Below are 144179 nucleotides of genomic sequence, written 5' to 3'. Positions count from 1 at the left end.
GACTAATTCTTACAAGGGGAATGACCTTTATTTTTACAAGAGTGGAGCCTTATATACCAAAGGCAGGCATGGTGGAAAAACACCAAGGTCAGAAGCCTACTTTCCCAGGGACCTCCAGCAAAGGGTGGACCAAAAACAGGAATTAGCTTTTAGAAAATAAACAGGAACTTACATGCAGGCCTTACTGGGAGGAGGGGGCAAGAAGTGTTTTGCTAAAAGCTCCTAGTAACAAGCAGTCAACAGACCCCCATGGGGGAAGGGTGCAACACATTTATTGATTTACATATGTTGAGCAATCCCTGTATCTCTAAAATGAAGCCTACTTGATTAGGGTAGATGATCTTTGTGATGTGCTCTTGGATTTAGTTCAAAAGTATCTCATTGATAATTTTTGCACCAAGCTTGATGGAGGAGGTATCTACCACTATAGATCCTTATGAATTGAGGTAGATTAACTTCTAGAAAAAGAACCCCTAGATCTTAATGACTTCAAATCATCAAAGTTTTTATCTCACCTTGTGACTGTGTACAGTAGTAGAGCTCATGTGACAATGGCCACTAAGTCTCTGAAGCCAGTATTCTCTAGAGATGAGAATGCAGGGATAGCTTCTGCAGAGGTTGTAAACACTTCCTCACACACAACCTGTAGCAGTAAACATCATTTTTGCTTCATTCTACTGCCCAGAACTGAGTCACAGGTTACCTACCTAGCTATAATTGAAACCAAGTACATAGTTCATTGTGGCTGGCCCCAAGATAGTTAACTTCTGCGGTCATCTACAGAATTCTACAGAATCGTAGTATAGTGATTATAATGTATTTTTTTATTTGGGTAAGTGGTAAACATAAGGCCCAGATAAATCTATTTTGTAATATCACTCCTAGGTGTATGGATATTGAATTTGACTAAGTATCTGACAGAGTTGGAGTTAGTTTACCCTGATAGCTATGCCCTATAAGCTGAACACATCCTTCACAAGAGCTGTTCCGTTTTCTGCCCATGAACCACCTATATCCTTTTAACTTTTGTTAGTCACACAATTATTTTTCTCTTTATTGCCAAGTCCCTGTTTAATGCAGAACCTAAATTATGCTGAAATTATGTTTGCTTTTCACTGTAATTAGTCTGTGTCTCTTTGCTCACAGCACCACTTGTAGAGATGGCTTACACAAATATATTAAGATAAATTGATCTGTGCATAAACATCTATGCTGGTTTTTCATTCATTTCTTAGTCAATATGCCTACACCAAATTTATCTTTTAAAACAATGCTATGATAATTACATATTTCAGTTATTTAAACATGATAAGCCTTTCATTTCAGCTCTGGAAAAGAAAATTTTCCTCCTTGTGTGTAGTAGCCAACAGAAGAAATCATTACTACTGTCCTAGGATTAATGTTAAATTCAGGTAGATGAAGCCAGTCATGCATGAAGAAATCCCTCCCAGGGTGAGCTTTCCAGAGATGGCTGCACTCAGCCTCAGAAGGAGGAAGGAGCAAGGAACTGTCTTTGTTGCAGCCTTCTGCTCTTCTTTTTTTCAGTCAACTCAGATCAGAGTTTCATCAGAGGCCACATCTCTAGTGTGCCACCCCTCCTATGCTGGTCTCTTCTTGACACCATACTGACTCTGAGTGTTGTAAATCACCAGGACATTAATAGTGTGTCAGGATTTTATGATGTTGCCTGTGGATCTTTCTGTTATACAGTGACACTTTTTTAGAGATAATTTGCTCATCTTCATCTTCATGGATAGGGAAAAGAAAGAAAATGTAAGGATACTAAAAGTTCCTATCAGCCTATGTGTCTCTGGTAATTCTCACAAATTAATATCTTCAACTACTCAACTGTAGTTGCTGCCATCTTTTCTACTTTACCTAAGATGGCTAACACTGCCAAGTGTTTCTTTGCTGATGTTTGGTTTATTTTACGGTTTGAGAAAAAAAAACTTGTCTTTAACAAAAAATATTACCATTGCAATTAATACTTAAAACCAAAATAGAGTATACAGTCAGATCTCCACATCTGGAAGCCCCATATTTCAAGTTGCAAACACTCTGGAAATTATATTGTACCAGTATTAAATGCACATTGACTTTTGCTTTCCTACATAATTACAACCCAAACAACAAAGCATGACACAGCAAATGCATGTTCACATGGCATTTACATTTTATTAGGTTTTGTAGATAACCCAGGAATTATCTAAAATATACAGCAGATGTGTGCAGGCTGCATGCAAGAACTGTGTCATGTTACTGAAAGGACTTGAGCATCCGCATTTGGTACCAACCTATCCCCTGTGAGAACACAGAAAGGACCATATAAGTAAAAGAACACATGCACAATGTTATTCAAAGAAAGAAAACTTTAATGAATAAGACAAAAGTATGAGTAGACACCTCTGGGAAATTTTTGTTGTTTTTGAGTTCTTGCTAAGTAGCCATAGCGATCCTCCTGTCTCATCATCTCAAGTGTTGATATTACAATCATTATCTACAACATCTTGCTTGAGTAAACTTTAAGTAAAAGACAATGTGTTATGACATCAAAGCCATAAGTAAATGAACAGGCTTTTTAAAAGTCACTTGTAAAAAAATTAAAGCAAAAACAACAACTGGTAGACTAAGTAAGACCTGGGAAAGTTTCTAAAGAAATAAGAACTATCCCAAATGCACATTATAAGCAACATGACACTATTGCAAATCATATCAAACAAAAAAACAGATGACCAATCACACCCCAAAAACAGATCATTAGAAAGGAAAACTAAATCTCTCCAGAGGATATTATATGTGGTGATACATTGTTCGTGGTCTAATAAAGCTTACCTGGAAATTGGAAAAAGCAAAGCAGCCAGCCACTAGCTCTTACCTCCATCAAGGCTGGGAGGGTGATCCTAGTTCCACAAATCCTCAACATGGTTAGAGACTGACTGCTTTCCTGTCCTCAATGTGGCTGGAGACTAATTGCAAGCTCTGAGACCCACTTCCTGTCTTATATAGAAAAACAGAGCTCACACCTTTAATCCCAGCGCTTGGGAGATGGAGACAGAAGTGATATGGCTCGGCAGAGAGAGGAATATATGGTTGGAGGAAACAGGAACTAACAGGAGGCAGTTTGAGACAGTCTGAGCAACAGTGCAGTCTGGAGATGAAATCAGAGGACATGATCACCTCTTCAGTCTGAGCATTGGTATAGGTGAGAATTCTCTAGTGACTGGCCACTTTGCTTTTCTGATCTCCAGGCAAGCTTTATTAGATCATAAACAATAGATCGCCATAATTAGATAGTGGATAAATGTCATTTTATGCTTTAAGAATAATTCGATATTAGTAAATACATTTATATAATGTAATTTATTAGCTGCCCAATGTTTATTTCATTCCATATATGTTCTACTTTTCAAAAAACAAACTGTGAAATAAATTTGAATGAGCAATGATTGGATATTATTGTAAAATTATTTGCAAATGTAAGTCCAGCATGACATTAGCGAAGAAATAATGAAAATATTTTCATTAAAGTCAAAGAAGTTACAATCATCTAACACTGTTCTGAGTATTCAAGACAATGCAACAAATTAAGAAAACTAAATAAGCTATACATATTCATAGGTGGCTGCAAAACTATCAGTATTTCCACTCAATAAAATTTGAGTAACTTTTTCTAATGTATAATTTCCTGAAAACTTCCAGAGGAAAAAAATGGAAAAGTTTCATAACTGTTAAGAAAATCATTAGTCAGAGAGTGATGGTGTTACCTTTAATCCCAGTACTCGGGAGACAGAGGCAGATGGAACTCTCTGAGTTCGAGCCAGCCTGGTCTACAGAGTGAGTTCCGGGGCAGTCAAGGATAGAGATACCCTGTCTCAAAAAAAAAAAAAGAAAAAAGAAAGAAATGAGCAAGATCAGGAGGAAGGAAGAAGGAAGGAAGGAAGGGAGGAAGGAAGGAAAGAAGGAAGGAAGGAAGGAGAGAAAAAGCATTAAGGTAATCAATTTAAAATTAAGTACACAAATATATGATTATTCTCTTCACATATATGTTAAAACCAGATAGAGAACTACAGCATTCACAATAGAAACAGGTAACAAAAATGACAGAAAAACTGAAAGGAAATTTGTATCACTAGAAATTATAACAAAGAAGCATACACAGAAATAAAAATTAATTGGCTAAATAAAAGGTGGCTTTTGTTTCTGGTCAGGAAGATCTAGTGCTGTAAAACCCAAACAAAATCACCACAGGATTAATATTTTTAATTTTCATGAATGTATGTGTAAATATGTGTGCACATGTAATGTGTGTGTGTGTGTGTGTGGTATACGTGTACATGTGCATATGGGTACACATGCCTATGTATGTGCACAGAGGCTAAGGGAGAACAATTGATGTCCTTCTCCATCACTGTCCAGCTTATGTGTTTGAGACAGGTTCTCTCCCTGTACTCAGGGCTAGGCTGTCAGCCAGTAAACCCAGCAGTGCTCCTGTCTCTAACACTCCAGCACTGGGATTACAGACACCAATGTGACTACTCTTGACTTTTTACTTGAATTCTGAGGATCCAAATTCAGTTATTCATCCTTGCATAGGAAGAGCTCTCTTATCCACTATGCCATCTCCTCTATTTCAGCACTTAACGATTCCTTTAAAATGCATCTTTAAAGCCCATATATGAGTAAGTGCATACCATGTCTGTCTTTTTGTGACTCAGTTACCTCACTTAGGATGGTTTCTTCTAGTGCCATTCATTTGCCTGCAAATTTCAAGATTTCGTTGTTTTTTTTTCCACTGAGTAGTACTCCATTGTATAAATGTACCACATTTTCTCTATCAACTCTTCAGTTGAGGGGCATCTAGCTTGCTTCCATGTTCTGGCTATTGCAAATAATGCTGCTATGAACATAGTGAAACAGATGTTCTTGTTGTAGAATGTGCACCTTTGGGTATATGCCTAAGAGTAAAATTCCTGGATCTTGAGTTAGACTGGCTCCCATTTTCTGGAGAAACTGACACTGATTTCCAAAGTGGCTGTACGAGTTGGCACTCCCTCCAGGAATGGAGAAGCATTCCCCTTTCCCTACATCCTTTCCAGCATAAACTGCCCTTGGTGTTTTTTGATTTTAGCCATTCTGACAGGTTTAAGATGTAGACATAGAGAAAAGGATTACCATCTTACAATCCATACCTCCAGAGAAGCTAAGAAGCAAGGAGAACCATAAGAGAGAGTACACAGTCACCTGGTGAACCAGAAAAGACAAGAGCCCCTGAAATATGGGGAACATTGGGGGGAGGGGGAGGGAGGAAAGAGGAGGGGGGAGGAAAACATGAGGGATCAGGAAGACTGAGTGGAGAGAGGAATAAAGGAGAGCAAGAAAAGAGGCACACCAATAGAGGGAGCCACTATAGGTTTAAAGAGAAATTTGCCACTAGGGAATTATACAGAGATCTACAAGGAGGACCCCAACTAGAACCCTAAGCAATAATGGAGAGACTACCTTAAATGCCATCGTAGAGCCTTCATTCAGTAGCTGATGGAAGCAGAAGCAGAGATCCACAGCCAAGCACTGGGCCAAGTTCCTAGAGTCCAGTTTCAGAGAGGGAGTGGTCAAGACCATGCTGGGAAAGCCCACAGACTTGCCTGACCTGAGCAAGTGGGAACTCATGGACTCCAGATTCGGAACCAGGCCCACTGAATGTGAATGTCAGTTAGGAGCACTAGGCAGCCTATGGGACCTCTGATAGTGGAACCAGGATATATCCCTAGTGCACTAACAGACTTCGAGTGCCAGTGTCCCAAGGAGGGATACTTTGTTAGCCTAGATACACAGGGGAGGGCCTACGCCATGCCCCTAATGATTTGACAGGTTTTTATGATCCCCCATGGAAGGCCTCACCCTCCCAAGGAAGTGGATGGGGTATGGGATGGGGGATAGGTAGGAGGCAAGGAAGAATGGGAGGGAGAGGGGACTGGGATTGATGTGTAAAATAAGATTGTTTCTAATTTAAATAAAATTCATCTGTAAAGAACATAACAAAAATCATTCAAGGAGAAATGATAGGAACAAAAGCATCAACTGTGTTAGAATGGAGAATAAAACAGAAACAGTTTTCCAAGGAATTTCAAGCACAGACACATATATAAGGAAGATATAATATATGGTAAATGTACCATTTCCAGTAACTGGAGAAAAGTGATTATTCCCTAAATGATATGGGGCAACTGGCCTCATTACAGAAGTTAGGTTCCATAAACTATAACTATATTACAGTCAGCAAGACAAAAAGGCAGCCTACAGAATGGGAAAAAATATTCACTAATCCCACATCTGACAGAGGGTTGATCTCCAAAATTTACAAAGAACTCAAGAAGCAAGTCTCCAAAACACCAAAGGACCCTATTAAAAAGTGGGCTGCAGAACTAAATAGAGAGTTTTCAATAGAGGAGTCTAAAATGGCTGAGAGGCACTTGAGAAAGTGCTCAACATCCTTAGCCATCCGGGAAATGCAAATCAAAACAACTCTGAGATACCATCTCACTCCTGTCAGAATGGCTAAAATCAAAAACACCAATGACAATTTATGCTGGAGAGGATGTGGTGAAAGGGGGACACTCCTCCATTGCTGGTGGGAGTGCCAACTGGTTCAGCCACTTTGGAAATCAGTATGGAGATTCCTCAGAAAAATGGGAATAAACCTATCACAAGACCCAGCAACTCCACTCTTAGGCACATATCCAAAAGATGCCCATTCATACAACAAAGATGTCTGTTCCATTATGTTCATAGCAGCTTTATTTGTAATAGCCAGAACTTGGAAGCAACCTAGAAGAGTGGATAGAGAAAATGTGGTACATCTACACAATGGAGTACTATTCAGCAGAAAAAAATAATGGAATCATGAGATTCGCAGGCAAATGGATGACACTAGAAGAAACCATCCTGAGTGAGGTAACCCAGTCACAAAAAGAGAAACATGGCATGTACTCTCTCATATATGGATTTTAGACATAGATCTGGGGAGTGCCAGCCTACAATCCTATGGCCAGAGAGTCTGGGAAACAGAAACTTCATTTAGTGGCTGATCGAAGAACAGGCAGACTCCCTTAGTAAAGTACTGAGCTGAACTCAAGAAAGCCAGTAACAGAGAGGGAGGATTGATGATCAAAGGGATTAAGACTGGGCTGGTTTAACCCCCAGAAACAGCTGACCAGACAAAGGTTAACTCTTGAATCCCAGGCATCAGCCTGGGAATCCAGCATGGGACTGATCAAGACCCCCTGAATCTGGGTGTCAGTGAGGAGGCCTAGGGAATCTATTGAGCCTTGGGCAGCAGATCAGTACCAATCCCAAGTATACACACGGACTTTGGACTCCCATCCAACAATGTGAGGTGCACTCTCACCCTGAACTCTTGGGGAAGGGTCTAGGCCCTGCCCTATATGAAATGACAGACTATGGACACCCCCATGGAGGGCCTCACCCTCCCTGGGGGAATGAGGGGATAACGGGGGGGGGGGGGTTGGGGGTAGGGCACGGGAGGAGGGGAGGGAATGGGAGAGGGACCTGGAACTGACTTGTGAAGCAACCTCGTTTCTTATCTAAATTTAAACTGGAAAATAAAATATAAAAAAAAATTTAAAAAAAAAGAAAATTCCAAAAAAAAATTAATGATAAGTGTAAAACATGAATGTAGGATCCAAAGCACTTGAGTAAATGCTTTTAACACAACAAATTGGAACAATTTTGTCACCAAAGCCAGAAACTATAGAGTAAAATCAATTCACATAGAATTTCTGGGCAACAAAACCAAAATACCACAATGATAATGTTTGAAAGACAGAAAAAAAATAGCAAGACAAACAATGCATACAGAATCCCTACTGTTACACAAATACTTTCACAAACTACTTATGAAAAGAAAGATGGCCAAAGATAATCAAGAGGCAATTCATAAAAGTCCAAGTGAACAAAAGTACAAAACTGTCCAGTTTCATCACTTGAAGAGATGCATACACAAACAAGGAAAAGGAAATCTTTTGAAACCACAACACTCATCACATAAATGGCAAAAACCTGAACATAGCCAAAGGGAAAGAATTGTTCTTGTCCACAGCTACTGAACAGATTTGGGAAACAAGGGCTTTCCAGGGAAGTGGTTTTGTCAATCCATGTCAAATTATAAGTGTGATTATTTTTAGAATCAGTTATGAATAAACCCCATTCTGTCCAACAATCTCATGTATATAGAAATTCTCGAACAATAATCAACTTTATATGGAAAAACAAAAGACCCAGGATAACCAAAACAACCCTATACAATAAAGGAACTTCCAGAGGCATCACCATCCCTGACTTCAAGCTCTATTATATAGCTATAGTCCTGAAAACAGTTTGGTATTGGCACAAAAATAAACAGGTAGATCACTGGAGTCAAATTGAAAGCCTTGACATTAACCCACACACCTACGAACACTTGATTTTTGACAAAGAAGCTAAAACTATACAATGGAAAAAAGAAAGCATCTTCAACAAATGGTGCTGGCATAACTGGATGCTGGCATGTAGAAGGCTGCAGATAGATCCATGTCTATTGCCATGTACAAAACTCAAGTTTTTTGACCCAAATGGATCAAAGACCTCAACACAAATCCAGCCACACTAAACCTCTTAGAAGAGAAAGTGAGAGGCACCCATGAATGAATTGGTACAGGAGACCGCTTCCTGAACATAACACTAGTATTGCAGACACTGAGATCAACAATTCGTAAATGGGACCTCCTGAAACTGAGGAGCTTCTGCAAGGCAAAGGACACAGTCAACAAGACAAAAAGGCAGTCCACAGAAAAGGAAAAGATATTCACTAACCCCACATCTGACAGAGGGTTGACCTCAAAAATTTACAAATAACTCAAGAAACAAGGGTCCAATACACCAAAGGATCCAATTAAAAAGTGAGGTACAGAACTAAATAGAGGATTCCCAATAGAGGAATCTAAAATAGCTGAGAAACATTTAAGAAAGTGCTCAACATCCTTAGCTATTAGGGAAATGCAAATCAAAACAACTCTGACATATCATCTCACTCCTGTCAGAATGGGTAAAATCAAAAACACCAAGGATAGTTTATGCTGGAGAGGATGTGGTGAGAGGAAAACACTCCTCCATGCTGGTGGGAGTGCCGCCTCATATAGCCACTTTGGAAATCAGTATGGAGATTCCTCAAGGAAATGGGACTCAGTCTACCACAAGATCCAACAATTCAACTCTTAGGCATATACCCAAAAGATGTGCATTAATACAACAAGGACATCTGTTTCACTATCATAACAGCATTATTTGCAATAGCCAGAACCTGGAAACAACCTAGATGTCCCTCAACTGAAGAGTATATAGAGAAAATGTGGTACATTTCCACAATGGAGTACTACTCAGCAGAAAAAAAAAAACAATGGAATCTTGAAATTTGCAAGCAAATGGATGGCACTAGAAGAAACCATCCTGAGTAAGGTAACCTAGTCACAAAAGGACAAACATGGTATGTACTCACGCATACATGAATCAGAGGAGTGCCAGCCTACAATCCTACTGCCAGAGAGTCTGGAAAACAGGGAAGACCCTAAGAGAAACATGCATGGTACCCCAAAGAAGAGGAATGGGACAGGATCTCTTGAGTCGACTGGGAGCATGGGGAGGGGAGAGGGAGTTGGGGAAAAGTGAGGGGGAGAAGACAGGGGGAAAGGAGGACATGGGGGAGCAGGAAGGATGAGTAGGGGGAAGAAAAGAAGGGAACAGGATGAGAGATACCATAATAGAGAGAGATTTGAGGAAAGATCTGGCACTAGTGGGATTTCCAGAGATCTACAAGAATGACATTAACTGACAATCTAAACAATAGTGGAGAGGCTAGCTTAAATGCCTTTCCTGGATGAGATTGGTGACTACTTTGTATGACATCCTAGAGCTTTCACCCAATGGCTGATAGAAGCAAAGGCAGACACCCACAGACAAACACTGAGCTGAACTCCTGGAATCCACTTGCAGAAAGGGAGGAATGATGAATAAAGGGGTCAAGACCAGGCTGGAGAAACTCAGAGAAACAGCTGACCTGAACAAGAGGAAGCTCATGGATCCCAGACTGATGGCTGAGAGGCCAGAATGGGATTGATCCAGTCCCCCTGAACGTAGGTGTCAGTGAGGAGACCTCAGCAATCTTTGGGGCCCCATGTACTAGGTCAGTATTTATCTCTGGCATCTGAAAGGACTTTGGGAGCCCATTCCACATGGAGGGACGCTCTCTCAGCCTGGACACATGGGGGAGGGCCTAGGCCCTGCCCAGGATGATATGACAGACTTTGGAGATTCTCATTGAAGTGCCTCACCCTCCCTGGAGAGTGGAGTGAGTATTGGGTGGGGATTTAAGGGGGCTGGAGGGGGGTAGTGGAGGAGGGAAGGGAAAGGGAGCTGGGATTGACATGTGAAGCAACCTTTTTTCTAATTTAAATAAAAAATTCTCTACAAAAATGCAATTACACAATAGGGAGGAAATAAAGAAATATATGCAAATATAACCCACTGTTTTACTCATAAAATTGAAAAGACAAAGCAAAATGTTCATCACTAAGTGGTTAGTTAAATAAGTGAGGTGGTGTGAGATATATATATATATATATGAGCACTGAGCCAGTGTAGGGCAATCTCTGCTATATCATTGTATTTACTATATCTGTATATGTTTATGTGTGCTAAAATATCTAGGAGTTTATTTCTGGCTGGTAAAATTTCAATAATTTTGTTGTCTCTTTAGTCATTTCATTTTGTTTTGCTTTGTTTTTGTACCATTGTGGCTCTTAGTTAACTCTTGTCATTTTAGCTACACGCTATTAAGCTTTCTCAGAATAGAGTTTTGCCAGCATGTTCTCTAACGTGTTGGTTCTCTTTGACTCTCCCACTGATCCACCACACTTCATCAATCCTAAGCGGGACGTGTTTGTTTTTGTCATATCTTTATAAGCACAGTTCTTAAAATTGGTGACATTTCCCATGGCTGCTGCCCAGGAGGCCACTGGGAACTTGCAGACATGCTTATGGTTATCCATGCTATGTCACTTCAGTGAATTATATGTGTTTGGGGGACAATTTTGCAGTTGAACTGGCATTTAAAATTGCTTTGTTACTCTTGCTGCATAATGACTCATCTCAAACTGCATGGCTTAAAATGACAGTAATCATTTCTTCTCTGTTTCTATATGGGGCGCCATGGAATTCTGAAAGGAAGTCTAAAAACCCATTTCCATGTCCCACAGTGGCTGACACCAGAGCAAACAGGAAGTTGGAGGGAATAGGAGAGACTGGAAAGCTGTTTCATCTTCTGTGTAGTCTCGGTGCTTTTCCACATGACTCTCTGGGAGTCTAGCCGGCCTGGTTTCTTCAGAGCATGGATATCACAGGGGGGCTTCAGAATGCTAGTTAACATGGGAGCTCTTGGCTCTGACACACTTTCTAACAAGTTGGCCACCAGCTGCATCATCTTCTCAGATCTGTCTTCAGAAGCCTCAAAACACCCTCCTGCTGCTTCCTTTTGCTTACAGGCAAACCGGAATCTCCCTGAGGTTCCAGGTGAGAAATCAGACTTCATGTCTTAATGAAGAGTAAGGTTCTAGAAGCTACATTCTAGTCATTTTTGCTAACTGGAGTATAGGAGAATCTGCCACAAACTGTCTGATAAAAGATTACACCATTGTTTAGCACTGAAATGTAAAGTCGTTTTTAATCCAGGAAGGTACTATCTGATAAGAAAAATAATTGAATTCTTATCTTTTTAAAAATGCTCTCTCAATATAGTCAAAATAAAAATTCTAAATGATAAAAGAACATTGTCTCTGGTTTCATCAGCACAATGTTGTTCTTTCTTAGTGACTACGCAGGAGGTATCTTCACTTTCCATCCCATGCCCACTTCTCCTTGAGAGCCTGGCCTCACTGTGTGGGCAATCTCCTGTGCCCTCTGAGTTGGGACCTGGCAGGAGCTGGAAGGAAGAAGAAGAGGAGATCAGAACATTAACTCAACTCCTTCTTCTGAGTGAGCCTGCCTGGCTCAGGCAACAGACAATTCTCCTCCTCCAAGGTGTCTATAACATGTCCCTCCTTGAGTTCTTCTAAGGTCAGATGCTGATGGCTGCTCAGGTGCCCAAGCTCAGGTCCCTGCATGTTCCTCTGTGTGTCTGTTCTATATTTATAAACAAGCCACTGATGTATAAGAGGCCACTTGACCCTGGGAAGTAATATTTTCTATTTATACTTCACTTGTGCTATAAACACAACTTCAGAGATGTTGGTTCAGCACCACACTTGGTTTGAAGTTATTTGTCCCAGATCCATGCTCCTTATGCAGCAAAACGAGACAGAAGGGGAAACTAGTTACCGCACATCAATGAGGAGGAGGAAGATAATTGATGCATAAAGAGAGTTGGCTGCGGTGGTAACAACTGGAGTGAAACATGAATACAAATGATTTCACTGTGGTATCTCAGAAAACTGGAAAGGATAGAATACAATGAATCAGGTCTCCTGCCTTCTGTGACTCAGTGTCAAAAGCTAAAGGAGGACTCCTGGACACTGGCAAGCCTGGGTTTCATAGAAGTTTAAACATACGGAGGTGAATTATTTCCTTACAAGCTCAACATTGGCATTTTCACTTGGGAGAGGAGAACCAGAACATCCCAGTCATCTTACAGTCTTCTTTTTATTTGTCTAGTTTTTATTAATTTTTTTCATTTATTTTACATACCAGCCACAGTTTCACCTCCCTCCTCTCTTCCTGTTGCCCCTCCCCACCTTCAATCTATCCCCCCATCCACTCCTCTTTTTAGGATGGGTCAGGCCTCCCATGGGAGTCAAAAAGCATGTCACCTTGAGTCAGGACCAAGCTCCTCCCACTTCCAGCTAGACTCCTAGAATAGTGGAGAAAGTTCCTGAATTGCCCTTCTCCTATAACCAGATTGGTGACTACCCTAATTGTCAACAGGGAGCATTCATCCTGTAACTGATGGAAGCAGATGTAGAGGTCTACAGCCAAGCACTGGGTCTAGCTCAAGGGACAAGATAATGCTGGAGAAACCCACAGAGATAGCTGACCTGAGCTCATGGGAGCTCATGGACTCTGGACTGACTGTTACAGAGACTGCATAGGACCAACTTACCTAGGCCCTCTGCATGTGAATGACAGTTGTGTAGCTTGATCTGTTTTGGGGACCCCTGGAAATGTGATCAGGACCTGTCCCTGGTGCGTGAGCTGCCTTTTTGGAACATATTCCCCATGCAGAAATGTCTTGCCCAGTCATCTTACGATGAACGGTTGTAGCAACTACAAAACAGCTAGTAAGGCCAGAAGTTTATGGAATTGAAAATCAAGCATAGCCTGTGCATGCAGCAATGAGTAGAGAGAAACTTCTTATTTTCTAACAAATGATTGATTTTTTTTCTTTCTTCAAGTAGCTGGAAAAAGAACATGCAGACTGTGATTGGTCGTGTGAAAGAGCGTTACAGAAATTCAGACTGTGATTGGTCATGTGAAATAGCTTTGCAGAAATTCAGACTGTGATTGGTTGTATGAAAAAGCTTTACAGAAATTCAGTTGTCTGTTTAAAATCAAAACATCATTTGAGGAATGATTGACAAGTTAATTCCAATAAAAATCAATTATATTTGTTCCGGTAATCCTGCTTATTGGTATATGTCCAGGAGAGACATAGACTGAAAATGATCCCTCAACATGCACCCCTCATTCTGTGAAAGTTTTTGCAGCCCTCACTGGGATTCTCTTCCTCTTCTACTGCAAAATCATAAGAAATTCTGCTAAGTAGATTCCGTGACTCCACACTTGTAGTAACTGTTGCTTACCTTGTTTCACATAAACATTCCCACTGCTGAAGATGTCCTCTTCCATGGTGATTAGTAAAGGTTTCAGACATAGCATTCCAAGCAGATTTAGAGAACACTAACAAGGGACAGTGAGATGACACAGTGGGTAAATGTACTTTCCACAAAAGTATAACAACCTCAGCTGAATTCCTTGGAGGACAGAAGCAACTCCTGATAACTGTTCTATGACCTCCACACGTATGCACCATATCTTATACATAGGTGTACACATACACATACATGGACATACACACATACGCACACACATGCAAACACACACATACACCTGTATTAATAATAATAATCAATAAAAGCTTTAGTAAAAGAAAATAGGAAGCTCTACTTCAGCAACAAATTTGACAAAGTTCCCAGGAATTCCAATTTTCCACCTGTGCAATGTGTATAATGCACTCCATGTCATAATTAGAAGGTAGAGAAGTAAGAGGTGTTATACAGCATGGTTGATAAAGCAAAATGTTCACTCATAATTATGAACTTTGAAATATTAAAAACAGGAAGCCTTGGAGAGTTTCTCAAATGTTCATCCAGTACAGGGTCTCTTTAAGCAGAATTTTCTTAGCAGCTACTCTCAGAAACCCACCTTGAGCTAACTTAAACAAGCAGATGTGAAATTTACTGGAAGACATCTGAGGGAAGCAGCCTGCAGTTCCACAGTTATCACAGAGATTGGAATTATTTCAGCTCTTGAATCCACTCTCCACAAGCAGCAACAACTTCAACTTCTACAAAAATCACCATGGAAGCGTGAAATTCGCAGGTAAATGGATAGGACTGGAAGAAACCATCCTGAGTGAGGTAACCCAGTCACAAAAAGACAAACACGGTATGTACTCACTCATATATGGATTTTAAACATGGATCAGGAGAGTGCCAGTCTGCACTTCCACTGACAGAGAGTCTGGGAAACAGGAAAGAACCTAAAAGATATACATGGTACCCAAGAGAAGAAAAATGAGGCAAGATCCTCTGAACAGATGGGGAACATGGCAAGGGGTGGGGGGAGGGGGACCTGGGAAATAGAGAGGGGTAGAAGTGGAAAAGAGAGTAGGACATGGAGGAACAGGAAGGTCGACTGGGGGGGTAAGATAGGGGGAAGAGGGAATCATAGGTTAGAAGACAGATCAGGCACCATTGTGACCTCTAATGATCTAAACGGATGACACCAATTGGCAAGCTAAGCAATAGTGTAGAGACCACCTCAAATGACCATTCCTGATAGTGAACTTGATGTCTATAACCATCCTGGAGCCTCCAGTGACTGATGGAAGCAGAGGCAAACACCCACAGTTAAATACTGAACAGAACCCAAGGAACGCAGCGACAGAGAGAGAGGAGCAAAGAGCAAATTGGCAAAGAATGGGCTGGCAAAACCAGCAGAGACAGCTGATCCGAACAGGGGAGAGCTCTTGGACCCCAGAACGACAGCTGGGAGGCCAGCATGTGACTTATCCAGACCCCCTGAATGTGAGAATCAATGAGGAGGCCTGGGCTACCTATGGGGTCCTGAGCAATGGATCAGTGTTTATCCCTCGAATACTAACAGACATCGTGTGTCCATAACACAAAGAGGGTTGCTCTCTCTGCCTGGACTCTTAGGGAAGTGCCTGGACCCCACCCTGAATGAAATGGTAGACTCTACATATCCCCTATGATGAAGGAATTGGCATTAGGGTGGGAGGATGGGGGGGATGGGGGGGTGCGCAAGGAGGGGAGGGAGAGGGAACTGGGATTGACATGTAAAACAAGCTATTTAAAATTAAAATAAAAAAGAATGTTGGTAGCTTTGGTGGAGGGAGTTATTGAGTGGTGAAGAGATCTGTTGGGGTGCTAGAAGTATTCAAGAATGGAGGGACTATTATATGAGCATGCTCACATATAAAACTTCAGACTTTACATAAGATGCAGGTACTTTATTGAATACAGGTTGTACTTGACTTAAAAAAATCAAAACAAAAGATACATGAAACAATTCTTTTTTAAATACCACCTAGTAAGACCATCTTCTGACCAAGCATGTGGCACTCAGAAGCATATCTGTGCAAGCAGGAGAAAGGATTTCCCCAAAACACAATATTTAGTGCATCTACAATACCTGGCTGTGTGTACAAGAGATGTGTGAAAACTCTCACATTTTATTTTATTTTATTTATTTTTATGCTTTGTAAACAATGTTGCATTTTTATTTCCAATAAAATTCCTAATGGGACAGTTACAAATGATCTTCAGGAACTGCTTTATCTCATGAGTTAGCTACAAATTCAGAAATAAATGACCCTTTTCCTGATCTTATGAAAAAAATGACTTGAAAAGGGAGTCAATCCTGACTCCCTTGTTATAGTCATAGAGTCATGATTATTTTGGATGTCATATGATTCCACACCTATGAGGGTTAACCCAATGACTAATTGCAACAATAATAACTGCTAAAATTCATATACCTTATCATAAAATGTAACTGATAAAGGTCATAAAATAGATAAACCAGAAAATGCCAATGTATGAAGTAAAATGTAAAAATAATTCTTAATAAAGTGATAAAATATAACTTTCAGCTTCTGGAATAGGCATTATACACACATTCATGGTGTCTCCTTTAAAGTATTTTGTAACTTATTCTTTTTGTTGGGGGGTTTTATTTTTTCTTTCTTGGAAATTTTTCTCATCTATTGTATCCTGATTTTGATTTCCTCTGCCTCTACTCCTGACAGTTGTTCCCCACATCCCTTGCTAACCAGATTCAATCCCTTTAAGCCTCTCATTAGAAAATAAACAGGTTACTATGGGATAATAATAAAATAAAGTATAAGAAAATAAAACAGAAGCTAGCACATTAGAATAGGACAAAACAAACAAACAGAAAGAAAAGAGACAAAAAAAAGACAAAACAAACAGATGTAGACACAGAGACCCACTGGGTTTCTCACTCAGAAATCCAATAAAAACACTAAACTGGAGCAATAATACATATGCAAATGATCTTTAGGATACATATACATCTTAATTATATATAATTTATGTATAATTATCAAAATTATATGTAACTATTTGATTCTTAATAATCATATATATGTATATAATTTTTAAAATTTAAAGTCTACCAACTGAAAAAAAGGGCGAGATAGTTTTAGTACAGAATTCTACCAGGCTTTCAAAGAAAAGTTAATGCCAATACTCCTAAAATTATCCCACTAAATCGAATAAGAAGGATCATTGTCCAATTTGTTTTATGAGGCCACATGATTGTTTCATTAGATGGATAAAAAGCCTTTGACAAAATCGAATATCCCTTCATGATAAAAGTCATGGAGGTATAAGGATTACAAGGGACATACCTCAACATATTTTAAATTGTGAGAATCAAACTAATTCTACTAAATTCAGGAACAAGACAAGGTTTACCACTCTCTCCATACAGTACTTGAAGTCTTAGCTAAAGCAATATGACAACTGAAGGAGACCAAGAATGCAAATTGGAAAGGAAGAAGTCAAAGTATCTTCATGATATTATAGCATACATAAGTGACACAAAAAGTCCACCAGGATACTCCTATAGCTGATAAACACTTCATCAAAATAGCAAGGTACAAAATTAACTCACAAAATAAGCAGCCTTCCTATATACAAATGACTAAGAAAGAAATCAGGGAAGCAACATGTTTTACAAAAGCTTCAAATAATATAAAATATCTTGGGCAACTCTAAGCAAGCTCGTGAAAGACTTATATGATAAGTCTTTAAGACACAGAAGACATTGAAAATATCAGATGGAAAGATGTGCCATGTTCATGAATCAATAGGGATTCTTATGGTAAAAATGACCAACCTACCAAAAGCAATCTACAGATTCATGCAATCTTCATCAAAATTTTAACAGAATTCTTCATATATCTTAAAAGGAAAATTTTAAACTTTGTATGGAAACACATACAACAAGGGAAGAAATGAAGAAAAAAGAAAGGAAGGAAGAAAGAAAGAAAAGAAAGAACAGGATATCAAAAACAATTCTAAATAAAAAGAGCTTCTGGAGTTGTCACCATCATGAACCTCAAATTGTACTACAGAGCTATAAGAGCATGGTATTGGGACAAAAACAGACACATTGACCAATGGAACTGTATTGAAGACCCAAACATAGATCCACACACCAATTGACACCTGCTTTATTATACATAAAGAAGTCAAAAATACACACTGAAAAATTGCAGCATCTTTAACAAATGGGTCTTATCAGACTGGATGGTTGAATATAGAAGAATTCAAATAGATTCATACTTAACACCTAGCTCAAAACTCAGTGCTCAATGAATCAAAGACCTCAACATGAAAGTAGATACACTGAACCTGATAGAAGAGAAAGTCTGGTATAGTCTTGAGCTCACCGACACAGAAGAAGTCCTTCTGAACAGAACACCTTTAGCACAGGCATTCGTATAAATAATAAATGAGACCTCATGAAACCTAAAAGCTTCTACATAGCAAAGAACCCATCATTAGACAAAGCAGCAGCCTACAAAATGGGAAAATATTTTTACCAACTACATATCTAATAGAAGGCTAATATAAAAAATAGAGAGAGAACTCAAGAAACTAGATATCAATAAAACAAATAACCTAATTTAAAATGGAGTACAAACATATACAGAGAATCCTCAAAAGAGGGAATTCAAATGGCAAAAAAAAATGTGCAACATTCTTAGTTATAAAACAAATGATAGCTCATTCTGATGAGTATGTAGAGTAAAGGGAACACTCATCCACTGCTAGAGGAAGTAAAAAATTGTATAGCCACTATGTAAATCACTATGGTATTTCCTCAGGAAGATAGGAATCAATCTACCTCAAGATCCAGCCATACCACTCTTGGGCATATACCCAAATTATGCCTAAACCTATCACAAAGACACTTAATCAACCATGTTCATTGCTTCTCTGTTCAGAATAGAAATAGGAAATAACCTATATGTACCTCAACAAATGAATAGATAAAGGAAATGTGCTACATTTACACAATGGAATACTATTCAGCCATTAAAAGGTGAAATCATTAAATTTACAGGTAAATGGATTTAACTAGAAGAAAATCTTCCTGAGTGAAGTATCCCAGACCCAGAAAAACAAATATGTATGTATTTGCTTTCATATGGATATTAGCTATTAAATCAATGATAAGCAAGATAACAATATGTAGACTCACAGAGGTCAGTTAGAAAGTAATGAACTAGGAGGCACAAATAGATCTCCCTTAAAAGCAGAAGTAGAATAGATAGTTTTGGATATATGAAATGGGTGTCAGGAACAGGTAAGGGAGAGGTAAGAGGAGATGAGGGAGGGAATGCAGGGAGGGATAGAGAAAATAAAGGGCCATCTGAGGGTGATACGGAAAACTAACACAAGTAAAAGTTCCCTAAAATAGATACATAAAAAGGAAGCCTGAATGTGAGTGGCAGTGAGGAGGCCTAGGTAATCTATTGAGCCTTGGGCAGCAGATCAGTACCCATCCCGAGTATACACACGGACTTTGGACTCCCATCCAACAATGTGAGGTGCACTCTCACCCTGAACTCTTGGGGAAGGGTCTAGGCCCTGCCCTATATGAAATGACAGATTATGGACACCCCCATGGAGGGCCTCACCCTCCCTGGGGAAATGAGGGGATAATGGGGGGGTTGGGGGGAGGGCACGGGAGGAGGGGAGGGAAAGGGAGAGGGACCTGGAACTGACTTGTGAAGCAACCTTGTTTCTTATCTAAATTTAAACTGAAAAATAAATAAATTTAAAAAAGGGAAGTCTAAATGAAATCACCACATAATGGGGAATACAGAGTCACAACTGGACATGTCTTGTCACCAAATGAAGTTTCGAAACTAGGTTACATCTAATTGAGTTGTTAGCCAAAGGGATTCCATTAGAACCCTCAAACAACTCATACTGTTTTTAAGACTATGGGTCACCCTTCACAAACATATACTAAGCCCCCATTACTGAGGACAACATCTACACAACTCACTGGACATGGAAAAGTCAAGATATTACCTTCCTAGAGCTTTGATTCAAGAATGTACACAGCTATCAAAGGAAGAACATGAACACCAACCCAGCTACGAACCCTTTTATCCACAATGGTGTACTGCCTGCAAGATATGTTAGTACAACCATGCACTTTCTTTGGACAGTCAACTCCCAAATAATGACACAGAGATTTCTCATATGAAAGTTTGGCCTTAGTTTAGGCTTGTTCCCAACTAGCTCTTAAAATTTAAATTAAGGTCTCTGGGATCTCCTGGCCTGGGAACTTCAGCCAGGTCAACTTGCCGCCAGAGGACCAAGCAAACAGAAGCCTGCTGAGAGTGCCAATTTACTCCAGCCCCCACTCAGGGCAAAGGGCAGAAGTGAGCTCCGGTCCTGCTTGGACCAACTTCCTTCTACTTGCCCACTTTGGGCTCTCCTGGCCTGGGTAATGAAGCCAGGTCAACTGGCCCCCGACTCACAAAGCAACCTTGAGTCTTCTGATAGCATTATGCTAATCCACCTCCTACCCACTGGGAAAGAGAGTTCCTTAGGCCCGCCTACACCCACCTTGAGACCCATCAGAGTATTGGACCTGCTTGCATCCACCTGAAGAGAACCTTGGACGAGGAAAGGAAGAGACCCCACATGTACCCACAGGAAGAAGGGATGGGAAGACAATAATACAAGAACACATTCAACAACATAAAAACCAATATGACACCACCAGAGTCTAGGGACTGTACCCCAGCAAGATCTGAACATCCTAACACAGAGGAAGCAAAAGAGAATGATCTTTATAAAAAACTTCATGAAGATGATAGAGACCCTAAAAGAAGAAATGAGAAGATCCTTTAGAAAATGGAAGAAAAGACAAACCAAAAATTGCAAGAAACAACTCAAACAGGGGAAGATTTGAAAACTGAAATAGAGGCAATAAAAAAAAACACAGTCTGAAGGAATTCTGGAATTAGAAAAGGTTAGTAAACAATCAGGAAATACAGGTGCAAGCATAACCAACAGAATACAAGAAGTGGAAGAGAGAACTTAGTCATTGAAGATTCACCAAGAGAAAATAGATTCATCGACCAAAGAAAATCTTAAGTCCAACAAATCCCTGACACAAAATATCCATGAAATATGGGACACCGTGCAAAGGCCAAATCTAAGAATAATAGGGATAGAAGAAGGTGAAGAAACGAACTCGAAGGTGCAGAAAGCATATTCAACAAAATCATAGAAGAAAACTTTCCCAACATAAAGAAAGACATGCCAAAGAATGTACAAGAATACTAAATAGAGTAGACCCCAAAAAGTCCACTCATCACATAATAGCCAAAACACCAAACATACAGAATGAAGAAACAGTATTAAGAGCAGCAAAGGAAAAAGGCCCAGTAACATATAAAGCCAAACCTATCAGAATCATACCTGACTTCTCCATGGAAACTCTGAAAGCCAGAAGGATCTGGATAGATATTCTACAAACACTAAGAGACCAGGGATGCCAGCCCAGACTACTATACCCAGCAAAGATTTCAATCACAATAGATGGATAAAACAAAATATTCCATGACAAAACCAGATTTAAACAATACATGTCCACTAATCCAGCCCTACACAAAGTTCTGGAAGGAAAACTCCAAACCAAGCAAGTTAACTACAACCAGAAAAACATAGGCAATAGATAATTGCACTTTACCAACAGCCAAAAGAAAAAAGGGATGGATATCCACAAAAATTCCAACAACAACAAATCTAAAACAAACAAGAATGAACAATCAATGGTCATTAATATCCCTAAATATTAATGGTCTTAACTTGCATATAAAAATACACAGGCTAACAGAATGGATATGAAGACAGAATCTATTCTTCTGCTGCATACAAGAAACACACCTCAACTTCAAAGACAGACAGTACCTCAGAGTTAAGGATTGGGATAAGATTTTCTAATTAAATGGACCGAAGAAACAAGCTGGTGTAGCTATCCTAGTATCAAACAAATTAGACTTCAAACTAAAATCAAAAGAGATGAAGAAGGTCATTTAATATGCATCACAGGGAAAATCCATCAGGGAGAAGCTTCAATTCTGAACATTTATACCCCAAATACAAAGGCATCCATGTTCATAAAAGAAACATTACTAAAACTCAAATCACACATAAAACCTCACACAGTTATAGTGGGAAACTTCAACACCTCACTCTCACCACTAGACAGGACCATCAAACAGAAACTTAATAAAGAAACAAAGGAACTACCAGGAGTTATGACCCAATTGGGTTTAATAGAAATCTATAGAACATTTCATCCAAACAGAAAAAAATATATCTTCTCAGCGCCACATATGAGACCTTCTCTAAAATCGACCACATAATTGGAAACATACCAGACATCAACAGGTACAAAAAATTGGAGTAACACCCTGTATCTTATTAGACCACCATGGTTTAAAGTTAGAATTCAACAACAACACAAATTGCAGAAACCCTACAAACTCATGGAAATTGAACAATGCACAATTGCACCATTCCTAGATCAAGGAAGAAATAAAGAAAGAAATTAAAGACTTCAAGCTTTATTATATAGCTATAGTCCTGAAAACAGCTTGGTATTGGCACAAATATAGACAGGTAGACCAATGGAATTGAATTAAACACCCTGATATTAATCTACACACCTATGAACACCTGAATTTTGACAAAGAAGCTAAAATTATACAATGGTAAAAAGAAAGCATCTTCAACAAATGGTGCTGGCATAACTGGATGCTGGCATGTAGAAGACTGCAGATACATCCATGTCTATTGCCATGCACAAAACTTAAGTCCAAATGTATCAAAGACCTCAACATAAATCCAGTCACACTGAAACTCTTAGAAGAGAAGGTAGGTGGCACCCTCAAATGAATTGGTGTAGAAGACTGCTTCCTGAACATAACACCAGTAGCACAGACACTAAGATTGGCAATTAATATATGGGACCTCCTAAATCTGAGAAGCTTTTGTAAGGCAAAGGACACAGTCAACAAAACAAAAACAGTAGTCCACAGAAAGGGAAAAGATATTCACCAACCCCACATCTGACAGAAAGCTGATTTTTCAAATATACAAAGAACTCAGAAGCTAGTCACCAAAACACCAAATAATACAATTAAATAGTGGGTTACAGAACTAACTGGAAAAGTCTCAATAGAGGAGTCTAAAATGACTGAGAGACACATAAGAAAGTACTCAACATCCTTAACCATCAGGGAAACGCAAATCAAAACAACTCTGACATATCATCTTACTCCTGTCAGAATGGCTAAAATAAAAAAGACCAATGACAGTTTATGCAGGAGAGGATATGGAGAAAGGGGAACGTTCCTCCACTAATCATGGGAGTGCAAACTCATACAGTCACGTTGGAAATCAGTATGGAGGTTCCTCAATTATATGGGAATCAGTCTACCACAAAGTCCAGCAATCCAACTCTTAGGTATATACCCAAAAGATGTACATCCATACGACAAGGACATCTGTTCAACCATGTTCATAGCATGTATAGCCAGAACCTGGAAGCAAGCTAGATGCCCCTCAACTGAAGAATGGATGAAGAAAAATGTGGTACATTTACACAATGGAGTACTATTCAGTGAAAAAAAACAATGTAATCTTGAAATTTGCAGGCAAATGGATGGCACTAGAAGAAATCATCCTGAGTGAGGTAACCCAGTCACAAAAAGACAAAAATGGTATATACTCACTCATATGTGGAGTTTAGACATAGAGCAAAGGAGTACCAGCCTACAATCCACACCACCGGAGAAGCTAGGAAACAAGGAGGACCCTAAGAAAGACAGAAATACATGGTCCCTCGAAGAAGGGGATAGGGACAAGATCTCCTGAGCTAATGGGGAGCATGAGGGCAGGGTAGAGGGAGTTAGAAGAAAGAGGAAGGGAGAGGAGGACAGGAGAGAGCAGGAAGATCAAGTCAGGGGAAGAATAGAGGAAAGCAAGAAAAAAGATACCATAATAGAGGGAGCCATTATAGGTTTAAGGAGAAATCTGTCACTAGGGAAATGTCCAGAGAGCTACAAGGTTGACCCCAACTAATAATCTAAGCAATAGTCAAGAGAGTCAAGAGGCTACCTTAGATGCCCTTTTCCAATAATGAGATTGATGACTACCTTATATGCCATCCTAGAAGCTTCATCCAGTAACTGATGGGAGTAGAAGCAGACACCCACAGCTGGGAGTAGAAGCAGACACCCACAGCTGAACTGAACTCCTGAACTCAATTGCAGAGAGGGAGGAGTTATGAGCAATGGGTTCAAGACCAGGCTGGAGAAACCCACAGAAACAGCTCGTGTACCCCATACTGATAGCTGGGAAACCAGCATAGGACTATTTCACACCCAGTTTGGAGGTCTGGGCAATCTATGGGGCCTCTGGTAGTGGATCAGTATTTATCCCTAGCACACGAAAGAACTTTGAGAGCCCACTCCACATAGAGGGATACTCTCTCAGCTTAGACACACAGGGGGAAGGTCTAGGCCCTGTTCCAAATTATATGACAGACTTTGAAGATTCCCCCATGTGATGGGGCAAGTCCTTCTGGTATATGTTGATAAATAAAATACTGTTGGCCAATAGGGATGCAAGATAGGTGGAGGAGGATTCTGGGTAATGTAGTCAAGGGTGGAGAGTCATCCTGTGATCCTGGGAGGAAAGGGCACAAGTCTGGCTTCCTTGGGAAGATAAGTCCTTATAAAAATATACACTAGTAATTATGGGTTAATAATTAAGTCAGTGTTGTTAAAATGTCTAAGTTTACCCAGTGGTGACTCAATGATCCCACATGGAGTTTTATTGGTAGACAGGGAGGGAAAGGGGGGTGAGAGGTAACCAACCCGTGCAGAGCAGAGAGAGAAATAAGATATGAGAGAGAGAGAGAGAGATGAGACTAAGAGAGAAGATGAGATGGAGAGGAAGACAAGTAAAAGAGAGTGTAAGAGGGCAGGGGTCAGTCCTTTAAAGGGGTGCTTTGCACCTGTCTGGTTCTCACGGAACTCTGGGCTGGCCAGAGTGCTGCCTGAGTGCATCCTGCCAGGTAACACTGCAGGCCAGCATATTGCCTGAACCTTTCAGTCAGAGCTAGCCATTAAGAAACCATAGCAAATGAACAAGAGCTTCATAATTAATATAGCACCCTACATGTTCATTTGGGATTAATGCAGTTCTGGGATCAGGCTGGTAAATCATGTTACAGCCATGGAAGATCTCATCCTCCCTGGGGAGCAGAAAGGGGATGTGATAGGGGGTTGGTGGGTGCAGGGGAGGAGGGGAGGGAGAGGGAACTGGGATTGACATGTAAAAGAAGCTTGTTTGTAATTTAAATTTTAAAAAGGGGGGAAAATTAAGGCCCTACAGTACAAACATCAATATTTACCAACAGAGACCTTCACAAAGCAATGAGTAGACAATTTTCAGAAGAAAAACTAAAGATGGATAACAAATGCACAAAACAGTCAACCTCCACAGCCACCGGGGAAACACAAGCTTCAACTCTTCAGAAGAGCAAAATCATAAAAGCTGACAGTAGGAAGTATGTGAAACAATAAGAGTGCCCCCTTACACACTGTTGTGGGAATGTGAAATGGGAGAGCCACTTTGAACTGCCGAAATCTACTTAAGGACACCCATCCCCATCCACTTTGGAATGCTATGGGACTTTTGGCATCTAAATTTACTGGCACATGTTGTCCATAAAATAATTTGGGGAACTATGTAGCTACTTACAATGTTTTAAGCAAGTTCTATATGGGAACACTTGAAAACATGTAATTTTGAATTGTTGCAAGCACAATCATGTCATGGGAACACTTGAAAACATGTAATTTTGAATTGTTGCAAGCACAATCATGTCTCAGTATTCTTAGAAGACTGCTTCCAGGAACACCACAGTGCCTTGTTCAGGAGACAATGATGAGAGAATAGGGCCTGAGCATGTCCACTACTGACTCAATTTTTTTCTCAACTATTTTCAAACTGCTATTGTTTGACTCCGTGGACAGAGAACACACGGAGGACTAGCTCTTCTGCTAATTTAGAAAATGAAATGGTAATGTATGTCAGATTTTAAGACTCTACTCAAAGCTGTATCAGGAAGCTACTGTGATCTATTTTTCCTTCAAAAATCAACTGTGTCTTTTTCTTATTTCTGATGATTTTAATATAATCATTTCTCCCTTCCTTTTCCTCCTCCAGGCCCTGTCACATAACTCTCCTTTTTGCTCTCTTTCAAATGCACGGCCTCTTCTTTTGTGAATTGTTGTTACTTACATACATACATACACATATATACATACATACGTACACACACATGTAGATACATACATGCACATTGATACATACATATACATACATATATACATACACAAACACATATGTATATATACTTCTAATGGTACCTGCTCAGTCCATGTAAAGTTATTTGCATATGTTATATGTTTTCAGGGCTGACTATTCTCCACTTATTTTTAAAAACTCGCGAGCATCTCTTCAATGGTCCATTTTATGTATTTATATTTGAATGTCTTTTATTTATTATTCTGTTATATTTTTGTTATAAAACTATGCATGTACTAAAATTTATAAAAGTTTGTTTTCTTGTAACTAAAATTGTTAAGATTAATTTTCTCTATTGAAAATGTTATAATTAATTTTTAAGCAGCAAATAAAATTTCAGTGATCCTGCTACATTAATTACTCCTAAATCACTATTTATTAAAGCGGAATACATTACAAACTGTAATGAGTAATTATTTAATGTATAATTTTATTAGAAATTAATCTTTCAGTAAAAAATAAGTTATCTGGTGTTTTCATTCAGTTTATAGACTCCATGATAATTATTGTTTATTTCTGAAATGAAACAGAGTTCACGGCAAATTAGCAGCAGATAAAGGGAAGGTAGCTGGTATGCAAGCCTTACCCATACTGTAGTGCCCATAGGATATTTTTAAGTAGCAAAATCTACCATTCATACCTGTTTACATAAATCAAACAAGTACATGGTGATCATGAACAAATGCACACAAAAAGGGTTGGTGAACCACAAACACACCTAAGTCCAAATAAAAAATGTATATGAATTTGTAATATCCAATAATATTTTTTCAATGGAACAGAAATGTTTCCTCTACAAACTTGAATAAATATTCAAGAAAATATAAAACATAAGCTTATTTCCAATTTTTATTTCTTTTATTCAAAGGCACAATGATCTGTAGGAAGTAAATATGGGTATCTCTATCTGTTTCACTATTTAAACCTGAAAATAACACAAGTGAGGCAAGACAAGAACAGTGAATAAGTGTAACGTGCTGGTTCTAAAGTGGCATTTTCCATCATGCTTTCCTACAAACCATCAAATTTTTGGATGAGCAAAGACCAAGACATCGTCATGAGTTCCTTACTTAGATGAAATATGATACCAGTGCACTCTGAAGGCCCTCTACATTTCTTAGGTGTTTTTCTCTCGGGACTCAAGGGGATTGTGCTCTTTGGCAAATGGGAGACAAAATAGATGAGAACACAAAACAAAATGGCATTCTGCTCCATTCTACAAAGTATTTGAATTTAAATCATTGATGTATCAACATATCACCTCTAATTTAATTAGGATTAACAGATTTAATGTGTGTGTGTGTGTGTATACATGTGTGTGTACATGTGTGCACACGCACATACTGGGGGCAGAGAGTGAGAGCTAAATTCAATTTTCACTAAAAATGTAATACATTTGTGTAATATATTTTTGCTTTTGAAATAAATTCTTGGTATATAGCCCAGCTGGTCTCAAATTTGAAATACTCCAACTTCATCCTTTCAAGTTCTGGAATTGCAATAGTGAACAATTTTGCCTAGTAACAAATACTTTTTAGTTATCAGTATAGAAGATGGTGAGGAAATGGAGAGGTAGTATAGAATTAATCTCTCTGGACTAAACACTCCAACACCAATGAGAGTGGAAGAGAGATATCATCAGTGAACTGAAGCCTAGCTAGCTACTGAAAGGCTTCAGTCTCTTATCCAGTTTACATCATTATTTTATGCTCTAAAACCACAGGGTGGAATGAGAAGACAAGCAAGTGGGACTTCCCAAAAGCTTATGTGGCAGTTAAGTTTTGCTTTTCAAAGACATGTGATGTGACAGTTGACATGTGTAAGCTTTTGTGGTCAGGTTGCTAAGGGCAATAACCTATTGTTTTAGCAATTTCTCCAGGTCATTCTGTTCCAGGTAGCAAGATGAAGTCATGCTTGGCAGTGAGCAGTACAAGCAGTACTTTAAGTAAATCATTAAATAAGCCAATAAATCAATGTCTAATAATTGGTCTTTTCTACTATATTCTACTTCAAAAGTACATATGATTCTCAGGAAATAGGTCTTAGTATTTGGAAGCTGTTTGCTTTAAATCATCCACATTCAAACTCTTCATGTTTGGGTGTGTATGTACACATGTATGGTATGCAAGTGTTAATGTATGCATATTCATATAAATAATGCAGGGGGGGTTAATTGCAAATACTCTAATTTGAAGATCAGAGCTCTGAAGCAGACCTTCCCAGCAGGTCCTCACAAAGTGGGTATGTTAACTTCTTCAGTCTTCAAGGCAGCCACATCATGAGATGAGTGATATAAGCGAGACTAGTAAATCAAATGAAAATCATTGTCAAGTCCTTTATGGAAGTAACATACACAGAGAGGATATTCATAAATACAACAGTAGTCTTTGTTACAAAAAATCTGGCAGTAAATGAAATATCCATGAGAGTAAAGTCAAAATTGCAGTATATTCAATTATGCAAATACTATAGTGGAATTAAAATGGATGAACTTAACCTCTGTCTCTCAATATAAAGAGATCTCAGAAACCTTGCTATGAAAAAAAAAAGCATGTTTGGACTGACAAGATGGCTCAGCCTACAATATGTGCTGGGGTAACAGTGGTGCAGAAACTTGTGGGAGTGGCCAACAAACGACTGGTCCAACTTGAGGACCACATCTAGAGGAAACCCACACCTGACACTGCCTAGCCAGCCAGGAACAAAGGGGTTGACAGCCCAGAGACCCAGGATAGAACCAAACGCAACTGCCAAAAAAATCAATGAAATGATTCCTAATGATATTCTGCTATACTCATAGACCAGAGCCTACTCTAATCCTCATCAGAATGGCTTCATCCAGAAACTGATGGGGGCAGAAGCAGAGATCCACAGTCAAACATTAGTCAGAGCTCAGGAATCTTGTGGAAGAGGACAAGGAAGAATTGTAGGTGCCAGAGGGGTCAAAGACACTACAAGAACATGGTCCACAGAATCAACTAAGTGGGGCTCATAGGGGCTCACAGAGACTGAAGCAGCAAACATGAACCTTGTATGTATCTGAGCTATGTCTTCTACATATAGGAATTTTTATGTAGCTTGGTGTTCTTGTGGGACTCCTAACAGTGGGAGTGGGGGATGTCTCTGACTCTTTTGCCTGCTCTTGGGATCCTTTTCCTCCTACTCAGTTGCTTTATCAGCCTTGATAGAAGAGTATGTGCCTAGTCTTACTATAATTTGTTGTGCTGTGTTTGATTGCTATCCATGGGAGGCCTGTTCTTTTCTGAAGGGAAATGGAGGAAGAGTGGATCTTAGAGAGAGAAGAGATGGGGAGAAGAGGTTGTGAGGAGTGAAATAAGGAGAAACTGTGGTTGGGATATAATATATGCAAGAAGAAGAAATAAATAAATATAAAAAGGAAACATGACAAGGCCTATTGTAGAAAATATAAGCAAGCAAAATATAAATGCAAGCAAATCAATATAAACAAACTAACACAACAGAGGAAGAGGGGGAGAGACAGACAGAGAGATACAGAGAGAGAGAGAGAGAGAGAGAGAGAGAGAGAGAGAGAGAGAACAGGAGAACTCTGGTTCCCCCTCCAGAGGACTTGAATTTGATTCCCAACAGCTACGTGGTAGCTCACAACCATCTGTAACTCCAGTTCCATGTAACCTGACACCCACTTCTGGTCTCTGCAGGTACCTGGGACACATATGGTGTCCAGACAAATATTCAGGCAAAACAACTACCACACACATCAAAATGGCAAAGAAGAAAGGAAATAGCATGTTGCAAAAGGATGCACACAGTATAGCAGTGTGCATAAATTATATGCTTATGCAAATTTTTAGGACACAGATATTTTATGGCAAAATCCCTTAAGTGTCAAGTATAAAAATGTTCAGGAACATACCTGCTCCTAAGAGAAGAAATAAAATGTGACTGAAGAGGAGAATAAATGCACAGGGAGCAGACACCAAGTGAGCATCAGTGCATGAGCCTCTATTCTCTGACCTTAACATGTGTACTCATGTACTCCTGCATCCACTGAGCATCCCTGTGAGGACTGTGAGGACCTCTCAACATTATCTCCCTTTTACAGATTGAAGCTCAAAGGGAAGAGGTATCCTTCCCAAGCCACTCATCTCTAACAAAGGCTTTTAAAAAAGGTCCTCAACTTTCAGCATTCTCTTTTATTAAAAAAGAAAGAAGTTAATGAGACCAAATGATGCCACAATAAATGAGTGGGTTTTATTATAGTGTATCCTCTTCCATTTGTGCAAAATGTCAAATTTAAAAGCTCTGCTTCACTTCTTTCAAAAGTTCGAATTTGCCTGATAACACCATTCTGAAATTCTGGTTATGATCTCCTTTAAGAAAACCAGCTTTTCCCCACTTGTCTTCATCAACAATAGATAATCTATGTATAAATTTTCCATGATTGAATGGAAATAAAAGCATATCTCTTTCTTATTAAGTAATTTTTCTTAAAACTCAGAGCCCCAATAGAACCCACATATTTTTAAATGGGCACATCCAAAAATATGTGCTTTAAATGATTCAAATGGATGAATGGGAGTTAGGCCAATTTTTGCTTAAACTGATTCAGTTGAGTAGATCTACTATTTTTGCCAATATTTAAAAGCTTGCTGCAACTTAATTTTTAGGAGCCAAGAGACTGAGCAGTGTGAAGAGGAATCTCTGGTTAACACCTAGAAATAGTCTCAGGCGTTAATTTTACCTCCAATTCCGAAATACAGTCAAACATTTCAAGCAAAATAATTCATGAGGAATTTGATGGAATAGTGAGATGGTTTTGAGCTTTCTTCACTAGAACTGCTGTCTTGGGCCAGCAGCACAGCCCAAGCTGCCTCGGAGACTCACTGAACTCCACAAGGACCAGAAGCCAAGGGCACCTAGCCAAATCTCCCTGACAAGTCTTCACTACTGCCTAATTACTCTCATTCATTTTTGTTCTAATAAGCTGGGGAGTTCCCTCAGCTCTCTCTGCACTAATAATACCAGAAAAGGGACCTGGCTCGAATCACATAGATAGTTTGGACAAGAATACACTCTGAGCTGGTAGAATCTGTGGGTAAACAACTATAAGGTTTACAGATCCTAGTCAACAGCCTGCTGTCACAGTATCTGAAACTTCCATCAGAGGTTTTCAGGTTCCAGTTTTGATCTAGGAAATTGCTTTAGCATACTATAACTATGTGTCTTGTGGGAAGAGGAGATTGCCTGAAGGTGAGAAAAAGGAGACAAAAGACAGGTCAGTTTTGATGAGGAGAATAGAGAAAGTTTGTAGTGATATATTATTTATGATGTATTAAAGCAGCCTCAAGCTATAGAGATCAGGCAGTGGTGATACACACTTTTAATCCCAGCAGCAAGAAGTTAATCCTAGGACTCAGGATTAAGAGGTAGACAGATCTCTGTGAGTCCAAGGCCACCCAAATCTACACAAGATTGAATCAATCTTTAATCCTGGCACAAGAATGGTATAAAAGACAGGAGCCAGTATTCAGTAAGAGGCATTCATTCTCCAACCACACTGATAAGGTTCCTAGCACAAGTCCTGAGACTTGGTGAAGAGCTAGTTAGTGCACGGATCAGCTCTTTCAAAGCCTGAGATAGAGGAGAGAGCTAGTGGCCAGCTGCTTTGCTTCCATAATCTTCAGCTTGAACCCCAATATCTGTCTCTTGGTCTTTTACTTATTCATTTTATGAAAGTTACACATTATAACAGCTGTATCTAAGGTTCTTCAAGGGAACAAAGCCAACAGGGGGGCATATCTATGGAGAAAGATGGGGAGGGTGAGGAGAGTTAGTTGAGAGATTTATTATGAAGAATTTACCTACGTGATATAGAGATTGGTAAGTCCAGTGTTCTGTCTGCAACATACAGAGACAGACATGTTAGTGGTATAGTTCAATGGGAGTCTAAAGGCCTGAAGTAGAGGCAAAGAATACCCAAGTTTACAAAGTCAGGAAGACAGCAAATCCCTTTTTCTTTCCTTCTTTGGTTAGTTAGTCCTTCAGTGACTTGGCTGAAGCCCCCTTATGATGGGGGATGTGTTTCTATATATATATGTTTCTCCTATTGGTTGACGAATAAAACACTGATTGTCCAATAGCCAGAAGAAAAGCATAGGAGAGGCTATGAGACCAGGGAAAAGCTGGGAATAGGAAGACAGAGAGGAAGGGGACGCCATGTAGCAGAAGAAGGAGTAACACCTCCAAACCCTCTCCAGTAAGATAAGACCACATGGAAATACTTAGATTAATATAAATGGGATAATAATTAAGAGAGAGCTAGCCAATAAGAAGCCTAAGGTATGGGCCAACAGTTTCTAATTAATAAAAGTCTTTGTGTGTTTATTTGGGACTAAACAGCTGTGAGACCAGGCTAGAAAGAAACTCCAGCTACACACTTATATAGTGTACCATTCACATACTAGCCTTGAAAAGACCCACACAAATACACTCCAAAGCAATTTTTAGTCAAACATTTGGACACTCTATGTCCAGATTGTCTAGACTGACACATAAAATTAAGCATGTAAAAAAAGGCTGAGATAGAAATTTAGCCAAGAGATAATATTGGGGCAGAGAAGATGGAAAACTGGGATGAAGAAGCAACAATCATAATCTTTGCTCCTTTAGAGTGAGCAATGATTTAAAACTGAACTATTGAGTGAAACATCACTCACATGGAAGAGGAATCTGGAGTCAAAAGTAAATTCTGTTAGAGTTCACCTGCAAATTTCCACACTCACAAAATCAGTGTAACTGTCCATCTGGTTGGATTAAAAGAAACCTAGATCTGTAGCTCTGTTTCTTCTTTAGAACCATTGACTCCACTGGTCCATGAGGATTGAGGAGCAGAAATAGGGAACAGGGCTCAGTGGCTATGGATACAATGGAGACAGCCCTCTGCGAGGTAGACTTCAGTGAGTCAGCTCAGCTTTGTGCCAGAGTATAAAGAATATATGGGATCAGGGAACCTGAGAACACACCCTAATTTTCATTAAGTGGCATAATCCTATCATATGGTTCCTAGCAAAAGTCTTAGTTATCATATGCACAGTAAGGGAGGCTTCTAACAGGAATCGCTGCCAAGGGTCAAGCTAAAGATAAATCAATCTGGCCTAGACACAGCTTTAAGATAAGGTCAGTCCTCCAGGACCAGGCACATTCTCCAGATAAGGGCAGATAGAGAATAGGAAGTTTTACTTGGGAGGGAGAGAGGCTCCATGTCTTCAAGCTTTTGGAAAAAGCGACCAGGCCATGATAGACTGGTTAGACCTCTAACCAGACAGCAAGGCCTTCCAATAGAGACCAGCAAAACCAAGATAAATTGTCAGGAATAACTTCCATGAATGTAGATTTTATCATTAGGTAAAATGTCCAATAGGCTAGAGATCCAGATGGGATAAAAGGGAATAAAGAGGATGGCTGATAATTGCACAGACGTTGGCTGTCTTCTTGTCTGTCTCTACCTCTCTTGTTCTCTCTGTCTCTCACACTCTGGCTTGCACTCTTTCTCCTGGCAGCCATAAGGCAAGCCTTTATTCCTTCTTAAATTCTTTTTTACCATGCCCACCATCATGTTGGGCCTTAAATAATGGCACAAATAGACCATGGTCTGTGCAGTCATGGGGCAAATACATTTTTCCTCCTATTGAGTTGTTTCTTTCAGATACTTATCACAGCAATAGAAATCCAGCACACAGTCAGTAACCAAAGTGCATTTTGTGACATAGGAGAGAAGATATAATGAAAAGTACCTGGCTGCAGAGAGATCAGTGTTTCTAAGTACAAGCTAATGTCCTTGTATTCCCTTAGTTTTGGTTCCCCCATCACTAATACACAGACAACAATAACTTCTTAGAACTCTTTTGAGGGTTATTAGAATAATTGATCGGTAATAGACACTTAACCCAAAGCTGTTATTAATCATTGCCAGAGAATATACAATACATGTAAAACTGAAAGTATACACCTTACACAATGTCATCATCCCACACTCCATGGCTAATGTTCATCCTGTATTTCACAAGGAGCTAATCATTTCAAGGACAGGCCTTGGTCAGTTGCTTTGCCACAGAAATGTGATGCATTGATCTTTTAACTGACTCCATAACTAATACCAATATTAAGTATTTGATGCAAGCAATCTCAATGATGTGGGAATTTGAAATCTCTTCCTATTGTGAATTTAAGAAAATCACTTCCCTAACACTCAAATATAGCCCATCACTTTAACTAAAGCTTCCCTTCTTTATACGGTTCCCTTCTCTAATGTCAAATCACTTGTTCTTCACCTTTCCGACACAAGACACAGCACATTCCACATTTCCTGGTCACATAAGATTTACCAGTCCACCCTAAAGACACCTTTCTAATAATGTGACCTTGTAACTCCAAAAATCTCTTGATGAGACTCAAAACGCACTCTTTCTTTGCTTTGGGAGTAATTTTGCTAATGTATTCATTCTGAAAATTAAATACTCTTCAGTGTTTTCCAGACAGCACTGTGGATTCAACTTAACTGTGGGTGAACAAAAATAAAAAATAAAAATGAAATAACATTAATAATAGCAACAGCAACACAAGGAGATTACAGTTGTCTACGGGCTGACACATAATGCTTACAACATGGTTGAATAAGCAGTTTCTCTGTCCATACTGCTGAGTTGAGCCTTTCCTGTTAGGATGGTCTCATCCCAGAATGCTTTGCAAACTTGGTATTCTGTACAAGCTATGACTACACTACACTAATCTCTACACAGGGGAACCTGCTCGGACATCACAATCCAGAAACTGTTCACTTTCAGTGAAAACAATGATCAATTTTTGTGATTCTTTTCTTTCCCTACATAAAGTGTTTGTTCTGATCAAATCTGATATAATGTGTTTTTGTCTGCTGAAACTAATTTTAAAAATCATGTTTATATTATATTTTTAATTCTGTTTGCTTAGAATTCAGTTTTATTCTTCAACCAAAAAACTACATAAGACATCATCAAAGACAGTAGACAAAGTGATGGTATATGTGTTCTCCTTGAAACAAATTCAGACAAAGCACAGCTCCTGGAGAGCAGTCTCTCCCCTAACACAGAGTGCAGGTAGAATCAGACAACCAGCAGAATTTTCAGCTCTGTGATGCTCTGTGGCTCTAGTAATATCTGGTTTTCCTACAGGTGTATTACTCACCTTGATGAATAATCCAAAACACATAGATTTACAGTTGGTTCCCTCTTCTAGTGTGAAACCATGTGGGTTCATGGAATAAAGAGTATTTCAATAATAGCCTAATCAAGATATAATTAAGAAGGATAATTTGGCAACAAAAGTATTCCATAATACACATCAAAGATATTTTTACCACCTGCTGTTTCCCTCCATAGTGCAGGTGTGATTCCTTTATAACATAACTTTGATCTCCAAACCTACTTCTGACACCTGCCAACCTCTGTCTCCTTCCAGTTTCCACCAGACCTACTACACATTTCATTTATGTTTTTATAGATGATCATATCACATCTGTTAGCTGATGCTACACAGCACATTTGTGAATTGATTCTTTTTAAAGAATTGCTTATTTTTACTTTATGTGTATGTGTAAGTTCATGTATGTATGTATGTATGTATGTGCACCATATTCATGCAGTGCCCTCAAAGGTGAGAAGAGGGCATCAAATACCCTAGAACTATAGTTAAAGAATGCTGTACAAGCTGTCATGAGGGTGCTGGGAATGGAACCTGGATCCTCCCCAAGAGCAGTAAGCTCTCTCAGACACGGCGCTATGTCTCCAGTCCCAGAAATTGTTTTAAGGGATGGATGTTTGGGGAATGTATCACGCTTTTCTAGTGCCACAAAAAAGAAAAAAAGGAAAAAGTAAAGAAACAAGCAAACTCTTTTCTCTCTAACATGTATACAATTCCAATTTAAAGAGCCATCAGTTAAATAAATTCCAGTCTGTGGGAACTAGATACCCTGAGTTGGCTCTCAAAGGTTGAATATTTACACATAATGTTGAACAGGGAATTTCTCACTTTAAGCTTGGAGCAATGCATGATATGCATTGCTGGGGTGTTTTCAAAATGCGCTGACCCACTGTAAGTTTCCAAATGGCTTCTATGTATACTGTTAGAAACCATCTGGCTAGCTGTAGATAAACAAACTCCAACATATGGACCATAGCACATACACAGCTCTGCTCCACCAGTGCAGAAAATTGAGTAAAGGTCACTCTCTTGATATGAGTAAGTCATGAAAAACAAGTGGCACTGGGCAGTAGGCCTGCCCTGAGATGCAGCATTTCTTCCCTGCTCCTCACTGGGCAGGCCACAACATTGAAAATCTCCTCACTTCTTCTTGTAAAAATATTTAAAAGTGACAAATCAACTCTAGTCCTCCCCCTCTTTCCTTCCCTCTTCCTCCTCCCCCCTTCCTTCTTTTCTCCCTTCCCACTAAGTAACATATATTACATGCCTACCACATGTATGTTCCCACCATGTTGTTCAATAAAAGGGGCATATTGGTTGTCTTAGTATTCTGTTGCTATGCAAAGACACCATGACCACAGCAACTCATAAAGAAAAACATTTCATTTGGGGCTGGCTTACAGTTCAGAGGTTTGGCCCGTTATCGTCATGGCAGAGAGCATTGCAGCACGCAGGCAAACACAGTGCTAGAGACAGAGCTAAGAGGCAGGATCAGCAGGTAGAGGGACACTGGGCCTGTTCTGAGCATTTGAAACCTCAAGGCCCACCCCCCCCGTGACACACTTCCTTCAACAAGGCCATACTTCCTTATAGTGCCACTCCCTATGGGCTTATGGGGTTCATTTTCATTCAAACCGCCACATTGGTGAGGAAGACTCATGACAAGTGAATAATGGAAAATAAGAAGAATATCGTGGGCAGAGGGGGAGACCATGCATAAAGGTCCTGAGATGGAAAAATCATCGACTGTTTAAAATAATTCAAGACTTGCAAACATTTGTATCCATCCCATTGAGAATTTGATTAATTAAAATGCTGGAAGGAAAATTTCTAACATCTCCAGGTGGGAATTCAAACAATTATTATATTTGCACAAACTATTTGAAAAAACTGATGCAAAGTTCTAACTCAGATTGGTGAGCTCATGGCCACAATCAGTCTCATAAAACTATATGAAAATATGATTATCAAATACATACACAAGGCATCTCATGGACAAGACCCCATGTAAGTGCTTGACCCACCACATATGCCTGATCCAGCTTCCAACAAACCCAGGAGAACCCTGAGTACTAGGTGATGGGAGATGTCATTCTGTAAATCTGTCTCTTATTGGTTGTTGAATAAAGCATTGTTGGCCATTAGGGAAGCAAGATAGGTGGGACTAGGAGTCAAGGAGGATTCTGGGAAAGGAAGGCAGGGAGAGACACTGTGTAGACCACCAGAGTAAGAGGTCCAAATCCTTTTCTCCAGTAAGAGAAATACTTAGATTAGCAATTATGGGTTAAATACTTAAGTCAGAGCTAGCCAGTAAGAAACAAGCAAATGACCAAGAGCTTCATAATTAGTATAGTATCTTGTGAGTTATTTGGGGAATGCAACTGTGGCAGGGCCCAGGCAGATGGTGGGGAAAAATTACACATTACATAATGGTTGTCAGAAGTGGGATCATGAATTTCTATATAGAATGACAAAAGCTTTAAAGGGATTTTAGAAAAAAAAGAACAGAAAGAAGCACAGCTTCTTGGTAGCAGCATTTTTCTCAGGTAGGCTGTGTTTTGCTCGAGACAAGAAGAGACTCATGAGGCTTATTTAGGGAAGACTTCCTGATTCAGCATAAGCAGAAGAAAACAGCAAGGTTCTTTTAAGAGGCTCTGCTAACAACTGAATGGTGTGCACGAGCATCTGGCAGTGGCAGAGACCACATCTCCAAGCCGGCACCATGCTGCTGGATGTCACCATAGACTGAGGCAATAAGCTGGAGTCAAACTTATGCCCGCCATGTTGGAAAGCCAGCGACTGTTTCTGCTTTAATTTTAGCAATGTTCTTTAGCCTGTATAAGACACGTGACCAGAAAAACATAAAGTTTTACAGTAAAGTCAGATTCAGACGAAGAAAAATAAAGGTAGACTTGGGAGAGTAAAAGAAACAAGATGTTGAGAAAAATAAAAATAAAGTAGCTGGGTGTGGTGGCACATGCCTTTAATACCAGCACTGGGAAGGAAAACATAAACAAAGAGAGTAGCTGGATGTAGTGAAACATGCCTTTCTTTAATGCCAGCACTCCAGAGGCAGAGGCAGGTAGATTTCCAAAGGGATACCCTGTCTCAGAGAAAAAATAAATAGAAGTAAAAGAAGAAAAGTAATGAAAAAGCCAAGTAAAGATGGAAAATACACAGAGTCTCAATACTGTATGCTATTGTGTTTTTCAGTTTTTTGATTGCTAAAGAAGGAACAACTGCTAAAGTACACTTGATTATAAATGCTGCTGAATTAATTCAACTAAATGCCTTGACTTCAAAATTTAAGTATAAGGATATGTTACTTTGGAAAAGATACTTTATTTCTGTTTCCACAGAAAATGGAAAGCTGTGGATTCCTTCCAGGCTTCTGTGGTTTGATGAACCAAGACCCCCAGAAGCAGTGGCCCAAGTGGTTCAACATCTAAAACAGCTAAGATGATGCAATCTTATGCAAACAATGACTTAGCCGGGTTTCTGAGTTTTGGCATGATCCCCATGGTATGGACAGCGCCCCCTATCAGCAAGAAGCAGTTTGGAATGAGCAATGTCCAAATTCCCATTGTTTATAAATCTCTGTTTTCATTTGAATGGGGTTGCTTATAATTGGTTAATGATCACAACCAATCTGTTCTTATAGGTAGAAGGGAGATTATGGTATGGAAATGAATACTTTGCATTGGTATGGTTTTTCATTTATTGATACAAATTCAAGGTCAATTTTGTGATATGTATATTTCTCCTCTTGATTAAGTATTGTGCTTATACTGATCTTTTAAAACATAATGCATAATTAAATACAGATTATAGATAGTTGCTTATAATAGTCAGAATTTATAGTTAGGTTAGTTAGATTTTCTAGATACAGAGATATACTTAAGATAGATAGATAGTCTTCAAACCTTTCAAAGACCTTCAGAAAATGGCATTTAAAATGGTTTAGGGTTTTTCTTGACAATGAGAAATGTCTGCTTCTGGCAGCACCAATTATATCTGAGAGGAAGATGGACATCGAAGAAACTCATTATGGAGTTTGCTTTCAACATGACAAGATCAGCCATTTGGGCAAGAAACTGCTCTTGCCTAGACTGTTTGACTGTTGCTGTATAATCTGGATGTGCAGGACCCACAGAAAAGTCATTACTCAATTTGGACAGTCTTAAAGGGTTCCTGCTTCATGGAAGAGTCTGCCAATGACTGACAGACTGCCAATGCAGATGGACAGTTTAAAATTTCCTGCTTTTGCTGAGAAGTCTTCCAGACACATTGTGGCCTATGAGGTAAAGATGGATGCCCCAACATTACAGAGGAACTTCGGGTGACTGTCCAGGTAGCAAGATGTCTCTGTCAATTCTAGTGTTTATATACTATTCTTCTGTGGTCTTTGATGGAGTTGAAGGAAGATAGTTATAATTATAGGTTTCCTTAGTTATGATAAAAGATAAGTTACATATAAGACTTTAGACTCACAAAGATAGGATAGATGATATTTTCTTTAAATCTTACTAAATGTTAATGGACTAAATATTGTAACTATAGTTCTTACTTGATAACTGTTCTGTTATATATAAGTTGACTATGTTAAAGTTAAAACCTTTCTTTTTATTTAGACAGAAAAGAGGAGATGGGGGTAGATGTCATTCTGTAAATCTGTTTCTTATCAGTTTTTTAATAAAGCACTGTTGGCCATTAGGGAAGCAAGATAGGTGGGAGTAGGAGTCAAGGAGGATTCTGGGAAAGAGAGGCAGGGAGAGATACCATGTAGACCACCAGAGTAAGAGGTCCAAACCCTTTCTCCAGTAAGAGAAATACTTAGATTACCAATTATGGGTTAAATCAGAGCTAGCCAGTAAGAAACCAAGCAAATGGTCAACTGCTTCATAATTAATATAATGTCTTGTGTGCTATTTGGGGACTGCAACTGTGGCAGGGCCCAGATGGATGGTGGGGAAAAATTACATATTACAACCAGGTTTGCTATTTACTGACTAAAGCTAAACACGGAGGCAACTGTGACTTGGTGTCTCTTACAAGTACTTCGCTTCCCAAGTGAGATTAATCCTCACATTCATTCTTGCTCAAACACCCGTAAAATATGTGGAAAATGTTTACCTCAATCATTTCTCTCAGTTCTTAGTTAAAACAAAAGCTGCATCTTTAGCAGAGACAAGTAACATCATACAGGAAAGATTAATTGTTAGACATGTTCTCCCTTCCCCTTTCAGTTGCTACATTTCCCTTCCATTTGCCTGCCATGTTTCTAAAAGAGCAGTGCACACATGAGATCCAGTCCCAGCCCCTACAGCTGCAATGAGACAGAGTTCAACACTCGGGTATTAAGATCAGGCAGGATAAGGAGTTGGTTTCAATAGTGAAGGTTGCATAAGAAAATTAAACAAATACAAAGTCTAAACTGCTCCCATTAACTAGCAACAAGGTCCTGCAAGAAAGTAAACCATCCCTCTTGGCAACCTGTTACAGTGCTCTGTTCTGCACTGATAACCTGATAAATGGCTGCTAGGATCCTGATGGCGAATCCTTCAAAGTAAGGACTATGCCACTCCCATCTTTGTCTTCTCGCACTGCCAATCCTGATGAGAGCAAGAGCCCAGTATTTATCAAATCAAGAAACACACACCCTTTGACTTAAAAGCTACTAAATGGATAAATTTCTACACTGGAATATAATTTAGTACAAAACTGTCATTTAATTGTTAGGTTTTGTTGTTGTTGTTGCTGCTGCTGTTGTTATTGTCTTTAAACAGTGTCTCTAGATGCAAACTCAGACTGTCTTCAGACTGTTCTCCTGTCTCTGCTTCCTGTTTGTTCAGATAACAGGTGTGTACCACCACTCCCAGCTACCTGTTAGGGTTTTAACAAGTGCAAGCACAGGGTATGCCCCCTACCATTCTTCGTAGAGTAACATGTAAGACATCAGACCTTTTATTAAAAACAATTACTTATGTTTCTTTATTACAGCTACAAATAACCTTTATTTGATGTAATGTAATAAAACATTTTCAAATTTAACAACATGTATCTGACATAATTGTTATTTAAATTATGAATATAAGTACATATGGTCACTCTAGCAAATCTGCGGCTCAGGAACTTGTACACACTTTGTCTGAAAGGGCAGTGCCTGTTTCCCCTTCACAGGAAAGGGGCCCTTCCCTGTGTCTCATAATAAACAATGTCAGTGACAGCTGGAAGAAATCCATAATCCATGTTAGAACTCGTTTTATCCTGTGAGAGGACAGCCTCCTTAATTGTAGGAAAATAATATTCTCTTTCAGTCCTCTTTTATCAAATAAAGGTTTGCATTCATTTCCTCCTTGTAGACATGGGTACTCTCCAATCTATACCCTTCCATCGCCTTCAGCCACAGTGCTACACAGTACCATTTAAAGGGTACTGTTCACAAAAGAACCATTCTGTCTCCTTACCTGTCCTAATGTTGACCATTTTTATTGAGGGCAGTGGGTAAGAGGACAGAATTCATCAGGCACACATTGATTTAAGATACAGAGAACACAGAGACAAATTCTCCACATGAAACAGAATGGTGTTCTAGAGTATTCACAACAGGGATCCAGGTGACCTCCGATTCACACAGTCCAGTTGGATGAACATGTTTACGCTGTCTCCAGAAGCACCGCAACCATTCATGGATATGCTATTGCCACACTCCTTCCTCAGACCAGCCCTGTGGGCTCCTTGCACCCTTGTAGAAGATGAGAGTAAACATGCCAAGAATCATGTTAATATACAATGCAGTTAGGTGGCGCTCACTCTTCTCCAGTTACCATTCTCTCTCAGAAGCCTTCAGGAGTATGAGTGCAAGAAAAAGCTTCTGGTTTTCTGCCTCTCCATCCTGAGATCTGTTCCTGAGTTACACCACAATGATAGGGGATTTAACAGTGGATGGACACTGGTAGGAAGTCACAGGGACCCTGCAGAAAAGCCAAAGTATTTGACAAAAGCTTTGGACAGACACTGCTCTGGGGAATCGCTTGTATTAGCTGATGACAGGTTTCTGTTTTCTAACATGGACATGCAACACATTCAACACTATGCTTACTGCAGTGTTCTTGCAAAGACACCCTTCTGTCACACCACAGAATTGCACTCTGTCTCGTGAAGGACTCCTGAAAAGTTACCACGAAGCCTACACTGGAAGCATGGGAGTTGTGCATTAGGATTTTCCCCTACTCACATGGATGTGGACTTGTGGAAAGCACCAGAAACTGCTTCCCTCGAGGAACCCAGCTCTGTTAGTGTGCTTACTGCTGAGATGGCTGTCTGACACTAAGAGCTATTTTCATTTAAACACAATATCACTGATCCACAGGGGAAAAAGGGAGAAGTCGCCATCTCCCCAAAATACACTTTGTACAACAGATCACCCCCTATTACATTTCAGCCATGCCAAGAAGACAGAAGCCATGTTCCATTTTGAAGTCTCAGCCAATGGTTTCGTTGTTTCCATCTGTTTTGCACTATTCCACCTCCGGCATTCCACTCTGGATCATGTATCGTGACCTTTTTTGCTACAGTGGTCAGAGTTTTGTCTATAAAAGAGACAAAGACAAGAAAATTAGGCAGACCATAAGTGTGGATTTTATATTGTGGTGGGTGGATTTTTTTCTTTTTTATGGCAGTCAATGATTTCAATCATTAGTGACTTGTAAGGTTTCATGAGCACCTTTAATGGGGAAGAAAACGTAATGTGCCTGTTTTCATCAATGTCAAAAGTTCTGTAATTTACCAAGCCCATAGTCACATATTTGAAAATGACCCCAAATAACCTAGAAATCTTTTGCAACACAGATGTATCCAAAAATGGCTTTGCTTTCAATAGAACTTAGAATCTTTGCAAAATAGTATAACTTTCTCCCTACTTGAAAATAATGACAGTTAAAAGAATAATGAATATGAAAATAGAGGGGGCATTATCAAGGTTGGAAATATTTAGCAAGGATGAGGTGGGGTGGGGGAGGAAGGAATGTAGGGACGCTAAACCCAAACTAAAGGTGTATTTAAAAGGCCATACAGAAAAATCTATTTTGTAAGCTAATTAAAATACAATTTTAAAAAAGAGTTTGAAGAAAGGTATGCTGCATAGGTGTAGATAGCTGCTCCAAGAAGCTGTAAATTATTAAATGAAAATCACAGTGCCAATGTAAGGTACATCTCTGTATGGTTTTGGTCAGGAAGCCTGAGAGACACCAAAGCAATAAAGACTACTGCATTTCCACAGCTGCTTTCCAAAGCTAGGTGATAAGATTGTGCTGAAGACACCACATACTTTGAAATCAAATTGGAACTGACCTGAAAAATTTCTCTCTGATGACTAGCTTTCATACTGCCAGAAGATACAACACAGTCTGTTGGTAAAGAAAAGTCATCAACAGTCTTTCCTAGTTACGAATCCTTCATTCTATAGTAACTACCTACCAAACAAGATGTGCCAACTGGTGATATAGTGACATGATAGTCATGGAGATAACCAATCACCCTCTGGTTAGATTTGCTCTACAGGGGGGAATTCATTCGTATAAACCTGATCAAAAAGTCATGGCTATTCTCAACCTGGGTCAGAAAAGCTTCTGTTTTCAGAGACTCAATCAGTCCTATCAGCACACCTATATCACTCTTTCTAAGCTCAGGGAACAGGAAAAAAGAGGAAGAGGGAATATGAAAGCAAGAAGATGGGAGGGAGAGGCTATGAAACACATCCTCTGGACATGGCATGGCTACTGCATTCATAAACTCATGGAAGTGGTAGTCACCTGCACAAGACTGGGTCCATTAACATCCCATCAGGAGTGGGGAGGAACTCATAAGGCTTAATGGTTGCTGGGGGAGCTGTATAGTCACTGGAAAGTAGACCTTTCTAAAGTAAATAACCCCTCACCAATGTTCTATAAAGCAACACTAATTAAAGGCAGTGAGTCTCACACACACAACACAAACATGAAAGTGGGTGGGTGGGGGCTTGAAAAGAAAAATGCATTTAGCCAAAGAGAGTCAAGAAAGAATAAGGGGGCAATATGGTCAAAGTACAGAGTACTTTCTCTCTCTGCCTATCTATCTCTGTCTGTATCCCCCTTCTCTCTTACACACACACACAACACACACACACACACACAACACACACACACATTACTTTTACTGAAAGTCATCAACCACTTCAAACTTAGAAAAATACGGCCTAGTAATTGACCTTTCCTAAAACCAGAATCCTGCTCCCTCCAGGCCTGTCTTCCAGACAGGCCACAGAAAAGTTTAAACCAATTGCTGAGAAAGTATCCATTCCCCTGGTATAGACCCACACTCCCACAATGCCATATTTTCATAGGCCTTCACTTACCACACAAGCACTATGTTTAGGAACTGGTCAAGGCTGTCACAAACCCAGGATCATCATTCAGTTTAGCCTCCCTGTCCCACTTACACTGCCCCTTTATCTGAATTCATTTATCTGAACTTCCTTTCTCAGCCCAGCCCTCCATATAAGCATGGTGATGGCTGAATTTTCCTGCTGATAGAATCCACTTCTCCATAAGACACAATCTGTGACTTCCATCCTCAACCTCACACAATAGTACCTGAGGACATTTGCTGTATTTCAACCACACCCCAGTTTCATGGGCTGGAGTGGAGACAGGAAATAAACTGTGTCCCAACTAATGAAGCTCTGGATACAATTATAGCCTGGGACCCTTGGCTCTTCCCACCAAGTGGAAGGAACACACTCAGCATCCCCTAACTCAGTTTTGCTCCCACCAGTTCCTAAACTCTACAGAATTCCTCCAGGATCCAGTCTGGCACCATCTTCCCAGTTCACCTTTGCTTACCACCCACCTGCTATCCAGAGGGATGGTTTAATGATTCCAGGTCCCAGACTGCTCAGATACCATTAGCCTCTCTCCTAGTATCAATGCTATCTTCCTGGTACATTCTCCCCCAGGAAGAGACCTTGCATCTTCATTAGCTTTATAACACACACTCCTGCTATTGGTAGGCTCTCTGTCCACCATGCCCACTTGGCCCAGTATCACTCCTATCAAAAACATACCTGGCTCCCTGGAATAACCCCAACTCACTCAACTTCCTGATATCACTGAAGACATGTTCCAGGTCCCTTGCCCATCTCCATCTACAGCTGTCACTGGACTGGACTGTCCTTCAGCACTGAGCAACCCCTATCATAAGCCATATGTGCCCCCTACATCTCTTCTTATTAAATCCTACTACCTTGATATAACATGATTTTACCATGTAAATAATCTTCCTAAGAACACCCCCACGCCTTATTTTTATTGCGTACTTTTCTGTGCTGTTTGATTTTACATTGTGCTACTTGTCTTTATTACCAACTAAAGAAAAACAAGAGCAAGAGAAAATGGTAGAAGAGGACAGATCAAGGGCTCAGTGGGTGAGTTTGTAGTATGTGCAAGGCTTCCTGACTTTGATCCTCAGCATTACATAAAACACTACATAGTCCAACACCCTTCCTGCTTTAAGATAATTAGACTCTGGATAACTGTAAAACATGGAGCGAAGACACTATTATTAATAGTTGATTATTTAATAAAGGCAAGGTACTGAACTTGAACTTTGGGCAATTGATGACGAAGAAAACATCGCTGTGAGGGCATGCTATGTGAAAAAAATGTCACTGTAAGGTATATGTTCAGAGAATAGCAAACTCTTTTTTTTTATTGCTTCTGTCATTAAGGCAGGGACCCATCACAGACACCCAGGGTTGCAGGGGCCTTGATGTTTCTTCCCAGATTCCCCTGGATGTACTTTACTTCATTTCTTTTAAATTACCCCTTTCTACAAAGAAAGCATGCAATAAGGTTGAATTCCAAAGCTGCAGCTAAAGCCTAGAGCAGCAAATTGACACAATTCATGGCAGAAACCCAAGGTTATTCTGCGATGAGTCACTGCTAAGAACCACTGCAATTGATGGGGATTAGAAGAGGTCCTTTGAAGAGGAAGACAATACCATCACCAAGGAGAAGAGGGGAGGTGGAAAGGAAGAGCTGCTTCAAAACAATTCCATGACATTCTTCTAGAGCAAAGTATTTTAGAAACTGCTTTTCAGTGCTACTCATAAATGTTGCCAAAGAACATGGTCCTTGTGACATGATACTTAAAAGCAATTTGTGGCAGTTCAAGTTCATGAGGAAAAACATTCAATTAAAGAGAAATAAAAGATTCTTGCTTGTGTCACATTGTTACATTTTGTCATTGCCTTTATTTACAAACTTGTGAAATGGTGAAAAGATTAAAATTGATAGTAGTGAATTAAAATTACCAGTGCAACAGTATTCACAGCCTTTTTCCCTGTATTCACTCCGTTACCCCAAGGAAAATTCTCGAGTGCCTGCTGGACTCCTGAGGCTCTGGTTATGCTGATTAAGAAAATGGGAAGAAATGGGTAAATATTTGGAAGTGACAACATACAGTCTAGATTGTTCACACAGAGAAAGAAGGAAACTGAGGAGTAGGAGAAAACATAATGGAGCCAAGAAGACCAAGCAAGAAGCCAAATAACACACACCCAAACCCAACCAGCCAGATAGGAAGAAAGAGGCAGGAGAAGATATAGGGAATTTCCCAGTCCTTGGGTTGGCCACCAGATCTGTGAGGTGGAAAAGTAGGAGGAGTCTAAGATCTGTCTCCTTTGCTCTGAGCTGTGGATTGCATGTCTTTTATCACTCTTCTAGAGACAACAGTTACTGATTACATTATCATTCAGACATGTCACCCAAACTAATAATATCAAACAATGAGTTAACAAAACATGAGACTTAAAAGCAACATATGTCATGTCAAATCAATTAGCAGCCTTCCAATAAGTGCTTGCTTGAATGTAGTTGTGCAGTGTGGACCACGCAGGTCCTAACTCTGGTTGAAGACATCTTTCATGTTCAAGTGTCACTAACCTCAACAGCACCTAAACCCACAGGAGTGTGAACTTCCAGAGGTGAAGACTGTTACACAATCTTTCCACCCCTGTCATACCTGGTGCTGTATCTCATACACAGAAAGCCACCCAGTGTTTCGAGTAATACCAGGGAAGGGACTCTACATGCAGCCTCTACCTTCTGAGTCCTACACAGTGTCACTGAACCAGTGCCCCTATTTTGATGGCTCTGTCCACTAATTACAGAAGAGATAGATGACTTACTACCATCTACATCAGAGTTTCCAAACCTCTTTCCTTACAGGTTGGGTAAGTCTTTTCTGCTGGAGGCTCTTGTGTGCATTGTAGGCAACTTCCCTGACCTACACCTAGTAGATGACAGTTAACATCCAGGCACATTCCAGTAATGACAACCAAAAGTATCTCCAGACATTGCCAACCATTTCCAGGAGAAGAGGCAACAGTTCCTCTGAATTGAGACTCTGTCACCTATGCTTAAAGTCCAAATTCTAGAGGCTAGCACAGATCATTAGTAACAATTTCTATGTCATTTCTACTCTGATCTCCAACTGTTTTCTCACTCAGGAAACTTTTCTAGATCTCAATTCTGACTGGTCTGTCCTTTACATTAGCTCCTACATTAGTGGCTCTACAGAAATGGAGTGCTTCTCTGTTCACTGTTAATTATAAATGCTTTGACTAGCTTCAAAGATCTACCTTTTAGGAAGTCTTATCTGATAGGATTCATGTGAGCACTAGCTAAGTTACTTTCTTCTCCACTGAGTGGCATGGCTTCTGCCTGTGACTTTCAGCATTTCACAACAAAGCTGAGTGTGCATGTGCCATGGTAGATTCTGGCCATTATAATGAAATATGATAAAGTGGTAGCTTATGAGAATGTTCCTTATTTCTAGAGACTAGAAAGTCCATAGCTGTTGAACCAGTAAATTTGCATCTGTGAGACTCTGTCTTCTTCATAAGCCAGTTCCCTCTGATCCCTTTTATAAGGGCCCTCGTGACCTAGTCACTTCATAGAGTCCCCACCTTTTGATACCGTTGCATTTGAATCTGTATTTCAACATATCAATTTGGGGGCACAAGCATTCAGACCACAAAAGTATGTTTTTGTACTTCTATATGATCACAAAAGAATGTCTCTGCAATTCCATATGTATATACCTTCTATAGAAATACATGAACAACATTAAAAATGATGTCACATTTTATGTATCCACCATAGCGTGTGACAGTCATTAAAAAAAACTGAAAATGAATATTCTCAAATTGGTGCTGACAATAAAACTACCTGGTATAGAGTTCAAAATGGCTGCTATATGAGAGTACACTAGTTCTAACAGTAAATGCATGCTAAAGTTGATGGATATTTTTAGGCCAACCATTTTAACTGATTTGCATATCTAACATGGTTATAAATTCAAACTGAGAGAGATGTAATTAGGCACAGTAATTCTCTCTTAAATCAAGGGATAACAGACTACTGCTCGTGGGCCAAATCCAGCTGGCCATCTCTTCTGTAAATTAAGTTTTGTTAGTACATACCCATGTCCTCTTGTTTACTTAAGTGGATGACAGTAGCAAAGATGAGTAGTTTCAACAGAACCATGTGGTTTTCAAAAGCTTAAAAACCTGTTTGCTCCCTCACCATATCAGTCTGCTGACCCTTATCTGGGACTAACAGGAAACAACACCCAAGCCTCCACACTAGTGAAGGACAGACAGGCAAGTATCCTTGTGCTTTATTTGAGCAAATGTATTTTTGTAAAGGGCACAGTAGCATGAAACTAACAGCGCTTCTGAACACAGGCTTCCTGGGCTGAAATTCAACTCTATCAATCTCATCTGTAGGACCGTGGGGAAATGACTTGATCTCACCAAGTTCTTGTTTTATCATCTTCAAAAATGGAAATGGAGAAAACTAGCTCATTGTAAAGTTTTGAAGTTTCAGTGGTATTAATCCCACAGAGTTCTCAGGATAGTGGCTGAGAATGAATCCTCAGTCAATGTGAACTATTATTATTTCAAACAGGGAAACCTGTTTGTATCATGTTTTTAAAATTACCATTCTTATACCTGAAATATCTGTGAGTTTATTAGACAGAATAATCAGTAAAATTATCCTCACGTCATCAGAGATATCAAATAGAGATATGACTGGGACATCATCTGTGCTCTCCTAGTTTGTACATTGGCTACTAAACAGGACCTCCTGCCACCAGCCTGGCACTGTTGTCTGCCCTCCACACCATTTCCAAAGACTTTCCTCAAACACATTCCACATTGTGTTGCTCCTAATAAATGAAACCAACACACTTTCTGCTTTGTGGCCAAACAATCCTGGTGCCAGGCAAAATAGCCTAACTGCTTGTCCCAAAAAAATAGCTGTTTCCAGGGGATTCAGAAGTACACCAACAAAAATGGGTCACTCATCAACTCCCTCATTTTTCCCATTCACTCATACAAAGCTATTTTATCCAGAAATCTAAACCTATCATCAGTTCACCTTCAGTCCTAGCTCCAATGGCCTGGCTTTATTTCCTGTATTTCAGAAATGACTAGGATACCATCCAAATGGGACCCTCCCACTGTACAGCATGTCTAACAGACTCAGCTCCTTCAGAGTAAGGACAGCACCCTAGCTGTCTTCTTAGTAAGCTTCCTAGCTCCGGTATTCAGTAGCTTTTCACTATCTCAGACTAAATTCATCTGACAAGTAGAATTACATGATGATTAAGGGCACATGCACTGGGATGATTCATTCCACATCTATGTGATCATAAGTCAATTATCCTATATCAATTACTCAGAGTCACAGATTAATGTCCTGAGAACTGGGTAGCAGGATAGCTCCTGCTATTGGTATTCTACAACTTTCAAGTGCTGGCATAGATATCTGAAGCATAACTTCTTCCCTAAGAATTTCAAAGTGGAGAGGGGGACAAATACTTATTCAGTGGGGTCACCTAGATTTGAATGATCCTGGGGGGTTGCTTACAATGAGTGTTCTAGAAGCTGATGTCACATGCTAATTTTTTAAATGCTGCCTTTTGTATTGTGAATGATTTCATACGTACAACAGAGTATACACAATAGAAGTAGACATGAACACAGTGATAGTAACCCTAGTTTAAGAATAAGAATAGGTATCTATACAACTATACAACTTCCCATTCTAAGACAAATGCACTCTAGTATTTGGGAGACTTGTGGTCCTAGGATTAAGATTACGTGGGATATAGCCTTAGTTGGGACATGAATGCAGGACGTGCCACTTTCCCAGGCAAGCTGACAGGGAAGGTCCCTCCAAGGTAAAACCCTCAACCTTCTCTGCTCTACTCTTTCCTATTCCCATCCCTCAGTGCAAAGGGACATCTCCTCCACCAGAACCTTCTATGAGTTCATCCCAAGTTTCTTTTCTCTCTCAATGGTCCCCTCTGCATAACCTTTGCCTTAAAAAAAAGTCTTCATTTTACCTATTCATCTGCCTCTCACCTCTGTAACAATGCCACATTTGTTAACGTGTGAGTTACTTGTAAAACTCCCAAGCCCTTACTACCATCAGCTTTTTGTTGTATGTTTTCAGATCTCAACTCCCATTACTCCCTGGAGTGTCAGGAAGGTCTTCCAGACAATGTCAAAAGATGGACAACTCTAACAGGAATCAGTGCTTGGATACCAAGACAGGAAGCACTCTACCTGACAGCTCATTGGCTGCCAGTGCCTTGTCCCAGCATGCCATCTCCTATATGGATGTATTTCCATACCGGAAAATCCAACAAAGGCATTTATTCCTCAAAAGAGGCATTTCTCTGGGAACTATGAGATCACCAAAGACAGTTTTGCCACGTAGAAGTACAAAAGCAATTAAAATGCTAATATCATAGTAATCCAGATACAGGGACAGACATAACTTAGTTGTTATTTATGATGAAAGAAATGGAGAATGTCACCTTTCCTGCCACCAGTCATACGAACTGAAATACATCCGACAACCAGTCTTCCCTTCCCTTTCACATACCTACCAGTCTTGGGTTTTTGTTGTTGCTGCTCTTTTGTTTTTGTTTTGTTTTGTTTTGTTTTTTAACCTCAATGTGAGTGAATGAAAGTATTCTGAATTCACACCTGATGTCTGGTAGAAAATAAGCTAACCACTGATTCAGGGAGCTTTCCCCAACATTCAAGAAGATGCATGAAACGGGGTGGGGCACAAGAGGATGGTAGTGACAAATGACCTTACAGCACAAACTCGACTCTCTCAGGCCTCTCAGCAAGTTTCAGGGCCTCGTGCATGCCTGCTGCAGAGAGCTTCCGATTGATATTCCTGTACTGGCACTGGAGTAGGCTGCGGTAGGTGGTCCTCAGGTCCCGGTTGAAGAAGGCATATATAAAAGGGTTAATGAGAGAGTTTGCATAGCCCAGCCACAGACATGTCCTCTCCACCCACAGCGGGATGCAGCTGCAGGCCGTGCCACAGATAAAGGGTCTTGCTGTGGACAAGAGGAAAAACGGCAGCCAGCACACTGTGAAGGCTCCCACGATGATCCCCAACGTGGTGGCTGCTTTCTGTTCCCTCTTGAAGATGGAGATGTTTTTCCTTTCGTGTTTGAGCAGTCTCGAAAGGTTTGCGCATTCCTCCACCTCCTTCTGGAGCTTCACCACGCCGTTCAGAGAGATGACGCTCTCCGGCTGCACGCGCGGGAAGCCTGGGAACTTGTGTTTGGCCGCGCTCTTCCTGGCGGCCTTGTAAATCTGATAGTACATGAACAGCATGACCGACATGGGGATATAAAACGCCACGGCGGTGGAGTAGATCGTGTAGCCAAAATCCTGGCTGATCAAGCACACTTTGTCATCGTTTACATTCTGAGCCCATCCGAAGAGCGGAGGTAAGGTGATGGAGGCCGAGAGAAGCCAGACCGACAGAATCATTTTGGCCATGCACCTCCCATTCTGCCTCACAGGGTATGTGAGGGGTCTCGTGATCCCAAGGTACCTAGCGGAGAGATGGAAAGATAAGAACTGAATACAATCGTCACTGGCCACCCAGGAAGTGCTACCAGCCAGGCCCTGGAAGCAATCCTCACAACAGCTCAGTGGGACCATATTACTTCTATTTTTGCAGAAAGGTAAAGCGGGGCTTTCGCACCCTACCTGTTTTATTCCAGGTTTAGAAGTCAGACAGAGGTACTGCCAAGTTTCAAGTGCCCTTTAGTAAAGTTGGCCCATGCTTTTACTTACACCTTGTAGGTTCTGACCACCTGTGCAGCCAGGGAGGTAAAGATGAAATGCCTGCACTCTCCCCATCACCACCATTCAAGCCAGGCACGGTTAAGACATCACTCTTCCTGTGCAATCATTGTAGCGCATCTTCACAGCTCAGTAAAGGTCTGCCATGCTGATACTACACGTCCCCTCTTCTCTACAGTCTTAACTCTGGCAATGTCCCCTTTGCAGCAGAGCAGAGGTATCTTAAGATCACCGATTTGAGGACTCTCAGAATTTGGAAATGAAAGCAGGAGTAGGAAGTGATTTTTTTATCCCCATAAAATTCTCACAAAACAGCAGCATCAGAGCAACATTCTTTGAAATTAAAAGCAGCTTGCCTTGTGCTCCAGTTCTGAGATGGTCCACAAGAAAGAAAGGGACAGTTCTTGTTTAAAAAAAAAATAGGGAAATGCAGTGTCGTCCCTCTGTTTGCCTCTAGAGAGATAATGAATAGGTCTGCATTTCTTTTATCAGGGATTTACAATGCCAAAGGGACAAGGCAGACAGACAAAACATGCACGTGAGATGTTTGACTAAAGGCTTACTACTTGTAAATGTTTGGAATTGTTTCCTATATATTTAATGGTCTTGAGAAAAGCTTGTCATTCTGCCAGGGTTTTGGTCCTGTAATGCACATGGAGGACCCACCACAAAAGCATAAAAGGAGGGGTTCCCAGCTTACCAACCAACAGCTCTTTTTCTGAAAGGTCTCAATGGGTAGTTTAAAAAAGCATCTGCTAACACCCTGATGCTTAAGTTATCACACAGAAGTTCAAAGTTATGCTCTTTTTGATGAAAATTAGCATTTCTGCATCACTTACAAAACAGAGACACAGTAAAAATGAACAAGTCGGATTTGCTTACTCACCATGAATATCTAGCTCTTCAACCCTCCAATAAACACTAAGAGTTTCTGAAATTGGCTCTAAGGTCCTCAAACACCAAAGTTGTTCAAATCCCTTAAGTGAATATCACATAATCTACTTACACACACACACACACACACACACACACACACACACTTTGACTCAAATAATGTGTAAAGACTTATAACACCTAGTCAGATATAAACACTGTAGATAGTTGCCATAGTGTATTGGGAATACTGGCAAAAAGGCCAGTCTGTACTTGTTAGGAAAGATACAATTTTCATAAGCCTAACCATTCGGCATGTAATCTGTGATTGACTGCATCTACTGATGGAGAGATCACAATACAAAGGGTTGATCTTATTAATGGAGCTGTTTATACATTCCAGGCAATCTCTTAAATATTGAGTATATAGCAATAAATGGAAGAGACAAAATGTTTTGAAAGCAGTACCAAGTGAAATTATGAAGAGCAAAAGGAAGGGCTGTAGCCAAAATAAGTTTTTTAAAAAGGGATTTTTCTGTGCCTCCCAGGGACTTAGGTGTTCATTGAATAGTTTCTTCATTTCACAAGCTTTGCCCTCCCAGTTCATGGTAAGAATTATCCATAACCATGGGCTTATCAACTGAATTTAGAACCATGTTTTGGCTCCCCAAAAGATAAAAAAGACAAAGGATGTTTTTCCTAAGAAATCAAGAATAACAGCAATGTGTATAAATCAAGCTGGTACTCATCTGAAAACTTCATGCCTACTGGCTAGCTTTCATAGAGTTGGGAGGTATTATGCACACTACCAAAGTGGAAAAATAATCATCAGTCATACCCATCTGTGAGCTTTAAAGAACCATATTAACAATCAGCCTGAAAAAACATGTTGTGGCATGAATGTCACTGGAGTAACCAACCACCTTCTGATTGTATCCAATGCCAGCTCCACAAATTAAAACCCATACCTGGCACAATTATTAGGGCCAGGAACTTGTGGCTAGATAGGACTTAGCAGAGAGTCTACTGTTACAGGGATCATTACAGGAGAGGGATCAGAAAGATTTGTAGAGCCATTGGTGGTCTTCTGGAATTAGAAGGATGTTGCACATATGAGTTCACAACAGTTGTGATAGCATTCACAAGATCTGTGCAAGCTCCACCCAGGCAAATTCTCACTATGGAGGTAGGGAGGTGTTCACATAGCTCTACTCCTAGCTAAAGAGCTATTGGCAATTGACAGCTGCTGAGACAGGAGTGTTAGTTTTCTAAATACCTCTACCTAGTACATCAACCATGACCCAGAGGAAGGCCACATATACAAGAAATATATAGGCAGCACAATTTAGACTCCATGGGTTAAAAATATAAAGGGGGCACAATGTTGACTGAGTAGGAAAGGTGTAGATCTGGAAGTAGCTAGGTAAAGTAAGGGAGTGAGTATGACAAAATACATTGTATGAAATTCTTAAAGAACTAATTTAAAAAGGAAAAAGTAGGCCGGGCGTTGGTGGCGCACGCCTTTAATCCCAGCACTGGGGAGGCAGAGGCAGGCGGATCTCTGTGAGTTCGAGGCCAGCCTGGTCTACAGAGAGAGTTCCAGGACAGCCTCCAAAGCCACAGAGAAACCCTGTCTTGAAAAAACAAAAAAAAAAAAAAAGTAAGTACAATAGAGGATAGAGTTATTCCCTTCATGACAGCCAAGAAAAAGAGCAAGGGGGAAGTGGCAGGAGACGAGGTACAACCTTCGAAAGCATGGTCCCAATAATCTAGTTCCTTCAACTAGGTCCCACCTCCTGAAATTTCAAGAACTTCTTGAAACAGTGCCACCTCTGGTGAATAAGCACATGACACATGAACCTGTGGGGAACATTTCATACTCAAACTGCAACAATGTCTGTCTGAAATTCAACTTTAAGTGAACCTCCAGTAGTGATGAGCAAAAGGGTCAAGACCAGGCTGGAGAATCCCATAGAAACAGATGACCTGAACAAGGGGCAACTCATGGACCCCAGTCTGATGGCTGGGAAGCCAGTATAGGACCAATCCAGACCCCGTTGAACGTGGGTGTCAATTAGGAGGGCTGGGCAATCTATGGGGCCTCTGGTAGTAGATCAGTATTTATCCCTAGTGTACAAATGGACTTTGGGAGCTCATTCAACCTAGAGGGATACTCTCTCAGCCTAGACACATGGGGAAGGGCCTAGGCTCTGCTCCAAATGATGTGACAGACTTTGAAGATCCCCCATGGAAGGCCTCACCCTGCCTGGGGAGCAGAAAGGGGATGAGATTGGGGGTGAGTTAGGGGCAGGGGAGGGAGAGGGAACTGGGATAGTCATGTAAAAGAAGCTTGTTTCTAATTTAAATTTAAATGATTGTTTTTTAAACAGTTAACCTCCTGTGGGTTATCACCTCTCTTCTCTGATGGTCAACCAAGGATGACAGAAACACCATGTCATAACTGGTTGTGTTATTGCTTCTTACTGGCATGTTCTGTCTGATCTAACACTTTAGGACTGTAGTTACCAAGCAACTCCTGAGCAGTTTTATGGGAAAGGGATATATGTTTTTGAAAACCTATCTCTTGTATTCCTATTCCCATTGTTCTTTTGTGTAGTTATATACCTGTGTACTTACCTATTTGATAGCCTCTGTAGAAAATGGTTCTGGTTCTAGATTGTTTCTGCATTTAGACTACAAAAATAATTATACAATAGCTGTAAAAGAAAAATCAAGATCTGTGATAAAATACCGCACTCTGGAAAAAAAACTAGAGGAATAAATGCAGAGAAGAAAGAAGAAAAGAAAATGAGACAGGAAGAAAGAATCAGGGGGAAAGGAAAATATAAAGAAAAATTAAATATGAAAAAGGATGTATTTGTTTTATGTAGAATTGTCTCAGCAGCAAGCTACAGAAACAAATATCTGGAAAAGAGTTTAAATAAAACTGATGCCCCAAAAAAAATACCTTGGCACTGATAGGAGCCTCATGATTAAACTGATCTTGCCATAAGTCTGAATGTAGTTGCTCCACTAAATGTGTATATGGACCTGGCTTCAACTTAACCAATCAGTACAATCTGTAGTTCACCAAGAGAACTGAGGATAGTTCAATGCTTCCCCAGGTGACCACCAGGTGGCACTGAAAGACTACCTTACACCTACTTATGGGGTAAGCGGTATGAATGAGATGGTGGATAAAATGGGTAAATTCCAAGGAGACAATAGAATTGCTCAGGGCAAGAAGTGTATTTTATTTGGATGGCTGCAAAACAAAAAATTAACAGTCCCTGAATTCACAAATTCTTAACCATCTATTCAAAGACAATTCAAATGTACCTCTTTTTGTTTCACATGTCCCTTGCCACCAGAACAAGGGACTATGCTTCAAGCTCAATTGAAAATTTAGCCTTTCTCCTGTGTCTGTGAATAATACAGAATTCACAAATATTTGTCATCAGAGGTTAACCAATGGTGTACTAAATGATATATCAGGACACTAGATAATCTCATAAGAGTCCCTGCCCATACATGTTAGTCCACTCACCTAACCTATTTCAGGAGTGACAGTCAGACCATAGTCTGCCCTCAGTATACTGTTATGGAATAATCTTTTTGTTTTTATGGAATAATCAGATTGGTGTAATAAAAAGCTGAATGGCCAATAGCTAGGTGCGATTTTGAGGGCAGAGAAGATGCTGGGAAGAAGAGGGAGATGCCAGAGGCCACAGAGCAAGCAGCCTGGTCATTACAATGGGAAGGTAACCAAGCCACGGTAAAGAATGTAAATTTTAAAATATGGGTTAATTTAAGTTATAAGAGCTGGTTAGAAACAAGCCTAAGCTATCAGCCAAGCTTTCATAATTAATAAGTCTCTGTGTCATGATTTGGGAGTTGGCTAGTGGAACAGAGGAAGACTAGCTACAGTGTACAAATTATGTTCTGTAAACACTGTCATGCTTTGACTAGATTCTTTTAAGTCACACCCTACAATAAAGAGGTCCCTCAGCTGGGTTCCATTTAGTGAGGCTTTAGAAAGTTAAAATCAACTGAAAGATGGCATACACACCCACAAATGTTCCCTAAAGTGCCTGCATATAAGCTAAATAAACAAAAGCCAATAGCTTATGTTTGGATAATTTAAATATAAATGTTATGAAAGAGATTAAGTTCTTCAACAACTGAAGACTTTAAATATTACTAAAAGGCTTTAAAAATGATCAAGACCTACATAAAGAAATTTTAAATGTTATTGAAATGCATGAAAGAACACTTGAATCCATGAAGAAACATACTTTTTGTCTTTGATAAGAGTATCTAGTACTATGAAAGTGCCAATCTTCCTTTAATATTTATAACCCTTATAAATACCATTACATCCCCTGTTGAATAACATTCCAGAATCTCTGTTGACCAAATTACTTCGCAGCTTGAGTCAGTGTGTAAAAATGGACACATAGCCTAGAAAGGAATAGCAAAGTGATAGCTATCTCATGGAAGCCAGTATAAAAGCCATAGAAATAGATGGTTCTTGTGCACAGGTGAAGTGCTGAGCTGTGGCTAGATGGTGAAGCTCTTGTTTACCGTGCACAAGGCCCTGAACTCAACTCCCAACCCCACAGAAACTAAAAACTACAACACAGTAGATCCCATGAGTCACTACTTCTTGGACTTTGTGCTAAGAGGAGGTGTGATATGTCAATAAATTGGTTCAACTATATTGGGGGGGAGTAATGTAAAATGAGTCATTTTTAATCAGTAATAAAAGATTAACTAGACATGCATTCTGTCAACTTGCTAGTAAACAGGGTTAAAACAACACTTGCTTCTTCTCTTTCACCTTATTAAATATAGATCTCAGATGGGTCAAATATTATCATATCAAAAAATTAAACTTTAAAAGTATAATGAAAAATATAGGGATTCCTTCAATACTTCATGATGGAGTACTCTTACCTATAGGACAAAATATTGGACTATAAATCATACATTTATAATTTTTTACTTTTTATTTTAAATGATGATGATGATGAAGAAGAAGATGATGATGATGATGATGACTGGTGAGATGACAAGGAAACTAAGAGCACTTGTTGTTCTTGCAGAGGACCTAAATTTAGGTTGTAGCAGGTGGCTCACAACCACCTATAGTCCATCTCTAGGGTACATCATGCCCTTTTCTGGCATTCTTGGGTACCTGCATGTACATGTGCAATACACACATCACAACACAGGCACACATCACACAAATACAAATAAATAAAATTAACCTTGAAAAACAAATGGCATTTCTTTAAATTTTAAAATCAGTACAGGAACAATTAAAATCAAATAACAAACATCTCCCAGCAGCTCCAGAACTTGCTACAGACTCAGGGGACAAATGAGCCCTGAACCAGGGTTAGTGCAGTTCTCAGACCTCACTAGAGGAATTTCTTTATGCAGTGTACAACAGTTAACACAGAATTGGTCAAAGTGCAGAAGTAAGTGACTGTAGAGTCATAGCTACAAGTGGGACTTCTATATCATACCCTCCCCAAAGCAAAGGAACCATCATAGAAGAGAAAGTGGATAGGTTGTAAGGAAGAATCAGAACAAACCAGTGCACTCTAGACATGTCAGAGCCATTACTTATGAGGACACAGCAACTCTTGTTGCCTGCATAAGACCTGAATAAGATTAAGCCAGTTATCATTCAAGCATGGAGTAGGAAAGGGTTTATGAGCCCCCACCCATAACTAAAGCACTTTGAGCAGCTAATAGCTTCTGGGGAAGGGAGAGCCAATTTTCTTTAAGGATATATGCCCTAGTATGTTGACCATGTTCTATTGGATGATCAGCTCATACTGGAGTAAAAGAGGAAGCTTGATGATAGGGAAGTGGGGATTGTCTTGGTTAGGCTGTGAAGAGACACATGACCATGACAACTCTTATAAAGAAAACATTTAATTAGAGTGGCTCACTTACGTTTCAGAGGTTCAGTTCATTATCATTATAGTGGGGAATATGGCATTGTGCAGGCAGACTTGGTGCTGGAGAGATAGCTGAGAGTTCCACATCTTGCAGGCAGCAGGATGTGGACTGAGATATTCAGCAGTATCCTGACCATAGGAAACTTCAAAGCCCACCCTCACAGTGACACACTTCATCCAACAAGGCCATACCTACTCCAACAAAGCCACACCTCCTCATAGTGTCACTCCCTATGAGATTATTGGGGACCAATTATTTTCAAACTACCACAAGGATCAATATGGAAGGAGTTAAAGGGAGAAACTGAGAGTGAATAAAATCAAAATACAGTGTGACATTCTCACAGAAATAAAAATAGTTTTATAAATAATAGTCAAAAATGGGATTCAAATGGAGATATCTCACTATTCTTTGAACACTTACTGGTGAACAAAAAGATGATCATTCTAATAGAATTACTGAAGTAACAGACCATTTGTATGGCCAATAAACACATACAAATATGTAAAGCTTTATTTGTAATCAAAGAGAAGCAATTTTTGACATATGGCATAATCTGACCATTCCCAAGGTGTAAGACAAAATGCATCTGTAAAACCAGGGAAGCAGGAACTCCATTACTCTGCTAATGAGGAGGACTGAGATGAAAGTGCGGAGGATGGTTTTCATGCATCATCATTTACCCTTTGGCTCAGAGACCAGACAGAGAATTTGTCTGAAGATAGCTTGGCAAAACCAAAATGACTAATTTACAAAGATGTTAACAAAAAGACAGAGAGGGGAAAGGTGCCATTTAACACTTTGACAAGAGGTTAGCTAAATCATAGTGTGTCTAATACCCCAGAATGTGATGTCATCAGTAATCCAAAAGGCATTGTGACATCTGTATTAAATGACATGGAAACACCAAAGAATGCACAGCATCCAGCCCTCACAGATAAGCAACAGATTATTATACTACACCTTGGCTTTTCATGTACATTTAGGTATGTGCTTATTTACATGCATATATAATAACATGTCCATATGAATGCATAACAGAATGTTGGTAGGAAATTTTACCTGAGATACACGGATATTAATGGTTTTAAATATTTATTTACAGTGTTCACCCTTGAAGGATTTTTAAGTGAGCATATAAACATGCTTTTTTCACTTTAAGAGCAAAATAAAATATTTAAGAGGATTTTAACATTCCTAAATTACCTGAAGGACTCTAACAGAGAGAATCTAGCACATAAAATCCTTTAAAAGTGGATAATTAAATCTTATATTGTTTTATTTGATTAGCATGTCAAAAGTTTTATTACATTCACATATTTGCACAATGGAACTCACGAGCATTTAAAATCCTATAATTAACTATATAAAGCAATATTGCTATTCAAGGAAGTATTTATTCAAATTATACATTCATTCTCCCCAAACCTTGTATAGGATAAATTTTACTTTCAACATGGAGAATGAAAAAAATAGGAAAAAATCATAGATTAATTCTGAATATTCCTTAATTATGTACAGTTAATATTTATTATGCTAACATTTAATTAGAAACCAAGGTCCTTGTGAAGCCTTCAGAAATGAACTTTCAAATACACACAAAAGTTAAAATACAGTATGTCTCAGAGACAAAGATGCCAAAGTAATATATAATTGAGAAATGTAAGCAATTCACATTAGGTGTCTAACTGAAGTAGGAGCCTGGAGGAAAGAGGATTAGGAGCTATAATCTGCACAGAGAGGGATTGGAAACAAGCTAACTCCACCACTTGCCTCCTGTTCTAGCTGTATAGAAATGTAGATAATGGCCCTTAATTAAGCAACTTCCCCTGCATTTCACTACTGCAGGATCATATCAAGGGTAAAAGAAATGGGTGGGATTATTCTAAAGTACAGTGGTTCTTAAGAGTGCTCAGCTGAAAGAAGGAAGTTCACACACTCAGAAAGCCTCTTCCACAGACTTCCTTGTGGGAAGAAAGCTCCATTCACTGAACAGGTCCCACAAACTAGTCAACCTCAAGAACATGGGATGCTAAAACTGCCCTTGTCTCCCCAGGAGGTTTGGAGGCCCAGGAGCATCCCTGTACTTGGGGTTGACTGTGTGGGGTCTTCATTGCAGACACAGCTGGGTGTCCCCATCTATCACTTTGTGGGCACTTTGCCTCTGTCTCCTGTGTTCAGTCTTAGCTTCCAGCATGGGCTGATGAAGCCACAATGAGTCCTGCTTCTAGTCTCAGCTATTCTGTCCAAGGACTGAGCTAACTGAAATAGTCTTGATATGTCCAACTCAAGTTAGAGTGGTTTGGGTATGTAAAACATGAAAAGGTTTTAGAAACCTTTCTGCCACATTCATATTAAGAGATAAAATAGACACATCTATGTACATAAATTAAAATCAGAATGTGAATATGCACATATGAAATTGAAATAAAATTCTCCAAAACATACCTACCATTATAATTACTCTCCTTTCTGTTCAGACTATTTCAGACATTTTAGTGTGTGATTGTGTGTCTGTGTCTCTGTGTGTGTTTATGGCTGCGTGTGTGTCTTGTCTGTGTGTGTGTCTCTGTGTGGGTTTGTGACTGTATGTGTGTGATTATGTGTGTGTGAGAGAGTCTCTGTGTGTAGTGTGTGACTGTATGTGTGTGAGTCTCTGTGTGTGGTGTGTGACTGTGTGTGTGAGTGTCTGTGTGTGGTGTGTGACTATGTGTGAGAGTCTCTGTGTGTGATTTGTGACTGTGTGTATGTGCGCACATGTGCACAAGTGCATATGGAATCCACAGGTTGATTTCAGGTGTCTCTTTGAGACAGAATCTCTCACTGAACCCGGCATTCACCAAATGACTAGATGGGTTGACCAACAAAATTTCAGCAATCTGCCTCCCTCAGCCTCATCAGCATTAGGATTATAGACTTGCAATCATGCCTGACTTTGTTACATGGGTGCTAGAGATCAGATCCTCATGTCTACACACCAGATCTTTACCAACTGTGGCATCTCCCCAATGCCTGTTTCAGACATTTTAAATGCTGGTTCTCTTTCCTCTGTTTGCACTGCTTGGGATCAAACCCAGAGCCCAGTACATGAGAGCCAGTGCTCCATCACTGAGCTACATTCTCAGCTCTTAAATGCTGATCTTAATGCTCAAAATTGATCTCATACACCAATAATGAAATGGCACAAATTTTAAAAGGTAATAACATTCTATAAATATATGGAAAGATGTTCATCATCACACATCAGGATAGAAATACATATAAAACATAAACGATATTTTGCCCATCAAAAGAATTCAAGATAATGATGATGATGATGATTAAAATCCATCATGTTCTGTTATGAAGCAGCTACAGTTCCTATACACCACTGGTAGGAGGGTCACTTGATGGAACAACTTAGCAAAAGTGGTCCTGATGTGATTACATCCCCTATAAAGCTTTATATACATTCTATGGTCCAGCAAATCTTCTGGATAAGGAATGACACTTATCAAAAATATCAAATGCACATATAAGAATGTTCACAGAAGCACAATCGTATAGTCATCGTATTCTACAAGACTGAAGTGAGCACAGTTCCATCGCTACAGTATCAGTGGAGCTGAGGATGCAGCATGATGACAGAATGGCAGTCTCTGAGACAATGACAACAAACCACCTACAATGTGCCCATCAAGGTTTGCCCCCACAAACAATGGGAATGAACCATCTACACCTTGCCCATCAAGGTTTGCCTCCAACACCTTAAAATCAAGCAAAATTAGTCTTAGGTGACATAAAGAGAATAGTGATTAACTGGATCAAAGAAGTTTATGAAGGGGTAAGAGTTAGAGAAAAAGCAGCAGTCTGGAACATCCTATCTCTTTATCTAGGACCAACACATACACATGTTCGCTTTTTAAAAATTAAACAGGCTGTTCAGCTATGATGTGTGCAATGCTCTCAATGCACATAAATAATTTTAATTTTAATTAAAAGTGATTTTAAAAAATACACTAACCCTACTATGTGACATTAACCTGAATGTAGATCTGTTCTATAAAACCATTATAGAATGATATCCTATTATTCTTTAAAAAGCCATTCCACTCCTGTTTCCAAATTGCAGTTATGATTTAGAGCAGTAAACACTCTAGATTTCTACCATGAGTGCCAATATTGAGGAAGAGAAGCAGGCAGATGAAAGGGGGAAAAACAGTGACAAATCTAACCACATATGGAAATAGAATAACAAAGCTCTCCTATCTGAGAAAATACACTATTATAGAACAAGAAATAAGAGTTTCTCCTTATGGAGACACTTAGATTAAATTAAAACAAAGCAAATCACTAATTCACAAACACCTTTAAGATTTACATATGACATTAGCTTACTATTGTATAACACATTACTTTAAACACTGCCAGAATATCTGACAGTCCCCTGGGACAGGTCAGCTGAGTTCTATACCCTGGGTCTCGCCAGGCTCAATCATGTTGGCTAGGACTGAAATGCTAGAAGGATCATTGTCCTCCACCAAGTACACAAAATTGCTGACAGTTCACCTCCTTGCAGCTGTAGCACTCATGAAATACAAATCCCCAAGGCCACGTGAGAACTCTGAATCTCCCTGGTCTTTAGATCTTCCTTGCAAAGGGGCTCATCTGGTTAGATCATGTCCACCAACACTCAAGGGAAAGGAACTGGACCAAGAATGTGGGCTCTGGATGGAGAAAATTGGGAGCCAGATTGAACTTTCAGCCCATATGACAACAGAAGCTAAGAATACAGTTTTCCATTGATGGACTTAAACCAAAACCTAATTACTACATACTCAATAAGAGACAAGGATTCCGAATGTGCTTTATGTGAGGAAGCTTTTTTGTTGTATTTTTAATCAATTCTATATTTCTCTTTATATATGAAAGCTATCAAAAGATTTTAGGTCACAGAAGAAAGTCATGAGAATGAAGAGTAGATTAATAGTTACCCCTGAAATATGTTAATCATTTCAATTGGGTTATTGCTTAAAATAAACTGAACTTTCCCATCTCTAAAATTTTGTCTTATCCATAGAAACAGTACTGTTAAAAGACGGTGGGTGAATAAATTCCTTAAAATTTGGTTAATAGGGCCAGCAAGGTGGCAAGGTGGCAAGGTGGCTCAGTGGACAAAGGCACATAAGCCTGGTGACCTGAATCTAATCCCCAGAATCCACATGAAGGCAGGAGGCCCACTCTGCAAAGTTATCCTCTGACCTCCACTCACACTGTGATAGTCTCATTTTCTCTTCCTCTCCCATCTGTCCCTCAATCTCTGCCCTCTCTCTTTCCACATGTGTGTCTAAAAAGTATTTAAGTGTTTAAAGAGTGTCTACAGAGAATCAAACTGAGGCATGGGAAGTCGGCAAACAGAAAAGAGGTGACAACCAATGAAAAGCAGAAGTCCTAACAAATCTCAGCAGAGTTGAAGACAGTCGCTAGCACTTTCATCTCTCAGAACTGCACAGAGAGATATGCCAAGTTACAGAAAGCAGAGATGTCCTCTGCCTACTGGAATATGCTCTGGGCCAGGACATTTAAAGAACGTACAGAATAAAGGCTTCACTTGCAGGGAATCCCACTCCCTTCCCCCAGCCCTACTCAGGCTTCAGAAATATAATATAATAAATGAACAGAAATAAATGATATTAATCAAGGAAGAGTATCAATAAGCATCCAACCACTTTATGTGGGAACAAACACTAAGTAAAAGCAGTAGCTATATAGGGAATGGGCAAAATATCCAAAAGAATTCCTACAGCAAAAGCTTCTGTACATGTCACAATACAACTGGGTACTATAATTACAACAATAAAAGGAACCCGGAAAGAGTATGTGTAAGACTCCAGAAGCATCAACTAAAGAAAACACACTTTGAAACAGAAGTAAGTCCTTTTCACTGTATGGAACCTTAGCAAGCACCTGTAATCACTGGAGCAGAATGAGATGGAAAAAGAAATTGTTGAGTCTGGGAAATAAATTGAGGCCAAAACACCACCAGCATAGGCCTAATGATGAGTTATGAAGCAACCGAGATGTAACAGACAGAGCTAACGGCAGACCATTGTATGAAATAAAGGCTTGAGGCAATCATGAACAACACGTACAGAATTTATTCAAGCAATCAGAGAGATGATAGCTAAGGAGAGAGCACAAAGATAACAAGGGTGACTCATTTTCTGACAAAGGAACAGACTTACGAAAATGCAACAAAAAGTATGCAGGTAAACAGAAGAAAGGTGTACAGATATATTTTCCAGTGAAAAAGCTGGATCTTAAGATCAAAGGAGGTATAATGGAGTTGGAAAAAATTATAAGAATAATTATCAATGATATCGATCCTAGTAAAGTTACTGAGCTTTAAGAAATGGGAAAGACTGCTAGAGGTATTTGGTATGAAAAACAGACAGCAAGAAATATGCAGGGTGGGAAAAAATAATCAAGCTAGCTCTTAACACTACCATCTTGTACTAGAAAATGCTAGAAACCTATTTTAAAAGATCCAAGTGCGTAAAAACATGAAATAACACTGTGCCTGTTATCTAAGACTAAGAACTCAACATGTAGACATTCTCAAACACTAGAGACCTCGATGAATATAATATCCATAATCTCTCTGGAGGAGGAATAAAATTCATCTGCCAAATGGTGACTCAAAACAAATAATTTAAAACCAGAGAGATCGTAGCTACCACGGAACCTGCTTAATTACTGAACTAACACATAGGAATTGCATTCACCATAAAAAGTATAGTTTACAAAAGAAAGCCACTAGGGGAGTAATGCAGTGTTAGAACACTAGCCTCTCTTCAACTTTCATGACAGATGAACTGATTCTGCCTAAATTTCAGCTTATAAATTCTTGCCATCTTTCACATTTTGCCCCTTCATTTTCATATAAACTTTCACAAGCAAATGATCCTTAAAAATAATACCTTGTATTTAAAGTTCTTAATTTATTTATTTTTCTTTAAAAGTGAAGCAAAGGGCACTGGAACTCAGTCTATCAGTGTGTGTTCATGGCCAAGCCTCATGACCTGAGTTTTGATCCCCAGGCACTAAATGGTGGGAGGAGAACCAACAATTGCAAGTTGTCCTCTGTTCTCCACATGTACACAATGGTGCATATGTGCCCACACACAAGCACAATACACATACACAAACAACAACAAAGCAATACAATAAAAATAAATATAAAGTGAACTAATCTAGTTAACACTTTAATATGCAATAAATTAATTACTTGTAATAAAATTACATTTTATTAATTATATCTAAAACTTAATAAAATAATTTAATATTTGTTAATAATATGATTTTATTTTAATGATTTTTAAAGTGTAGAATTTCTGTCTGAAGACAGAGTTTCTCTTCCACCTGGTTCTACGGCCATTTAGTCCCAAATAAACACACTGAGGCTTATATTAATTATGAATTCTGTGACCAATGACTCGGGCTTCTTACTGACCCTCTCTCTCTTAATTATTAACCCATTTCTATTAAATTATGTGTTGCCATAAGGCTGTGACTTAACCAGTATTGCTCCAGTATGTTATTCCTCTGGAAGTTACATAGTCTGCCTCTGGATTTTCTGTGTTTCCCTTCCCAGCATTCCTAGTCTTGTAGACACTACTATACTTCCTGCCTAGCTACTGGACATTTATCATTTATTCATCAATCAATAAGAGAAACATATATTAACAGCATATAGAAGGACATCTCCCATCATCTGTCTACCTAAATTGACCAACTAGCCAACAAGTTCACCTTCTACTGGACATAAGCATAAAGAAACACCTAGAATGTTCCTCACCAAATGTTACCATTCATTTTGTCTACCTGAATAAAAAGAGTTTACATGATTTTTTTTTGCTTCCTTTCTTGTACTTTCTATAATTTCTTGAATTTTACAATGAGTGTGTATAACTAAAAATAAATAAATAAATCATCACTCAAATAGTGTAGAGTTGTTTTTACTTATTTTATTTATTGTTAGCATATGTATTGTATAGGCTGTGTGTGTGAGGATTCATGTGAGTGCACACAGGCAAATTCATGCCATGGTGTTTTGGATGACAATTTTCAGGAGTTAGTTGTATCCTTACATTGTGGATACCAGGGATCAAACAAAGGTTATCAGGCTTCTTCAGCAAGCTCTGTGACCCTCTTCCTTACCTTGACTTCCTATTGTGATAGAGTACCTCTACAAGAAACAACTTCAGGGAGAGGGGGCCTATTTGGGTCTTAGTACCATGTAACATTCCATCATGTCAGGACAGCGGGAACTTGAAGTAACTAGTCACATTCCATCCACAGACAAGAGCAATGAATTACTGTGTGCATGTCAGTGCTCAGTTTACTTCACCATGCTTCTACAGTTAAGAATCCTCTTCCTAGATAATTAGTACACAGTGGGTGGATTTTCCCATATCAATTAATACAATCATGATAATCCTCCGCAGACATGCCCACAAGTCAACTCAACTAGAGAATCTTTTATTGAGATTCCTTTGACTAGAAAATCTAGATTATGTCAAACTGACAATTAAAACTAAACATCACACACTCTGAGCCATCCTGGTAGTCCCTATTTTTTAAATGTATTTATTTATTGGACTGCTTCTACTTCAATGTCATCAGGTTTTAAAATATAAGTGTATATTGTAAAATGATTACCACATTCCAGTGAGGTCACAGATCTATCACTTCATACTGTGGGGGGAGGGAGGGAGAGGGGATAGAGAGAAAGAGGGATTGAGAGGGGGAGGGAGAAACTAGAACATCTAACTTCTTTGAGAAAAGTAAACAATATAGTACTGTTTTTAAGTCATCCTGTGCTCAAAGCCTAATGACACAAATGTCCTATTATGTCCTTTGTCTATTCTTAGACTATTGACAGCCAGGAGTTTGGGACAACTTCCAGTGATTGGCTGAGACATGTAGAAGAATGACACATGAACCAAATAAGATTTTTAAATAAGAAAAACATACATGCTATTAGGAGAAAAGATGCTATTCCTCACTGATAGATCATATTAATATATGTATTTCTAAATTTTCCCCTTTCTTGGTTGTCACACTTACAATGGCTGCATTTATTCACTTACATGTTAAGACTACCATGTTCTTCTGCTGGTAGGCAATGATGATAGAATGGTAGCAAACACAAGAAGGCAAGTCGTCATCCATGATTCTTTCATTGTATGACAGGGGTAGCTGACAGAGTACCTGGGTAAATCCTGTGAGGATGCAGGGCAGGAGACTGCCTAGTGCAGAGACCCATCCCAGCAGCAAGCATGGCCATTGTCAGCAGCAGCAAGAGACCAGAGACTGGTATAGATGAGCAGAAAGGAGAAATGCCAGTCAAGAGCAGCCTGAGACGTGAGGACTGAATCTTACAGGTGGCGGTCAGGAGGCCGTCAGTTCTGTGACAATGTGATGAGAAGCCCCTAAAGAGCTGAGCAAGGGAGACTGCCTGGCTTACTGAAGCAGGCTCACTCAGGTTGCTCTGTGGATAAAAACCCACCCTAGGAATTGAGTTGTTCAAGGATCTCTCACAGCCATTTCTTCTTCTCCTCATCCTCTTCCTCTTCACTTCCTCTTTCTTCCTTCTTCCCTCCTTCTTTCCTTTTTAATTTGGAGGAGTAAAATACCCTTCACAGACTTTCAATGGAGCTCTAGCAATCCAAGTATGTGATTTAGACCAGGACTGTTCACGAGAAATTAAATGTGAGCCACAAATGTGAACCATGTATGCAATTTTACAGATTCTAGTTTTAAAAGAAAAATGAATGACAAACAGGTGAGGACTCGGCTGGTATATCAGGCAGGAAAGTGCTTATCACGAAAACCTGAGTTTGGTTCCCAGAATCCACATAAAATAAATAAATAAGTAAAAATAGACCAAACATGCTGGCATGCACCTGTAGCAAATGAGCTGGCAAAGTGGAAAAAAACAGAACCCTGGGCTCATTGACTAGCCAGCATAGCCAACCTGGTAAGCAGCAGGATACGGAAAGATTCTGTCTCAAAAACCAAGGTGGGTAGATCCTGAGGACCACACCCATCGTTGCTCTTACACTTATATGTGCATGCTCACACATGTGCACCTATACATACACACACACACACACACACACACACACACACACACACACACAGAGCTTGTTTTAATAGCATTTTACTCAACTCAATATATTCTAAACATAACTTGCCCATGTAATCAATATAAAAATGAGTGGGGAATTTTACTATGTTCTTTGCATGAAGTCTTTGAAATCTAATTTGCTTTTTGACAGCTAACCATAATTCTCACAAACTTTATTTGTTATATTCCATGTACAACCCATGATTACTATCTTGGACAAGGATGCTTCAGATGACAATTTCTAGTTGCTTCTAGTTCTTTCTAATATATCCTTAGTGATATTTTATGACTGTGGTACTTGCTGCTTTACTTCATTAACTATTCTAATTGTTAAAGGGGTGGCTAATTTTAATGTCCAGCAGAGCCCAGATCTCTTGGGTAGAGACTGCCTCTATCATTCTGTTATTAGGGCCAGGTTAGTGTATCAAGAGATCTAACTACACACCTGTGGTCCTAACCACGCCTGTTTAGGAGTGGTCATGGTGAGGACTTGAGGTGGGGGACTTACGCTGGGCAGAGGCTAGCATATGCTTTCTTGCTGCTAACTGGGTCATAGGAGACAGCCTGGGAGGACCCATGGAACTGGAACCTGTGGCAGCCACCTGCCTCTTGTGTAAGTGTTATCTTTCAAAATAAACCTCCTTTAACCTGTACTGGGTCTAGCTAATCTTGATTCCCATGTAACATCTGGTGTCAGAAGTGCGGTAATTTGACCCTGTGGGCAAATTGACTGACCTACAATGGCCACACACCATGGTTAGGCCGCTTATAAGTGGGTGTAGGTATTCCCTGGCACTGCCGTAATTTAGCAGTGCCCAGAATGAGCACTAGCTCACACAGCTCCCATCCCCTGCCAGTGTGTTTAGCTCCTGCCACCACCACCACTGCAGACTGGCAGCCACACAGTGCCACACGCTCCCTTGGCATAGTTGGCATGCTCCCAGGACCCTTAAGGTCCTATGCTCTCCCCTATCCAGTTTCAGTTTCCCCACCTGAGATTTCTCACTCAGCCTTGTTCTCCTACATGTGGCTGTCACTGCCTGTGCTTCTTGTCAACAAAAACTGTAGATAAAGCATTCCTAAAAACAGTGCTCCTTCTAGGAATGACTCAAACAGAAAGTGTCAACATTCTGGATTGTGTAGAAGATGTGGAGGCTGACACTGGACCAATAAATGTAGATGGACCAGACACAAGCAAGAAAACCCTTTACACACAAGAAACACATTGGGGGGCTCTCGAAGGCCCCCATGTCAAAAGTGGTGTGGTCAAACCAAGTCACTGTGAAGGACAATCTTCCCCAGTATGATTAGAAAATCCACTGCCTATTGTAAAAAATCATACCACTCTGGATGGTAGATTAGTTATGGAGGATAACTCAAATGTACGTGGAAGAATAAAAAAGCGTATATTTTGGTAAACTTCTATAAATGATCGATGACCTAAATGAAGAGTACAAATAAATAACATTATGCTAATAGATTTGGAAGGCACAGGTGAAGACATAACTGATGGGAGATGCCATTCTGTAAATCTGTCTCTCCTTGGTTGTTGAATAAAGCACTGTTGGCCAATAGGGAAGTAAGATAGGTGGGACTAGGAGTCGAGCAGAACTCTGGGAAGGAGAAACACAGGGAGTCACACATTGTAGCCGCTGTAGGGATAAGAAGTCCGGACCTTTTCTCTGGTAAGAGAAATACTTACATGGGTTAAATATTTAAGTCAGAGCTAGCCAGCAAGAAACAAACGGCCAACAGCTTCATAATCAATACAGTGTCCTGTGTGATATTTGGGGACTACAACGTGGCAGAGCCCAGGCAACTGGTGGAGAAAAACAAAAGCGGCTGACAAGGAAAAGGCTCCTCTCTACACATAACTAATAGAACTCAAAAATCTTGGCCTCCAAGATAGCCCCTGTAGGAGGCAAATGTTCACTTCTTAGGGATTGGAACCCTGTCTCAAGTAAAACAAAGAATGAGATGGGTTGAGAGTATACGGCCAAAAGGACCAAGAGGAAGACTGAGGCCATATGTGCCTGACATAGCAATAAATCTGCAGCAATGGAATACCCCGATTAACATTCCTTCAGTAACAGATATGAATCATAAACAAGCTCATGGTGGTGTGTAGAGTGAAGTCTTTTCCTTGCCAGCTGCTTTGGTTTTTTTCCCACCAGTCTCCTGAGCTCTGCCACGTTGTAGTCCTCAAATAACACATAAGACACTGTATTAATTATGAAGCTGTTGGCCATCCTTGTGAGTCCAAAGTCCTATATGTCGCTTTATGTTTTATCATAACTAAGGAAAACCATAATTATAACTATCTGCCTTCAACTCCATCAAAGACCACAGAAGGATAATATATAAACGGTAGCATTGACAGAGACATCTTGCTGCCTTGACAGTCACCTGAAGTTTCTCTATAATGTTGGGGCATCCATCTTCAGCCCATAGGCCACAGTGTGTCCAGAAGACTTCTCAGCAAAGCAGAAAATTTGAAACTGTCAATCTGCACTGGTAGTCTGTCAGTCAATTTTCTGTGTCCTATAAAAAGTCTCGTAGATTCTTCCATGAATCAGGAACCCTGAAGGACTGTTTGAATTCAGCAGTTACTTTCCTGTGGGTCCTGCATGTCCAGTTTATACAGCAACAGTCAAGCAGTCTAGGCAAGAGCAGTTTTTTGCCCAAATGGCTAATCTTGCCATGTTGAAAGCAAACTCCACAACGAGTTTCTTCGATGCCCATCTTCCTCTCAGATGTAATTGATGTGCCAGGAGCAGACATTTCTCATTGTCAAGAAAAACCCTAAACCATGTTAAATGCCATCTTCTGATGGTCTTTGAACGGTTTGAAGACTATCTAACTTAAATATATCTCTGTATATCTAGAAAACCTAACTTACCTAACTATAAGTTCTGACTCAGCATCAGTGGTGGAAAAAAATATGGTAAGGCACTACAGAAAACAGATACCAACCATCCAGGCTACACGTAAACAGAATACAGGTGCCAGACTTACAGATAAACCAAAAGTTCTACCCTTAAAATGATTAACAGATGAACCTGTCTGGGTAGAGTAATTGCTTATGACCTCTGAGAAGCTAGAGGCTTTAGAAAAGCTGGTTCAGGAACAGCTAAATGCTGGACATATTGAAGAATCTACTAACCCTTGGAATTCTCCCGCATTTGTTATCAAAAAGAAATCTGGTAAACGGAGAATGTTTACAGACCTGAGAGCCATCAATAAAGTAATTCAGCCTATGGGATCTCTATAGCCTGGGATGCCCTTGTCTTCTCTGATACCTAAAGAATGGTCTATTATAGTCATTGATAAAGATTTCTTCTTCACTATACCTTTACAACAAAAAGATAGGGAAAATTTTGCCTTTACAATGCCTACTTACAACAATTCTCAGCAGGTTAAAAGATATCAATGGAAGGTCTTGTCACAGGGAATGTTAAATAGTCGCACTGTGTTCTAATATTTCATGCAAAAACCTTTGGAAATAATTCATAAACAATTTCCACAATCCATAATTTACCATTATATGAATGATATATTGTTGGCTGATTTTAAGGAAAGAATATTGGAAAGGATGATTGATATAGTAAAGGAAGTTTTACCTCACTGGGGATTACAGATTGCTCCCCAAAAAATATAAAGAGGAGATTCTATCAATTACTTAGGTTATAAAATAGATCTAAAAAATTAGACCACAAAAAGTACAGATCAGGAGAGATCGTTACCAGACTCTTAATGATATTCAAAAATTACTAGGAGAGATTTCTCAGCTACAGATTATTATTGGAGGAGAAGGGAATGATTTCAAAAACTTAAAAATGGCCTTACAGAGGGCCAAGGACTTAAATAGTCCACAAATTTTATAGGTGAGGCTGAAAAGGAATTATAATGGGTAGAAAAGAGAATACTAGAAGTACATGTGGACCTTGTGAATCCAGAACTAGACTGTACTCTGGTTATCTTACCATCCAGAGAATATCCTTCAAGAATTCTGGTGCAGACAGAAGATATCATATTTGAATTTATATTTCTACCACATAAGCAGAATAAAAAACTAAAATCATATATAGAAAAGGTCTCTGATTTGAATTTAAAAAGGAAAATTAAGACTTCATCAATGGACAGGAAGGGACCCAGCAGAAACTATAGTACCTTTAACTAATGAGGAAATTTCCTCCTTATGAAAATATAATGAATATGGACACAGGGCTTGTAGTAACTTTTTGAGAACAACTAGCAACAATTATTCCATAACTGAGAGAATCAAATTCATAAAGAAAATGATTTGGATTCTTTCATGTATTGTAAGAAAAACACCAATCTCTGGAGTTCCTACACTGATACAAACAAATCAGGGAAGGAAGGATATAAATCAGGAAAAATAGGTAAAGTAGTTCAAAGCCCTTATAACTCAGTACAAAAGGCAGAATTGTATGTCATTCTCATGGTACCTATGAATTTTACAGAGCCTCTCAATATAGTGACTGAAACTCAATATGCAGAGAGAGTCATTTTATACATTGAGACTGCTGAATTTATTCCGTATGATATATAATTAACTTCATTGTTTATACATTACAAGAAACAAACAGTGATAGGACTCATCCTATATATATAACACACATTAGATCCCATAAAGGTCTGCCAGGTCCTCTAGCACAAGGCAATGATGAGATTGATTATTTATTAATAGGAACTGTGCGAGAAGCCTCAGAATTTCATAAAAAGCACCATGTGAATGGCAAAGTTTAAAAATGTATTTTTCCATCACTTGGCAAGAAGACAAGGAAATAGTAAAAACGTGTCCTACCTGTTCATTCTATGACCAAACTCTGTTACCAGCAGGCAGTAATCCCAAAGGTATACATAGAAATGAAATTTGGCAAATGGATGTATTTCACTTTCTAGAATTTGGAAAATTAAAATATGTGTACCATAAAATAGACACATTTTCAGGGTTTCAATGGTCCACTGCTCTTAGCTCTGAAACGGCTGATTCTGCTATCACACACCTACTAAAGGTAATGACCATTATGTGTATACCTGCATAAATAAAAATTGACAATGCTCCAGCATATGTCTCCAGCAAATTAGAACATCTTTAAAAATATTATAACATAAAGCACATGACTGTTATACAACACAATCCTACAGGACAAGCAGAGGTTGAGAGATCTAATTACACTTTAAAGGAAATGCTCTATAAACAGACAGGGGAACAAAGACCCCCAAACACAGATTATATAGTGCTTTACTAACATTAAACTTTGCGAATGCTAATGAGAAAGTAAAAACAGCTACAGAAGGACACAGGACCATGTAAAAAAACAAAAAACCTTCTGAACTAAATCAGCTGGTGTACTTCAAGGATGTATTGACCTCAGTATGGAAACCAGGATCAGGATATGTGTTACATTGGGGTAGGGGTTTCACCTTTGTTTCCACAGGAGAAGAAAAGCTTTGGATACCATCAAAGTTGATCAACATTTGTTTTGAACAGGAGAGATCTATCTCTTGATGAGGAAAAATGACAGTTCATCCACTAAGTACTATCCCACAAGTTGCATGGAGACCTCACAAAGGAAGGGGGAATGTTTTGTTCTTGTATTAACAGGAAAACCCCTCTCCAGAAAGCAAATACACTGAACATGTAGATGTCTAAAGAAGAGAGGATAGCTATCCAGAAAGAGCCATCAAACAAAGGAGAATCTGACTTTTGGTAAACCCCAGAACTATTTCTATGCAAAATCTATTTCTCTTTACTTCATAGCACTCTTTTAGTCCCAATTCACTCAAACCAATGCTGACTTTGGAATAGGGTTTGGCTTTCCTCCTCTAAATCCAAACATGTTGTTAAACAAAATTCAAGGTTTCTATATTATATCAAGTAGCCAATTGATGAAAACAGTAGAAAACAAAATCAAGTGACTGTCATTTGTCTAAACTCGGTTCTTTCTCTGAAAGCCTAATTTCCCTCATATTTATTATCTTCCTTATTGTTGCCCTTCCTGGCATGCATACCTATAAAAGTTGAAATTTCTCTGTTGATATTAATGTTTAAGTCCTCCTCAGCGTACAAAGAATTTCCTAACAGCAATCTTTAAACTCTCCACAAAGAAAATGGGGCTCCACTTCATAGATTCCACTTGATATAACTTGATGCTTTTGAACTGACAATTGTCACCCTAAACCGGTTTGGGACTATATTGTTCTAGACAACTCCAGACTAGCTAGCTGAAATGATGCACCTTCTCATTACACTCTGGCCAGAGCTTCAGATAAGAACTTCAGTCAAGCATCTCCTGCCAAACAGAGACTAGCTACAAATGTTACAGCTAGTCTGCTTGAGACTTTCACTACTCTTAAAATTTTCATCCTACAGGATCCCATGAGGTTATCATCGTCTCATTTCAACAGGAAGTAATTCTAGGAATACAACACCCTCTTTCCCTACTGTTAACACTAAGGGATAATTTACATCGGTTGGTTTTCAGTTGTTTAGGGTTGGGTTTGGAAGGAGTTGTTCAGACTCAGGTATCTCTTTTAGATAAGCTTAGGGTATGGATTGGAAAGTATGGTTAGGATTGGATATAGGTAGATTAATATATCTTCTTATGATTTATCTTAGTAATTATTAGCTATAGACAACTTATATTGTTACAGATTCTCATATGGTGTAACTCGTACGATGAATAGTATTCCTTTCTTGGATAATTTGTATATTACATTTTGTCATACTGTGTAAGGTCTTCTTTCTTTTTATGATGTTTGGTGCACAAATATCCTTATCATATTCTATGTATATATGGTTTTACATTTGTTTAAGATATTTTGTATATTGATACAATCTAATACATTTCTATCACGATGCATTATTTAGTTCTACCTCTGACTAAGACACTTCAACTCTATCTCTGTTTTAGAGATTCACACATATATGTGTATATAGTTATATTGCTGTAATCTTGGTCCTTGCTAAATTAAGCCTTTGTACAACTAGGTTCCCGAGAATTACAGATATTTTCACCCACATTCTTATATCTATGAGATTAGTCAGACATAGATTTTTGACTTCAAACACTTCATAGACCTACAGAATATGGCATTTAAATGTTTTAATATTAGTACTCTGTTGACATGAGACACAATTGCTCCTGACAGCACCAAGCTATTCTCAAGAAAATGTTCAGCACCAATGTCACTCCTTCTGGAGTCCGTTCTCTCCTCAGCTAATGGCCTCTTGGACAAAGAATTGCCCCCACTTCAAGTACTGACTTTGAACATGCTGTCCTACTGTGCTTGCAGGAGATAAATTAGAAGACATTTGGACCTTTCCAAGTCAGGGTAAGACAGCCTTTCTACCTACCTGCTTCTGTGTTGGTCAGTCTGTTACTCTAGGCCTTAGCCAAAGCTGGCTGCCCCTACACTGCTGTGAGACTCTGGGTGACTGTCCACGCAGCCTGCTGTTTCTGTCTCCACTGCACCTTTGGAAGTTGCTCACCTGCACTTCCTGCCTATCCTAGTGTTTTATCTTCCTTCTTAGGTCTTTGATGAGGTTGAAGATTAGATTGTCACAGTTATTGTTCTATCTCCCTAACAGAAGTATTAGGTACAAGACTTAAACTTTCCAGCTTAGGATGTGTAGTTCTTTCCATTTGCTCTAGTTGAATCACTGGCTATAAGTCTTAGATGCATTTGTTCTTATTTTCCTTCTACTAGAGCACACTTGATTTTTGCTGTCTTGAATATACTTTTGTTTTGAGTCTAAATCTTCACTTCAGACTGAAAGGGGAATTATAGCAAGAGTTCTAACTAGGCACCTATGGCCTGTGACAGCTACCTGCCTCTTGTGTGTTATCTTTCAAAATAAACCTCCTTTAACATGTACCGGGTCTAGTGAATCTTGATTGCCATGCCATAGTTAGTGTCGCAGGGTTGAGACTCTGCTGAGGCCATGCAGATCTAAGTGGCCTGCACTGCCACCCAGGGCCATGGTGTTATTTGGGCCTGGGCTTCTGCCAGGGTACATATCTGGGTTCATGGTCCTGATGTAGTGGCAGTCTATGTTGATGCCATAACCACAGTCTGTATTGATGTCTGTAGCTCCTGTTACCACCAAATGCAGTGAAGATAGGGCTGCACAGAGTTGGTCCTGCACCCTACACCTCCCCAGGCCAGCACAGTAGAGATGTCCCTGTTGGCTGCGGGGACAGGTGGGGGTGGTTTACAGGTGAGCCAACCCTAAAGGAGAGCTAGCTCCATGCTCTGTCACACAATGGCAGGGGTGAGGGAGAGATACCCACCTTGTCCCTTGTCCCTCACTCCTCACCACCTACTGCAGGTGGGAAAATCTAGTCCCAGGGTCACTAGTGTGGGAAAACAGATCCTGCCCCTCTCCAGGTGCAGCACTTAGGAGAGTGGGACATGACATGGCCAGAACAGCACAGCAGAGCTGTTGGCTGAAGCCCAGGGGATCCTGTGCAGCAAATATGTGTGGGAGATCTGGCCCCACCCTTCACCTGCCATATGGTGGAATGAGCTAGGGAGAGATGGCCTCCCCGCCTCCCCGCCTCCCCGCCTCCCCGCCTCCCCGCCTCCCCACCTGTGGTGGGTAGGAGAGCTAGCCCTGGGGTCATGAGAAAGGGAAAACTGGTACTTCCCCATGCCCCACACAGACAGCAGTGCTCAGGGGAGCAGACCTCGCCTGGGCAGCACAATAGAGCTGACCCTGTTGGTGCAGGGATAGCAGGGGAGTGCAGGGGAGTGGGCTCAGGGGGCCATGTGAACAGGAGGGCTGACCCCGTTCCCCCTCATCTGCCACATGGCGGCATGGGTGAGGAAGAACATGCCCTACCTCACCTCACCCTTTGCCAGCTGTGGCAGGTGAGAGAAGAGACCTCTGGGGTGATGAGGGCGAGACAGCTGGCCCTGCGCCTACCAGCTGCAGTACACAGGAGAGCAGGCATGGCACCTGACCTGGGGATGCAGGTGAGCCAGGCCTGTAGGCATGAGAGCAGGAGAGCTGTTCCTACCCCCTCCCTCACATAACATGGGATGGCAAGGGTAAGGGAAATATGAGCCCCACCCAACTTTGCCACCTACAACAGATGGGAACGCTGACCTCAGGGACATGAGAACAGAAGAGCTGGCCCTGCCCTTCTCCAAAGGACAGCAATCCAGACAGCGGGCCCTGACCACACCTAGGCAAAACAGTAGAGCTGGCTGCAGTGGTTTAAATGTGGCTGAGCTGGGCCTGGGAGTGTGCGAGAAGAGCTTCTCCCAGCTCCCTGCTGTCTGCTACACTTGGGTGAGCTAGCCAGGGCAGTGCTGGGGAGTCAACCTGGACAGAGATGAAGACGGAAACTGACAGATGATAAACCCAGCTAACACCCAGGCCCAGAACTAGGATTACAAGCTAGCCCACCCCAACTACTGGGGCATATGAAGGGACTGGACCTGCAGATCCAAAGCTACAGGATCTCTATGACACAAGGCAACAATAGGATATCCAAGAGGAGTTCTGGTGAGGGCCCAGTACAGAGGATATAACAGAAGCCAGAAGCCTTGAACAAGACCAATGATGGATCATTGCAATGAACATTTACAAATAAAAATGTATGGACTAAGGGTGCACTATGTAACTCACTGGAACACTACATCTACCATGCTCAGATTTTTTAAAATTTGTTTTTGTTTATTTGTTTAGTTTTTTCTTGTCTTAATTTGGTTTTTGGTTTCCCCTTTTAAATTTTGTTTTGGGAGGGAGGCTGCTAGAGCAATGGGCAGAAGTAAGGAGACAGGGAGACAGGGGATGTAAAATCCACAAGAATCAATAAAAAGTTTTAAAAAACATAAAAACCCAATATGAAGCCAAGCATGAAGGTGTTGGGGAAGTCTTATGTCAATAAAGCACTGTTGAGCCAATAGGAATGTAGATAGGTGGGACTAGGAGTCCAGGAGGACTCTGGGAAGGAGAAACACAAGAGAGTAGAGATGTAACGCCATGGGGTAGGAAGCCCGGAAACTTCTCCGGTAAGAGACATACTTAGATTAACAATTATGGGGTAATTACTTAAGTCAGAGCTAGCCAGTAAGAAACAAGCAAGGCCAACAGCTTCACAATTAATATAGCCTCCTGTGTGTTTATTTGGGACTGATGTGGCTCTGGAACCAGGCTGGCAGGAATGCTTCTCTCAAGGAAAAAGCCTCTCTTTACATGAAGGCACATTCCTTTACTCCCAACACTCAAGAAACAAAGTCAGAAGTTCCAGGCCACCCTGGTCTACATAGAGAGTTCCAGGACAGCCTCAGCTACAAAGAGAGACCTTGTCTCATTATCTATATATGTAAACTAAATGTGGTAGCACTGTCTTCTAGAGGCTCAAGCAGGTTGATCTGGAGTTCAGGAGTAGTACTTGGGGTTGACCTAAACTATATACTAAGAGTTTGTCTTACAAAATAAATATTTACTAATAGAATTAGATGTGAAAATACTGGCTAATCAGAATACTTAGGAGATAATAGTCTCATTAACTGAAATCTGAGACTAGGGTTTTGTTCAATATTATAAAAATATTTCTAAGCTATATTATGCATGTCTCCACCTAAATAAGAATATTCTCCTGACTATAATAGAATATGCTTTGATGATTGCAGGAGTTGCACAGTCCCAGCAGCTCTGGTCTCTAATAACCATCCATGAACAGAGGTGTAAAGGAAAGCAAATCTAATTAATTAAATGTCTTATTTAGCTTAGGTCAGTTAGAAATTTGTGATGACATGGAATATTAAAGAAAGCCTTTTGCAGAGTTCTTGGGGGTATAACAGTATGGGACTGTTTGAGCTGAAAACAGCCTTCATTAGTGTTAGGAACAGCTGACAGAGACAGGTACTGTGAATCTATAAGACCATCGGGAACTCAAGACCCTCCTAAGTCTTAAAAAGACCCAAGACTCATCTTAAACAGACACACGAGTGGCCTTAACATAGCTTCTACAAAAAGTGTCCACAGCCATGTTCCAGGCAAGAAGTTAGGCCAAAACAAGAAAAAGATAGCTGAATCTAATTTGAAGTTTTACAACGTCATTTTTATCCCATTGCTTAAAACTGTGAAGTATTTAGACTGAAGGTCATGCCATCCTGAGTAAAACCAGGATTCTGCTTTAAGCAAGCAAGCAAACAAACAAAAACAGCAAAAAAAAAAAAAAAAAAGAATTTGGAGTTAGTGTCCAGGAGTTGAGTACCAAGACAGCTACAGCTCAGTTGATTGAAACAAAAGCTGAGTCCTAGGCTCCTATGTCTTGTGAAAGATCGTGGAAAGTAAGAAACTCATAGAATCAGTAAAAGAACGCAATTTATATCAGTGCCACTCGCCACTCAGCACCCGAATCACACATGCTTCCGCATTTTTCCTCCTTAGCCAGTGTTGAAAATGCCTGTGTATATCTGTAAAGATAAATTTCCAACAGTTCTTTCCTCTTCCATTACCTCTGAAGTTAGTTTCTATCAGCTGATCCATCACTCCCAAGAAACAGAGGGATGACATGAGTCTCTTCACCTTGGACATTTCAGCCTAGCAGAATAGACCCTATACACAGACTATTGACTGCCATATGACGTAGACCGTATAATGAATTGAAGGAAAACTCCCTTTGCTTTGACTGCTCAAACCAATTACTTTACCAAACTAGGGTGCCCTCAGAAGCACACTGGGCACTCATCCTCTGCCCCTGCAGTGAATCCAACCTTCTTCCCAATTATATTTACTGTTTTCCACATCAGGCTTTCCTGTCTCCTACACTATCTAAACATAGCTCTATAACCAGATACTTTTTCTCATGTGGCTCTCTTTCACCTGCGTCTCCCAACTTAGCCTCAAATTCATTTTCCAGCTTTAATTCTATACCCCTCCAGACACGACTTCAAAACATTCTCCATCCAGTCTTAAGCACTATATTAGTTATTTTTCTTGTGCTGTGATAAAACAAAATGACCAATGCAACTAGTGGAAGGAAGGGCTTAGTTGGCACACAGTTCCTGAGGGACGATATTCTGTCATAGAAGGGATGTGTGGCAGCAGGCAGGCATAGTAGCTGGAGCAGCAAGCTGAGAGCTCACATCTTAAACCTCAAAGAGACTGAGCTGGAAATGGTTCCGGTCTTCTGTTGTTGGAGTTTCTTTCCCGCCAGATCCCACAACCCTTCTCAGCCCCAAATAAACACACAGACACTATATTAATTACAAAACTGTTGACTGAGGCTAGGGTTTCTTACTGGCTGGCTCTGTCTTAATTATTAACCCATAACTACTAATCTATGTATTTCTACATGGCCTTATCTTACCAGAGAACATCTGGGGCATCCTATCCTTCTGGTCTCTACACGGCATCTCTTTGCGGCACCTTTGACCAATAAGAGAAACATATATACAGAAAGACATCCTCCATCAGTCTTCAAATCCTCAAAGCTCAACTACAGGCATATACTTACTTCAACAAGGCCACACCTCCCAAACCACCCGTAGTGTCACCAAGTGAGGCCAAATATTCAAATGTATGAGACTATGGGGGACATTTATCATTTAAAGAATCACAAACACCCTGAGTTTTGCTTTGTTCCCTGTGATCTCTGAGCTTGTGTTTAACTGGCATTATGAGCGGGAAAGACCAGGAACCCCTAATTTCTGCATTGTGTGCTAGAGTGGAGGAGCCAAACACATTGAATAGAGAGAATGTCTGCCCTGACTCTTGCTGGGAACACTGGGGAGGTACCCAGAGAGAAATGTGGGACCTGCTGCTCTGGGGTTCTGTTTTTCTATGCAATCCCAGAAGTACTCTCTGGGGAAACAGATATCACTCCCTGACCTTTTAAAAGAATTTTCAACTTTTTCTTCCTTTGCAGGATAAGCTGATGAAGAAGGGAATTAGGGTAAACAGAAGATAAGGTACTAACATCAGGATTGACAGAATGAAACTCTATAGTTCAAAATCAGCTCAGAAGTGAGGAATACTCACTGTTTTGTCTTATAGACGAAACAGTAACAGACAGAGAAGGCCCACCCTGATCTGGCCCCTGTGTTTGCCCCAACCTCACTGCGAGACACTGCTTGCCTCTGCCAGCATTTTATTTCCCAAATACTCTACCAGTTCAAAGATACATTATGTTCTGATCACAAACAACTACCAAATCATTACATAATTTTTAACACATGTTGCCTCCCCTCTGAGCCCAGGAAACTCTCTCAGACAGTCCTCTTCTGTGAAAGGGGTAGGCCAGGTGTCTCTGTGTGAGGGAGTACTTTAGAGACTCTACATCCACTGTTGAGGATCTTCCCCCAAAAGATGGCCTGTCATTTCCCCTCACATGCTGACTCCCAGAGGAGTCAGGGCCAGGCGTAGAATTAGTGGACCTACTTTAAAAATTCATATCACGGTCTCATTTTAGATTATTGTGTATTAGCTTTACATACTAATTACTTCTGTGTAAGATGATAGCATGCACCAATCAAATCAACCTCCTCTTCTAAACCTTTAGCAATCTTTATTCTCCTTTCAAATAAACTTTTACTGTTTTTAACTTCCACAAAGCAGAAAAAAACTTATTATTCATCTTTCTGTGTTTGGATTATCTCACTCAAAATAATGCCTGCATAATTTAATTATTCATTATAGATGAAAATATTTCTTGTGAATATATACATTTTCTTTATCCATTCATCCATTAGAGGGGCATCTAAGTTGATTCTCTATCTTAGCTATTGTGAATAGTGATGCAATAAACATAGGTATGCAGACATCTTTTTAGTTTGCCCTGACATCCTATGGATTCCACACTGTTGGTTCTGCTTCTCAGAAAAGAAACTGAGAAGCTTCCAGGAGGAATAAAGTACAGAAATATGATTTTAGAGGTCAGATGAACTGTATTTGGACCTGACTTTTAATTCCTAAGTTACTTGGAGCCATTTAATTTCTGTAGGGCTCCATTGCTTCATTTTAGCAAAGGGTCAATAATGGCACTTCTATAACATGGTTATAATAAAGTAACTCCTCATCATGTGCTCATGGAACACTGTGTATGCTTAAAAGGCATAAAAGGGAATAATTGCTGCTAGAGTTTGAATTTAGAATTGTGCCCCAAGGGACCATGTGTCAAAGGTTTGGCCCTCAGCTCTTCATGCTATTCAAGGATGAGGGTAAAAGGTGGGACCTTTTTCAGTCACTGAGAGCAAGCCCTCAAAGAAGATGTGGAACTGTAACCTCTTCCTCTTTCTCTTTCACATCCTGGTCATGAGATATTAATGGTAAAATGTACCCTGTATGTCATGTATTTGATTACTGGAGTGGCTTACTGTTGCCTCTCCCTTGCCACCTACTTCATCTGCTGTGGTGCCACACTCTAGAACTCTCGTTCAAAATAATCCCCTCTACAGGATTTTTCTCTTCTACTCTATTAGAACACAATTCTTTACTGTGATTTGTTCTATCTTTGTCTGTCCCTAGGAGAAAGGCTACTATTTAATTACTATTTTTATTCTGTGGCTTCAAGCAAGTGTTCTAGAAGATTTAATTCTTGACAGGTAACAATAAAATTATACAAAGAAAGATGAGTATTAATTATATTCTTGCTAAGACAAGTCATATTGAAATAATGTATTGTATTTTATAAATTATCTATATCATAAAATACACCATAGATGCACACTGGATAAGTGGCTCAGCAGTTGAGAGCACTTGTTGCTCTTACAGAGGTCCCAGGTTAGGTTCCCAGAATCTACATGGTTCATAACCAACTCTCACTCCAGTTCCAGGAGATCCAATCCCCTCTTCTGACATCCATGGGCACCACAGGGTGTACAGACATACATGTAGTCAAAATACTCATATACAAAAAATAGAAATAAATCTAAAACATTAAAATATATATGCCAGTATCTGATCATGATGTCAGCCAACCCAACAGATAACATTTCTTTATCTTCATTTTATTAAAATTAATCACAAAATTAATCTGAAGTGCCTCACTAATAATTCCTTTGTTGTAAGATCAATGTCTATATGTTATTCTTTCTCTGAACCTCACACTTTTTGGAGTCTGTGACTTACCTCTGGAACAAATAGCCTGGGTATGAATCCCAACACTACCGAAAGCTAAAAGCAGATTACTCCATCTCTCAGAGCCTCTAGTCTTCACCTATACAACCAGAGTACTAGAGTCTTTCTTATGGGACTGTTTCAGAACTTAAATAACAGCATTTTTTAAATGCTTGGTACAGAGGTTGGTATGGAATTATAAGCAATGAATGGCAACTATAATAAAGAATTCTATTAATACCAAAAATTTGAAAAGCCTGCAACCAACCTCACTACATTGAGCATCCTACATACAGTAAATGATCTATAACTAAGTCACAATAACTGGAGGATCAGGAAGCCAAGAGGTGTTAGGAACAAGGATTAATGAGTGTTAACCTTGACCATTTTCTTTGAGAGACTCAATCATGAACAGGCCTGGTGAGTCTCACCTTTATCTAGAACACCATGTGGCAGCTGCACACATGACTTGGCATTACCAACACCAGCACTGTATCATTTCCTAGGCCATTCATCAGTGGGCACTCTGTCTGGAAAAGACTCTGGCTCCCACCACTGCCCAGACAGCAACTCTGCCTGGAGCATTCCATAGTGCTCCTCAGGCTAAGACCTACCCTTTCGGGCTCTGACATTGGATGCTGGCTCTCTCCAGAAAGACACTCTAGTCTCCGTGAATGGAGTCCATGGATCTGCAGTCCATGGATATCTTCTCATTAAGTTTACTGTGTTAAAGGAACCTATTTATTTATCTGGATCTGCAGTAAGGTAAGACCATTAAAATGGAAGCCATGCTTGTCCTCGCTCAGCACAAAAGTGACATCCTAGTACAATGACTGGCATGACATAAACATCAAACACTAGTTGCATGTATTACTTAATTAGTTACCTATTTAATGAAATACACAGAACTGTAGCAAGACTTCTTTGACACACAGACATCACTTAGAGGCAATCAGAAACAAAATATATTTAATCACTCCAACAGATGTAAATATTTACATAATCAAAAGAGTGACAGAGAATCCTAGTGTACTCCTGAGCACTAGAAAGGTGGGAACAGGGGATCACCGCAAATCTGAGACCTTCCTGGTCCACACAAGGAGTTCCAGGCTAGTCAAGAGACACACATAGTGTATTAGTTACTGTTATGTTGCTGTGATAAAGTGTCATGACCAAGACACTCTTACAGAAGGAAAGTTTATTTAGACATATAGAGGATAACAGGCCATCATGGCAGTGAAATATGGCAGCAGGTAGCAGACATGGTGACTAGAACAACTCAGAGCTCATATCTTTACCCCAAGTAAGAAATAGAGCAAGTAAATGGGGAATGGCACATAGCTTTTGAAACCTCAAAGTCAGCCCCCAGTAAAATACTTCTCCATCAAGGGCACACTTCCTAAACTTACACAAACAGTGCCACAAACTGTACACCAAGTATTCAGATATCTGAGTCTATGGGTAACATCTCAGCCAAATCAACATATATAGTGAAACCCTGTCTAAAAAAGAAAAAGGTAGCAATTTTACCTCTGTCTTCTAAGAAAAAAAGTCAATAGAGTTAAGGAACTTTTAAAATCCTAGATGCAACTTCAGTTGTTACTTTTAACCATGTCGCCATCTGTCAGTCTGTTGATCCCACCCCTACCCAACACACACACACACACACACACACATACATACACACACACACACACACACACACACACACACACACACACACACACACAAAGACCTCCATACAACACAAGACTCAGTACCTGGCACTAAACAAGCATTATATGAGTGTCACCCCTGCATTTCTACTAGGGGCCATGTGACAGTATTTCAGTCAAGAAACAGCAGAAGACTCATGAAGACACTCCTCTAGCCTCCATTTTGTGATCACTTTTCAGTATCTTCATGGTTCGTTTTTATTTTGTACATGGTCCTTCAAACCATCTTGAGTTTCTCCATTTCTTACTACTCCTCCGACTGCATCATACATCTAATGAGAAGGACTGAGCCAAGACTACACCACAAAGCAAGTCTAGCTGGAAAGTAAGCACTGAGCTGCCTGCCAAGCAGCCCAGAACAGAACACATCTGCCCCAGGAATGTGCTTGCTCCCCTAAATTCATGTGAGCACAGGGAGGTGGCCCTTCTGCAGGTTCCTTTCATGCCACTTGGTTTCCATCTTAAACACTGCTCATTCCGGGCATGTCTACAGAGGGGAACTCCTCAACACGTAAGACCAGGCTTCTCTGTGGCCTGAACAGTCTATACTCACATAATTTGGAAGGGAGGCAGATGAATACCTGGTCATCACTCAGTCTGACCAACTCCACATACCCCAACAATCAGAATAACCAGCAGGATCCTTTAGCATACTAATGGGGGATGTCCTTCTGTATATATGTTTCTTTATTGGTTGATGAGTAAAACACTATTTGGTCAATAGCCAGTAGATGCAGGAAAAGAGATGGGGCTAGGACACAGGAGAATTCTATGAAAGGTAGGCAAAGAGAGACTTCAAAGGACACCATGTAGACCACAAAGGAATAACAGGTCCGGGCATTCTCCAGTAAGCCAAGACCATGTGGAAATACATATATTTATATAAATGGGTTAATAATTAAGACAGAGCTAGCCAATAAGAAGCCCTAGCCACCGCCCAACAGTTTAATAATTGATATAGCATCTGTGTGCTTATTTTGGGGCTGAAGCAGCTGTGGAGACTGGGACAAGAACCTCTGCAACAAAATGGTGCCAGCAACATGGGGCACAAATTTCCACATGGAACCTGACCAAAACTTAAAAAGAGATTTTTTTTTAGCCGGGCGGTGGAGGCGCACGCCTTTAATCCCAGCACTCGGGAGGCAGGGAAAGGCGGATCTCTGTGTGTTCGAGGCTGGGCTGGACCGATAGCCTCCAAAACAATACAGAGAAACCCTGTCTCATAAAAAAAAGAGATTTTTTTAAATGAAAGAACAGTGGCAAGCATGGCTTCTTGGTATCAGCATTTTCTCGGGTGGGCTCTGTTTGCTAGAGACAAGCAGAGGCTTGCAGCTCCTTTAAGAGAGTCTTACTGACTCAGCATGAGCTGTTTTAAGAGGCTCTGATAACAGTACACAGAGAGTCTGGATACTGTATGTTATTGTGTTCTTTTTGAATTGTTTGCTTGCTGAGGAAAGAGCAACAGCTGCTAGCAGACATTTGATTATAAATGCTGCTGGATTAATACAACATACATATTTTTAAATGCCTTGACTTCAAATTTTAAGTCTAAGAACATGATACTATGGAAAGGAGATTTTGTTTTTGTTTCTACAGAAAAATGAAAAGCTGTGGATTCCTTCCAGACTAATATGGTTTGATGAAGCAAGACCCCCTGAAGCAGTGGCCCACATGATCCAACTTCCAAAACAGCTGGGATGATGCAGCCTTGAAGACTACTACAGCCATGATTTGGGCAGGTTTCTGTGTTTTCTAAGGATCCCCTGGTATTGACAGCACCCCCAAACAGCAGGAAGCATTTTGGAGAGAACAACACCCAAATTCCCAAATATTGTTTATAAATGTTTGTTTTCATTTAATGGGGTTGGTTATAAATGGTTAATGATCACAACCAATCTCTTTCTTAAACAAAAGGAATATGATATAGAAATGAATACTTTGCATTGGTGTGGATTTTAGTTTACTGATACAAATTTAATATTTCTCCTTTTGTTTAGGCATTGTGTTTATACAGATTTTTTAAATGCATAATTAAATACAGATGATAGTCACCTACAATAGTCAAAACTTATGGTTAGGTTAGTTAGGTTTTCGAGATATACAGAGATATATTTGAGATGGATAAATGTCTTCAAACCTTTCAAAGACCTTCAGAACTTGGAATTTAAAATGGTTTAGGGTTTTTCATGACAATGAGACACAACTGCTCCTGGCAACACCAATTAGGTCAGAAAGGAAGATGGGAATCAAAGAAAGTCGTTATGGACTTTGCCTTCAACGTGACCGAAATAGCCATTTGGGCAGAAACTTCTCTTGCCTGGACTGTTTGACTGTTGTTGTATAAACTGGACATGTAGGGCCCACAGGAAAGTAACTGCTGAATTTGACAAAAAAAAAATATTGGACAGTCCTGCAGCATTCCTGCTTCACAGAAGAGTCTGTCAGACACAGAGAAAAATGACTGACAAACTTCCAATACAGGTGGACAATTTAAAATTTCTGCTACACTGAGAATTCTGCCACACACACTGTGGCCTATGGGCTGAAAATTGATTCTTCAATGTTACAGAGGAACTTTGGCTGTGAGATGTCTCTGTCAATTCTAGAGTTTATATATTATCCTTCTGAGGTCTTTGATGAAATTGAAGACAGATAGTTATGGTTATGGTTTTCTTTAGTTATAATAAAAATAAGTTATACATAAAATGTTAGACTCACAAAGATAGGATAGATGATAGAATATAATCTTTAATTTTAGCTAAATGTAAATGGACTAAATATTGTTAACTATAGCTCTTACTCAATAACTCTTGTTATATATATAATTTTACTATGTTAAGGTTAAAACCTTTCTTTTTATTTAGACAGAAAAGAGGAGATGATGGGGCATGTCCTTCTGTACGTATGTTTCTCTTATTGGTTGGTGAATAAAACACTGTTTGGCCAATAGCCAGTAGAGGCACAGGGTTAGGAGATAAGGGAAATTCTGGGACAGGTAGGCAGAGAGAGACTTCGAAGGACACCAGGTCTGGGCATTCTCCAGTAATAGATTCATAGAAATGACTTAATAATTAAGACACAGCCAGCCAATAAGAAGCCCTAGATATTGGTCATCAGTTTAATAATTAGTATAACATCTGTGTGCTATTTTGGGGTCAAAGCAGCTGTGGGACCTGGCGAGTCAAGAACCTCCAGCATACTATAGATTCCAAGAGGCCTCAAGCAGGCCTTTGTCCAAGAGGCTATGTCCACCTTTCCAATGGGTACTTGCCTATTACAGCGCATCTGTCCATATTTCTCTATGCGGGTCAGTGACTTTTTCTAAACCAAGTAAATTCTCTTGTAAATTTGAAGGCTATGAGAAACCAGATGTGGTGCATTAATTAACTTCTCTATGTATATTTGTCTCTTGACATCAGAACACAAGAACACCGGGATGGGCTATGAAAGACTTCAACAGATGGAAAAGGGAGAACTGGAAGGAATGAGCAAACTTGAGAGAGTTTAACTTCCCTTATGCCTGGTGATTACCTGAACCTTTATTTTTAAACTACAAAGCCTTGAAATTCATGAATAATACAGGAAATCTATAAAACGCCACTTTTTCTGGAATAAGCAGGACATTAAAATGCAAATTGCAGTGCCACACACAGCTGTACTCGATGTGACAAATTAAGCCCTTTTTATTCCTAGTCTTGACATTTGCCTCCGAGATGTTTGTTCGATGTCCATAAAAAGCACCAGAAGGAGGCACACAAGAGGAGTGGAGACAGCAGCCCAAGAACCAGCCCCAGGAAGACATCCCCATGAAAGGCCTTAGTGGGCGCCTACCAGTCTACCAAATACGTGGAGAAAGTGTCCCCTGGATTACTAAACATTCTCAGGAAGACATCTCGTGAAAAGGACACTGTTTAGTACCAAAGATATCTCTTTGGAATGACAAGGACATGTAGGAATCTAGAAGACACTGAGAAAGCTAGAAAGTTTCTAGGTACCCAATAAGGCCAAGCTTGAACGTTTCTCAGGCTAAGATGCACAGAGAGTTCCTCTGCCCTCCCTTGATTTCCAAGGGCCCCCTTCCTGGATTATCTTTGACACCTACAACTTGCAATCCCACAGGGCGTAATTCCTGGGTTTTCACTAAACATTTGATTAGCCATGTTTACTGAATTCCATTTACCTGGGGCTGGAGCTGCAATGGCAAGAATTAGCTCCATCTAGTGGATAGCGCCTGACACAGGCAAGAAGACCCCATGCGGTGGGTGACAGCAAAGCCAAGACCAGGTAGGTGGCACCACTCTACAGACCTTTGGCAGTCAGTTTCACAATCCCTTCGTGTTTACCCAAAGGTGCATCATTTTTAAATATACGCAATCATTAGAGGGGTAGTGGTACAAGAGTGCCAGGCACACGTCGAAGTCAGATGACCGAACCACTCTCAGGAGTCACTTCTCTCCTCCCTCCCTCATGTGGGTCCGGGCATCAAAGTCGGGTTGTTAAGAGTTTCGTGAACAGTACTTGTGCCTGCTGAGCCATCTCACCAGTCCAAATCAAAGGCTGACATTTGTGGTTAGGCGCTAGTGTGTAAACAATATCCCAAGCCCCAACCAAGCCACTCACTGCATTAGCAATGCAGAATGCTGTTCGTGGAGCTCTGTGGGGAAACCCATGAAATTCTCACAGGAAAGTCTCGAATGTGACTCTGTACTCTGTGGCTATTTTATTTACTCTTTGCTGGTGGGGACTGGACAAATAAATACACACTTATTCTTATTTATGAGTGTCAAGCCTCACGTTGGCTTGTTTCCAGCCAGTTTTTCTTAAATTATCCCTGTCTACCCTTTGCCTCTGGGCCTTTCTCCTTCTTTATTCTATATATCTTTCTTTACTTCTTTCTCTAAGTCTGGCTGTGTTCCTGGGTGACTAGTCCCTGATGTCCTCCTCTCCTTCTTTTTCTCACTCCTCCCTTTCTCTTCTTCCTTGCGTTGATTCCCTCGGCCTGGCTCCCCATCCTTCTCCTGCCTAGCTATTGGCCATTCATCTCTTTTTTAGGCAGACAAAGTAACACAGCTTCACGGAGTTAGAGAAATGCAACGTAAAAGAATGCAGCAATGCAGCGCTGCAGCACATATTTGCATCATTAAACAAGTGTCCCACAGCATAAACGAAAGTAGCACATTTTAAACCAACATTCCACAACAGCATGTGGTAGTGCTTAACTTGAAAAGCAAAGTAAACAAGTCATTTAAAGACCAGGAATCTGACTGCAACCAGATATAAAACCTGAAGGAAAACTAAAACCTTTTCATCTTTTTTCTGCCAGGAACCAAACTCTGTTTTACTAAATATTTGCAGGTTGCAATTCTGACACACTAGTGTAAAATTAAACAAACCTATATCTGTACTCCATTCAGAGGGGAAAAAGCAAACACATAAACAAAAAAAAAAAACAGGGATTGAATTTGTTTTGTTAAGCTCTTATGGAATCTGGAGGAAGAGATTGGGGGTGGATATGATCTACTGTATTCCTGTATGAAATTTTCAAAGAACAAAAAATTTAAAAACGCAAACAATAAGAGGATATTTTATTTTAATCTTCTGATATCTTTTTCTCTTTTACATAAAAAATGGAAAAATTTCAAAAAATGGGAAATAATATGAAAATGTTAGAAGCACATAAGCAAGCCAAAATCAGAGGAACATAACAGAGTCTGCCACTCTTTCATAATCTGGAGAACTCCCACTCAACCCTCAAGACCTTGCTCAAGTGTCCCCTCTACTGTGTGGTCCTTCCAGTCTGCACCCCACCACCACCCCACCACCAGCCAGGTCCTCCCAGCATGCAGCTCTCTACAATAGCACCAAATCGTGTAAGGGTGCCAGCACATGTGCTGACTTGCCCTTGTCCTTTCTTGAATTTCCCAGCTCATCTGTCTGCTAAGTGACTACTGAGCCCAGAGGTAAATAAGTATCGCTGAAGTGAATACCATTGTCTCTTTCCTAAGCTACACTTGGCATTGTTCTACAACAAAATGTAAAAAGTCTGCAAGGTGGCATGAAGACTAGCAGTCCTCCCAGCCTGTGCTTTCACTCTTCCTCCATGATTTCTTTTCCTCCTCTGTCCTCTTTAAACATAGTCTTCCCAACCCACAAAATCAACAGTCATCGAAATGTAAAGCAGAAAGGAAAATAGCCTGGGCTTTGGTTTCAAATGCTATTCTCTTCTCTTTCGCCAGAGATAAAACTGTCAGGAGGGAGGCCACGTGTACAACAGTGCATCTGCTTGAAAAGTAAGGACTGGGGAAAAGCTCTGGCAAGATAAGACTCTACATCAATCCAAGCCCTGAGACGGGGTCTGTTTCTCCAATTCCTTAAGGCAAATGTACTGCTGAAGGTTAAGAGGCGATTAAGAATCATCACATTTCCATGGAAATGAGAATCGAAACAGAAAGATCAGCCGGGCATGATTGCCTAAAATCAGACACAGCTAAACAAAAAATAAATCAGCAGAGATGACACTGTCCTACTGAATGCATTTTGTTGCTATATTCTGGGAGTTCAAAATTTTGATCTGGGGAGGTTAAAAAGCCAGAAATGGGACTGGAGTTGATAAAATGCTTTTTCACAAGCACTGAGGACTGAAGTTCCCTCCCCAAAAGCCACATAAAGAAAAGTTTAAAAGTTAGGCACGGTGAGCCCAGCTTTGGTGGCTCACGCCTTTAATCCCAGCACTCGGGAGGCAGAGGCAAGTTGATCTCTGTGAGTTGAAGGCCAGCCTGTTCTACAGAGCAAGTTCCAGGACAACCTCCAAATTGATACAGAGAAACCCTGCCTCGAAAAAACAAAACAAAACAAACAAACAAAAAAAAAGTCAGGCATGGTGGCATAGACTTGTAATCCCAGCACAGGGAAGTGGGGATAGGTAGACTAATGGACAGCTACTGGATGAACTCCAGGTCAGTGGGAGATCCTGCCTCAAAAACAGAAAAATGAATTTTTCCTCTGCCCCTTCCAGCCTTTCTTTCTAGTCTCTATTGCTTCATGATACCCTGGCCTGGAGAACCACTCTCTACCAGGAACCCCTGGAGAACCACTCTCTACCAGGAACCCCTGTGCATTATTCAGCCCTCATCACAGAAGCTTCTAGTAATAGATAGTAACTAACACAGGGACTCACAGCTGGACAAGGGACAAAGGGTGAGAGGCTTTGCAGCTCTCAGACCAAAATGGGAAGTCTTCATCATCTTCATCACACCCTACTCTTTATGCAGAAGAGGCAGAAAGATTTTAAGGGCCAGCGGTGCTGGGTGACTCCCAGGAAACAGTGCCCTCCCAACACAACAGGACTGATGCACATGTGACCTCAGAGAGGCTGTGACAACACAAATCTAAGACTAGTAAAGACTCAAACTTGACAAAATCCCAGGACGGAAAAGGTTAAGTGAACACGAGGTCCCACCCCTAACCAAGAAGCTATTTGCAAGTGATACCTGCTGGCAAAGGGAAAAATTAGTTTTCCCCACTGGTGCGTCACTGTCTATAACAAGCACACTACAGGCTCCATATCCAGGAGAAACTGGCCAAGGCAAAAGGAATTCCATGTTTTGTTGTGACCTTTTTGCTTTGTTTTGACAATTTTTCTCTTGCTTTTTGTTTTTTCCTGTTTGTTTTTATTTCTGGTTTGCTTGTTTGTTTTGCTTTGCTGTTGTTTCTGTTTTGAGAAAGAGAGAAAAAGGGAGAACATTAAGTTGGGTGGGTAGGCAGTTGGGTAGGATTTGGGAGTTGTTTGTTGGTGGGGGAAAACAAAATAAAAAATATTGTGTAAAAAATTTTAAATGAAAGAAATGTGGGTGGCACCTGAGAAAGTACACTCAAGGTTGCCTTCTGACCTTTGCACACACACACACACGCACACACACACACACACACACACACACACACACACACTCAAAATCCAGGCTCTGATGTATGCTGAACAACCTTAGACATCCAATGCCTCCATTTTTTTCTCCATAACAGAGGAAGGGCAGTATCCAAGTCCTGGTTTTGTTATGAGCACCTTTGTGTTTAGTACATAGGAAACACTCATTCGGTGAAGATTTGCAATTGCTATTCTTCTTTCCTTACAAATTCATCCCTTGATTTCATAAAAACACAGACTTAGTACACACACTTTGATATTATGCCAGAGGCTTACACACACACACACACTGTTATTGTTCACACCTGGAAAAAAGAAAGAGTTAGACACAGTGGACCTTTCCTAGTCCAGCCTCTGTCATGCTGGCCAGGTGCTATTTAAAACACTGCGAGGCTTCTGCAATCTTTAGACTCCAACTTCATTGTTAAATTTCCTTACTCTTTTCTTAAGTGACTTAAAAATCAACATCACACTCACTGGTGTTCACTCTTGTCTCTTGACACAGAGGTCCCAAGTGACTCTGTAGGGTCTATCATCAACTGTGCTTTTTTTTTTTTCTGGAACCTTTCAACACCAAGCTTCCCTGGAAACATGCTTGGACCTCTTGGAAAATGACACTGATTTAAAAAATTGCAGGTCTTGCTTTTTTTCTTCTTCCTTTTTAAAAAACACAGACTTGCACATGTCTATTTGAATAAAATTGTGCAACCAAATCCAATCTTGTAACATTTGTGTGTTCCGCTCAATTAAGTGACAAGATACATTCCTGTGGTATTTTCTGCCAAATGGTGACAAATTAAACTGACTGAGGAACCCATTAGCTGACTCTTTCAACTGAACACTTAACAGCAACCGCATGCACTCTTACTTGCCATGACTTTAATTTTAAGCAAGCATTTCCTACTCTTTGAGCTACTGTATCTGTTAGGGAACAAGCTATTAAGAATACTGTAACAGCTAAATTAAGTAAGCACATTTTAAAAGGCTGCCCTTTTCAGCTACTCATCTGTGTAGCTTTCTTGATGCCAAGCAAAGAGGTGAGGTGGCTAGATACAGCTAAGAGAGAGTTTTGGACACTTGACTAGATGTGGCTGCAACTGTCTGACACACACAGATTACTTCTGAAGTTTACTAAACCAGCTTGCTACCCCTCTGGATCACTATAAGAATAAAACATCACTGACTGTAACTAATAAATATGTACTAATAGAACATTTACAACAATCCCCTTAATGATTCCGTGCATCTGCATTTTACCTTTCCTATCTGATACTGCATTTAAAACAGAGGCTCAGAAGGTTTTTATGCCAATCCTTTAAGCCCTTCTCTTTTGTGAGGATCTATAATAGATATACACACATAACACACACACACACACACACACACGTATACACATGTACACACTACCTAAAGGAATGAAAAGGAGATAGATTTGGGGATGACAGATTCTAACCAGATGTTAAGGGAAGGTTATGTGGACTGCTTCGTGTTTAAGTGGCATATTGAACATTGAACTCAGGGAGACGTGAAAAATAACAACAACAAAAAAAAAAACCCAGAGAAGACAGATGAGAGGTCCAGATGTGTGGGGATGCTTTCGTTCATGTGAGCTGAAAGGAGAAGAACCTTGTAGAGAATTCTTATAATTTTCTATTGCCTCATCAACCACTTGAAACATATGCTGGACTTTCTCGTAACAGAAGCCAGTGGCCCTTGGCTACATTCCCAGTTCCTCAATGCGGCCAATCCAGATACTATCTGCCTCATATAACTGCCTCCCAGTAGCCACTTCCCTATGTGACAGTTACAGCCTGCATAACAGACCCTGTTGACTTCCACACTGCACAGCCTTCATTAATCCACCACAGAAAAGAGGCCCCATCACAGCACAAGTTCTTCCAGATCTATAACATGAGAAACAAAAGACCCAGAGACAGATACTGGGATTCAAGGGGAAGGTCAGGGAAGCGAAGCAGCCGGCCACTAGTTCTTGCCTCAAGCTCAGACTAAAAGGGCTGATCCACGCATGAGGTCTTCACCAAGCCTCAGACTGCTGCCGCTCCTCAGCGTGGCTGGAGAATCCTGAGACTTCAGTATCTTCCTGTCCTCAGTGATCCTGAGCCTTCCTATCTTCAGTGTGGCTGGAGAATGAATGCCTCCTACTGAATACTGAAGACCCTGCTTCGGTCTTTAATAGCCCTCTAGTGCAGGAATTAAAGGTGTATGATTTCTTACTCTTTTAGACAGATTCAATCTTGTGTACCTTGGGTGGCCTTGAACTCTGAGAGCCATCTATCTCTTAATCCTGAATCCTAGGATTAAAAGTGTGTACCACCACCTTCTACCTCTGACTGCTGAGATTAAAGGTGTGTGCCTGGATTCTATGGCTTGTGGTTGACTGCTTTTTGAATCCTCAGGCAAGCTTTAATAAATCATAAATAATATATTACCACACAGCTCCATTAAAGGCATTGGCCCACAGGTCCCCACATCTCTTTCTCTCTACTCCCTGGACAACATACGTGTCCTGCAGGCCTTTAAGTAATACGTTCTTGCTGGCCTTTAAGTAATAAAATATTTCCAACTCGTGTCTCTCCTAACAACTTCAAGGGTGCTGCAAATCTTAAAGATACTAAATTAAGACAAAAATACAAGAAGATGTAAGACTGATCTGTGTGCGTGTGTGTGTGTGTGTGTGTGTGTGTGTGTGTGTGTAACAGACCTCATGTCTTAAAACAAAGATGCACATTAAGTTTTTCTAAAGCTTCATTTATAATGTATATAGTGTTCTGCCTGCATATATGCCTGCACACCAGAAGAGGGAAACAGGTCTCATTACAGATGATTGTGAGCCACCATGTGGTTGCTGGGAATTGAACTCAGGACCTCTGGAAGAGCAGCCAGTACTATGAACCTCTGAGCCATCTTTCCAGCCCCTGCACATTACGTTTTGATCCTATCAGCCTAGGTCTAATGAGCCCAAGGAGCAACATTTTTTTCAAACTGACTCTTGGTTCTCCCTTTCAATTTGTTTTTCTTTTTCTTTCTTTCTTTCTTTCTTTCTTTCTTTCTTTCTTTCTTTCTTTCTTTTTTGGGTTTCTCTGTGCAGCCCTAGCTGTCCTGGAGCTCATTTTGTAAACCAGGCTGGCCTCGAACTAAGACATCCATCTGATTCTGCCTGCTTTCCAAGTGCTGGAATTAAAGGCATGTGCCACCACAATGCCTGGCTCCTTTTAATTTTTTCATTCCTTCAAGATGACCCTACAATTTCATTCTGTCTTTCTTTCTTTCTTTTCTCTTTGTTTTGGAAGTATAGAAAGATTCTTCTTAAGCTTCTGAGCATCTAAACTCATTCAGTTCTTTTTTAAAATTTAAATTAGAAACAATCTTATTTTTACATATCAATCCCAGTTCCCTCTCCCTCCCCTCCTCCCCTGACCCCACCAACCCTCTATCCCATCCCCCTTCTGCTCCCCAGGGAGGGTGAGACCTTCCATGGGGACCATCAAAGTCTGCCACAGCATTTGGGGCAGGGTCTAGGCCCTCCCCCATCCAACACTACAATTTCTAATCCCCTGTCTCCTGATCTTTCTTAGCAGTATCTCACAAATGGAAATGTATTTCATTATCAGGAGTTTTGAGTATTTGAACCTGAATTATCTAGTCACAGCTATCCCCTATCATTATTTAGTACCTAGCTGGGAAATCTTCACATCTGTTTTTGGCATACTGTTAAAGACATATGACACTAAAGAACTTTAAAAAGAGAAGTCAGGCAGCTCAGTCTTCTCATTTTCAGAAATCTCTGTCTCCCAGAAAAAAAAAACCATCAGGTGACTGTTACAAGGATGAAATTAAAGAGAAGATGAAACAAAACTCTGTCTGCGTATGTCTTAGTTGGTGTTCCTATAGATGCAAAGAAGCACCATGGCCATAAAGCAAGTGGGGGAGGAAAGGGTTTATTCAGCTCACACTTCCACATAGCTGTTCACTACTGAAGGAAGTCAGAACAGAAACTCAGGCAGGGCAGGGACCCAGAAGCAGGGGCAAATGCAGAGGCCATGGAGCAGGGAGCTGCTTACTGGCTTGCTTCCCATGGCTTGCTCAATCTGCCTTCTGACAGAACACAGGACCACCAACCAGCCCACTGAACCACTCATGATGGGATGGGCCCTCCCCTTTGATCAATAATTGAGAAAAAGCCTTACAGCATTTCCTCCACTAGGCTCCTTTCTCTCTGATGACTCTAACTTGTGTCAAGTCGACACACAAAACCAGCCAGTACAGCATGAGTTCATCCCATACACTCACATAAATGGCCAGCACATAGTCATAATTCCATTAGATTTCTTGGCTTCTAGTACACTACAAGGCATGGTGGGCAATTAAAAATAAGACAATACCAAGCCTCCTAGAGACATTGATGTCTATCTGAGAAAATAAAAAGGGTTTGTTTAGGGGGTATTTGTTTGTTTTATATGGGGACTTTTGGGGCTTGGTTTCTCTGCAATGGCACAAGAATAAATTGATCATAATTCTTGATTTAAAACACTATCAGCACAGGCCCACATTTTACTTATACGTTTCTATTTACTTTACTTTTAAAAATAACAAAACAAAACAAAACCAACACCATGAATGAAGCAGTCATTCCCCCAAACAAAAATTTACCCGGGTGCATCACCCTCTCTCTGCCCTTCTCTAACACAGGAGGAAATCTACTTCTTGTCATTATAAGGCCTCAGTCCGGGCTGGAAAGATGGCTCATTGGTTAAGAGCAAGTACTGATCCTTCAGAGGGCCTAGGCTGAACTCCCAGCACACACATGGCAACCAACAACTCTCAGTAACTCCAGTTTCCAGAGGGTCACCTCACTCTTCTGGCCTCCTCTGGATACTGGGTGTGTACACAGTGCACACATGGTATACAACCAGCATCATCAATACATGAGCCCATAAGGACACTTACATTCACATAGTAACAACAGTGAATATTGAAATACTGCAGGTTGTTTTTCTCTCTGTAATTAGAAACAAGGAAAGGATGCCTTGTCCCGCCACTTCTACTCAACTCAGAATGTTCCATTTGTCCTAGGTGGAGAATTTAGACTAAACAAATAAACAGATCTCAAGTTGGAAAAGAAAGTCTAACTCTCTCTGTCCAGAGTCAACATAATCTTATGTCCAGAAACTCTTGAAAGTGTCCCACTTAATAATCCTGTTACAGGTAATAAATTCAAAAGAGTTTCAGAATACAAAATCAACATGCAAAAATCATTTCCATTTTTATGTACTATTTATGAACGATCTGGTAGTAAATTTCAAAACCTGTTCTGTTTACATTGACAATAAAAAACTAATGAAATAATTTGAAATAAATTTAGTCAAGGAGCCAAAAGGCATGTACTAGAACAAATTAAAGATGACACAAATATATGAAAATAACATCCCATATATTCCATATCCATGTGCTGGAAAAACTAGTATTGTTAAAATTATATTGTAAAAGCAATAATTATGTTATATGCAATGTCTGTCAAAGTTTCATTGATGTATTTTACAGATATAGAATAATACATGTCAAGTCTTAGTGTACATATCAAATATATAAATTAACATTGAAAAGGAACAAAACACGGTAATCCATGTTTTAAAAATAACTACAAAGCTGTCATTGTCAAAACAATATATCACTGGCAGGAAGACAGGCTTACAGCCCAACAGAAGTAAATGCAGTCTCTAGAAAAACAAGCTCTGGGCACTAACAAATAGTCAAATGACTTTTTTCACAACCACCAAGAAAGGAGAATCTTGTCAACAACCAACACTGAGAAAACTAAATATCTTCACGGAATAGAACAAAGACAGATCCTTTTGTTACATCACGTGCAAAAATCAATTCAAATGGTCTCAAAACCTAAGACTATGAAAGTCTTAGAAAAACATTGGAGGAAAGCTTCATCACAGTAGGTTTAGTAATGGCTTCAAAAATGACACCAAAAGCACAGACAAAGGAAGTAAGATGGAGAAAGGGGACAACTGAATACTTTATATGTCTATGCCTCAAATAAAGCAATCAAAAGGGTGAAATGGCCATTGACAATATAGAAGTAATAAGACATATTTGTGAATATAGACCTGATATATATATGCATATATATATACATATATATATTAATTGACATGTTTTCAAAGAAGATACACAGTAGCCAGAGAGAAGGCTTAGTTGGTAAAGTGACAGGTATGGCAGAATATGTCTGAAACTCTAGCACCTGTGGGAAGAAACACATTCCTGGGCTCTTGGGGTAGCCAGTCTAGTTAATCAGCAAACTGCAGGCTCAATGAAAGACCCTGACTCAAAATAAAAAAAATTAGACAGTGATAGAGGAAGATACATGATGTCAATCTATTACCTCCACCTGTACATGCACACCCATGGGCAGGCACACAAATACACTCTTAAACACATACAAATTAAATGCATAATAAAAGTGAGAAAATATACTTACCACTGCTAATAATTAGAAAAATGTGAATTCAGACCACAAAAAGATGCTTATAACCTCATTCCTATTACTACAGGCAACATGACAAAAAGTAAATGTGGAAAAAGCCCTGGAGAAATCTGAAAGTGTTTACAATAGGCGTTACAAATGGAACAGAAGCCTATGGGAAACATTATGGACATTCCTCATGATATTTAAAGTTGTGGTGTCATGTGATCTGCCAGTCCCACATCTGGGATGTAGCCAAAAGAAAGAAAAGCAGTATCTTGAAGAGATACCTGCACACATAGGTTCCATTTCAACATTACAACAGCCAAGAGGTGAAAGCTATCCCAATGTTCGTCCACTGGCAAATGGTTAAAGAAAGATGAAACATATTTACAATGCAATATTTGTTTAAGCCTTAAAGGAACTAAGTCCTGTCACATTTTATGGCATAGATGACCCTTGAGTATGATATATTAAATATTCCAATAAAAAGGCAAGTAACGCATGTGTTCATATTTATGAAGTACCTAAAGCAATCCAAATCAGTGAGTAGTGGCTTCCAGGGGCTCAGAAGGGGGAAGATGAGGTGAGTAAGTGCAGAGCTCCAGGGTTTTAAGTCGAAAAAGTTCTAAAGATGTCTTCCACAATGTAAATAAAGTTAACACTGCAAAAATAGATGCTTGGAATATTCAAAATGGTGAATTTTACCACAATTAAAAATGAGTTTTAAAATGTTTCCCTCAACGCATAGATTAAACAAGTACATGGAAAGCTACATAATCATTTTATGCTAATATAACCCTAATATCAAATCAAAAATAGTTCTAAACAGAGCCCAATCATAAAAATTATCTATACACCAGGCCCATAATCTCTTAATTCCACTGGTGTTTACACAGAGCCTGCTGTGTTCCAAGCACTATGCTAACACACAGAGAACAAATTGTATTCTATGCCATCATGGAATTTATATTCTAACCATTTAAAAAGTAACTATAATAGGTACTTTTATGGTTTGATGTTTTGTACCCAAATGACCCATATGCTAAAAGTTTGGTTCCCAGCACTTGGTACTATTATGGGAAGGCAGAACCGTTAAGAGGTAGAGTCTAGTCTTTAGGTGGTGTGTCCTTGAAGGGGATGGATGGGTCCCTCCCCTTCCTCTCTCTCTTTAGCTTTTACCTGCAGGGTGAGGGCTTTCTCTGCTCTCATTCTCTCAAAGATGCATAAAACAAAAAGCAATGCAGTCAACAAACCATCAAGGGAAACCTCCAGAACTGTTATCCAAAGTAAAGTTGTCTCTCTTTAAATTGTCTCAGGTATTATGCTAAAGTCAAGGAAATTTGGCAAAGGGGTTGAAGTGTGAAAAATCTGTGACAAAACACTTACAGAACTTTAAAATAAACTAGAAGAATCATTAGTAATAACCATGGAGGAGGTTAATTCAAGGAAGATAAAAAATAATAGAAGTATGTTTGAGTACAGGTGGGGAAAGACTGGGTAAGGTGAAGGGAATAGAAAAGTGAGCAAAACACAAGTACTGAGATGATAAAGACACATCTTCAAAGTAAAGGATATCTTATTTGTTTATTTATTTATGCATATATTTATTTATTCATTCACTGATTCCTTGATCAATTATTTATCAAAGATTCATCATTTATGGATATTCAGTGGAAACCAAGCAAAAGGCAGCTAAGTGCTTGTCCTCAAGGAACCAAAAATCTATTATCAGTGACCACAAAACCATGTAGGAAGACTATTTTAAAAGGTTGGGTTCAATCCCTGACTTCAAGCTCTATTATAAAGCTATAGTCCTGAAAACAGCTTGTTATTGGCACAAAAATAGACAGGTAGACCAATGGAATCGAATTGAAAGCCCTGAGATTAATCCACAAGCCTATGAACACCTGGTTTTCAACGAAGAAGCTAAAATTATACAATGGAAAAAAGAAAGCATCTTCAACAAATGGTGCTGGCATAACTGGATATTGGCATGTAGAAGACTGCAGATAGATCCATGTTTTTCACCATGCACAAAACTTAAGTCCAAATGGATCAAAGATTTCAACATAAATCCAGCCACACTGAATCTGTTATAAGAGAAAGTGGGAGGTACCCCTGAACGAATTGGTACAGGAGATCGCTTCCTGAACATAACACCAGTAGCACAAACACTGAGATGGACAATTAATAAATGGGATCTCCTGAAACTGAGAAGCTTCTATAAGGTAAAGGACACAGTCAGAAAAACAAAAAGACACCCCACAGATTGGGAAAAGATATTCATTAACCCCACATCTGACAGAGGGCTGATCTCCAAAATTTACAAAGAACTCAATAAGCAAGTCTCCAAAACACCAAAGGATCCAATTAAAAATTGGGGGACTGAACTAAGTAGAGAATTCTAAGTATAGAGGAGTATAAAATGGCAGAGAGACACTTGAGAGAGTGTTAACATCATTAGCCATTAGGGAAATGCAAATCAAAGCAACTCTGAGATGTCATCTTACTCCTGTCAGAATGGCTAAAATAAAAAACACCAATGACAGTTTATGCTGGAGAGGATATGGAGTAAGGAGAACACTCCTCCACTGCTGGTGGGAGTGCCAACTTGTACAGCCACTATGGAAATCAGTATGGAGATTCCTCAGGAAAATGGGACTCAGTCTACCACAAGACTCAACAATTCCACTCTTAGGCATATACCCAAAAGACGCCCATTCACACAACAAGGATGTCTCTTCCACTATGTTCATAGCAGCATTATATGTAATAGCTACATACTGGAAGCAACCTAGATGCCCTACAACTGAAGAGTGGATGGAGAAAATGTGATACATTTACACAAGGAGTACTACTCAGCAGAAAAAAACAATGGAATCTTGAAATTTGCAAGCAAATGGATGGCACTAGAGGAAACCATCCTGAGTGAGGTAACTCAGACACATACATACATGGTATGTAGTCACTCATATATGGATTTTAGATATGGATCAGGGGAGTATAAGCCTACAATCCCAGTGCCAGTGAGTCTGGAATACAGGGAGGTTCCCAAGAGAGATGCATGATACTCCAGAGAAGTGGAATGAGGCAAGATCTCCTGAGAAGATTGGGAACACCGGGGGAGGGCAGAGGAAGCCAGGAAAATGAGAGGGGGATAAGAGGAGGGGAGAAGGTATGGGAGAGCAGGAAGGTTGAGTTGAGGTAAGAATAGAGGAGAGCAGGATGAGAGGTACCATAATAGATTAAGTCATTATATGCTTGAGAAGAGAGTTGACTCTAGTGAGATCTCCAGAGAGCTACAAGGATAACCAACTGGCAAACTAAGCAATAGTGGAGAGACTACATTAAATGCCCATCCTTGATGGTAAGGTTGATGATTGTCTTATATGCCATCCTAGAACCTTCATCCAGTGACTGATGGAAACAGAGACAGATACCCACAGCTAAACACTGAACTGAACTCCTGGAACCTAGTGACAGAGATGGAGGAGTGATGAGCAAAGGGGTCAAGACCATCATGATAAAACCCACAAAGACAGCTGACTGGATAACGGGGAGCTCTTGAATCCAAGACTGATGCCTGAGAGGCCAACAAGGGACTGATCCAGACTCCATGAATGTTGTCTCAGTGAGGAGGCCACAGAAATCACTGGGGCCTTGAGTGGTAGATCAGTGTTTACCATGGTTTATGAATGATCTTTGGGAGCCCATTCTACATGAAGGGATGCTCTCTCAACCTGGACACATGAGGAAGGGCCTAGGTCCTGCCCTGGATGAAATGACAGACTTTAGAGATCCCCCCAAGGAGGGCCTCACCCTCCCTGGGGAATGATGTGGGGATTGGGTCGGGGGCTGGGGGTGCTGGGAGAGGAAGCTGGGATTGACATGTGAAGCATGCATGTTTCTAATTTAAATAAAAACATTACAAAAAAAAAGGTTGGGTTCAAATTCAACAGCATTCACACACAGTAACAAGGATTAGAAATCTTATCAAAGTTGGAAGTACAATCTGGGATGGCAAGTGCTTTGAGTTAACATAAAGAAATACAAAGACTTATCAAAAGGAAAAGAAAACTGTAGGGCCCGGGGCAGCTTGGCTACACTGCTGCCATGACAGGCTCAATAGAGACGAGCCAGAAAGTAGGCCTGAGTTTCCATTTACCCTAAGACAACACCTGACTCTCTACAAAACTGAGATTACCCAGGCACCATCCAGGAACTAACCAATCAGCAACCAAGGGGAAAATACATAACATTCCGAGGGAAATACCTAACATTCCAACCATTATAGATAGGACCACCAGATGTCCCCTAGAACAGCACATACCCATCATCTTTCACCATGACACCCCTAAACAAATGCCAGCCAGCCAGGTGACCTGAACCTTAAAAATCCCTCACCCCAACCTCTGCTATGGTAAAAACCACTCCCCAACTGAGTTCAAGGCCCTCTAATCTAGTACCACTGCCTTGAACACATGGAAGGTTCAACTTCGTGTGGTAAGATATTGTTTATGATTTATTAAAGCTTGCCTGAAGATTCAGAAAGCAAAGTTAGCCACAGGCCATAGAAGCCAGACACACACCTTTAATCTCAGCAGTCAGAAGCTAGGAAGTGGTGGTACACACCTTTAATCTTAGGACTCAGCATTAAGAGGTAGACAGATCTCTGTGAGTCCAAGGCTACCCAAATCTTCACAAGAGTAAATAAATCAGCCTAAAAGAGAATTACAGCTCACACTTTTAACCCAACATTAGAGAAGTATGTAAGACAGAAGCAAGGTGTCAGAGGGGCTTTTCGTTCCCCAGCCACACTGAAGAGAGGCAGGAGTTTGAGACTTGGTGAAGAGATCATTCGTGGATCAGCCCTTTCAGCCTGAGCTAGAGGTGAGAGCTAGTGGCCTGCTGCTTTGTTTTTCTGATCTTCAGATTGAAGCTTGAACTTCAGTATCAGTCTCTGGGTGTTTTATTTTTCCTGTTACAAGTTCAATCTTGAACAAAGGCTCTTTGCTTTTGTGTAAGAATTCAGGCTCCTTGTTGGTCTTTGGGGGACTCTGAGATATGGGCATAACAAAGGGTTCAATTTATTATTTTAAAAGCAGTGGATGTTTAAACAGCATAAATTTTGGTAAGTATTTTTAAGTACAATCTTTCTAAAGTAACTTGTGTTCTTTCTCACTGTCTGAAAGGGTATCTCTAAAACAAACACATCTAATGACTCAGCATCATTAGCCCAACAGTCAAGTACCACCCTATGTATGTCTCAACCCTGCCCTCAAGAGCAGTGAGGCTAGGAACATTTCCCCCATACCAGGTCCTGATTTCTAGGTCTTTCATTCTTGAATGGTTTTCTCCAGCTTTTTATAGCTTTTCTCTTGAACATGTTCAATATTAGAGCTGTAAGGGACCATGGAGATTAACTGGCTCAGCCCACGAGCTTTTCAAGGGAGGAAGCCATGTCCTTTCTCTACCAAGATGAGAGGGCTCCAACTCTGCTGTTTAATATGCCTGCTGTGAGCCACTTGTCTCTCTTTTCTTATTTCTGCTTCTAACCTGACAACTGGGAAGCTAGATAAGCAACCTTGTTAGAATCATGCCCAAAATAACTGTATCTAAATGAACTATTTGAAGAACTGCAAGTAGGAGCTTCAATGTTCTCTGGGTCCATACCCCATGCTGACGTGGAAGGTTCTGTTCCAAATTTCCTGGTGGGGAAAGCTCACTGTGCAACTGGAAAGTTCTCAAGCTTTCACAGGAAGAATGCTGATTCTCTGAGAATGAGGGACTCTCCTCTTACATGTGATGGAGTGAGCTAGTCCCTACCTCTAACTTGGAAAAATAAGAATGAACTCTAACTGGAAGGGTAGTTGACATTAAATATGATCACATGTTTATAGGAATGCTACAAAGATGAGACTGTCTTCCTTCTATTTTTGTTGAAGAAGAAGAAACCATGTTTGCAAAAGCTAATACCATTCATTCTTATAAGAAGCTTATTCCAGACTAGGTACAATCATACTCAAAGCAATTGTGTGTTTGTTCTCCATAGGGTTTCTCAAAAGTTGATGTCATTATAATCACAAAGGGGCATTCATAAGACTATCAGTTTATTCTCTATCAGCAGATTTCCTGAGCTGTGAAAAGTACATATGGGAACATTTTGAGAGATTCCCACATTATTCTCTTAAGAGCCTAAGCTGCATTCAATGTCTCAGAGAAACTCTTATATCCAAGCTAATCCTCCATTCCAGTCTGCATAGAAGATCAAAACCCCTAAGAAGAGCCAGAGAGATGGCTCAGTGGATCAAATGCCTATTGCACCAGTGTGAAGATCTTAGGCCAGATCACCAAAACTCATATAGACAAAAAAAATCCCTAAAACAAAATATTCAGGAAATATGAAAAGACCAAACCAAAGAATAATAGGTTTAGAAGGTGAAGAACCCCACCTCAAAGGTGCAGAAAACATATTCAAAAAATCATAGAAGAAAACTTTCCCAACGTAAAGAAAGACCCACTTATGAAAGTACAAGAAGCTTACAGAACACCACATGGGGTGGACCACTAAAAATGTCCCCCTTGCCACATAATAACCAAAACCACAAACATGCAGAATAAAGAAAGAATATTAAGAGCAGCTAAGGTTAAAGGCCAAGTAACATATAAAGGCAAACCTATCAGAATTATACCTGACATCTCCATCAAACTCTGAAAGTCAGAATGTCCTGGATAGATATTCTACCAACACTAAGAGACCACGGATGCCAGCCCAGACTACTAAATCCAGCAAAGCGTTCAATCACTATAGATGGAAAAAACAAGATATTTCATGACAAAACCAGATTTAAACAATACATGCCCACTAATCCAGTCCTACACAGAGTTCTGGAAGGAAAACTCCAAACCAAGCAAGTTAACTACAACCAGAAAAACATAGGCAATAGATAATTGCACTTTACCAACAGCCCAAAGAAAAAAAAGGGTGGAAATTCACAAAAAAATCCAACCACAACAAATCTAAGACAAACAAGAATGAACAATCAATGGCCATTAATATCCCTAAATATTAATGGCATTAACTTGCATATAAAAATACACAGGCTAACAGAATGGATATGAAGACAGAATCTATTCTTCCACTGCATACAAGAAACACACCTCAACTTCAAAGACGACAGTACCTCAGAGTTAAGGGTTGGGAAAAGATTTACCAATCAAATGAACCCAAGAAACAAACAATAGTAGCAATCCTAATATATAACAAATTAGACTTTAAACTAAAATCAATCAAAAGAGATGAAGGAGATCATTTCATATTTATCACAGGAGAAATCCATCAAGATTTCTACCTATGGGTCAGGTAGGATAGCTGACAGTCCTTTAGAGTAAATGATTTGGAGACTTCCAACTGTCCAGAGAACCTAACTAGTCCTTACTCTCAAGGCTTCTTATTGCAGGGCTCAGAGTGGAAGAAACTGTAATGGCTGCTCTGTCACATAATCTACCCCTGTCATGACTGTTAACATTGTCAACATCTATGCCTCAAATACAAAGACATCAACATTTTTAAAAGAAACATTACTAAAACTCAAATCACAAATAAAACCTTGTGGGAACACCAGACCTTGAGCAGAGACCCACTTCCCCTTCTGCCTGGGAGTAGGCAGCTGTAAGACAATGTTTAGTAAAAACATGTTTACTAAAAACGATACAATAAGTTCCTGGAAAAGGCCTTCCCACGGAAACCGCCCTGACCTCGACCTTGTCCAAAGACTAACCGCACCTTCAAAACCCACACACATCCACCTCTGGTGGCAGAGCAGAACCAGCCAGGGGAGAGGAGAGAGCAGAAGCTTTTCTGGAGGGAGTCTTTCTTAGGAAGTTTTCTTGAACCTTTTTGGGGCCTGTTTAAAGTTTTCTTTACATCGTTGAACGAGTCTCTGTGTTGTCAATCCCCGACACCCTCCGCACGTTCTCGGACACAGGCCGCGTAGCAGACGTGACAAAACCTCACACACTTATAGTGGGAGACTTCAACACCCTGCTCTCACCAATGGACAGGATCACCAGACAGAAACTTAACAAAGAAACAAAGGAACTAATTGGGTCTAACAGATTTCTATAGAACATTCCATCTAAATACAAAGGAATATACCTTCTTCTCAGTGCCACATGGAACCTTATATAAAATCAACCACATACTTGGCAACATATCAAACATCAACAGGTACAAAAAATCAGAATAACACCCTGTATCATATCAGACCAATACCACCATGTTTTAAATTTAGAATTCAACAGCAATAAATTGCAGAAAACATACAAACCCATGGAAATTGAACAATGCACAATTGCACCATTCCTGGGTCAAAGAAGAAACAAAAAAAAAGAAATTAAAAACCTCATAGAATTCAGTGAGAATGAAGACACAACATACCCAAACTTATGGGACACTTTGAAAGCAGTGATGGGAGGGAAGTTCATAACACTAAGTGCCCACATGAAGAAAATGAAGAATAGTCACACTAGAGAATTAACAGCAAAACTGAAAGCTCTAGAACAAAAAGAAGCAAACTCACCCAGAGAAGTAGATGCCAGCAAATAGTCAAATTGAGGGCTGAAATCAATAAAGTAGAAAGTAGGAAAACAACACAAAGAATCAATGTAATGAAGAGTTGGTCTTCAAGAAAATCAACAAGATAGACAACCCTTTATCCAACCTAACCAAAAGACAGAGAGAGAACATGCAAATTAACAAAATCAGGAATAAAAAGGGGGACATAACAATGGAAAATAAGGAAATCCAGAGAATCTTCAGGTCATACTTTGAAAACCTGTACTCTTCAAACTTCAAAAATCTAAAGGAAATGGACAATTTTCTGGGTAGACATCCCTTATCAAGATTAAATCAAGAACAGATAAGCAATTTAAATAGACATATAGCCCCTAATGAAATAGAAGCAATGATCAAGAGTCTCCCAACCAAAAAAGCCCAGAGCCAGATGGTTTCAGTTCTGAATTCTACCAGAAATCCAAAGAACAACTAATACCAATTCTCCTCAAAGTATTCCACACAATAGAAGCAGAAAGGTCATTGCCAAACTCTTTTTTATTATTATTTTTTACTTTATTACTTTAATTTTAAATACCTTGCTTCACATGTCAATCCCAGTTACCTCTCCCTCCCCTCCTCCCACACCCTCCCACCAACCCCCCAGCCTCCCACCCTATCCTCACTTCCTTCCACATAGGGGATATCCAAACTTTGTCATTTCGCTCAGGACAGGGTCCAGGCACTCCCCTAAGAGTCCAAGCTAAGAGATCATCCCTCTGTGTTATGGACACACGAAGTTCATTTGTATGCCAGGGATAAATACTAATCTACTGCCCAGGGCCCCATAAGTTGCCCAGGCCTCCTCACTGACTCTCATACTCAGGGGGTCTGGTTCAGTCACATGCTAGCCTCCCAGCTGTCGGTCTGGGGTCTAAGAGCTCTCCCCTGTTCAGATCAGCTGTCTCTGCCCAATCTTTGCCTATTTGCTCATCGCTCCTCTCTCCCTGTCACTCGGTTCCATGGGTTCAGTTCAGTGTTTAACTGTGGGTGTTTGCCTTTGCTTCTATCAGTCACAGGATGAAGGCTCCAGGATGGTTATAGACATCAAGTTCATTATCAGGAATGGGCATTTAAGGTAGTCTCTCCACTATTGCTTAGCTTGCCAATTGGTGTCATCCTTTTAGATCACTAGAGGTCTCACTGGTGCCAGATCTCTTTTCAAACCTGTTTTTATGAGACTTCAATAACCTTGGAAAACAAACCACACAAAGAAAGAGAACTACAGACTAATATCCCTCATGAACATTGCTGCAAAAATACTCCATAAAATACTGACAAATCAAATCCAGGAACACCTCAGAAAAATCATCCACCATGAACAAATAGGCTTCATCCCAGGGATGCAGGGATGGTTCAACACATGAAAATCCATCAGCATAATCCACCATATAAACAAACTGAGAAAGCAAAATCACATGACCATCTCAATAGATGCTGAAAAAGCCTTTGACAAAATCCAACACCTCTTCATGATAAAAGTCTTGGATCCTACCTATCCAAGAGAATGGGAGATCTTTCCTTTTTCTGGTATCTTCTTTAATTTCTTTCTGTAAAGACTTAAAGCTCTTGCTATACAGGTCTTTTACTTGTTTGGTTAGTGTTACTCTGAGGTATTTTATGTTGTTTGTGGCAATTGTAAAGGGTGATGTTTCTCTGATTTCTTTCTTAGCCCTTTTATCTTGTGTATATAGTAGGGCTACTGATTTTTTAGTTAATCTTGTATCCTGCCACTTTGCTGAAAGTGTTTATGAGCTGTAGGAGTTCCCTGGGTCACTTATGTAAATTTTCATATCATCTGCAAATAATGAAAGTTTTACTTCTTTTCTAATTTGTCCCCTTGATCTCCTTTTGTTGTCTTATTGCTCTAGCAAGAACTTCAAGTACAATATTGGAGAGGAATGGAGAGAGTGGACAGCCTTATCTTGTTCCTGATTTTAGGGGAATCACATTGAGTTTTTCTACATTTCGATTGATGTTGGCTGTTGTTTTTCTGTATATTCATTTAATTATGTTTAGGTATGTCGCATTCCTTCTCCTGTTATTTCTCTGCCTCTTTATCTACTGTGGACTAGAACTCAAGCCCACAGGAATCTGCTGAGATTGGGGCTTCTCTCTGAACAAGCACTTCATTCTCTAGCTTCACCTAAACATCCACTGGTTTATGAGTAGTATTAGAAGCCTAAATCATCTCCCTTGAAGACCCTGTTTCCTCATTTGGCACCAACCAGTCCTACTGTCTCTTGGTTCCTTAGTTCATCTTTGTCCTGTCTTTGGTTTTCATTTAGCCCCTCCTCAAAACATACTCAGCCATAAAATCCCAAACATTGGTCCAGAACTCAAGCAAAAATTTTCATTCAAATTGACATCATTTAGCTTCTTGCTAGCTCTGAGGTAGGTGGAGTTAAGGCAGTGTCTCAAGAAAAACTCCCACTAAATCATTGAAAAATTTTAAACATTTTTCAAGCCCACACACAATAATGTTAGTTGATTGAAAAAAATACAGAATGGCAAAAATCTACTATGTTAGCTTAAGTGTTCAGTAAATTTGCATTTTGTTCATAATAACTATGTTGACATTTATCAGATACAAAAATCTGCTGTTCAAAGCAGGAAGGAATATTTGAAAGATACTTCTGTGTTCTAGAAAAATACAGGATTTGCTTCAAAGTATGTCCTTCAAATTTTTGGGATGACACAGCTCCTAGACTTTGAAGTATAAGGCTCTGGGCTAGGATGATAACAAGGGATGAGTTTCCAGACTGAAGTAATTCCACACAAGGAAATATTGTAATAAAAGATCTTTTAAGTTCTTCCATAGAAGTTTAAGAGAGTAATGAGTCTGTGTTTGGTTTCTACATTTTTCATTATTGCTGAGAAAAAAAAGGGGAGGAAGGAAGGAAAGGAGGCAGGGAGGGAGGAAGGAAGGAAGGAAGAGGAGCCTGTAGAGAGATTTTGTGAAAGTAAAACCTTGATTAGAAGAGTTGTTGAATGTGAGTCCAGACCACCACTGCTACTTGGTACCCAGGTCTGGTGGCTGTCAGACAGCCTGACCACAAGGAAGAGATACCTGTTATAACGAAAAATGGTCTCTGATGATGTTCTTTTATTATCTGCCACCATAGAATCATAAAAACTACGAATGAACTTTGTGGACATTAGAAGATCCCAAGCAGCTGAAGTAGGATACTTAAGTCTAATTCCCACAGGACAGTCCCACTTTGTGGCCAGTTCAAAGGCTAAGTGTGAGACTTGAACACTACAACAAAAGCAATTACCTCTTAACAACTTACAAAAACATTCTACTGTGCTCACATTGTTTAAAAAATGACATCAACCCAGCTCTACAGTGTAGATCACCATCACATCTAATAAGGAAGTCTCACAGGAATATCTAAGCTCATGGCCCTCATACTCCAAGGTATTACTCTTGCTTTATCAATGGTGAAAGAAAACAAACAAAAACATAATCAAGGCATTGACAACATTCTAACTCATCTCACAAGGCTTCAATAGCCAGAGAGAACACCTTAGAGGTCAAAGAAGTAGAACTTCTCCCCACTAACTTTAAACCTCTACAGTCCTTCAACAGCATAAGCGTTTATTAACTCATACAACAAATAATTATTGACCATTGATCCTGTGCCAGTACCTTGAAACAGCCGCTATTACTAACCCAAGCTTTGATAGACTCCGTTACTGTGATGAAAGCCTCCCCCATGGAAAGATCTTGACTTGTGGCATTTTGGTTTGTGGGTGTTATTAAACAGATAAATATTTTACATTTCTTAAAGAACAAAAACATATTACCCTGCAGGGCATTAATTATACACACAAATTATCTGCCTATATGGCTTTTAAGTCTGTTACCACATACACAGAGAGAAGTCCCTTTCTGGCATTTTTTCATTCCAGAATACAGAGGATAAGGCTTAAAAGTCATCCTGGGAAGACTGCAGCACAAGGATGCATGCACCCTGGGACAGTTATGAATGTGGCCCTAATAAAACTGTAAGCAAACCTACTTAAAATGCTTAGGATTTGTTTCTTTTATTTAAAAAATGCTGTGTAGTTCTCAAGCATCAACTTTGTGGATGACAGTGTTGTACCACAATGTCCTAAGGTTGGGCTTGCCTACAAGAACATAAAGAAGGCAGTCACCCTCACTGGTTTTTCCTTAGTGGGATATGCAGAATACCACTGGACAAACAAAGCAGGTCTATGAGCCTTCCACATCTGGTTGGACACTTCAACAGCTGGAACAGCAAATGTTAACTTCTCTGTGCTTCAGTTTTTCCTTCACAGAATGTGAAGTGGAGAGCACATAGTCTCTAAAACCCCCTTCTCAATCGGAGTCCTAGTAAGAAAGAGAGTGCACACTCAGGATAACTCCAGAAGAATATTTCAGGGGTGTAGAATGGGATAGGGAAATCACAAAGGAGAGTGTGGCAAAAGAGAAAAAATCACTATCTTAGGCTCACATGGAGAGGGGAAGGGGAACCAGGCCAGGAGGATAGCAGATATTTAGGTAGGTCAGCGTAAGACGATGAACAGACTTCCAGTGCTAAATTGAAAGCAAGGTGGGGTCAGGGTAGAGAGTGGACATCATTGTCTTGTTCCTGATTTTAGTGGAAATACTTTGACTTTTTCTTTGCCAAGAAAGATGTTGCTGTGGGCTTTCTATAGTTATTATGTTGAGATATTTCTCCTGTAGTCCTATTAGTTTTGTCAAAAGCTTTCTTCATCTAATGAGATGACCATTTGGTTTGTTTCCTTGAGTCTATTTATGTGGGAGATTATGCTTATTGATTTACATATGCTAAACCATCTCTGAATTTCTGAGACTATAAGATGACTGAAGGAAATAAAAAAAGATACAAGTAGGAAAGAAAGAAATGAAAGTGCCCTTGTTTGCAGATAATATAATTCTATACATAAAAGATCCTAATGACTTCACCAGAAATCCCCTGCAGCTGATAAACACATTCAGCAAGATAACAAGCTAGAAAATTAACACACACAAATTAGTAGCTTTCCTACATCAAATGACAAGCACACTGAGAAAGACACTAGGCAAGCAAGTCTATTCATAAGAGTCTCAAAACATTCTTGACTAATCTAACCAAGGAAGTGAAAGACTTGTACAATGTAAACTTTACTCTGAAAAGGAAACTAGAAGATACCAGAAGATAGAAGCGTTTCCCATGTTCTTGGTCTAACATTGTAAAAATTACCATCCTATCAAAAGCAATTTACAGATTCAATGTAGTTCTCCTGAAAATCCCACTACAGATCTTCATAGAAATTAAAAAATTATTACGCTTAATATGGAAATACTGTATAACAAAGACAACCCTGAACAACAAAGAATGGCTGAATATATCACCACCCCAGATTATAAATTAAGCTATACAACCATGGTAATAAAATTGCATGGTAATAACATAAGACAGACACATTGATAAGTGGAATAGAACTGAAAACCCTTATATAAACCCAAACTCTTTCAGTCTACTGATGTTTGACCAAGAGGCTAGCAATACACTTGGGAGAAAATCTTCTACAAATGGTGCTGATAAAACTAGATAGTTATGTATAGAAGAATGAAACTGGATCTTTATCCCTGCCAAAATGCAACAACAAATTGATCAAAGATCTCAATGCAAGAACTGATATCTTGGATGTGATTGAGGAGAAAGTAGGGAATAGCCTTAGACTCATTGGAAGAAAGGAACTTTATTAATAGGACAAAGATGGAGCAGGGATTAAGACCAACAATTAATAAATGGGATCTCATGAAACTAAAAGGCTTTTCTATAGCAAAAGATGCCAGCATTTGTGTAGCAGCATCTTGCCTTGCCAGCGAACTTACAGTGGTGGTCACACCCTTTGGACATGGTTTCAGATGCAGAAGTGAAACCTTCAGGTAGAGAAGGAGCTGGCTCAAACTCTTTTGGGTTGCAGAGAGCATCAGAAGAGCAAAGACTGTATCTTCTGGAGCAGGAAGATCGTAGTGGTTATTTACTCTTATCTGTGTAAGTGCTTCCCTAATGAATACTTAATTATCATTTATCTTGGGTCTGGTGGACTCATTTAAATCCTGCCTTCACATTTGAGTGAAAATTCCCAAAGAATGGAAAAAATATTTACCAGATATATATCTGACAGAGGGTTAGCATCTAGAATATAAAAAAACTTAAAATATTAAATATCAAGAAAACAAACAACTCTATTTAAAATGGAGCATGTAACTAAACAGAGAGTTCTCAAGGGACAAAATACAAATGACTGAGAAACATTTTTAAAATGTTTAACAATGCCCCTAGTAAACACCACAGACTAACCTATAAAAGACACAATGTCAGGAGAGGGTTACCTCTTTTAGCATTGTTGGCAAATGAGTTTCCATAAAAAACAAAATTACAAGGTATTGCCAATATTCTTGATTACTCTCCAGAACCTGATGGTTAAGACCCTACTGATGAAGACACCACATTCTTGAGTCATAGAGCGTGAAGGAAATAAGGTGGTGCTCACAGGGAAGCCTCATCCCTACTGGTTAGTTTTCACAGTGCTTGAAAGTGTTATGCTTGATACCAGACAAAAAAGAAATAATCATCACTCTTACCCAACTGTGAACTACAGTAATGACAGGCCTGATGAGACAAGCCCACTTACACAGCAATGGCATGAATATCATGAGAGTAACCAGCAACTTTCTGATTGGATTCAAGGTCCAGTCCAAAAGGTGGAACCCATATCTAAGCTCCATTATTGAGGCCAAGAACCTATAAACTAGGCAGATCATAGGCCTTAGGGGAGGACCTATTAAAATAAAATGGACATAGTATCTAACAAACTCCTAAGCACCTACTCTTATACCCATAGATTAATGCAGCTCTTGACAGTCATTAGAAAAGCTTCTCTTTGAAGTAGATAAAGGTCAACACATAGACCCACAACCGATCAAGGTGCAGACAATAAGAGACTTTAGAAGGCTCAGTCCTAAATGAGACATCTATATTACACTCCCTCTCCCTGAGGTTTAGAGATCATGGTGGAAGAAAGAGTGAAACATTTATAGCCATAGGTGGTAGGGGAAGATAATGAAACATTGTTTTTCAGACACAGCAGGGAAGTTGTACATATAAGCATCTGTGACAGTATGCATAAGACCAGCACAGGCACAGGCCAAACAAATGTGGGCAGGAAGCCCTAACTAATGAGCTATTGGCAACTGGCAGCTTCTAGGGGAAGGAGAATGAGTTCTCTTTAAGGGTGAAAATCCTCATGTGTGGACCACCCTCCAGTGAAAGCTACATATCCAAGAATATATAAGCAGTATAAGCTGTACTTAGCAGGTTTAAAAATCAAAACAACAAAGAGAGAGAGAACACAAATTGGATGGGAAGAGAAAGTGGGACGGTCTTGGGAGGGATGAAAGTGGGGTGAATATGACCAAAATGAACTGAACAAAATTCTCAAGGAACAAATAAAATGAGGGAAAATAAGAAACAGAAAATGGAAACATTTTAAGAAGAAGCCCAGCAACCACAAGTTGGCCCTTCAGAGAAACAGGGGTGGCAAACCTTCCCTTGCCCTCTGACAGGATCTCTGTTGCAGCATCCAGCAGAATCCAGACTATGAGTCAGTTTCCAGAAGAAAAATGACTGGAGAAGGGTGGATACTAGACATTGCGATATGAACTACAGCAAACCCTTCCCATTTTACATTCTTTGATATTTGATAGTTTATGGGGACAACTTGACCTAAGTATGTACAAACCTAAAATTTACAGGCTACTAAGAATATCTGTGGACACACATATACACCAAGGTCAGCCCCTACCCTCTCAATATCAAGATAACTCAAAAGGAGATAAATAAGATGTTTCTGCAAGTCAAGGACTTCAGGCCCCTAAGCAAGTCTCCACGGCTAGATTAGTAATTTGATTTGCAGTGTTAAGATACATGATTCATCATGAGTAGATATTTTTCATTCCCCTCTCTATGAAACTCAAGGATTAAGATATTAGGTCTAAATGAGCCATTATTGTGTCTGAATTAGACATAACAATGTTTGTTTCTGGGGCCCAAGTTATCCAGGATACCCTGATTAAACTCCCTGAGCCTTCCCTAATCTATAAAATGGGAACATTAGAACCTACCATGTGGGGCTGTTATGAAGATCAAATAACATATTCATTATGCAGCACAGAATTTGGCTAGTAAATGTTAATGTTTATGATTAATCCCACATTGGGCATTTATTTAACAAGTAATTCTTGGAGGTCTGTTAATAACTTTGACCCAAGTTGTCTTCCTTTGCCTTCATTCTGACATTGGAAGCCTTTTTCAATTGACTTCTGGGGTTAACCAGAATGCTACAAACCAACCAGCAATTTATACTGGAGCAACACATTAAATGAATTTGTTTGAAGATTTATCACCTTAGACAGGATGAAATTAATAGCTTTCAGTGAGAAAATTGTTCATTTTGCAAGTACATGTCTTTTGCATTGAAAAGAAAATATCTAAATACAATATCAATCATCGTATAATGCCATTGAGAGATGTAATTTAGAAAAAGGAAAATTTGACTTTTATCAAAAGGCTTCATTTTGGCTGATGTCTTTTATAGCTATCTAATCTCATTTTTTTAAACTTGGAGGACTTTGCTTTGATTTGTAGGTACACTGAGACCTTATGAGGATGGGAAAAGGGCACCATGATTGCAAAGAGAACGTGAAAATACAAAACAATTATAACATGCTGAACACCAAGCTTTGTATCACTAAATGGGAAATGGGAAAGGCATATATAAAAATACTGCTGGTGTCAAAAGAGCTAAGATTAAAAGATACTTAATTGATCTGCATATATTTATCCTGTTTTGTCTGTGTATGCTTATTCACATTTCCAGAATGGATGTTTGTGCCTGGCAATGGGGTTGGACTTACATAGATGATTTTTTTTGCTCCTGTCATTGGCATATCCAAGGTCTCCTAAAGAGACAGACTCATACACACACTTACCCATCTAGAGAGTCAGATGGGCATTGTGCCCTAATATGAATAAATCAATATGGGAACATGAGTTCAGGAGACAGAGGAGTAAATTCATTAATTAGCTCTTGCAGAATAACAAGCCATTCTAAAAGTTGTGGCTTCCACAGCAGCCAGTTACTCAGCTCACCATTTTGGTCCAGGCAGGTCTGATTTATCTTGTCTGGGTTTTATTACATGTCTTTGGTCAAGTGATAGATCTTCTCGTATCTGAATAATTTATGATAACCTCATTCATGTAATGGGCAACAGGCAGCCAAGGAAACGAGTTATGCATCTCCCATCCAACCTGGGCTTCTTCCCAAGGTGACTAGCATCCCAAAAGCAGCAACTGGATAAATGGGCATCTTTTTAAAGTCATATCATCTTTGTCAAAAATCTTATTAGCCAAAACAGTTTATAGGGCCAAGGCTAAATAAAGCCCATGGGGGAGTACAAGAAAGTAGTATTTTTAAAGGGCTGCACACACCTGGATGGAAAAAACTTAGGATCATTTTCACAGCCTATTATGAGTCTATATACAAGTGAAACAACTGAGAAGAATATCCCAGTCTCCAAGAAATTGTCAGAGTAGAAGCTGTTCTCTGAGAAAAGAATCAAGACAGGAGCTATAGATAAAAGGTCTGAAGTTCAGTCAAGGTGTGGCAGTGAACAGTGAGCAATGTGTTTAGGGAGGTTCTGGAGATAAAATCAGAGTTCACCACCTGATTTCCCATGTTGTGCAGGTATATTTGAAATATTTATGCGATAGTGGCTCCTGCCATCTTATTCCCACGATCAAGCTGTGCCTCTGAGGCTTAGAAACTAACCCAATAAGGCTTCCGGGGATGTTCATGTAATGAGATACGCAGGTACAACCCCATTACAATGACTGCCTTTGCAGGAAAGCCTTACTGACAGAACATCCTGGGAATAAAATCAGCAGTGCCTTCATAAATCATATGAAGCAGAGCTGTGCTTTCAAAGTCACAGACAAATGCTGCTGGCAGCTATGATGAAAGGAAGGAAACAGGCCCAACAAGTCCAAACTGTGTCATCAATGGTGTGGCTTCCATGTCTCTTTTCATTTACCCTGGCTGCATGTTTTATGCTCAATATTCAAGTAAATGGTCACTACCTGCTTCATTGATTTGCTTATATATTAATTCATTCATCCATCCAGCAAATATGTATTGATTACTTTCCAGATGCCAAAAGGAGCTAGGAGAAAACAGGCATGAAAAAAAGTGCCACTAAGGGTCTTACCATTTGATAAAGAGGGAAAAACACATAAACATACAGAAACAATCCTCTTTCTATGGTGATGTTAGAAAAGAGAGCTTGCTGTACAAATTACCAGAACACTTTGGAGAAATACTCAACCAGGGAAAGTGTTCCAATAACCACTATATTTTAGCTGAATCTCAAAGAATGTTTCAGAAATCAGCAGCTACTAGGAGGGTATTCCAGGCAGAGGAAATAGTTTGTATGGAGGCATGAAAGGAAGGGAAGGCATGGTTACACCTACAAAGTATACAGAGAATAGGCAAGAGCCAACTAAAATATGATGATCTACCATGAACCATCCCTTCTCCAGGAACAGAAACAGTTCCTGATTTGACTCAAGCCACATCTGACCTTGTCCATGAAACAGAATTTGGTCTCCATTTCTGACATTAGTAAGCAGGTTATACAGTTTGAGGGACAGGATGGAATTTGTTGAGGCCTCATCAAGAACACATGCAGACTTCTCATAAAGATAAATCTGGTTAACATATTCCTTTTAGAATGAAAGGAGAGTCAACAAGAGTATTGGGGAGTCCTCCCATTCAAACAACTCTCTGCTTCCAGATGACCTGACAGATTGGAGAACCTGAGTTCCCAGTGCAATGCTGGGCATTAGTGGATGTGTCATAAAGAGTCAGACCTTTGGCTAACCTCCTTATTGATATAATCTCATTAAACCACCATACTACTTTTATGGACATATATCTATAACTACAGATAATGAGGCTTAAAATTAAGGGATGATATGTAAAGTTACAGTTGGGGAATTAGTCACATTTAGAAGAGCCTACAACCTACCCTCTCCTTCCTATCTCAACAGAACTCTTTGGCTTGAGACTCCAGGCTTGGGTCATAACCACTGCTCCAGGAACCTCAGTCTAAGTATCTCCCATCTCTGAGTTTCCTACCTGAAGCTTCCCTGTCTATAAGAAGATTGATCAGACTCATTTATTCATTCAGGAATACATTTGCATCTCAGCTGGTGTATGTGGGACTTAAGATGTGACACATAGTCTCAAGCCTACAGTGTTTCTATTATAGTAGGGCATTACTAAAATCACCCATTCATTCATTCAATGAAAATGACTAAGTACCTACTGTGTGCCCAGAACTGTATCAGGCTTGGGGCATAGAAGCAAATAATGAACTTAAAGTTCTTTCCCATCCTAACGGAATTCAAGATGTGTGTATAAGCAATTTGCAGATGTGGAGTTGGAATTTGGATTCCCTGGTGAATGTCTGACACTTCTTGGAAGTGCTATTGCTACTTAAAATGCCTCACTACCATTGCTGTTCTGCTTCTTTCCTCCATTCAAAGTCACCTCCATCTCCTGGACTTCCCTCCCACCACTTCCCTGAGACAACCCTTTCCATGATCACCAGTGACTTCCAGGTCAGCACACTGGTTACATTCTGTCTTCACCAAACACTCTCCTTTTAATTTCCACAATACAACCCAGGCATTTCTCATAGCCCATTAACCATCCCTTCCTAAACCTTGCTGGCTCATTTTCTTCTCTTAACTTGGAATCACTTTTTCTCCCAAAGGCTTGATACTGTGGCCATTAGAATATGTTTTCTTGTCTTCTCTCCCCTTATTTCTTTTTTAAAAATCATTACAGTGAAATCTGTCTTAGTTAAGTTTCTATTGCTGTGATAAAATACCATGACCATAAGCAACTTGAGGAAATGGTTTATTTCACTATATAGCTTGTAGTCTATCATTCAGAGAAGTCAGGTCAGGAACTCAAGGAAGGAACCTGGGAACAGGAACTGGTACAGAGGCCATGGAGGAGGGCTGCTTGCTTAATTGCTCCCTATGGATTTCTCAGCCTGCCTTCTTATAGTACCCAGGATGACCAGCCCATATGTGGTGTCTTAGGGTTTCTATTGCTGCAAAGAGACACCATGACCACAGCAACTCTTACAAAGGAAAACATTTAATTGGGTGACTTACAGTTTCAGAGGTTTAGTCCATTATCATCGTGATGGGACACGGCGGCATGCAAGCAGACATGCAGCTAGAGAAGGAGCTGAGAGTAGAGAAATGACTACATCTTGATCCCGCAGTTCACAGGAAATGATCTGAGTCACTGGGCGTGGCTTGAACATATATGAGACCTCAAAGCCCACCCCCACAGTGGCACACCTCCTCCAACAGGGCCTTACCTACGCCAACAGAGAGACACCTGCCAACAGTGCCACTCTCTTTGGGGGCCATTTCCTTTCAAACCACCATATGTGGTATCACTCACAGTGAACTGGGCCCTCCCACATCTATCACCAAGCAAATAACTGAACCACAGGCTTGACCATAGGGCAATCTGGTGGGCGCATTTTTAAAACAGCCATCACAGCACCCAAATTTATATCTTTAACCTTGACTTCTTTGTGAAATTCCTATATCCAAATATCTGTTGATAGCAAATTTATCATTTAAAATACCACTCTTTCCTTTAGCCACTGACTCTACTACTCTCACAGAACAGTCAACAGCATCACTGTCTCTTGAATTTCTTGAGCAAAAGCACAAGAATGGTAAGCTCTCATATCCAGTCCATAAGCAAGACCTAGCACTGCATGTCAAAGATACATCTTAGATACCTCTACTTTTCTCCATTCTCACTACCCTAAACCCATTTCAAACTACAACTGTCTCTTTCCTGAACCATTGCAAAAGCCTTTCAGTGGACTTCCCAGTTTTCAGTCTTGTTTCTTTGTTATTACTCAAAAAGTAGCCACAATAAACTATTAGGATGGAAGTCAAGCCCACTAACCTATGTTCCATTGGCTTTACCACACTTAAAATAAAATTCCAACTCTTTACTTGCCTGAATCCCTAAAACATATGACTACTTTGATACTCTCATCTCCTCCCAGGTTTTACCTTGGGCTCACCACTCCAATCACACTGGCCCTGGGCCTTCATAACAGTTGCTCTCTTTGACTGGAATGCTCTTCTTACTACATGAACAGCCCCATCATGTTATTTATATCTCAGTGGAATTTTAGTGTGTGTGTGTGTGTGTGTGTGTGTGTGTGTGTGTGTGTGTGTGTGTGTGTGTATTGGGGGGATTCCACATGTGGAGGTTAGAAGACAACTTGTGGGGGTTAATGTTTTCCTTCCACTATGTAGATCCAAGAGACTGAATTGAATTCAGGTCACCAGGCTTGGGAAAAAGTGAGCCATTTCACCAGTCTTTCATCTCAGGTTTACATTATCTCCTTAGAAAGGCCTTCCAAGGTTACCTACGCTAACATGCTTCTCTATTTTAATTTTCCATATCATACATAGCCCTAATGTATTTGTACCTCTGTGTGTAAACCGTTTCTTGCCCATTTCATTGTACTAAAATATAAGATCCCAGAGTGTTGCATGTTTGTCTTGCTTAGGATATGGAAGAGTAAACAACAAATTAGGGAATCAATAAATGTTGAAGAAGTAAATAGATGCCTCCCCTATAAGTCCTATAATAATAAACGGGTATCTTAATGTTTCAATAGATATTTTTAAAGACTTTCCACCTTTGAATTTAGAAAGGAACCCAGTATCATCTTAGGAGCCTGTAGTGCCTAGAAAACTGTCGAGAATAAAATCATAAGAAATCCATTTGTGAGAAAGAAAGGATTGTAAAGAGTTTTTCTGAGAATAGCAGAGACATTTTAAATCCAAACATATAAAACTAAATTTCTTAAAATAAAATTCTGCAATATGCAGACAATTGGACCATATTGACCACAGCTGAATTAGGGCATGCCCTGTAAGTCTGTCATGTTTCTGCCTAAATATTACTGGCTTCCTTTAGTGTATAGTTCTGCCTGATGTTCCAGATGAGAGAAACATTCAGAAGGAAGACAGCTGTCTATCCAGCTGTTTGTTGGAAAGTGGATAGAATCAGAGTGTTCAGCAATACAGAACACTCAAGAATTTGAGTCAGAACAGAGGCTATGATGAAAATGAAAATATAAATGGATGAATACACAATAAGAATGTTCCCCCAAATAAAAACTCTATAGATACCCCAAAAGGTCTCATCCCCTTGAGATCTCATCCCAAGACTGGCATCCTTAACTCAACACACATCATAAAAATGACCCTTGTCATATGTCTGAGCTAGGAAGTAATCATTTTGTAGCTGTCCTTAAGAATTCTTCAGGCCTTTAATCCCAGCACTTGGGAGTCAGAGGCAGGTGGATCTCTGTGAGTTCGAGACCAAGCCTGGTCTCCCGAGCAAGTTCCAGGACAGGCTCCAAAACAATACAGAGAAACCCTGTCTCAAAAAAAAAAAGAATTCTTCAGGCACAGAAAGCCTGCTTGAAAACAAATCATAGAGTACCTGGTTCTTATTGATAGAAGAGCTAAAACATTATAATCGTTTGCAACTAGAAGCTAAGTGACTCATAACTCCTTCAAGAAAGGCCATACTGCACAGGAATTAGTGGTAATACAATATCTTTTACTGAACTTTCCAAGCTCCAAAGTCTAATATGTGAATAAAATAATCCTGGTACTCTCTGCTAGATAGCCCTGGAAGATGGGTCTGTGTCTTTATTAAGCTTTGCATTTTCAGTACTTACATGTCTAGCAAGCAAAGAAGAAATAGTTGCTTATTAAGTAGATCTCCAGCTTACTCATTCAATCCTTTAACTCTTTCCCTGCCCTCTGTGTCTCTGTCTATCTGTGTATGTCTATGTCTGTCTCTGTCTCTCTCTTTCTCTCTCTATGTGTCTCTGTCTCTGTCTCTCTCACTGTCTCTCTTTCTTTTCTCTCTCTCTCTCTCTCTCACACACACACACACACACGTGTATGCTTTAACACAATAATAATAATAATCACAATGGTTAACATAACAGCACTCAGTATAAACCAGGCTCATGATAAACAATTATTGACATGCTACCCTGTCTATCAAAACCTGCAAAGTCAAGCTTTAGAACTACCAGTTTTATAGATAAGTATCATGCATCTCACAGAAGGGTGAGGGGTATAGTTCAGACTAGCATACACAAAAGCCTAGATTAAAACCCTAGCATTGATACCTCCAACTCACCAAAACACCAATGGCTTCAAGTCCCAGACTTCCCTTTATTAGTTGTGTGACCTTAGGAATTTAAACAAACCTCCTGAACTTGATTTCTCTACCTTAAGAAAGAATCAACAAAAGCAGCTTTGCATGGGGCTGTAGAAAGGGTTAAGCAGATGCAACAGTGCCTACTGCATGTTAAAACTAATGTCAACCCCACAATTCTCATCTATAAACCTGACACCCCAAAAGTTCTGAAATCAGGTCTTTCTCATAGACTTGTTGTATCAGATTCCCTGTGGCTACATACTTAGCCCCTAACAACATGAATTTATTATTCAATAGTTATTTGGGTCATAAGTGGGCTATGTATCTTCTTGGCTGATATTAAGACTCTAGAAGGCTGCGGTCCTTTCCACACTCAAAAAGGATCCATTTCCCCTTCATCTTTTCTGACTTTTAGAAAAACATCTCCTGGCATGTTCATTCCCTCTCCAAAGCTTAGCAGTGGTGGCTTGGGTACTACTCCCACAGAATAGCACCACAACTGCTACACCACTGCAATGTCTCCTTCTCTGACTCTCTTGCCTCCTCCGCCACACTTAAAGACCTTATGATTGTATTGGGTACAACCAGACAATCCAGGAGAATTTCTCAACCTTAAATTCAACTGGCTAAAACCTTAATTCCACCTGCTACTTTCACCCCCCCCCCCCCCGGCCCTTTTACCATGCAAGGTCATATATTTACAGGTTCCAGGAATTTGGACACAGGAAAAGCCAATTTTTTTTCCTACTAAATTGACAGTAAGCTTATGTGGCAGCAGAACATTGTGAGAACTGATATTACTAATGTTTAGTCTTTAGGTTTTTTTCCAAGAAGTACAAACATACCCAGAAAACAATGTTTTAGCATTTACATGGGTGTCTCTTAATATGGCTAATATATAATATACATTCACTGAACTGCATTTCTAAACTCCAAAATGATTCAGAACTCTGAAATACATCCATCCCAAAGGATTTCAGATTTGACATTAAGGAATTATGCTAATAGTATAATTACAGTTGTTATTAATATCTTCATACTCTTTTCTGAAAGGGAAGAGAAAATGCCCTGTGGTTGACTGGGTTAACATCATGCTAACAATGCCAATAACACAGACCTGCCAAAGGCTCAAAGGACCTAACATCAAAGCACATACACATACACCCCCTTGCAATTGCTTCTTGGTCCCCAGAAAAAAATATTTACCAACTGTGGTTCAATAATGTACTTCTCTTCCTCACCTTAGAGGGGTTTGAGTTCAACGTAAAAATAATCAGAATCATTAAAGGGATTAAATAAAAGGAATCATGCAAACCTGTCATTGGGCCTGGTATACAGTGTACATTCAATAAATGATATTCTACTCCCGGCTGTTCTACTGAGACACTGCCTTCAGACCTTACACCTATGACTTTCTTTGTGAGGTTCAGGAGCTTAATTGAAAATGTGTTGATTTCATTAAAGAGAAAAGCTTTGGAATTTTCATTTAATTTTGTTTGCATTTTTATCCTGATTCACAGCAGTGATGATAAAAACCATCCCTGGCTTTCAGCCGGTAAGGCTTTCACATTACTGGCAACTTGTTAATGTCTATGTTCCACAGGTGCAGAGAGCCATAAGTGACTCACCAGCTTACAATGCCTTGGGGGGACCATTCCTTGGCATTATCTCTGCCTACTCCTTGCTTCTGCTCTCCCCATGCAACCTCTTTCATGCTAATTTGGTTTCCCAAGTAAACTCCACCTTCACCAAGTGGAATGTTCTGTAGAAGTAGAAGAATTAGAAGTTAGGCCCAGATGTGTAGATTCAGGAATCATTCCATCCTTTTTCCCCTCCCTCCTTACTTTTTTTTCTCAGTCAACCCACAAAGACAACTAAACACTTATTACTTTCCAGATATTCTGCTGGGAACTAGAAATGCAATTTCTAGCTAGACAAGCCCAGCTCCTGACATGTAGACTGTACAGATGAGCCCATGAATCATAAATTCATTACAGTCAATTTCTCAAAGCTTTAATTACAAATTGAAGTGACTGCAAGAAGGAAAAAGTGCAGAGTGATCTGAGACTATTTAAGTCTGGGGATTCCAGGAATGCTTCTTAACACGTCACACAGTCAGCAATGGCTACAAATGTTGTAAAAGAAGCAAATGAGCTTTGGATTCAGACAGTTCTTGTAATAATCAATGTGCATAGGTTTCCTTAGCATCCTCAGCTACAGAATAGTCCTTGAAAGTGGTCATACATGTCATGTTCACTTTTGATCAGAAGAGACACTCTTAGTATTCAGGTGTCTGTACCAGCCTGCCCCTGGGATTCTGATAGGGTATACCCTGAGCTGCAACCACTAAGAGCATCATCTGTGCCCATTCACTATGTTCCCTTTTAAAAGGTCCCTGTCCACCACCTCTCTCTCTCTCTCTCTCTCTCTCTCTCTCTCTCTCTCTCTCTCTCTCTCTCTCTCTCTCTCTCTCTCTCTCTGTTATCTGCCTGTCTCTCTGTCTCTCCTTCTCTTCCTCCCTCCCCCTCTACCTCTCTCTTCTCTTCTGCCCCTCCTATCCCCAGAGGCCAGTCTCCCCTTTCCTTTCTCCCCTTTTCTATTGATTTTCCCCCAATAAAATTCCATCCGCCCAGTCTCTGTTACGTGGAGTCTTTCTCTCAAGTGCTGCTTTTTAAAATTACAATATACTCAATGTTAGATACTTAATAAATATACTTGCAAGGATGCTAGGAAGATTCAATGAGATATAATTGGTTACTGTTATATGTCTGTAAACTTACATAAGATAAGAAACACTTATCAAATGTTAGACTATATCTCAAATATTTACAAATGAGAATGACACATCTACACTGAGGTTTGAGGAAATGTGGAAACATATGTAGGAAGGACAAGTTGGGAAGAAATTGATAGTTAGATCTAGTGGTTCATATTGAGTTGAACCATGTAATAGATAGCACTGTAGTAATTGCTAACTAGTAAGAAGTTAAGGACCCCAGAAGTGCTTAATCTGGAAGCCAAGAAATCCTTCCTTCATACTTCTCCTCCTTTTGAAGCATGGTCCTTGAGCAAAGGGGCCAGACATCTAGTCACCAGGTTCCTATTCTAGGCAACAAGAAGGGAAACAGGACAAAATAAAAAGGGCTCATGCTGTTTTGAGGGATACTATTACAAAGACAAAACATTAATAGTTCTATTAACATCTCTTGAACAAAAATAGGGTAACATGACCACACCTGACTGCAAGAGAAGCTAGGAAATAGTCTTCATTATAGATAGCCTTAACCTGAGTGTGAGCGAGATAGGGGTAGTATTTCTGTACTGAAAAGGAAGGACAGGATGAAGACTGAGGTGAGCAACTGCAGAATCAACAACAAGGGGCAAAGTCTTACTGGTTTGGGTTTCCTGACTTTCACTTGGAAGGCCTTTCGGTTCTCTCCAAACTCACTCAAATCCTCAGTTACCGCCTCCATTCATGGGTGCTTTTCCTTTGCCTGGGTTACTTCCTGGTACTTTCATCAACAATGTAATTCTACATTTCTATTGTGATCAAAGACAATATTTACCCCCACTATTAGACCATATCCCAACTCCTATTATATTTCACAAATATACGTTTCCTGTTATTTTCTGAAAATATAAATATTTGTATTTATATAAAGCACATGTTATATATGTACATATAACACATAAATACATATTTCTTGAATTGGTTCAAACATGGGAGCATCTCTATAAACTGTATATATCCTTAGACAAGCCACCTGTGCCCTCTAAACATGTGGTTCTCTAACAGAACATGGAGATAAGAACAATCACTTTATAATGCTGCAGGGAGGATGAGAGGAGATTTGGTATATGGAATTGGTCTATGAACAAAAAAAAGCAATCCTGTTAACATTAGAAAATTCAAGTTGCTTGTGGGAAGTGTTACCTCCCAAAAGAACAAGGGATTCTGTTTCTTCTTTCTACAGCAAAGCTAGAAGATCCTTAAAATGTATGTGCAAGCCGAAAATTAATACAGAGTTGAGAAAGAGTGACTTCCTTCGAAGATAAAGACGATCTGGAGAGGCCAGAATGCCCCTGCACTGCTGATCACAGCAGAACTAATGCCAACAGCCAAACTCAGATCATCGAAGGCAGTGAGTCATAGAACCTGGCAGCGAAGCAAGACTTCAGCCAGACACCAGTCAGAACTAAACACTGTGGCTCTTGGAAAAGCACCAGATGACTTCCTGTAACTGTGAACAACCCAAAGATGACCCGTGTCCCCATACAGGGAGCTAAACAGCAGGGACTTAAACAATAGCTGCATCTGCTCAGTTAATCATGCGTCTCACAGAGAGCCAAACGCACTTGACAAGTTGTCATCAAATACATACCTTTGTTTATTTTGCTACAAAATGGCATGTTTGTGCTAGGAAATGCCTAAAATGTAGGTGGATGCTTTAACAACAATTTTAAACTACAATTATAACCACAGTCCAGAAAGCAAGCATTGTAATGCCCCAGAAGCGTGTCACTTGGATTACAATCTCTTTCCCACCTTGAAATGATAATTATTCTTGTCTTCCTCAGCTACAGTCATTCCTTGTTTAAGTCACCAGTAATACACATCCCTACACAATGTTGTCTATTACTTTCCTTATTCATGGAGTCACATATATTTATTCTTCTGTACTTTGTTCCTTCAGGTCAACATTTTGTATGTGACCCTACAATATTCATTGTTAAAATTAGGTCTAATCAGTGCTGTGTTTTAGTAAGCTCTTTGAGTGGATCTGATTCATAGTCAAGTTATTCAACTATCTATATATACCACAATTTATTTACTCACCTTATCATTGACACATATGTGTATTATTCATCTTAAGAGTTTTAAATTGGTGAGTACAATAAACACTTTTATAGAATACTTTTTAATAGACAAGAGTTTCTCTTATATATACTTGTAGCAAAAAATAACAAAGGCATAGTGTATATATGTCCTCAATAACACATGACAACAGTAAAACATGTTAAATGCTTCATCAGTTTGCAGTTCCACTCACTGCTAACATATCAGTTCTCTTTATTTTTTGTTCTTGCCAATGTTTAGTATTTTTTCAGACATTTCACTTATTGCTCATCTGGAGGGTTGGACATTTTTAAGCTTTCTAACTTAAGACCAAAGTTAACTACTGTGCAACATGGTAGTATGTGCCTGTAATCTCAGCACTTGGGAGACTGAGATATGTAAATTGCCAGTTCAGTGGCAGACTAGACTGCATTATAAGATCCTATCTCAAAAACAAGTAGAACAAAGAATAAACATTGCCCATTAATTAGCAGAATTTCAAATATGAACTCAGCTTCACAAATACAGTCAGGCATTGATTAGCAGCAGAGGCTAGAGATTTACTCTGAGGAGTGCATTGTCAGTCAGTTTCATCATTATGGAAACACATTATTTGCCCAAATTAAAATGCCATGTGGTGGTTTCAAAGAAAATGGCCCCAAAGGAAGTGGCACTAGTAGGGGTGTGACCTTGTTGGAGTGGGTGTAGCCTTGTTGGAGGGTGTGTCACTGTGGAGGCAGGCTTTGAGGTCTCATTTTTGTTCAAAATACTTCCTAGTGACTCAGACCACTTCCTGTTGCCTGCTCAAGATGTAGGACTCTCAGCTCCTGCTCCAGCACATGTATGCCTGCACATAGTCATGTCCTACCATGATAATAATGGACCGAACCTCTGAAAATGTAAGAGAGCCACCACAATCAAATGTTTTCCTTTCATGGTGTCTCTTCAAAAGACAGAAGTTGGTACCATGGACTGGGGTATTGCAATGATAGACATGACCATGTTTTGTTTGGAGGATTTGAACTTTGGGTTAAGAAGGCAGTGGAATACTTTAAGGACTACTTAATGGGTATTACTAGTAGGAGCATGGAAGACAATGGTGCTGATATTAATTTGAACTACCACGGGCTGGCTCAAGATGTTTCAGAGAAGAAGAATTTTATTGTGTTGCCTAGGAAACATTCTCATGATATTTTGATAAAGAATGTGGTTGAATTTTGCTCTTGTCCATAAAGTTTGCCTGAGGCTAAAGTGAAGAGTTTTGGATTAATTCTCTTGGCAGAGGAAATATCCAAAGAACCTAGCATAGACTCTGTTTTATGGTTGCTGGTGTTAACTCTAATAAAGATACATAATAAAAAGGAGCAAGTTGAGCAAGAAAAATAATTGAGGAGAAAAGGAGCACCAAAAGTGGAATGTATATTCAGAGAGATAAACAGATTAAGAAATAAATAAGGGGAGTGGTGACCTCAGGGTAAGATCCCACCCAGCTAAGTTTCCAACTTGTGAAAAGGAATTAAAGAAAAGCTAGAGCCAGGTGTGGTGGTGCACTCCTTTAATCCCAGCACTTGGAAAGCAGAGGGTGGTGAATCTCTGCGTCTGAGGCCAACCTGGTCTACAGAGCAAATTTCAGGACAGTGGAGCTTCAGCATTGAAGGACAGAAATTGGTGAAGCTGGACTGTGTGCATCTTTGCAGAATGATGTGGCTATAGGCCTTGGGACGCATGGGAATGGGATGTGGTGGTTTGAGAGAAGGTGGCCCCCAAAGGTGTGTGCCCTTGTTGGAGGAAGTGTGTCACTGGGGAAGCGGGCTTTGGCCTCTCATATATGCTCAAGATACCACCCAGTGAACAGACCACTTCCTGTTACCTGTATATCAAGATGTAGTAAGCACCATGTCTCCTACACACTGTCATGCCCCACCATAATGATAATGGACTAAACCTCTGAAAATGTAAGCCACTCCAATTAAATGTTTTTCCTGTATAAGATTTGCCATGATAGTGGTGTCTGTTCACAGCAACAGAAACCCTGAGACAGGCTATAACATCACTAGGTGATATAATTTTATGAGACTAAAATTGTATATGTAGTCCATCACTGATTGAAATGCTGTGATCGGGGGCTGGAGACATGGCTCAAGGATTAAGGGCATTGATTGCTCTTCCAGAAGACTTGAGTTCAATTCCAAGCACCTACGTGGTAGCTCACAATGTCTGTAACTCTAATCTTGAGTGATCCAACACTCACATACGATGTACAGTACATATGTAGGCAGAATGTTATGCAGAATATGAGTGAATATTATTTAATGGCTTTTTTCTTGGAGTAGGGTTAATACAGGAAAGCATTTGGTACCATGGGGAAAAAAAACAAAACAAAAAAATCAATATAACCAGAATGTAGCGAGCAAAACATAATATTCTACAAGATGTGTAGGAGCAAAACAGGGACAAATCAAAGTCCTTGTCCATATGCCAAAAGGGTTTAATTTCATCCCAAATGAAATGAAAAGCCAGTGATGGGTTTTAAACAAGAAATTTACATGATGCTGTTTCTATATTTGTATGTTTAAACTATTTCAGGCACACATTCACTTTTTGCTGTAATGAGGTTTTCAGATGTTTCAGACCAATGTTTCCACTTAAAGCAACTATAAAAAGCTTGATACAACACAAAGTGCATGCATGCCTTCTGGTAGGTATCACAGAGCTGTTTAAACAGTAGGACTTCAGGACTAAAAGCACTACAGAAGACAGGAAGGTGGGCTAAAATACCACTGAGTCATTAGTCAAAACTGGGTCAGACTAAAGGGCTGAGGATCCAGGAAAGAGCCTAAACACGGAACTGCTTTTAAGAGTTAAAAACACCCAAAGAGCTTTCGGCAATCTTCTGGGGACAGAGAAACAAAAATTAGAGACTCAAGAGACCAAGAACCCAGTGAGAAGGGAGGACCAGAAAACCAGGCAAGCACTAATCTGGCATTTCACTCAAGACATTTGCTGAATTCTGGAACAGAGGAGAGCAGGAGGCTAAGACGCGTAAAACTCCCATACTAAAAGTTTTCAGTAGGAGTTTTGACAGTCTCACAGTTCTCAAGAGACTAAAATATAAGTAAGTCAGAGGGAGAAGTCACTGAGAACACCCAAATCTCTGAAATCCTGGGAAAGCTACATCCTAGAAAGGGGTATCTGCCGGTGGCAGTACTTCATCAGTGAAGACGGGGATAGCTTGTGATGGTTCACCTTCATTTCAATTTGATTGATTTAAAAACACCATAGAAACATTTTCTGGTTGTGTCAAGAAGGTGTTTCTCAAAAAGTTTAACTAAAAAGGAAAGATCCCCCCTTATGGGGTCAGCACCATCTCATGGGCTAGGATGCTGGATTTAAAAAATAAATAAATAAATGGAGCAGGTAAGCTAAGCACCAACATCCATCTCTCTGTGTTTCCTGGCTGAGAACGTAATGTGACCAGCTGTATTCCGACACTGCGAGAACGATTTTTTTTCCCCCGCCCTAAACTATATCCCCTCAGACTCAACCCATTCTCAGGGCTCGAGAGATGGCTCAGCCAGAAAAGTGTTTGCCAAAAAAGTTTAGTGCAAGGAGCTGAGTTCGGACCCCTAAAACCCAGGTAAAGAAAGGCCAGGTGAGGCAGGTGTGTCTGCTATCCCAGTGCTCAGGAAGCAGAAACCAGGAACCCCTCAGGCTGGCCAGCCAGCCTAGCCAGTTGGTGAGCTCCAAAGTTTAATTGGAGAAAACAGTTCACCTTTAAAGTGACTTGCTTCAGGTATTTGGCCACACAGCAACAAGAAATATACCTAATAAAGGAAGTTGGTAGCAGGAGCTCAACCGTTGTGATAAATCTAACAATATAGATCCTAGGCGCTGAGAACCAATCAGCAGGTGAGAATGGAAGGGGAGTCTGGAACTTCAAGCTAAAGAAGCCCTAGCTGCAAATAGGGCTCAGTGCACCATGCCAGTAAGAGTCTGGAAGACCAGAACACCAATAGAACTGTGGAAAGTGGATGCCTCGGTTCACAAGGCTTCAGAGTGAGGCAAGAATTCTATCAGGACTTAGGCTAGAGCCCATTCATGTTGTAATCTGCCTGTCCTGAGGATTTGAATGAGGATGACTTTTGAAATAATCGACTAATTGTTTAGTAGAGAGGAAAACCAACAGACTGAGGGAGGCATGGCTATGGTTACTGCTCTTAACCAGGTCTACAGTGAGACCAAAGCAGGAAGATATGGAAACGGCAACTTGGTGAGGAAAGGAGCAAGAGAGAGCTGAAAGCTGTGAAGAAGGAGGGCGCTGAGAAACAAGCTGAAATTGTTGAAGTTGTTAGCGCAACAAAGGGAAATCTCTCACCCTGCATTACGGTAATAGAAAGATCCCATCCATTGAAGGCTCCAGGTTACAATAATGCAAATACATTTAAAAGGTCAGAGACTGGACAGAATGGCTAGTGAAGAGATTCTGTGTTCCAAATGACCATCTAGGGAAGTGCTTTCCCAGGTCAGCCTCAAAGGGGCTGCTGCAGTTATGGTCCACGAGTCGCAGGCTACATCTCAAGAGGCACTGTCTTATACGTGGTATTGATTTTTCAGACATGAAAAGATGCAAGAGGGAATGGGGTCACGAGGGCTCTCACTCAGGTTCCAGAAAGCAATTGAGGCCAGGCAATGTGTAGCAAAGTTGGATTCCCTCCAAGAAAGCCTGGGAGACCATATCATAAAGCTGGAAAGGTGAAGCTTAAGTTGAAATGGAGACTCTAGTATTTTAGAGATGCCAGGAACATGGGACATCCACCAAGGAGAACTAAAACCACAGGGGGTAACTGATCCCTTCACCCCTGAGCAATAGAAAAATCTGTATGTGCTATCTGTAACCTAATTGAAGAAGCAGAACTGCCTAAAGCTGTTGGCGCCCAGGTGATTCCATCATGAGTCCCAAATGGCAGATATGGAGTTAAAGGGTTTGATGTTTGATGTTTGCCCTGAATGGTTTGGTTTTATTCTGGTCTGGTCACTTCTTACTATCCTCTCAGTCTGCCCTTTCTGCATGGAAATGTTTCTTCTATTGAAGGCATTGGCAGTGTTTGTTGTTGTTGTTGTTGCTAATGCTGCTGCTGCTGGTGGTGATGTTTGTGGGCAATCATAGTTAAGACATTCCTTTGAGCTTCAGAATAGACTTTGGACTTCTGAACAGTGTTAGAACTGTTAAGTCTATGAAGACATTTAGAGATGAATTAAATGTATTTTTCATTAAGATGAAAATTAGACTTTAGGAGCCAGGAGTAGAATGTTATTATTTAAGTGATGTAACTGAATGATAAATGAGAAAGAAGTATTTGGTGGTTATCTTCACTGTCAACTTTATTGACTTTAGCATCACCTCTGGACATGTCTGAGAGAATGATTCCAGAAAGTTTTAAGGGAAGACCTGCCATCAATGTGGGCAACACTATATTATGAGCTAGTATCCTAGACTGAATTACAAGGAGAAAGTCATAAGATCATTATCCATCTTTCTCTACTTCCTGACTGTGAAAACAATGTGAACTGTTGTTTTATGTCCTGCCACCATACCTTCCCCACTATGATGGATCATACCTTCAAGCTATAAGCCAAAACAAACTTATTCTACCTCAAGAACCTTTCAAATATTTTATCACAACCATGAGAAAGGTAACACATAGTTCATCTCTTATTAACATAATGAACCCCTTGATAGGTCTGCTTTGTATCTATTTGAATGACATGTTCCCTGTAGTCTCAGGCAGTTGAATGCATGGTTCCCAGCCGATGGCACTGTTTAGGGAGGCTTAAGGGGCGTGGCTTTGCTGGAGGAAGTGTGTCACTGGAAGTGGGCTTTGAGACTATAAGGACTATCATCATTTCAGGTTTGCTGTCTCTGCTCCCTGTTTGTGGTTCAGGATATGAGACCTCAACATTCAGAGCAGCTTTATACGTAATAACACAAACCAGAAATTTAAATTATATATATATATTAAATTATTGCATCATCGTACAATGAGATACAACTCATAAATAAAAAATAAATGAATCACTAATAGGTTAGAAACTGTAGATGAATCTTATGGGCATTATGATAAGTATAAGGAGTGAGTACTAGAGCTGGACATGATAGCACATGCCTATAATCCTAGCACCAGGGAAGCTGAAGCAGGGGGACTGTGCCAGCAAGAGCTACATAATCACTCCTCATCACAACCAAAAGAGAGCATATACTATACAGTTCCAGTTCTACCTTTATCTAAAAAAAATAATATGTAGATCTAAAATTCTATTTAGGTGGGAATTCACCAATGGGTCAATTCTTGGAGGAGCAAAAGATAAAATATATGCCTATATTGCCATAACTTGTAACAATCACAAGGATATAGTTAATGGAAAGTTGAGATCTTGCCAAGAAGAATTAACCTATACACTGTGTGCAGGACATCCTGCTGGTACTTGATTGCATGTGCACACAGAGTGAAGGATGCCTTTACCCCAAGTTTAGGAATCGCAGGGTGAGCTCAGCCAAATCTGAATGTGCCCACAGCAACAGAAGCTGGCTCGAGAGTTAGCAAAATGTGCTGTTTATCATTTTCCAATTACAGGATGAAGAAAAGGCTATAAAGACATTACTTGTATCATAAATTGAAATTTGTTTTATTATACTAAAGTCAATTTACAAGAACTCCAGTCATGGAAGAACTGTTTTTGGTTGGCTGAGCAGTCGGTGTCTATGTGTGTAACTCGTGGATACGCTTATTATGTACATGGAGTGCACTCTCTGAGTTCCTGTTGTCACAGCCAAACTGTAAATGCATATGTTTTTGTCATTTTTAACTACAGTAATTCAAAACTGCAGCTGCCAAGTTTGGTGCCAATATTCTCACATAGGCAGTTCATGCTCCAGTCTTAAAATAATCCCTTGTTTGCTGTCAGAAGCTCCTGTCATGACATAAAATGGCAGTATCATTTTACAAAAATCTAAATCACTACCTAAATACAACTACACAATGTGTTTCTTTTTCTTGACACACATTCCCTCTCCTTTCGATCCCTTCATTTAGTCATTATAAACTCTGGTCAAGCAGCAGAATAGAGGAGGATTTCAAACACAACAAACCACACATAGCAATGTTTTCAAGGAGGAAATGGGGAGGAAATCTCAGCTACATGCCACTGCATCCTCTGAGGCATTGTCATTTTAAATGCAGAGGCATCAATTATTCTCCCCATGCTGAAAGATCTACACATTTAAAGGTTCTGCGGGTCCACTAAGAAAACAAGCAACTATTTCTCTGTATCATTAAACACAACAGGGTATAGTCCTGTGGTGGGTTGAAATCACCAGAAGAATTCAAGTGTGGGTATTTGAGGTTTAATATTTTCAATTACAAACTAAACAGAATTGTTCTGTAGCCAATGAGTATTGAAACCATATTTCAAGTTGTCATTTGCATATGTCTAAGGCCAAAGTGCAGTTCCATCTCAACATCCTATATATATATTCTTAGAGTCTGAAGAAACTCCAAGGATTCTCCTACTCTACACCCAAAGCAGCATTTTTTTTCTTTCTTTTCTCAGTATCCCTGATAGATGGTCAACCTCTGCTTCGGTGCTCCATTGGGGAGTTCTCGAGTTTATATTCCTAGATTCCCAAGGAATATGACGAAAGACTACAACCAACCTTTAAGACAGGAGTAAGACAGGAGTCAGGCTCCAGTCGGTAAGCTTGCAGGAAACTGACAGCATGGCCAAACACTGAAACCAGACTTTCACGAGAACAACATTCAGAATTAGCATTCGTAAGAGTGCAGCGTTTAAGAACCCAATGCAAGGGCCATTCAGAGGCCTTTCTTCATGCTCCAGAGTCTGGGAAGCACGGTACCTTTTCCCTCCTGACTGATTTCTTAAACAGAGAAAATATTTTATGGGTCACAGCAATGGTTTGTCAAGCTAGAAAGCATCAAAGCCATTTCTTAAAAAAAAAAAAAAAAAAAAAAAAGCAAAGGACCCCCTGGTAGAATTGCTAGTGCTTTAAAAACTCTGGTCTTTGACACTAAACCAGAAACATTTCAAGGTTTCTTTTAAAGGTGTGCTTAGCCTATGCTTGAAGTTGTCTGGTTGGTGTAGGGGAATGGGTGTGGGGTTGTATTTTAAGCTCAGCCTTTCATCCCGTGGGGAAGTCTGGCTTGATCCTCCCAGGAGAGGCTGGCGCGGGCTCAGCGCCCGGCACATCCCCAGCAGAGCCTGGGACGGGGCCTCCTGGCCCTTACCTGTCGATGCTGATCACGCACAGGGTCATGATCGAGGCCGTGCAGCACATGACGTCCATGGCGATGAAAACGTTGCAGAAGAAGTGGCCAAAGATCCACTTGCCCCCGATGAGGTCTGTGACGCTAACGAAAGGCATGACCGCCACGGCCACCGAGAGGTCAGCCAGCGCCAGGGACACAATCAAGTAGTTGGAGGGCTGGCGGAGCTTCTTGACGAAGCACACCGAGATCACCACCAGGCAGTTGCCTGCGATCGTCAGCAGCGTGATGAGCGTCAGGATGGAGCCGATCACAACTTTCTCGACTCTGCCGTAGTTGATCTGCTCCCCGCAGCCGGAGACATTGTCCGGGGGCGCGTCCCAGGTGGGCGCGGGGCTAGCCGTCACCTCCGGGACGCCGCTCAGCAGGTGCGGCATCCAGGAGCTCACCACCGAGTGGGCGCCACCGTCGGGGCTCAGATCTTGCAGCCCGTGCCCCACCTCCGGCAGGATGAGCGAGCGGAGGTGGCCGTAGAGGTCGGGACGGCCGCTGCTGTTAACGTCCATCATCGTGCCGAGCGCCGCTGCCCATGGAGCCGGCGCCCCAGCAGAGCGCTCCGGCTGCGGGCCCCGGGGCTGGATTCACCTTGCCCGCTCGGCTCCGCGCGGCCCAGCCATGGGGGCCGGCTCTGGCCACTGGGGGGCGCCCGGCTCGGCCTCGCGACCCTGCACGTCCTAGGGTCCCCCAACCGCTGCGGGTGACGCGTGGGCGAGGACTCCCCGCGGGAGGCGCCAGCGGTCCCCGACGGGCGCGCGGGAGGCGCAGGGTGGTGAACCCGGCCCGGCCAGGCTGGCCGCACCGCAGCCCCGCAGCGGCGCGCGCCGGGGCCGAGAGCGCCGGGCGACCGCGGCCGAAGTTGCGGAGTGCGCCCCGCCCCTCGCGCCCGCCGCTGCCGCTGCCGCTCCCCCTGCGGCAGCCGCGCCGCGTCCCAGCCACCGCCTCCGGCCGCCGCCAGCGCCCCGCGCGCTCCGGGACGGGCTTCCCCAGCTAGGCAGCCACGCCGCGCCACACGGTGCCAATTCCCAGCCCTGGATCGCCCTGCCGCAGACCACCCCCCCCCACCCCACCCCACCCCCAGTACTGTAGCAAATGACAAGCCTGTGGGGGGGGGGGTTGTCAGCGCATGAACCTGTGCAGAACCTTGTTGGAGATTTTTTTAAAACCCTTTAATAAAAAGAAAGAAAGAAAGAAAGAATTTGGAAGGGGGGAAGAAAACCTTTTGAGCACCACATCAAGCAACAAATAGATATTCTGTTTCCCATTTTGACCACTTATGAGAGAAAGCGAAGATGGAGAAGAAGCAGCCAGATGGGGTGGGTGTAGGAGCTCTGATGAGAAGGAAGACAGAAAAAAAGGGGGAGGGGGAGGGATGCCCGAGGCCCTAGCAACTAGGCTGGCACTGGGCACCGGCTTCTGGGGGCTTCAACTCTGACTAACCTTCCTGAGGACTAGAGACAGGCCTCTCCGCTTGAAAAGAGTCTGACTGCCTTTGTATTAAGGTTTCTAAAACCACAATTCGGAGGTGCGGCTTGAATTTCCCTTAACATCCAGGAAGTCTTGCACACACATGCAAAGAAAGGCCTCTTGCAATGTTCTGCAGAGGTAATCCAGGAGGTGTACACGGATTTAAAACCTATTGCCTAAAACCCCCTCTAGTATTCGCACGCTGTCAGAGTGGCTGGTTTTTATTATTTATATGAGACTTTGCTTCATTGCATTTGTTTGAAGTTTTATTGGAAACCACAGTGATTTCTATAGTTTTAGGCTCCAAAAATATTCAAATACGTTTTATTTTCCAGTTAGACCCCAATGGTTTATGAAATAGGAAGAAGAAAAACCCTCAAATATATTAATCTGAATGCTGAATAATACTCTCATTTTTCAAGATAATGGCTCTATTTTGGCAGGCAAGGAAAGAGTTACTATTGCAATCCACTGGTTAAGTAATTACTGTATTTCAAACTCAGGCTTAGCTAATTCCCCTGTACACTGGAAGAAATAAAAGAGAAGATAGATGGCCTAAATGGTGGCCCGATGTTCATGGCACCTTTGCTAGTATCTACAATCCAGGACTGTCCTCTACTAAAAACAGCATGAAATAGGACTGAGGTGTAGTGAAAGACAATGCCTGGGCCACAAAACATAATTATCGCATGTTAAAGAAGATGGGAAGAGATGTTTCTCCAGCTTCTCATATTGCTCTATTTACTCTCAAACAAAAAATAACCATTTGTACCTGGAAGACAACTCTGCAACCATCTGTTTCACCCACATACAGAGACTGGCAAGTTTGTTTCTCGGGTGTTGTGTGGCTACTTTGAAAGGCCTCAGTGTTCACTTCTGAGGTTTAGACCTACCCTCGAGCTTGTGAAAACCCTTAAGGTAGCTCATCGCACAAGACACTTTTGCTTATTTGAATTTTAACTCATTTCTAGTTTTCATTTTCTCCCTTGTTTACCACCATCCCCAACTGATTTAGCATGGACATTCTGCCTTGATGCTTTTAAATAATATTTCACAATGGTGAGTTATACAAAGATTTGGAGGTTGGTAGGTTTTACATCAAAATTTGTAGTCAATGCATTTTTCCAGCTACACACTTGCCTAGTTTAGTAATATTTGATAGTCACTTCTGCTTCTTGCCTCTGTTTTGTTTTAGTCTATTCAAGCTGATATAGAAAAACCCCACAGACTAACTAGCTTTACAGGGGTGGAGGCCAGAGAATACAAAACAAAGGCCAACAGACTCAGTGCCTGGTGAGGTTCCAATCCCTGGTTCACAGACAGCCATCTTGCCTTGTCCTCCTACTGTCCAGAGGATGAAATGGCCTGTTGGAGTCTCTTGTGTGAAAACACTAATCCCATTTATTAGTGTGACTGTCAGTGTGACCTAATCACCTCCCAGAGGATCCCCCTAATGCCTCTACACTGGGCAGCAGGATTTCAACATATGAATTTAATAAGGAAAAATCTGTTTAGTCCATAACAACTTTCAAATTGTGTGACATATGGACACTCCAAATAATCAGGAAATACGATTTTCAAAATGTTTTTCCTTTTCATTGTCAATATAGCACATGGTCCAAACTCCTCTTCATATAGAACAGTCACCTCAATTATATGATTCCTAGGGTTGGCTGGGTTTATTTCCTAGGATTTGCTAGATTTTCAATTTATAAGCTGTCACAATGCATAAACGTGGTTATTGAGAATCTTGGCTTCCACGGCATAACCTTGTTTGTGGTGACTTTAAGGTTCATCTATCATTGTATTATTCTGAAATTCTGGCAGAATAATCTGGAATTCTTGCAGTTTCCCCCCCGCCTTCATGAACAGATAATTGTATCCTAATGAAAATGCTAAAGTCTTGTTTCTGTTTCTTATAAAGGAAAATTACAGGTATAGATCCACGAAATATTTACAAAATAGAGGCTCTCATCTGAATTGTGTCCATCCTGTGGTTGGTCTCCTGTCTAACATGTGTAGCCTCCTTCATGTCTCCCCCTGCCTCCTCCCTCCCTCTGTCACTTACATGGGAGATAAGTGAAATGCTGGTATCTAAACCAAATCATGTCTTCAGGGTTAATCCCTTTTATTTCTTTCATTAAAAGAAACTACAGCTTGAAAACATACTAATCTTCAACAAGTTTAGCACCTATAAAATCATCCTCATGGAATCAACACTGAGGGTCCCTGAGAATGAAGCTTTCTGAGGTTTCCAGACAGCAGTCTCCTGCTCACATGCTCTGGGGGAGTGCTGAAGATCATCACTCTGCAGAGTGAATTCTCATCTTCTCTCTGTGCCCTTCCTTCCCCTGGGTATTCCTCTGGCTCGTGCAACTGTACATCCTTCATCACAGCTATGCAGACCCACACATGGCTGTACACTGGACATAAGCTTTATTTTCCCATAAATCGGAATATTCTGACAACCTATCATTCCTTACTTAAGGAGCAAACATAGGATAAAGCTTGCTATGCCAAAGGGTTCATGGAAACTCACTGCTCAGTCAAGTATGCTGGTATCTGCCTGCTGGGGTTCCAATGATTTCCCAGGCCCCAGACAGCAGACTTCTTTTGTGCAAGGCTAGTCTTTCACTTCCCCAAATTTTTGCTCTCTCATTTTAATGCAATGTACCTAACTCAAGTGAACTAATATTGTGGGTGTCCTTTGACAGCAAAATTAGATGAGAAAAGATTAAATGGGTGTAGTATAGGTTGGGTATCTTTTATCTGAAATGGCTGAAACCCCAAAACTTCCCATTTCTGGTGTTTTTTCTAGATTTTGTATTTCTGTATGTATAGTAAGACTCCATTCCTGACACATCCTTTTAATCCTCCCTGGTGGTAAATGCCTTTAACCCCAGCTCTTGGAAGGCAGAGACAGGTGGTTCTCTGTAAGTTCTAGGCCAGCTTAATCCACAGAGTAAGTTCCAGGATAACCAGGACTGTTTCACAGCAAAACCCTGCCTCAAAAAAGTAATTAATTAACTAACCAATTAATTAAAAAATAAGAAAAACAATCCTCCCTATAGCCAAAAGCTTTTCTGTGTCCTGCCTGGTCCCTCAGTTGCTTATGAAATAATCACTCAGAGTATTAATAATAGTTATAATTGTTTGGCCAATGGCTCAGGCTTATTACAAACTAACTCTTACATTTAAATTAACCCATTTCTATTAATCTGTGTGTCACTACATGGCCTGCGGCTTACCCGTGATGCTCTTTCTCCTCTGGCAGCTGCTGCTGGTGTCTCTCTCAACTCTGCCTTCTTTCTCCCTGTATTTAGTTTGACTTTCCCACCAGACTACATTCTGGCCTTGATAGGCCAAAGCAGCTTTATTCATCAACCAATAAAAGCAACATATATTTGCAGCCTACAGAAGGATACCCCACATCATTCCTCCTTTTCTGTCTAATTAAAAAGGAAGATTTTTAACTTTAACATTGTAAAATGACTTTGAACAAAACAGGTATCAAGGAAGAATTACAGTTACAATATTCAGTCTGTTTGTATTTGGAATAATTAAAGAAAATATTATATCATCTATCTTATCTTTTTGAGTCTAAACTTTTATATCTAATTTATCTTTTATCATAACTAAGGAAAACTATAATTATAACTATCTAGTCTTCAACTCCATCAAAGACCCTAGAAAGATATAGTATTACCTAAGTAAACAGGAAGTGCACTGTAAACAACTTCCAAAAACTCTAGAAATAACAGAAATCTGGCTGCCTGGATAGTAACCCAAAGTTTTTCTGTAACATCGGGGCATCCATCTTCAGCCTACAGGCTTAGAACGTCTGGTAGATTTCTCAGTAAAGCAGGAAATTTGAAGGACTGTCTCACCTATTTTGGAAAAATTTATCGGTTGCTTTCCTCTGTGTCCTGCAGAATGTCTGGCAGACTCTTTCATGAAACAAGCACTCTTGAGGACCATCCTGTCTTGTTTTGACAAGTTCAGCAGTCATTTTCCTGTGAGTCCTGAATGCCCAGTTTATATAACATATTGTCAAGCTTTCTAGTCGAGAGAAGTTTCTTGCCCAAATGGCTAGCCTTGCCACATTGAAAACAAACTCCATAAGGAGCTTCTTCGATGCTCATCATCTTCTTGAAGTAATTGATGCTGCCAGGAGCAGACATGTCTCACTGTCAAAAAAAAAGTCTAAGTTCTTAAAACATTTTAAATGCCATATTTTATAGGTCTTTGAAGTGTTTGAAGATTACCTATCTATTTGAAATATATCTCTGCATATCTATAAAACATAACTAACATGTCTATAACTTTGACTATTATAGGTGACTATTAATTTGTGTTTCTTAACTATACATTACATTTTTATTTTATATATATATATATTTTTTTTTGGTTTTTCGAGACAGGGTTTCTCTGTATTGTTTTGCAGGTTGTCCTGGAACTTGCTCTGTAGACCAGGCTG

The 144179-nt window shown here is 40.2% G+C and overlaps 1 protein-coding gene across 4 annotated transcripts; it reads right to left on the bottom strand.

The window, feature by feature from the left end:
* Nucleotides 1–41558: 41558 nt before the first annotated feature.
* Nucleotides 41559–139021, bottom strand: Htr7 (5-hydroxytryptamine receptor 7). Of its 4 annotated transcripts, none has more exons than XR_005875738.1 (4): nt 138200–139021; nt 51782–52537; nt 43002–43156; nt 41559–42309 (listed from the first exon to the last, which is right to left on the bottom strand). XR_005875738.1 is itself a non-coding variant. In XM_013117349.3 (4 exons), exons 1-4 carry the CDS (start codon nt 138745–138747, stop codon nt 43145–43147), a joined length of 1413 nt encoding a protein of 470 aa, XP_012972803.1. In that variant the 5' UTR covers nt 138748–139021; the 3' UTR covers nt 41559–43144.
* Nucleotides 139022–144179: the final 5158 nt, after the last annotated feature.

This window comes from Mesocricetus auratus, unplaced genomic scaffold, assembly GCF_017639785.1.
Source record: "Mesocricetus auratus isolate SY011 unplaced genomic scaffold, BCM_Maur_2.0 Super-Scaffold_4256, whole genome shotgun sequence".
In the NCBI taxonomy this organism is placed as follows: domain Eukaryota; kingdom Metazoa; phylum Chordata; class Mammalia; order Rodentia; family Cricetidae; genus Mesocricetus; species Mesocricetus auratus.
Note: the sequence above shows the minus strand (reverse complement) of the source record. Positions and strands in the feature narration are given on the sequence as shown.

Coding starts and splice junctions, on each gene's coding strand:
- Htr7 (XM_013117349.3), bottom strand. CDS start 138,747: ATGATGGACGTTAACAGCAGCGGCCGTCCCGACCTCTACGGCCACCTC. Junction 52,538..138,199: donor TGCGTGATCAGCATCGACAG/GTAAGGGCCAGG, acceptor TCTCTCCGCTAG/GTACCTTGGGATCACGAGAC. Junction 47,012..51,781: donor GAGAGAGTCGAGTTTGTGCT/GTAAGGTCATTT, acceptor TTTCTTAATCAG/CATAACCAGAGCCTCAGGAG.